Source organism: Molothrus ater, chromosome 6 (assembly GCF_012460135.2).
Source record: "Molothrus ater isolate BHLD 08-10-18 breed brown headed cowbird chromosome 6, BPBGC_Mater_1.1, whole genome shotgun sequence".
Taxonomy (NCBI): Eukaryota; Metazoa; Chordata; class Aves; order Passeriformes; family Icteridae; genus Molothrus; species Molothrus ater.
The window spans coordinates 43,993,511-44,137,689 of NC_050483.2; the positions used below are offsets into that span (position 1 = coordinate 43,993,511).

General features: G+C 37.0%; 1 protein-coding gene and 1 long non-coding RNA gene across 6 annotated transcripts; one reads left to right on the top strand and one right to left on the bottom strand.

Annotated features, from left to right (window-relative positions):
• Nucleotides 1-7,233: 7,233 nt before the first annotated feature.
• LOC118687089 (uncharacterized) lies at nt 7,234-26,844 on the bottom strand. Of its 3 annotated transcripts, none has more exons than XR_004980288.1 (4): nt 26,745-26,844; nt 21,202-21,347; nt 11,048-11,209; nt 7,234-8,045 (listed from the first exon to the last, which is right to left on the bottom strand). It is a non-coding gene; the product is annotated as an uncharacterized LOC118687089 (long non-coding RNA). The 3 variants fall into 3 exon arrangements; XR_004980289.1 differs by having other exon boundaries at nt 26,741-26,844; XR_004980290.2 differs by lacking the exon at nt 26,745-26,844 and adding an exon at nt 22,210-22,985.
• On the top strand, nt 23,212-83,348 carry FLRT2 (fibronectin leucine rich transmembrane protein 2). 3 transcript variants are annotated; one of them, XM_036383792.2, is made up of 2 exons: nt 23,212-24,153; nt 79,691-83,348. In XM_036383792.2, the coding sequence occupies exon 2, from the start codon at nt 80,101-80,103 to the stop codon at nt 82,084-82,086; it is 1,986 nt and encodes a 661-aa protein (XP_036239685.1). In that variant the 5' UTR covers nt 23,212-24,153; nt 79,691-80,100; the 3' UTR covers nt 82,087-83,348. The 3 variants fall into 3 exon arrangements, with proteins under 3 accessions (XP_036239685.1, XP_036239687.1, XP_036239686.1); XM_036383794.2 differs by lacking the exon at nt 23,212-24,153 and adding an exon at nt 26,839-27,055; XM_036383793.2 differs by lacking the exon at nt 23,212-24,153 and adding an exon at nt 27,097-27,292.
• Nucleotides 83,349-144,179: the final 60,831 nt, after the last annotated feature.

Below are 144,179 nucleotides of genomic sequence, written 5' to 3' on the forward strand. Positions count from 1 at the left end.
TGTAATATCTCTTTAATTTTTCTTTTCTCCTCCAAGTTAATTCTCATTAACTTCACCTCAAAGTGAGTTTCAGTGCTCCTGAAACTGCTGTGGCTGTTCCTGTCACAGCATATGCCTTGTGCTAGCTGTTGTCTGCCTGTGTCCTTGGTAAGAGAAGTTTACACTTATCCTGTCATCTCTCTGAGGCAGCTGAAAACATACCAAGAGGCAAAAATCAGAGTTCAAATCCAAGTCACACCAAACTCTGAGCTAATGATTATCCAAAGTGGACAAACAAGGAAAGATGTCACCACTGATACTCACATCTTATCCAAATAGTCAAGAAGGGAAAGAGAAAAGAAAACAAGGACCTCCTTATATTCTATTCTTCCCCCTCCTTAATGTGGATGACCAGGGTACACCCTGAATACAGTGACAGCATTTGGATGGCTTCCATGCAGTGCTGTCAGGGTGGGATACCAGCTACATCAACACTCAGCCTGTATTCTGGGGTTTCTGAGGTTCTCAACCATGGCTTGAGACCTGACTTACTTGACTAGCCCACCGATTGTCTTTACATGGAATTCTGAGGATTAGAAGGTGAGTTTTAATGGTGAAATGTAATGCATTCTATTTTATGTTTTGCAGATTGGTGTCACCTACTCTTTTCATTTACTAACACACTGATTCCCAAGCATGCAAGTTACTAGATTCATTTAAAGAAATTATTCTTAAGGCTATATTTTTTCCAGTGGCAACAGAGAGGTCCAAACTTCAGTCTTAAGCACCATAACCTGGATCAAATAAAACCAAAATATGGTCTTAGAATCATGCCACAATTTGGCGTAGAATGGACATCCAGAATCCACCAGTCTATTCTTGCTGTGAAATCAGTGTCCTTGTAGGATGCCAGTGACTGGCATAAAGGGGAATTTGTATGTGGTTCCATACACGTGAGATCTTTTGTTGAAAGTGCTTTGATCAAGCTTGATTGTTCCCTTTCATTTTGTTTAGTAAAACAATACAGATGGAGCTCTCCAAACAATGAAAAATTGCTCTTCTGTGTGCCTAAGTGAAAAATACTCCATGGAGTTTTTAAAGGGATTAGCTAATGCATGTAGAAAATAGATCTTTCCTGAGAACCATGTCACATCTTTCAAGCAAATATTACAGGCACAAGGAAAAGGGAGCTGGAGAAAATAATGTTCTTCTTAGTAGTGTATAGTTGTCCTTTGTTGCTTCAAATATCAGATAAAAGAAGAAAAGTTCAGCAAGATCATAAGTGGAATGGGCCCGAACCCAAAATACAGCCATCACAGTCAGACACAGAAAAAGATGGAGCGTAGGGAACTCAGGATATGACAGACCCATTGACTATTTCATTTCCTTTGAAACACATACTTTTTCTGCTTTTCATTAAAGATCTCAATGAATATTTCTACTCTGAGAAATGTTCATGAGCTCTCCCTTTGTGTGGGACAGTTAATAACTTTCAATCAATTAGACTAGACCTTAGAAAAGCTCCTCTCTTCCTGGCTTGCTGTGACTATGATCTAGGCATTTCCTAAGTAAGTACACTTCAATACATTTCTATTCTAACAGTACTAGTAGTGACCTTTAGAGCTGAGGCCAAAAACAGGTGGTGAGGTATAACATTAATACTGATACAGTGAATTACATTATCTCATTCTATAGAATCAAATATGAATTTATTTGATTAATAAAATAGCAAAAACCTGACCCAAAAGAGACTTGTCAATAATCAGGGAATATGCTGTTTTCAATGCAGGTAACGTCATGAAATCAGGAATAACTCTGCTTAATATAAAGACTGAGAGAACATAAACTATTTGTGAACCAATCAACAAGGTTGTAGTGTGAATTGTTCACTGATTCATATGCCATTTTTGATTTTTTTCTGCATTAGATACTTCTATCTGCTATTTTTAATTCTTGGTTGAGAAAACTGCTCACTCAAATTTCATGTGCTTCCAAAGCCAAATAAAGATATGAATTTCTATGGATTTTAGACATATGTATGGTGTTAAAATTCACAGTGATGCATGTTAGGGAAGGATCCTGTTCTCATTTCACACTTATGACAATCTGGAGCACCTCTTTTTACTTCAGTGAAGATACAGTAGTTCAGTCATAAGAGAATGTGGGTCCTAGATTTCAGTATAGCTTTGTACCTTTGAAGGTGTATTTTTCTTCACCCTAAAATATGCATCCCCTGAACAAAAACTTTATACACCAGTTTGCCCTTTAAAACCAAAGAACAAGAACAAAAGGGATTATATGAATGTATAAATTTCAGGCATCAGACTTAATAAAATATTTCAAATCCTAAAAGGGAAGAACTATCTTAGAAAGATGAGGTACCTTTGAAAATACCATAGCAATTAATCTGCTCTCTAAAAACAGTTCCCAAATAATTCAGAATCACAGTCAACAAGCAACTATGCAATAAACATCTACAAATAGCTATGCACTCTCTTTATAAAAAAGAATCCTAGCTGAAACAAGTAGATGGATTTGGCTAATGTTACATGTTTTTGCATATGTAGGAACTTCTTAAATATAGAGGTAATGTTTGAAGAAAATGCCTAATTTACCCATGCAAGGGCTATTAAGACTTCAACAAAGCAGAAAATTAGTTAATGCACTCAAAACCTTGTTGTTCTTAAATTACATAATGTTGCTAACAGCTTAAAGGCAGTTATTCAGGTTTACAATTCTTCCCATGCCTGATACCAATGCAGATGAATTTAGTAAAAAACTGCTGAAGATGATTACTAAAACTGTGAGGAGATGAAGGTGTCCACAAACAGCATTTAATTTTGTTTAGTGAATTATTGTATCTTCAAATTTAACTGGTCAAAGTCTGTCTAATGGAAATGAAAGAAAACCTCACCCTACAATTCAGATAGAATTTTAGTCAAAACTTCCCTAGAAAATTGATTAAATGAAGGAGAAGAAAGAAAAATAAAAATTACTAAATCTAGGTAATGAATTCTTTACTAAGTATTCTTAGGGCTTCATCTTACTATGCAAATATGTGCCAGGGTGGATCTATTTTTCCAATGAAATAAATTCCATCATTCTTATTTATTTTCTGGGGTTTTTTTCATGTTAATTGTGAATCTTAGGGACACAATTTGGTATCCCCAGGGATCCTGGAAAAAGCAAAAGTGCAGGAAGACAAAGAAATGTAAAACGGTCTCCTGTACTCAGAAGAACCATGGCAAGAGAAGTATCTCCTTGGGCCACTGCCATTATCCCAGCTCTGCAGCTGGCACCAAAATAGCACAGTAACTGGAGACACATAAATATCATAGATAATTATATTCCTTTCAGTTCATTCCAAAACCACGGCCACACTTTTCAAATGTCACAGTGGTGCTGGCAGATCAACACTTCCACGCATTTGACTGCGCTATGACGAATTCTCAGGTCAGCCAGGGCTACCCTGCACCTGGCCCCAGTCTCACCCTGCCCCAAGAGATCCTGCTGATCACAGCCATAGAAAGAGCCCCTGTGGGGGCAGACTGCTGGCTCCTTTAACTGCATTTACACACAAAAACTCTTCCTGATGCCTTGCTGGTTCATAGAAAATTGTCTCACCGACATTTGCTGTAGATATCTGCTTTGCTGAGTCAGTTTCCCTTATAATAAAGATTTGTTCACATGAACATCAGCAGTAAGTCCAAGTGGCCTCAAATTCATTATCCTCTTTGGAGATGTACTATGTAAGTGAGCTTGCACATTTTCTCTTTTTTCTAAGTTTATTCCTTGTACTTTATATTTCTTTTTTGACAAAGAACAATGTGATAAAACCTTATTTCTTCTTTAGTTACAGGATCGCCCAAGTTCTTATTTTTATTTTTAAACTCAGTGCCATATTTAGCCTCAACTATATATTTTTTCTTTTAAAACACTTGTTTTAAGATATAATGTTAACTATTTTGAAACAGAAACAGGTAATATATTCATTTAATTATTAATTAGGTAAATATTTGGGGGTTTTGAGGGGTACAGTTTAACAATGAGCTGAAAATGGACCATACTGTAGCCAACAAATAGGCAAAATTTTTCATGACTTCATGTCTTTATTATTGAAAGAAGGACTTAATAGACAAGTTAGGTGACATTAATGTTCATCATTTTAGAATGACTATTACTATCTGGGAGATGTGCATGTGTTAATTCAAGGTTGGTTGCAAGACTTCATTTAGAAACAAGTGAAAAAAAGGATGAAAATTATAATGCCAATCAAGAGGAAGCTAGTTGTATAGAAAGTGAGTTGAAATTATAGTGGAACACATGATCATTCTAATATGTAATAAAAAAATTACTTTCTTTGTCTTGACTCCAGTTTCAGAAAGTAAAAGTTGGACTCACTCCTGCACCAAAAAAGCTTTTGGCTGCACTGCAAAATCTTCTTAGTATTAATTGAGATTTGAATGCAAAATGAAATAGCAATTTAATCCTAGAGTAGGTTTACTTATTGTGGTTAGCTACCTATTTACAGTTTATTTGTAAGTGAAACAAAATAAAATTAAAAAAGCATATCATACGTAAAAAATATTGTTCATATAATGGCTAAATTCTCTCTGTCTATAAAATTTAACTTTACCAGTATCTAATACTAATATACTCTGCAAAAAGCTTACATACAGATCATACCCATATGAATACCTTTATCCTCTTCTGTAATTAAATATATAAATACAATTATGACTTGATGAAGGCTTTCTATCAAAATGTGGAGTTAAAGAAAAGAAAAGAAAAGAAAAGAAAAGAAAAGAAAAGAAAAGAAAAGAAAAGAAAAGAAAAGAAAAGAAAAGAAAAGAAAAGAAAATAAGAGAAGTTTTAAAAATAAAAAGAAAATAAAAGAAAAGCTAGTGGTAGATTTTTGAGCAAAATGAACAACAGTTGATGAAATAGTTTTTGGCCAAAACAATTGCATCTAGTTTTCCCAGAAAAGCAAAAGCTGGATACATTTCTTCGTTTTGTTTTGGGTTTTTTCACACTTTATCTATATATGTTCCAAAACTTTCCAGAGGAGCCCAGGTTAATGTCTTCCCAAAGTCTTTACTAAGATAGTTTATATCTCCTTTACTCCTCTTCCTTTGTTCTTTATGCTTTATCCCACTGTTTTATTTGTACTTCAGATTAACTTGAAACTTGAGTCTTACTTTTGTTATAATCATGATCTAAGGCTAAATATTTTGGTCAGGTTTTGGGGTTTTTTTTAATGATTAAATTGGTGTACTATCAGGAGAGGTTTTAAGGCAGTAGAAACTGAGATTAATAGGCTTATGGTTCTTTATCCTGCAGGAATTGCCTCTGTACTGGTAGTGTTTCAACAGACATGCTTCAAGTGGTACAGTTCTGGAGCTGACAAGGTTTTACATAGCTCAGTTGGCAAAAGAGCAACTTACCGCAGGGTATGAATGTGAAATTACAGCAACGTGGTAACTGCCAGGTGCATGTTCTTATCCCACAGAAAATATGGTGGAGCTTTCCTCTTACCTGCCAGCTTGTCAAACAAGGCATCAGGGCAAAACATGCAGCGTGCACTGGATGTAAAAATCTTTCCAATAGAAAGAAGAGCAAGAGCCATAGATGAGAACAGTCATTACAAGTAACTGCAGAACTGCTGGGTTTACAGCTTACTACAAAGAGGGATGGGAAGCGTAGCCTTTAGTTACTTATTTATAAACCCCACTCTCACTCCTCAGAACACAGCTTTTATCATGCTTCTTCCATTCCATCAGTGCCTTTCACCCAGCAGGGCTCACGGAATGTGCAGGATTAAGCAGTCAAATTTAAGCAGTCAAACACAGACATCTTTACTCAGGGGTACAGAGGTGTAGCAAGAAAACCAGCTGAACATTAGAAAGTGCTAGTACAAAGTCTATTCCCTCCTATAGGTAATACCTTCTCACTCTGCCAGCTCCTCCACATGTAAATCACATCAATTTACACTCCATTTCACTGACTTATACTCTAGTAAGTGAGTGTAAGTAGGTCTTAAGGTGTCTAACTGAGCAGAAAGGACTCTAAATTACACATTTTATGCATCACCTCTGAACTTAGCTCATAGGTTTTAAACAAAAGCAGAGTAATAAATCGATAGTTTGGAGGAGGGAGGACATGAAATGTGTGTCCATTTTGGCTTCTCGAGGTTATCACTGTATTTCATCAAAACTAATAAAAAGGTCCTGCCTTTTTACTTGAAACACTATTGAATTCAAATTTAGATATGCACCAATTTCTTTAGGCAATTATTTAAGCAGGTAAAATTAAAATAGAAAGACATGTAGACACTAAATAAATCAGGATTTAGCTTAGGTTTCTGTTGGTGGTTTGTTTTTTGGTTTGTTTTTTTCATATCTCACTTTTGAGCTGTCCCTAAAATCTCTCAGAGAAAGGCATGTTATTTTCTGTTTGGACCATGCTCTGAAACCTCTATTGTTAAACTTCGTTCTGATTCACTGTCAGTTCTGCAATGGAATATGCATTTAAGTAAATTGCTAATGAGATTTGTGGCAAAGCTATGAAGCTATGAATAGCATCTCCGAGTCAGTAAAATAGTATTTAGAAACAGTGGAATCTATTTATTACCAAATTACTTACTCCTGAGGTCAATTATTGCTACAAACATTTAATTAAATGGTGATGTAAATTTGATGAGCCTACTCAATACAAGCAAAGCCTGTTCTGCATTTTGAAAAGGTGAATAATAGATCTGTCCTTCCATCATTCCAGTTAAAATTAATTGGTCTCCTGGAAGTCTAGTTATAGAAAATATGCAAACTCCCTAGTTCATCTTCCTCAGAATCTCATCTCCATTAACTTAAAAAGGTACTAAGAATGAGGTTTCTCAAAGCAGAATAAAAGAACAATGTACATTAATAATAGGAAAAATCCTGAGGGTTATATCTTGCTATGGAGGGTTTTTTTAGGATTTGTTTTTTGTTGCCTTTTTTGTGCCCTGAGGTAGGGGGAGGATTTCTTTAAGGTATGGTGTAGAGCTGGAAGGGAAAGAGTAAAGCTAAGAAAGCTTTTATTATTAGTGCTCTGCCTCCACAGTTTTAAAACAAATTCTGGCATTTATGAGAATGGGGAATGGCATTGCTCTGTGACTTCCCCCCTGATAACAAGTTAATTAGATGCCAAGTGCTAAATGCTGGATTCTATGCATTCAAAGGGATACTTAGGAAAACAAAAGAATTTGGCATCTAAATAGCCTGTGTTTGCTTCTGGAAACATTTATTTATTTTAAGACTTCAAAATTATGACAATTCATAGAATATAGAAATCACATTTTAGAGTACATATTTCATCGCAAAGATCTTTTATTTCAATTCATTCTTAGAAATGATAATTATACATCAAGGTTACCCTCATAGTACTGCAATGTACAGCTATGAAAATCAAGACTTTCTTTTATGCATTTGCTGAACCAGACATTTTCTTAAAAACCCTTTGTTGAAAGAATGCCCAGTATGATGAATGACACAATCTTTTGGTCTTCATTCAGACAACATTTTCAGTGAAATAAAAGACATTTTCTGGTGTAGAGCCCATCAATTTACCCTTGTTTCAGCTGGTCAGAGTTAAGAACAGTTAGGAGGGAGACTTGTGAGTGTCAGAACCAGAAAGACAGAATGAACTACTTGAATTCTTGAAACACTAATGTTGCATTACGTATCTGTCTTGCTTAGTGTCTCTAACAATAAGCTGAAGGAGGAGATGAAGTGCCCTTTCTTCAGGTTTGCAGGTGACAACCAGGAGTGGAGGAACAGTCAATACAGTTGAGGATGGAGGGGGGCCCAGGCTTGCTGATGGAATGGGGTGAAAAGGAGCCTTATCAAATTCAGCAAAGACAAATGTAGAGTCCTATACATGGGAAGCAGAGCCTTTTGCAGTGTTACAGGCTGGGATGGATTGGTTCCAGGCAGTTCTGCTGGAAAATTCCTGGAGTTTGCTGTGGTTAGCAAGCTGAACATGAGCCATCAGTGTGTGTCTGCAACAGAAATGGCTAACTGCCTTCTGAGCTGCAGGAACAAGAGGAGAGCACATTTGAGAAACCAAGACAATTGCTTATTCCCATTTACATGCCACTCTTTAGAATGCTATAAAGCTACTTTGTCCAGTCTTAGCCAACTGCATCCTGTAAAGACATTGAGAAAGAGCATCATAGAATAATCAAGTCATTGAATGCCTTGGTTTACAAATGACCCTGAATATCATCTATTTCCAAGTCCTGCTGTGGGCAGGGATGCCACCCACTATATCAGGTTGTACAGGGCTCCATCCAATCTGGCCTTGAACTTTGCCAGGTATAGGGCATCTACAGCCTTCTCCTGTACCTGACAACCCTCACAGTAAAGAATTTCTTCTTAACATCTAACTTAAATCTGTCCTCTTTTTGTTTAATACCATTTCCCCTTTCACTATCCCCTCTATTTTATGATCACTCTTTAAGTACCTAAAGTCCACATCACGTTCTCCCCACAGACTCCTTTTCTCCAGGGAAATCTACCCCAGCTGTCTCAGCTGGTCTTCACAGGAGGGATGCTCAACTCCTCTGACCAGCTTAGTGGCACTCCTCTGGACTGGCTCCAACAGGTCCATGTCTTTTCTGTGCTGAGGACCCCAAAGATGGATGCAGCACTGCAGGTGGGGTCCCATGAGAGCAGAGTAGAGGAGAAGAATCACTTCCTTCAACCTTCTAGACACTCCTCTTTTGATGTAGCCCAGGATATGGTTGCCTTTTGGGGCTGTAACCACACACTGCAGGCTCATGTCCACCAGAAACCCCAAGTTTTTCTCCTCAGGCTGTTCTCCAAAACTTCGTCTCCCAGTCTGTGGTCATGTTTGTGATTGCCCCAATTTAGGTGCAGCACCCTGCACATGAACTTGTTGAACCTCAATATGTTCTTGTGGGCCCACTTCTCAAGCTTTTTCCGGGTCCCTGTAGATGACTTTCCATCCTTTTTCTCTGTCACACCCACCACTCAGCTTCTTGTCATCTGCTAACTTGCTGAGGGTGCTCTCAATCTCACTGTCTGCGTCATTCACAAAGATATTACAGAGCACTGGTCCCAAGAGCCCTGAAGGACACAACTCATCACCAGCCTCCTAGGCATGGAGGTGAGGCTCACCATTTTGTAGTTCTCAGGGTCTTCCTTTTTACATTTTTTAAAAATAATAGTGGTGGTTCTCTTTTTTCCAGTCACCATAGGCTTTACCTGAACACCTTGACTTCTCATAATAAGGGAAAAACTTCTTCCCAAAGAAGTCAAGACTAAATAGATTGCCAAGAGTACAGTCTGCATCCTTGGAAGTTTTGAAGTTCTGAGAGGATAAGGTTCATCTGACAATGAGTTGTTCCTAATTTCAGCAATGTCTTGAAACAGTACTGTAGTAACAGTGAGAAGAAAACCCCTGGAAAAGATATTCTGCGTGTCAAGCTGTCTTATTGAGGATTTTGTTCTGAAGGACCATCTCTCTCTCTAGCACTGGTGCAAGACACTACTATAATTGATATACATCATTCTGAGTAAAATCTTCTTTTTCATACTTATTTCCCACCATGGAAAATAAAATACTCCCCAGTCCCAGCACATTTTGGAATGACCATGTCAAAGGCATTTGTGCCAGTCAATCTGTACATATTGGCCATGCACTTCTTAATATGTCTGTCCATCAGAAACATATTTCACAAACACTCGTGATCTCTGGTCTCAAGAGATATGGTTCAGTGAATTCAGATTAAATATGCTGCTTTCTCTCTGGTTTTGTTGCATTTTAAGTGGGAGTTATCTTAAAATTTTATTTACCTTTAGATAAGTAAGCAAATTGAATTAAAGCCTTACTTATGACTCTTCAGCCTGTTTCCTTTCCACTAGAATTAAAGGGGACACTATTAAAGAGGTTAGCTAGTAATTGCTGAAAAATCCTATCTAGCAGCATGAGTCTCACGCATAAATGTACACAAGAAACTCATTTAAATGTCCTTAATTGTAATTATCTCATTTACCCCTTAATACTATGAAAGTATTTTTGGATGCTTTAAGAAATACATTTTATTCACCCAGTAGGCTCTGGAGCCATTATTCTACATTGTGTAAGTAGATATTCAGTCACATAATTATATTCTTTTATCATTATATATTTAACTGTTTTTTGAGTTCTGTTTACTTTTCAGCTACAAGTCCAGCATATGTTTGAAAAGAAATGGTAAAAAACCTGGATATGTGCACAAAATCCAGTAGGCGCACACAATTAACCACTGGATCTGCAGAGATCACTACAGCAACTTGCTCATAATTCAACTTTTCTCTTACCAGTACCAAAAATCATCTGCATGTTTTTCTGAGATCTAAAAACTAATACAGCTGCTATCAATGTAAACCCTTTACTGAGATGTGGAGGATGCAGAAAATCTGCCATCTACTTTGCAATAGGCATAACCAAAGCCAAGGATTACTTCAGTGAGAACAACTTCTTTCTTAACAGAAATCCACAATGGAAGGGTGAAGGACCATTCCTGAGAAAATATCAAACATTTTGCAACATCATTTGTAAGGCTTTTACAACCTATAAGAGATGTTATCATCAACTGCTCTTAAAATAACTACTGCTCTTAAGTTAGAAGCAAAACATGTCAAAAGCAAGCAAGCAGTGAGACTGATATTTTTTTTTATGATTTAAGAGTTCACACCTTATAAGAAAACAAAGTTTTTGGTGTTTCAATACAGCAAGATGCCTACTGCCAGCCATTATGACTTGTTAGGATCCTTTCAAAAACCTGGAGTCCATGAGGATTTACCTTTAGCTAGTTATATTCTTCTGAGAAGAGAGAAGAATTTCTGTCCTGATAATACCAAAAGACTCCTTCCACACCCAGCATTCAATGATTAGCCCCCCAGCAAGACATCCAGAGTAGATGCTCTGTGACTTACACTGGCTTAAGAAGGGCATTGCTCTTTACTACCCAACTAGATTTGGAATCTGTAAAAGGCTGACACACAATTTGACAATTTCCACTAACCTGAGTGGGAAACAGTCCTGAGGTGACAGGATCCTTTCACAGAACACTACAGGTAAGCAATCAAAAAGAGCGTGCTGACATGTTCATCTGGAGTAGAACACATGCCAGAAAGTGATGTTTTGTCTTCTTCACACTTCCAAAATCATCTCCCAGATGTACAATCTGTGCAGGGTTGGAAGGAAGAGTCAGATCTTTTATTAGTGCGCCAGTTTTGCTTAGTTGGCAGCTGGGGTTAAACCATGACAATTAGAAAGCTGCAGACTTGTTTAATCCAAACACACTAGAACTACATGGAGAAACAAGTTGTATAAATGTTGAATTTGGCTTAAAGATTGCATCAGTACAGACAGATCCCTGGCTATGTAAATATATTTATTTGTGTATACATTGCACTTGTACACTATACACTGTATATATGAAAATCTCTGTGCTGGAAAAAACTAAGGAAAAATTATTTTCACAAAATATTGTGTTGGAAAAGGTAATAAAACAAAAAACCCTAATTTGCATTTAACACTGAAAAGTGATTTGTTTGCCATGGATTTTCATGGTTTGAGAAATACATCCAAGTGAAAATAATAAAAAAAAAAGTGGCAGGCTGCTGGTTAACAACACATTGAATCTAAATTAATAGGAAACAGCATTTAGATACCCACTGTTCCCAAACTTGCTTAAATTCCTACCTCACATTTTCAGTTTTTGTAACTTGTATTTTCTTTTCAGACTTTTTCTCACACTTCCATTGAAGGCTGCACAAATAGTGTAAATGATACTGTTCCCTGCATCTTTTTTTTAGGGAGGTCTTTTTGTAAATATCTTTCAAATCATGTATGGTGCTATGAGCCATCTTGTCACTCTTTCACACTGGAGAGGGGAGCTGATGAGAAGTGAGAGGTCACAGAGATATAGAAAATACAACATAAGGCTGATAGATTATTTAGATAAAAGAAGTGGGACGTGATTAATTTAGAGGGCCATCATAATCCTTCCTCAAAACATGACCAAAATCCTGGCAATGCATTCCCAAAATGTAAAAAAAGTCACAACCTTCTTTTTTTCCAAAATTCTTTTGTGCTCTGGCAGATGACCAGAAGTATCTGCTGAGTTTCAGAGACAGCAGAAACCTATTGTTTACCAAAAGATAGGGAAGGACTTTGGACATGTGGCCTGAAACACTGGATGGACGCAGTTAAAATTTTTTTCACCTCAATTTAACTCATGAAGAAGACTTTCAGTGGCAACCACATAGAGCAGTAGACCCTCTTCTTGATCAGGAATTGTGCCACAAGGTCCTAAATATAGCCAGTCACCCTCTGGCTCCCTACTTTAATTTACAGCTCTCTCGGGCCTGTTACTCATGTACTTTCCTGGCAGTTGTGTGGCAGGAGTAGGAAAGCCAGAAAACACTGAATTTGAGCAGTTAGTGTTAGGTGGAGAGGTTGAGCAATAACCAGTTGAGCAGACAGTAGCTGGAAATGATGCTGTCAGATATTCAAGAGAAGAGAGTTTTTGCTTTCACCTGCCATTACTAAGCAGCCTGAGAAGGAGGACTGCAGTTTTCCCTGGTATACCATTTGCTGTGTTTAGATACAAAAAAAAAGTGGCGGTAACACATGAGGAGAAAATTTTAAGAGATATAGCTTCTGGGAGGAAAAAGAAAAAAAAACGGAAACATGTATATGTCATTTATAGAAGATGTCTATGGGGTAGGGTCATTTAATCTTCCACTTCAAATTGTCTCTGCCTATAGGCAGGTTGGGATGGAGTTTAAAGCTGGCATCTTTTGCTGTCTATCCTACAGGGGCAGAAACAGCTGTATAAAATGCAGAGATTAATGGGGGCATTTTCCCTGACCCTTTTTCATTTTCTTTTGTAAGTTATAACAGCACAGCCACTTGTGCTTATTACATTGCACTTTGTGATTTAGGGCTTGAGATTCTGTGCTAAGATAAAAGGAGGTTAAGAAATGAAAGGGTGGGGGAATGAAGGAGGGAAGAGGAGTACAAGAAGAGAAAATCAGACAACATGAGAGGACTTATGTCCTTTGAAGCAATAAATAAGCCTAAGTTGGAAAGTAATAGAAATAGTTAATCCACAGTATACTTCAGCATAGATGAATAAAACAACAGCCTCAATGACACAAGTGGCAGCAGTGGCACAGCCAATCTATTGGCAGAAAGGAGGTGTAAGGTAGCAAAGGAGATTAAATAGCAATGAAGAAGAGACAGCCAGCAGGCCTGGCTGTGCTATAGCATTTAGCTGCACAAATTATATGGCAGGAAAAAGCAAGCTGAACAAAAAAATTAAAGAATTTTCCACAGAACACCAGAGAAGCAGAGAACATGGGAAGTCAGAGATAAAGCCTTGTCTGTGGCCCTGAAGGACAGAAAAATAGAGTTCCTTCTATCTGGTACAGCTGGAATTTGGTTTTTCACCACTTGTTCAGGAAAAAACTATGAACTTATTCTATTCACATTGTGTTACTAGCTGTTTCTAGTTGAAGTTTGGAAGTTTTTCCAGAGCCATGTTGTACTATATGCTCATGAAGATCACGAAATAGACTAGAAATAGAATTCCTCAATCTTTCAACACGGGTGGCTGCCAGGAGCCTTGGATAAGTACCTATTTCTTGATTGTTTCTTAAGAATGAATGGCAGCATTGATAACAGGTGATGTATTCTGGTGTTTTGGAAGGAAAATGAGAGAGTAGCAGCTGGGATGTGTGGGTGGGTGACGCTGTAGTTGACAAGGAACCGGTAACCAACAAAAGAGTGGAGAAGAGAAAAAAAATTTGTTACTAAAGGAAGTTAAGGAGATTATTCCATTTTGTTTGCGCTGAGAAGGTTCATATGTCATAATCTGTAGTAAGGTACAATAGCTGAAAATTCAAGGTAGACATACTCAAATGTATAATTGGCATGAAGATAATTAGTCATCATGATGGATTATCTCATTATGTGTCCAAGCTATGTGTTCTTTTTCAGTTAAAATTTACTAGCTTAATAAAAACATTAAAAATCAAATTAGACATACTCTAGAAATACTTCATAGACCCCTTAGATTATTTCAATGGTAATTTAAAAAAAAGAAAAACTGTTAAAGATTAGCTTAATTTCATAATACAGTGTACATAAAATATTCCTAGTATTTATAAAATTAATTGAAATGAAAACAACATATGAAAAATGAAGAAGGCTGGTGAAGTATTTGTCCTGTTTGACCTGGCTTCTGCTCTTTGTATTAAAACTATTTAATAGTTTGCACACACTATCAGAAATTTCACTTTTGGTGAAAGTATAAAAATTAATTACAGAGAGATATTAATGTAAACTGAGTTTCAGCAGATTTCTTGTGACCTGATATTATTTCTAGTCTAAATAATTACCAAACATGAAATAGTGTCTTGTTCACCTGAACTCAAGTAAATAAAGTCCCCAGGCCTCTGGAACCTGCCTACTTGAGGTAATGATACCACTGTTAATCTGTCTGACTCTCTGCTAAATGCAAAACCAAACCCATCCGCATTTGTTTTCATTTCATATAAACCGCCATAGTTTCATTGATTCCATTATACCAATGCGCCTCGGTTAAGAATCTGAAATATAAAGTGTATACTATTTTATCTTTCTACAGTAACCTTCTGTCTGATAACCTTCACCTACTTATGAAAAGGATTTCCTTGTGAAGGAAAGGTTGCTTATTTGTCTCGTCTTACAGATAAGGAACACAGTATCTGTACAGCCCAAAATTAATGTTTCCACATTTACTTCTTTCAAAGCAGCCCTCTGAAATCTGAGTTCTTTATCTAATTTGTAAAAATTCATTCTATAACCCAGTTTTGCCATGTCTTTTAAAATAAGATATAGTAAAGATGATGAGACAGGTACCTAGGAGAAAAAGGACAAGCAAAAGCAGTTGTATGATAGGAAAAAAAAAGAATATTTTAATTAACTAAAAAAAAAAAACATGATGCATGATAAAACCAAGAATAAATGAAAATCATCAGTAACATCATCAGATAACCTTATCACCTTCTGGCCACCAATCTAATATTTATCAGCTGACAATTGTGCAGAAATTACTTACAATAAGTGCTTTTGAGTTTTAGGCTATGTCAAGGATAATGTCCAGAGCATAAAAGATAGATTCAGAAAAGGTGTGTAGGTTGTTGTGGTGTGTAACAGGTCCTCAATACTGAGATTTATCCTGCCTTGCTGGGGCACATTAGTCTTGTAGATAAATAGTAGTGTTGACTATAAACTATTGCTAAATGCAGAAAAAAAAGCATTACCAATATTTCTGGGTTGAAACTGCCAGAAGATTACAAAAACACCTGGTAATTAAAAACAATTAAAAGCAGAAATCAGCTTGCAAGAAGTAATGGATGGTCCAGGAGAAGTAAATGAGGAAGAATGCAGACAAGTGCAGAAAGATGTATAGAGCGTTCAAAATGCTAACGGATGACAGACAGTTCAATGCAGATAAATGAAGTGCAATTATGACTTTGATGAGCCTTCATGACACAAGACTACTCTTTGTTCGAGATAAAATATGAGGAATATAGATGAAAACAGATGAAAAAAAATGAGAGACAAGTCATTGTGCATCATTAATAAGAGATAAGAAACAGAAAGAAAAAGACAAATCAATGCATTTAATGAATCTTAATAGTCCAATTGTCTATGTCTCTGGATTAGTACATGCATGCTTCATAAAATATGATCATTTAGAAATACTGAGAAACAAAAGGGAGCTTCTTCATGTTCTGTTAAATACAAGGTGTCTAACTGAGCACTCGACTAGAAAAAGATCATCAGTTTCCCTGACTTCTGCTTCTTCATCCATAACTTTTTTAATCAAGATACGTAACTTGAACAATTGGCCAGGTGGTTTATGAATTTTTTGCACGTTTCTCTGAAGTGTCAAATAATGGCATGGCCAGAAGTAGCAGGGTGTTGGCACAGCTATACCAATTCTCTGATTCATTGCATCAAAAGTTGTGCAGCCAGTGTGATCTGACTCAGCTGACTCAATAGAGTTTGCCCTGCAACAGCAGGAGACATTTTTGTTCCATTTATCTCCAAGTATAGAATTCCAGATTTGTGATAGTAACCAAATGGGTAGAAAGCAATTTAATGGCCTGTCTCTTAGTATAACTACAGAAGAGATGTTCCCAAAGGATCTACTCACATGTCTCCAATAAAAGATTTCCTCAAAATGATAAATTTAATATCATCCCCTGCAAACCTGAAATAAACGTAGCTAAGTCAAATAATTCTATCAGAGGATAAGGTAGGTGACAGTAGACAACAGCCTGAGGCTATAGGTAATGAAGAATTCACAGGTACTGACTGCAACATGCTCCTTGGCTTGGGTATCACAAGGCACAAACATTATTCAGCATTTCTGGACAATTTAAAATGTAAAATAAAAAGGGAGGGGAAATCAAAATAAACAATCCAATAATGCAACTTTAGCAGTAACAAAAAGTGAAATAAAACCAGAACTGTTAACTCCAATCTTTTCTTAGTTACAAAATTGAAAATCATGATATTTAAAGCCTGCATTTGTAATGGAAATCATGACAGCAATCTATGACATGATGTGGAATTCTAACCCAATATTCACTAGGATTTCCTTTCTTCAAATAATTATCTCATTCGTTTATTTTGTCTTGGTTTGTTAATTAGTTTTTTGGGGTTTTTTTTTTTTTTTTACTTTTTTCTTGTTTGAGGATTTGCATTCTTGAAAGTTGGAGACTTTTTTTTAATATTAAATTAGAGCTGTGACTATTGACTCATTTGCAGTGGGGGATAAACACTGGTTAAAGTTATTACCTCCCCCAGTTGTCCACCCATCCCTTTCCTCATTTTCCCTCAACAGGAAGAGCTTTTTTAGACTGGCAGCATCCCCTGATAGTTATCAGTTTACAGCCTAGCAAAAAAAAAGGAAGCTGGAAATTGACCCTGGTCAGTGCTAGTACATATTTTGCTGTCATCTGCAGAGGTTCAAGAATACATCTCAGTAATGTCTGCTGCAAAAAAATGTACTTGCAGGAACACAGAAGAAATTTTTGATCAATAATTGCTTGAGTGTCCTCAGATCAGATGACTGTAAAATCTGTGTGTGCTTCAAGCAATAGCCTAACCCTATTATTGGGGTATTATCAGGAATTATCTCCATCACATTATCATCAGTTAAAAGAATTATAAGACAACTGTTCAAAATGGTAATGGTGTATCTCCTCTCTGACTGTCCAGTCTCATGCACAAAAATGAAAAGACTAAGAAAAGAGAAGCACTGATAGCATCTGAAAAGAGCTTACAACTTTCTTACATGTAGATGAAATATTCTATCTTTCCAATATGTAGCGCAATAGACTGTCCAGTATATATTAGTAAAACTAACTATTGTTGGAGGAAAGAGCTTGATCTTGTTTGTACTGCTTATGAACTGGCCCTTCAGAGAACTGATGTTATGTATCCATCAAGTATTACATGTTTTCAGTAAGTCACTGGTGGCTAGTGTCATAAATCCAGAGTCCTGGGCCCTGACCAGATCCATCCTTCCCTGGGAACCCCCCTCCTGACTCCTTCTCTCCAACTCTGCTCTAGTGCAGGGCTTTGTGTCACCTTGGGGGTGCCCAGATGCAGTCACGACTGGACATGTGCAGGTCTCCAGTCCTCTCTTCTGGATGGACATTGACAGGCATGATAGCCTTCTTTTCAGTCTTGTCTCCAGCCCTCTGTGAACACTGAACCTGAATGTCTATCCTGGCATGCCTGGGGATATTAATGAACCCTGCACCAAGACCCCTTTTTTGTCTACCAGGTCTCCCTTCTGCAGGACTGGCTGAGGGCACTGCCTTTTTCTGGGATCACCCTTGACTTCCAGCTCATCTTCCCTTTTTCTTGCTGTTCCCTACATCAAGTCCAGCAATAAGCTGAAAATTATGAGAATGCTAAGACTGGCCATAACAGTGTTCAATAGCCAACAACCTTTGAGACCAGAGAAATCCAAGGACAAAGGCAATAGGAGTATATAGTCAGCCTATTTTGTTCAATGGTTGCTAAGACTATTTGTGTTTGACAAATGCAAGAAACAAACACCAAAGATGCTCCTATAGTGAAACCCCAGCTTCTCTGAGCTTGTACAAATCTGTCCCTCTGATGAAAAAATTCTGACAAATATGCATATGCTTCAAAATTAAAAAAGAAAGAGCCAAAACCGGAAAACTCTTCTCTCCCTAACTCATTGTTTGGACTTACTAAAGTTCACCAATTAATGATTGCATACTCAAGCTGCTTCATTTTCTCCAGGGAGGATTTCACTCTCTTCTCTAACCCTACCAAAAAGAATATCTTAACTTCTTAGCATTCTTTTTGCCTGAGGCATAGAAAGGAGGATCATTTTATGATGTAAGTAAAAAGTTCAGTTTATCCTGGGGGTATATTCCTGGCTCTTCTTCATAACTACTCCACCTAGGAAACTTTAACTGTGGCATGTTTAACTAAATAATCTCATGGTAGATTTCAAGTGCAATTTGTCGCCACCAATTAAGCAGAATTAACTGAATAAAAAAGCCCATCATAAACTGAAGAAGTGTCTGTTTGAGTTAAAACAAAAGAAGAAGCAGACCTCAATTACTTAGTTATAAATTCTGCAAGACAATTCTATATATATGCGCACACATGATTCAGAAAATGAATTTTCCATATGCTGTTATCTTTGCATATAGCTGGGGTTTTCTATCAAATGGTCAGTACTCTTTCAGAGGTTGGATGTATATGGTATATATAAAAGGCAAAATTGGTCTTTCCTCAGGGATTGTTCAAGGTCTTGAGAATTGCAAAGACTGCTGAATGGAAAGCACAGTTCCACAAGAAGAATGGGATTGCCTAACAATGACTCCTAGCTGAATTAATTTCACCCTAAATTTGCAATCCTGGTGCAATTCTGCAGATGGGTTTTCTCACCAGAAGGTTCCTTCAGCATCCCATTAGTGAAGGAAATTTAGACTTTCCCAGTTCTGCTATACTATGGGAATGAAATAAAAAAAATGTACTGGCACTAGGCACCATATCCTCCATAATATCACTAGTAATCAGCCTCATAACTTTTAGCATCACATTTCTACTTCAATGTAACACGTGTCACTCATAAGTGCACATCCCTTCTCTTTCTCTCAGCAGGCCAAGCTTACCTGGATGGGTACCTTTCACTGGTTCAGTAGATCTAATCAGAGATCCTTGTTCCTTCTAACAACATTTCCCTTAAATCTAAAAGGCAGTGTCTTCCTGTTCATAAAGAAATTACTGAAGTGACATAGAATCTCTTTAACTAAATTCTAACAAAATGTTTTTGGTCTGAACAAAATTAATCTGGTGCCCTCTGTTTTAAAAGAGTTGAAGTTGTTGACTGTTGTGACAACCTTCCTATCCCCCTCAGTCCACAAATCTGTGATGTGGGTGCTTTGCACTGCTAAAGAGCAAGACAAATGGTTTCACAAGATATTTTCACTGCCTCAAAATCCTCTTGAAGACCTGAAAGCTTACTGCTAATTTATCAGGATTCAAAACAGATACCATCTGCCGAGTATTCTTTTTTTTTTCCTTTCAGGTAATCAGTCTGTACCATGGTGACATGTTTTTCTGCTCTCTAGTAATAGTCCCCTGGAAAGGGGACCTCTTGTGCACCAGCATGCCAAGATTATTGCTCATTTATTTCTGAGCTTGGAGGTGAAATCATGTTACCTTGACCCTGATGGTCAGGGTAACATTTTTATTGCTTTTTCTTTAGGTAATTGAAACCAATTTTCCTTTTCACCTAATCTTTTTACAACAATGTGTTCTTAAATAAATAAACAGAAGCTTTATCAAATGATGCTACCAGTTTATCAGAATCTAGGGACTAATCCAGAAAAGGTAAAAATCAATACATTTCAATAGAAAACTTGCATTCTCCATGGTATCTTATTACATATAATTAGCTGATACTGGAATTGAAAGAGTTAACAGTTGTCAGATAGAGCTTGAAATATTTTGAAATACTGTAGATCAAAGTTTGCTAACTTTGTGTAAAGTGACACATGGAAATCAAGCAGATATAAAGCCAAAGATAATGCCATGTGCCTTGGGGTCTATATTATAAACGGTAGCATTTTTTAAATATTCTCACTTTAAATAATATTGTGACATTTTGACCAGGTTAATCTTTTAAAAATAATGTTCTCCTGTCCAAATGTTATATATTCTCATTATTCTAATGTTCATCCATGTTTATTGGGCTGAAAGAAAACTGGCTCCTTGTCCTGGTTTAGGGCAAATCTGGGAGGAAACATCCAAAGAGCTCCCTCTAGAAGGCAGATTCGAGTGACCCTTCCCCCTACTGGTTCAGGCAAAGATTTCCTTGGTGAAAAGTGGAAAAAAACAGTTTATTTAACAAGCAAAGTATTCTGGAAGTTCACTTTCTGAAAACAAACTCCGTGCTTCTTCTCCCCTCTTCTCTCTTGGAACCAGTCTTAAAGGTGCAGAACTTAATATCCAGCATAAACAGAACAGACAAATGGGGATACAAGCATCATGAAGTCACTCTAGGACATTCCCCTTTGATCATTAAGAGGCACTCTGTCATAATTATAACCATCCTCTAGAAAATAAAAAATTCACAGAAATTGACTTGACAGAGACAAAAGTGAAAGAACGATTTGAGCTTGCCAAACCTGTGGATAAGAAAGTACAAATAAATGTGATTTTTTTACTCAGTAGGAAATTAGAATGAGTGAGCTCTTGAACACCCATGGGAGATTGGGAGGATAGCCTTGTGATCAGAAAATGATGTTTTCTCTACAGTAGATTGATAGTCTGACTTCTAGGGTTCTCCACTTAGAATGAAAGAAGAGCACTGAATGCAGAAGGGGCAACTTAATGAATGCTGTGTGACTTTCTGTCACACCTCAAAACTGAGGTGTTTTATCTTTATATAGTGAAGTAAGAGTTTGTCTGATAGAAGGGTGTGGATTATTTTTTTCCAGAAACATAAAGGTGCAGTGACAGAAGCAGAGATGGAAGATATTCCTCTATTTTAAAAGCTGACTATGACAATGAAAAGGACCTTAATGATTACGCTTAGAAAATGTGAAAGTAAGAACTTACGTTGGCTATTTGTGTGTTATTCAGAAGGTTTTACTGATGTCTTCCACTCACCATGCTAGATTGTTAGGTCAATCATAAATTAATTCTTTTTTTAATATAGGTGTCGATTTCAGTTTTTCTCATTATTCTATTTTCCCTTGCATTGCCTATACATGAAAGAAAAAACAAATAAAACCACAAAGAAACAATCCATAACAATATTTAATGACTGCTGGATTCTTATGTCATGATTTAGCCACTTTAATTACCTTAATTTTATCAAATTCAACTAAATGTTGGTTGGATTGATCTACATTTGTGCAACTGTCATCAACATGAAAACTATTGCAATTAACATCAATATTCCATAACTATGTCTACCTGGTTCCCTTCCCCTTCCCCTTCCTTTCTGCCCCTTTCCTTCTTTTTCCATCCCTTTCCTTTCTTTTTCCTTCCCCATCCCCTTTCCTTTCCCTTTCCTTCCTCAAAACCTTTTTTAATAAGCTGATTTTCCAAAATTTGATGAAGAATATATTTAGTGATTTTTTTCCTTCTGTCAGCTGCATGAATTTAAGGCCTGAAGTAAAATTTTTCATTACAGACAAAATTGAGATCATTCAGTATGATTTAGACCAACCTCTCAGTTACAAAATTATTTCCATTTCCTTTTACCCTCTTTCTAGCAAGCTGCAGAAATCAATCTAACAATATAGCTGGAAGAAAAAAAATATTAAAACAGACACTTTCATTTTTATAACATTTCTTAATGTTATCCCATCTTACGTTTTCTATAAAATAAGTGAGGTTGTATTATGGATCAGTGGACTATCACTCCAGGCTAGCCTTCTTGTATGATCACAGATAATTTAAAGAGAATATATTTCTATAATGTCCTTTTAGTTTACAGCTTTTCAACCATGCAAAGCAGTTTGCTAGCAAATAAATAAATAAATGCATCCTTGACACATTTATAGTCTGGTGATGGTGAGGGCAAAAAATTGTTTCAAGTCCAAGTAATCAGACTATTACCAGGATTACGTGGAGAGGGGGAAGGGGTGCGCAGCAGTTTAAGCAGAGCGTGTTGGTAGGAGCGAGGGGGGACGTGTCCATCCTAGCGCTGTGCTCTGCTGCCACCTTGGCCGCGCCGCGGGACGTGCAGGTGGCTCCGCTCCGCGCCCGCGGAGCTCTCGCTGCGCACCTGCGGCAGCGCTCCTGCTCCTGCCTGCGAAACCTCCCTCGGCCAGGGCTACTCACGGCCCCAGCCGCGTCACTGCTGTTACAAACTGGACAAGGATATGTGTGATGTCTAAAGGGTCAGTTTTGGGGGGAGTTTTGGGAAGGGGGGGTTGAGTGTGGCTGGTTGTTCTTCAAATGAGGTTCATTTGCCTGCTGCGCTTCAAATCGGAAATTGGAAATGTGGATGGGAGGAGAATATTTTTTTTTCCAGTCCTTTTGCTTACTGTAGGATTCATCTCCTCCCTTGTCCAGCCTTATCTTACACATCTAATGAAGAAAGCACTGAAATTCCCATTCATACACAACTCCATCCTTCCTGCAGCGTGACCACAGGGGCTCTGGAAGGACCGCCCGGAATACCAGCTGCAGTCAGAGGTCGTGTGTTTCCCCTCCTTTTTTTTTTTTTTTGGGGGGGGGGGGGGTTGCGGGGGAGGGAGGGGATGAGGGCAGAGTAGGGTGACAGAAATATCATAATGCACTTTAAATATATATAAATGAGTACTAGGCAACCATTAGAGTTTGTTAATCTTGTTTCCCTGTTGTCTTGACGTTGTCTTGACATCGGGCTCTGGGCTGGTGGTACACACTTTGGAAAGCTTTCAAGCACTTCATTACTTAATTTCATCTTTGAATTGCACATGCTTTTCCCTCAGTTTTAAGATTTCTTGTGCTTAGGAGGAAACATGCTCTGACATGCTGGAGTTTGGTGGTGGCAAATATTTCCTTTGAGTACAAATTGCATGTGTGAAAAAGGCTTTTTTTCCTTTCTTTCTTTCCTGAAAATATGTTTCTTTCTCACTTGCTCCTTTCTGTGTTGTAGTTAATAACCTGTAAAAGAGCTGATTCTGGAGATCTGAGTGAAATGGCACTTTTGGAATTGTGCTTTTAACCACACCACGCTGGGGAAAGTGCAGAAGCTCTCTATATGTGCGTATAAGAGGAAGTCGTGCCATGCAGATGAGTTTGCAGACACGGTGACAGAGAGGGACCGCAGGTGAGTCCCCAGCGATCTGCTTTGCCAAGAGGATTTTTCCAGCCCCTAATCACAGAAAAGCCCTCCATCTGCTCCCCAGAGTTGGCTGTTCTCATCTGTTTCAAGTGAAAATAACCAAGAATATAAAATGGCAGGTAAAAAAGAATGCCCAGCCAAGTAGCCGTGTTGTCCTGCATTCCCCCCAGCCAGCATTCCCCGGTTCTGGGGTCTCGGTCCCCGGGCGAGAGAAAGAGCTGCAAAGGGTTAAGCCGCTGACTTTCTTGCTAGGCAAAGTTTGAGGAAGAATATGTCTGAGGCTGGATACGCTGCAGCCCCGCGTTTGAAATCTGTCACCCTCACTTAGGAGCGCTGCATCTCTAGTTGTCACCGGTGAATAATGATCGCACGGCGATAAGATCGCTCGGCGGCGGTGCGCCGGGGCCGCCTGGGGGAAGAGAAGACAGGAAATTGCGAGGCGTTTAGCCGCTTCAACGGGGTGTTCTTCTGTGTCATCGGTGGGTGTCAGGGTCAAATGACCGGCTGGAGAGCAGTTTGGCAAGATAATTTCTTTCCTCCTTTCCTTGAGAGCAACCTTGGGTGTCGGTGACCATTGGCAGCTATGGAAAACAGAGACCTCGGTGGTGATCCTTAAAATAGTACCATGCTGGAGCCCAGCCGTGCTGCCACTTTCTCCCCTTTCAACCTGCCGGACCCGGTGGGCTTTGGGTGACCTACCGAGAAGGAACCCACTTCCGCAGGAGCAGGTAATGCCTGATTAAGTCACTTTCTGGATTGACACAATCTTGATTTGACCAAAACGTGTCCTGAGTATCATTCACTGATTTGACGTATAGGCTGGTTGAGGGTCCAGGGACAGGGAGAGGAACAGGAATAATTCCGCCTAATCCCTCTGAGACTGCGGAGCAGGGCAACTGCCTGCAACCTTGCAGAAGTTTTTAACATTCCCACTTTCCTCCCTCATTAGGGGCACAGAGGGCAGAAATACTTGTGATCGACAATGGCCAGCTCTGCCTCCTGTGCTGACGACAGGTTGCTAGTATCGGGGACGTGGAAATCAGAGGGACAGGTGGATTACACATGAGAAAGAGAGGTTTTTTCGCCAGAAAATTCACTGGCTGTCCATCAGTTCATGAAGGTGATATAAATCATACTCAAATGAGAACTCTGAAAAGTATGCAGGGGCTAAGAAAGAAAGAAAGAAAGATCTTAAAAAGTAAAAAAAAAAAAAAAAACCTAGCACATTAGCCTTTGTACTCTACAGGACTCCTGAACCTTTCATCCCTCGGGACCAGCTGGCAGCTGTGAGCAGTTTCGGCCACAGAGCAGCCCCTGGGGATGCGGGCTCTGACCGAGGACTGACCGGTGTCACACCCTCTTCTTGCCGGCCGGCTGGGACCCGCGGAGGGCCCCGGGCTGCCTCCCCTCCATCCTGGGGGCGTAAAGCAGGGAGGGAAGCGGGGTCTCGTCCTTAACTCCCTTCCTCTTGCTGAGTGCCCTGAGAAATGCTGGCTACCTGTGCTCCCCGTCCGTGCTCGCTCCCCACCCCCATCACTCCGCCTAGGTGAGGGAGGGCACGAGTCCCTCTCCGAGCGAGCAAGCGGCGCGGCTCGGCTCGGCTCGGATCCGCTTCGGGCTGTCCGTACGCGGGGACTCTCCGGAGCCCCCTCGGGGGGCAGGAGGTGGAGGGCAGGGCGAGTGCGGGGGCAGGAGCTGCGCCGAGCACACGGCGCTGGGCCGACCCTCGCCGGGCTCCTCGGTACGGCTTTATTGAGCCTTTGAAGTCGGGAGTGGTTTAGCCCCCCCAAGCGAAGGGCGAAGGAGGCGCGGAGCTAATAGCGAGTGATTCAGCTTATGAGGTACGGCCGAGCAAATAGAACCACTGAGCAGCCAGGGGTGAGGGGGAAGCCAACCCCGAGGCATTTCGGTTCCCTTTTCTGTTTCCTCGACACATGGCATTGATCAGCTCCCTCTCCTCCATCCCTCCTCAGCCCGTTTCTTAAAGTAACTCGCAGCAAAAGCTGTGCTGTGCGTTTTCTTCACTGAGAAATGTAGGAGTTTGAGACAAATTCTCTTCGCACACCCCACGTCCTACCTTGACTGCTGTATCCTATCGCTCAAGTGCTTCTCGGTATTAAATAGCTTTGTGTTTAAGTGGACTTTCCAGGACAAGGCAGTAGCCTACTAGGGAGCTGGACGGCGGGGGAAGGGTTACTCTGAAACAAGCGCAGACAGCCCGGCATAAAAACACACACACACACACACACACACACACACACACACACACACACACACACACACTCTCTCACTCTTATATGTACACACACTGAATGTGTACAGGAGAAATAGGAGGGTGGAGGGGAGTGGGTGTTGTTACCGCTTTAGGGCAAAAGACGGTTTCTCCAGAGGTTTTTAAGTCTTTATGGCTGATGATGAAAATCAGACAGAATACTAGACGAGGTCCGTCTCTTCCCTGAGGGTTTGAGATTCTTTTATTCTGTGTTATATTTGTTGAATACTGGTGCTGTGTATCTAAAAGTTCGCAAGGGAGGAAGGAGAGGAAAAGAAGGGGGTGGGGGAGGCGGGCTTGTCGGCGGCTGCACATGAAATATCGCCATGTTGGTGGAGAGCACGGCTGTAATTATTGCTAGCGAGGGCATCTCCCAGAACCGCCGCTCGGGGAGTTTCTCAGCTCACTTCCCGGCTTCCCTTCCGATACGCTCCGATACACTCGGAGAGTCCCCGGAGCAGCGGCGCGGGGCAGTCCCGCCGCGAAGGACGCGCTGCGCGCACCCTCCTCTCCCGCAGCGCGGCCCCGGCGGTGAGGCAGGGCGGGGAGCGGGGTCGCCGCAGCCCGAACATCCCCCGGCAGCGCCGCCCGCTTGGTTCCCACTGCTGAAAGCGGGGGGAGAGGGGGAGCCCAAACAGATGTAGCTGGCTAAATTGTCCTCAGCAACCTAGGGGTTAAAAGCAGCCGGGGGGGGGGGGGGGCGCGGGGAGGACGGGGAGGGAAATAAGGAAAGAAGAAAAAGAGAAAATCTAGCCTGACTTTGCCTCTTGGAAAGCTTTAGGTTGCAGCCCTGCCTTCCAAGCATTCTTTAAAGTAGAAATGTGGGAGGGACTCCAGGAGAGAGAGAGATGGCTATCAACTGAATTCATTACTGTAAACATCTCCCTGGGGTGTCAGGCAGGGAGGAAAAAAAGGCACGACTTACATTAGCAGGGAATAGTGAGATGTGAGGCATCACTACTGCTAAGATCATCCTGCAATCCCGGCTGGAGGCAGGCGCAGGACTTGGAGAGAGCCAGACACACGCTCACAAATATACTCACATACATGTGTCCGATGCCTTCTCCGACGTACGAGGGTCCTGGGTCGCCGATCCTACTCCTCATGTGATCTTTTCATCATTTCCAGAGGATAGAAAGAGACAAAAAAAAAAAAAAAAAAAAAAAGGGGCAAACAACAAAAAATCCAGAAAGAAAGAAACCCCAAGACCAAGCGTAGCCGCGGTCCCCTCTCGTTTATTTTTTTACCGGAGAAGGAGGAACGGCGGGGCAAAGAGAGAGCGAATCGAGGAGAGAAAGTGCGTTGGGAATGCCAGAGCCGTGGGCTGCGCGCCGGAGGAGGAGGTGGCGGAGCAGGGGGTAGGACGATGCCGCCGCCTCGTAAGGGCGGAGGAAGGCGCGGGAGGCGCGGGGGTCGCTCGGAGCGGCGGCGGCCGGCGGGGAACGGGCCCGCGGGGCCGGCCGGGAGCGGCGCCGGGCGGAGGGCGGCGGCGGCCACCACCGAGGAGCGGCGGCGGCAAAGTTTTGGTGTGGGGGGCCAGAGGCGCGGAGGGGGATTACGATCCGTGCCGGCGAGGGATTCCCAGACACCGCCAGGTACAGTTGGGATTTCATTTCTTACTCTTTTCCTTTCTGGTAATTCTAGCCCCGGGCGATCTAAAGCCGCGGTGCCCTTTGCCTGCTCCCAGATGGCAAAGTTGCGGAGCCGGGATCAGGCTGTGTCAGAAATACCGCCTTGGCCACGTTAGAGCCCCATGTCCCCGGCGCCGGGCACGCACAAGTAGGATTTATGAATGGCCGGCGGCAAGTGCGAGCAGGGTCCCCGGGCTGCTTTGCGCCAGCGTGTGGCTCAGGAGCGGCACTCGGAGCTGGCGGCTGCAGCCAGGTCCCGGGTGCCCGGTCGCGTTTCACCGCCGAGCAGGGAGGGTGCCGAGCCTGGCCCCCACCCCGTGGGGAGGGGAGAGCCGAGGAGTACCCCTGCGGCAGGGGCACCGGCAGAGCGCCCCTGTGAGCACCACCAGCGGCTCTGTTTGGGAGGTGGCTCGGGGAAACGGGACCTTTAGAGGTGAGCCTTGCTTGGGAGAGGTAGTCGGCTTAGCTCGGCGCTGCCGAGTGTTCAGGAATCTGCGGGGAGAGTCGGGAGCTGCGCCCGGCAGGAGGATCCACCAGATCCCCATCAGCAGCCTCCGGAGCGGGGCTGGCGGTGAGTGGGTGGGGGAGAGGTTAAGGGAATCGGATCGAGATTCGGAATACAAAGGAGCCGCTCAGAGACCTGACGAGTTAGACGGAGATCTGACAAAATAAGAATAACTACTACGGGGGGGCTGGGTGCATGGGGATAGTGCGTGAACAAGAAATAGCAGATGGCAAAAGGAAGTCAAGCAGCTGAAATGACCCCTCTTGAATATGATATAAAACCCCATAAAAGATAAATAAACAATCATTAAAGTTAGGAGAATAAGATTCTCCACCTTCTTTTCAGAGTGGGAAGCAGTCAACAGGAGCTTTTAATTAATTTTAATGGAGGAAATCTGTTTTAGGGCTTACAATAAGCTAATAAATCCAAGGCACAAATCCGTGTAAATTCCTGCACTGTATGTGGAAGGTACTGATTGTATTTCTTCAGATACTGCCTTTTGCAATGCAGCGTTCAGCCAAATGGAAAGGGAGAGGTTCCTTACACGAGGAGCAGGAAAAGATACTAAAAGCAAGTCAGACCTCTTCCTCTCTACCTCCCTCTCCCTCTCTCGTTCCTTCCCTCTCCCTCTACCCCCACCTCTCTCTCTGAAAGTGAGCGTGTGTGTTAAAGAGAGGTTTATTTACTGTAACTAACTTTACAGTGCTTGCAGGGAAATTAAACCAGTTTAGAGGTTGAGATTGATCAGTTCTTGGATTTAATAAACCCAACTAACCATACAAAAACCCCCACAAATTTCCATGGACTAAATTCCTTGCTGCATTCACTGACATGGTCTTTCTCCAAAGAAAGACCTTTACATATTTGTAGTTTGAGACAAAGCTAATGAATTAATTTTTGATATATGTACTTTTGGAAGGAGAAAAGTTCATCCTGGCTTTTTTTTCAAAACTCTTTTAAGGTACTGTACCTATATCTCTATTCACCTTTCTGTCCTTTTTTCTTTGAAAGAGTCAATATATGCATTGTTATCACAGAGATATAAACTTTGCATAATGAAAAAGATCTAAACATTGCACAATAAAAAAGATATAACAGAGGTGAGTTTAAAGTCATTATTTCTATGTGACAAAAGTGATGTCAGAATGTGACTGTTGATCTTGTTTCTGAAAATTACGTGAGGAGAGATTTCAAGAGGCTGTTTCAATGGTTGTTCTGTGTGCTGATATGGTAGCGAGGCAGTTAAGAGAGTCCAGGCCTGGAGTACTGTAGGTAAAACAAGTCAGAGCACTGTGCAAATATAGTGTCTATAAAACTACCTGTGACTAGAACAGTCATCAGTGTTTTCCAAAGTCCAAGGCTTTAGCAAGAAGTGGAGCTGGAATGCACCCAGCGTTCTTAAGAACTGCTCCTCACGCACACAGACACCCTATATTTTGTATAAGGTGATGTTATCTGTGTTTGGCTTGGGGAAGTCTGGATCTAATTTGAGCCACTGTTACAAGTTACATTTATATCCTGGCCTGCTGGATAGCTTGATTTAGGATGTAGACATATCTCCTTTGCGCAACCCTACACCCTTCCAGTTGGAATCTGCATTACATAGGCTGTGCTTTCCTTCAAGAACCAAGAATGTGCTTGCATTCAACTGCTTAAAATAGCAATATCTAAAACGTGGGATGTCATTAGGGCTGACTTCCCTACCCTTCCCGCAGCAAAGGAGGAGAGACAGAGTTTTACCAAGTGAAGAAAACAAAAAGCAGTTAAAACAAGTACAACTATCAGGCTTTTCCTGTACTGAACTGTCTATTTAAAGGACTAGAAAGAAGGCACACTTAAGATAGTACTGTTTACAGGAAGGTGAGAGCTTTATTTCTTGATCATTTCTATTACCTCTTTAATCTCAAAATGAGTTCATTTTTGCCTAGGATACTTTCATGTAACTTTCAGGCTTTCACTAGGCAGATTCAAACCCAGTCCATTACTGACCTCTATCTGTGAGAAGGGTGTAGTCAATGGTGTATTTTTCACTTCTCCATAGTGGATAGGAAGCCCAGACTATAAATTGTTTTAGTCTTTTATATCTGCAAATCACCTAGATTTTTAGGTTATCAATCTTATATTCCTTGCAAACAATGTGATTTTTCCATTTTTTTAAGCAGGAAAACAAAAACAAACCCCAGTTCCAGACATGAAAGCACTTTCAATCAGTTTCAGCTATTCCAGTGGTAATATGATAAATATTTGCAAAAATCAGAAAAACAAGAAGTAACCAGTGCTGTTGAACATTAGTAATAAAAGAATTGCATTTATATTTGTTGATGTTATAATACTTACTCTAAAGCAGGCTGAACCTGTGTGAAATTTTATTGCCCCTCAGTGCTTACATAATTGAAACTTGAGAGAAACACTCAGATCAGATATACTATGAGTAGAGTTTATGGTAGCACGGTGTTTAAAAAATGTAAGGAAAAAAATCCAGTACTGTCTATATTAGGAATACATGTCAGAGATCAAGCAAAAAGGGGTCTTTATAAAACAGATGGACTTTTTTAGGGGATTATTAAACCCAGCTTCCTGATACTAATTTGCCTCTTGTTTATATCCACAACTATATTCCATATTTTAGTTAGTGATTGCAAATGGCAGTTGAGCACTTGACCAGCAAAATCTTTGAGTAGATGAATACCACTGTTTGACATTTCTCAGATTGTAGTTGATTACCTCAGCGCTTGGTAATGTGATGTTTTAAGGTGTTTCCTTCCCTCCCCCTTGGGCAATTTTTTAGGAGTCTTTCTGCAAAGCTTTTTATTTATTTCCTCAAGAAGCCAGAGTTGGAACTTGCCCCAGAGGTGTAAAAATTGTTTTTTCTTTTCTATTTTTTTTTCTTTTCTATATGTTTTTATTTTTTTCTCTTATTAAAAAAAAAATAGAGAAGAATAATATACAGCTGTTGTTTTTTTAAAAGAAGACTAATTGGACATGCACTGATGGTTTGAGCCTCAGTTTCCCTACAGCTATGTGTAACCAACACATTTCAAGTAGTTGGCTTATTTTAAAGAAAAACAACCACAAAAAGAACATAATTAAAATGATGGCATGTTTTATTAATTTATTTTAAACACACCGAAACCTTAATCCATTGATGATACTCAGGAAAGAAGTGTTTGAAATAAAAGCTCTGCTCTGTTTAACAAATTATATTCTAATCACATCAAATAATATGCCTCAGGAATACTACAATTTAATCTGATATTTTCAGCCACTGGTGAAAGGTGTTGGGACCTTCTTATACCTTTTCTTTTTTTTAATTGATGGTTTTCCCAGTTAACAGGTTGTTTATTTGGTTTTTTTCTGTCTTTGATTCCTTCTTCTGATGTGGCCCCTTGAACTGTATCAAAATTAAATACTAGCAGCAACTTAAATCCATCATGCTCTATTCAGCATTCCTGAAAACTTAATGATGCAGAACAAGGTCTGTAAAGTTTCCCTTTTTAAAAGAAGTCTTGTGTTTCAACTCTACCTAGAAGCAGTCTTCTGTATATTTTACTTCAAGCTATGACTGCTTTATTTGGTTTGAGGTTTTATTCATAAATCTTTCCTAGCCTAGTGTAATGCAAGGATGTATTTAAAAAGACATATGACACAGAAAATTGTTTATCAGTCTTTGAAACTGTTTAAGTCCTTTCAGAAAAAAAACCCTCTTTTGATATACATGATCAGATCATTGCCAGATTTGGTCCTGCAAAGTGATGGCTTTACTTTGGCCCCAGGTGAGAGGTGGCTTGCTTCCAAGAGGTCAGTAGATTACTGTGATGGTCTGCAGTGTGTTTTTGCAAATCCTGACCCAGGCAGAGACACACCTTGAGCCACAGAATCCAGTACTTACTTTCCAGTACTTACTTTCTTTTAACATCATTTATTTTTGAAAACATCACAGTGAAAATGTTTGGGTGAAGTGACAGAAGTTCTGCTCTTTGGCCAAAGTTCTTTATTGTGTCCAGGTTGTCATTGGTAATCTAATTATCTTAAAAATATCATATAGATATCAAGCTAGTTCCTTCTCGATGACTGAATTAATCTAAAGCAATTCCAAAAAATCTCTTCAGAAAAAATTTTCAAGATTTTTTTAATGACTGAGATCTTGTGGGAGCATTACAAGCAAAAGATTTTGAAATTCCATGGCTGATTTATTAGACATTCATTGCCATGTACATCTGGGTTCAGGAAAGTCAAGGCAGCTGATGCTACACATTTCTCTCATAGTAAACGTGGTAAACTATGTAGTTTACCACATTTACTATGAGACAAGTACTACATGACCTCTTGAGAGGAGAGAAGGTGAGAGCGCTGAATGAAAAGCCTCATCAGCGCCTCCCAAAGCCAGAAATCAGTGTGCTGCAGTGTTACTCCCAATTCTCACTGGCAGATTTTATCATTCCTTCACAAAACCAACAGGTCAAATAAAACTAAAGAGTAGAGCTTTTTCTGACAGTGCTTCCAGTGCTGCACCACATAGCTGCACTAGCGGCTCATACCTGGCCAAGCTGTTCCATAAGATCTAGCCAAGAGACATCATCTTTAAAAGGGTTGTCTGTGTGGGAAAGTGCTCCAGCAGCATGGCCTAGGAATGCTGGGGGGATTTGGTGAGCTCATGTACAGTCTTCAATCTTCACACAGGTTGCAGAGGATCAAAACATGGTCAAACTGGAGTCATGGGGTCATCAGCTGCAGACCTGTAGGTTCAGAGTACAAATATTTCTTTCTCTTAAGATGTCCTGTGTGTTTTTCCTGCAGAGAAAAGGATGACCTTTACAATGTCACTGGAAACTACTGCCAAAAAAAAAATTATATCAATATCTTACTGACAGAACATGAGATTAATATGCAGTTTTGAAAAAGAAATGTAGGTTATATATATGCACATGCATATATATACAGTTTTTGTATGGGTTACATATATAGGTGACTGTGACTGTCTAGTCATAGAGGTCTCCCTCAGACCATTCAAAGCATATATAATTAATATTAATTAGCAATTCATTTTGTTGGTGAACTGCAAATCAAATTAAACAATAAGAAAAAAGGTATACTTTTCCTACAGTGTGTTGGAAGCTTCTATAGTGGGTAAAAAAGCTGAGGTGTTCCCAAGGGGTATTGCTCCTGAGATCAACAGAAAGAGTCCGACCCAAACTCACCTGTGCTTGTGAAATACAACTTCACAGCTGAGGAACTGCATTTTGAATTATTGTACTGGATTCCAGACTCAATCCTTCTCTCTTTCACAGGCAAGTTAATTTCACAGACACTCTTCTCATTATTAGGTAATACTCATGTGAGTAATGATTTCAATACCCCAAAGTGATGTCATTTAGCTGTAATTGAAGATGATACAACCCCAGCAGCATGTCTCTGATTATACTAATGTATATATGCTCTCAATAGGAGTTTCTTCACATATGTAAAAGAAACAAACTATGTAGGTAAAATTAATTTAAGTTACTAGAATTGTGTCTTTGTTAGGATTGAAGCAGTATTTGTGTTTGCCACAGGCACAGCATACATAGGTATACCTCTGTAGAAACTATCTGCAGATAAGACATTGTGTGTGCATATCATTTAATGAATTATGGTTTTGGTAGGTGAGGGAGTTTAGTGAGCCTGTTTCATGCCCTAAATGCAAACTGAAACCATGTCAGGTGTCTCTAAATGAAGGAGTATGTCTTAGCCATACCTTATAATTTCATTTATGATCTAGGAAGTTTTTCCTAGGTGGTGCTTCTTGTGTCACTGAGAGATTTGCATCCAACTAAATGTACCCTATTTGTCTTGTTAGGCTGGTTTCACAGGCCATCTCATTGGCTCATCCAAGTTTAACCTTATTCTTATCTTTAACCACTTAGCTTTGGAGTTAGTCACAAATGCTCCAAGACTACGCATTATTTTTTGAGCCATATCAGTTGATAACTTGCTGTTAAGTTTAATCATTTATTATGTAAAAAAAACCAAACCCCAAATCATTTTGATGCCTGAATTGGTGTTACCTTAGAACTGATGATTGTAGGACTCCAATTAAATATATTACTGTTCTATATGCATATTGCATCATGTTGTACAGATCCATTACAGTAAGCCCCCACATCATTAATTGGAGAAGAGAAAGTGGAGGCAGAATTTAATTTAAACTTTTTCAATACTTCATCATTTTATGCTTTGAACTGTCCATTGAAAATTTATTTCCAAATCAAAATAAGTAAACTAAGCAAATAAGATGTGCTGTTGTCTGGCCTGATAAATTTCTCCTCCTTTAAAACAGATTTAGTTGTCTAAGAACAAATTTCCTCACATTGAAGATGAGTATACAGTGAAGGACTGTTAAAATTTAACAGAACATGATCACATACAGACAGTCATTCTCATCTGTATTGCTGAATCCTGTGTATCAAATCGGTATATGCCTAACAGTGATTTTTGAAATAGCTCATTCTGGCCCTGTGCCATGCTGCTCACTGAAGAGCTTCTTCTTGAAGAGTTCAACAGTAAATTGTAAAATGCATTTTGCCAGTGAAAGTCTTCTTTTTTTTTATTTGAGAAATTATTTTCACTGTTCAACAAAACTAATTTCAAAATCTTATTATTTATCAGTGATGCAGCAGAATTACAATCTTTACTCATGGAGAGAAGTGCCTACCACTATAGCTTTGAAAATACTTAGGAAAGAAAGAAGCATAATGGACACCTCTCATTCCTTTAAGAATGTGCACTTTGAGTGCCACAGACAGAGTCAAGTCCCTTATAATTGCCCAGAGATGCCTAAGCATCTGTGACAAAGCATCTGACAGTAATGTTACTCTAGTTCTTTCAGCCATGCTGAGCCCCATAAAATCTCCTTTCTAAAATTTTTTTTATTCATGTGGTATTATGTATTTAAAATGATAAAAATGTAAATACATGCATGTGGGGAGACACACACACAAAATATAGAAAAGAAAAACAACAGAAAAGATTTTCAAGATAATTAGACTAACAACAGATCATTTAACAAAATATATTTCCTTCTGGAGTTTAGTTAGCATCTTCCATTTTTTTAATTTAACTAGGTAGTGGGGCAAAGAGTGATACTGAAGAATTTTGAAATGGAAACTGTTACATAAGTTTTTCTAGTTTGTTTGGTTTTCTACTCTAGTGCTTTCCCTCTGCAGTTAATACAGAACAGTTTTCACAAGTACTACTCCATTCAATATACAGTCTTAAGAAAAATGTTGAAATTTGGTTTAATTTTAAATTCTGGATATGGGGTTCTGTATCCCTTCTTGTGTGATAACCTAGAACCTTAGATTTTAGTTATGTATAATTCCAGTAAAATGCTGTCATTGAAAACTAAATAGAGACCAAATAAACAACCCAAACCCACTAAAACAAACCCAAAAGCAAAAACAACGGAAACCCAAGCCCACAATTCAGGAACTGTGGAAATCTCAATCCTAACAAGATGGTTGTTTTCTGTTCCACACTGGATAATCTTATCAGCATCTATTTAACTTTATATTTCGTACCACATCCAGTTTTGTCTATTATCACAGAATTCAAACACTCAGCTCTATTCTCAGATCAGCACAGTGGATCTTTATAAATCTGGAATAAATGAGATGTTAGAGTTGCTGCCAGCAGCTCTGGCAACAGAACTGTTGATCTACCCAGATTCTCTTTCCTGCAAAAATGTCTTATCAGCAGATCCACACATCCTACATGGTGTGACTGTGAATTTACAGATAAGAGGATAGAATGACTGAAAGTGGATGGATGGCATGATCATAAATAGGTCATGAGTTACCAACTGTGGAGCTTGATCCTGACACCAGGAGAGGCAATTATAAATTTTAGAGCCCTTCAAAGGATAAGGAGGTCTCTAGGTAGAAGAGTTTTAACTCTTCACCCTTCATTTGTCCAAAACTGAAAGTACATAAATCAGTCCATACGAGCAGAGATGACTCTGAAATTCATAACCACTCATCTCTGTGACATTGATGGAAACTCTATTGAATCAAATGCATAGATATTCTAATTATGAACCTCTGATATTCAGAACTTCCCTTAGGCCATCAATATCTCATATGCAATCATATTTTACAAGCTGCCGAATGATTGTCTGGTTATGCATGTGCTGACCTAGGGAAGGCATCCTCTGGTATAGCCAACCAGCTGCAGAAAGATGATCCTTTTTGAGCTCCAGGAGAATAAACACTTTTAAATTTCAGATAACATCAGTGTCAGTTCACAAGCTGCTTAAGTCTTGTGAAAAAATACTTGGCAGTCTTGGGAAGGGGTGTTTAAATATAGCACTGTATATTGTCTTGTGTTGATTGATAGCCAATGCTTGTCGAAAGACATTCTTTTTAACTCTTTCACTGCCATGCTAAAAGATTATCTCCTCTTTAATACATAGGAAATAAAAAAAAAGACCTGGAGCCTTGCTATGAAATTTGCCTTCCCACAGTCTGGGGTACTTTTATTGACATATGTTTGTATTCTGGTAGCAGAATACTACTCTCCTATTTGTCTCTTTCACTGCCTCTGTTTTTTCAATACATGTGGCAATATAGGCTGAATCAGAATTTTTAGTTAGCTCTTCAGATAAGAAGGATCTTTCTTTTAAGCTGGAGTTCATCCTCTTATGTCTGTCATGTCAGGTGCATTGAGGACAAGTAGCCTAAAGATACTATCAAAACTAATAATAATGCTCACAGAAGCTTTTATTTTCATTTAAATACTTCTCATATCATTTTTGAAGGTCAAGTATTGAAGTATTGTGCCAAAGGGAAGATAAAAGCTGAAAAGGGAAAGTAACTAGAAAATAACTGAAAAACAGGATGGAAGTGAGTGATCAAAGTTGTCCGGACCTAATGAAGCCCGGAGATAAACAGGTTTATGTGCAACAGAAAATCAGAATGTCCTAATTATCACAGTTTTAACCACCCAAGCTGTTACTTGTCTGAGAAGAAAAGGACTGCCATGAGAGGGAGAAGTAGGACAGTGCACCTTCTAGGACAAGCTAAGATGGGACAAAACGATCTGTTGGATTTCCCTATTTGTTTCTGTTGTGGGCATAGCACATTTGAATTGTCAGGCAGTTAATGTTCTCTCAGAGTGTGTTACCTCTAGAACAGAGCCCTTGCTGGTTTTGTGAGTCTGTTGCTCTTTAGCCTATTCCCTATTAATATTATTCTGTGTTCTCGTTTTTGTGTCTTTAGAAACTATGCATTTTAACCATAAGAAAAAACAGACACAGAGTAAAGATGGGATGGATAAAGAAATTAGTGATAAACTAGTCTTAAATTTTCCTCTCAGGAATGGGTTTATTCACATAAAATTTCTTTATGTGAATAAATCAAAGGGGAATAATTACTATTTTGTGTTATTTAAAGTATATAATATAGATCCTGGTAGCTTTTTCGTTAGACATCCCATCTGAAAGAGATTAAGGATCCCTTATGTTACAAAAAAAAGACTGAATTAGGGGAGCAATGTGCCAAGGGAGCAAATGACACCAAAGTGGGTCTTTATTACTGTTGTTTCTAAGAAACCAAATGAAAGAAATGGTCACTGTGCACTGTAACATTCAGAACTGTGATGTTTTCTCTGCATCATCAGAGCATTCATGCTGTCCTGTTGATTAAATCACTGTCTAGGTCAAACATTGATCAAACTCTGTACTATGGTCTGCAGTATGCTTTTGCCTCTTACATCTGAACTCAGGGCAGAATTCAGCCCTGTCCCCTTGTCAGGGACAAGGAGGGTACAGACTAAACCAGCAATGGCTGCAGAAACTCCCTGTGCACGTACATATGGGAGGGTTGGCATTTTTCTTCCCCCAGGCACACCAAATGCCCACAATCAGCATCAGCACCAAGTCTGAGCCCTTAACATGAAGGAAGGAGATAATTCGTGGTGAAGGCTATACTAAAGATATATGTCCTTGCTTTGTTAGGGAGGCTATGCAATTTTTTTTACTGTGTTAGCCTTCTCTATGAGTGTTGTGGTAGCAATAATATTTGGAACAACATGTAATTCTAGTTATTTGCTCACTTATTATCTTGCAAAAAGTCCAATAAAGAATCAGACTAGAATTCAGTTACTGTAACTGCAAAACAGAAAAAAAAAGCTCAGTGGAAAAATGGCACCGTATGAGTTAACATGTTAGCCCTTCATTCTTTCAGATCAAGCTTCCTGTGAGTAATAAAACACAAGGCAGATGAATTTGGCTGGTCTCAGTCAAGCCTCTCATGGATAGTTGCCCACACGGGAATAACTACTGCATAGATTAGCTCTGTGAATAGTTCCAGGACAGGTGTGGGGCTGAACTGCTTTGGCAGAACCGTGCCAGGGAACTTGTGTGTGATGATTCACTTGGTGCTATCTGCCTTCCCTTTTCATGAGCACTAAAATTTAACCAAACATGTTTTTAAGTAATTGATTTTAGGAAATTGGAGAGAACTCAAATTTTTTTCAGGTTAGCAAATACTTTTTTGGACAATTCAGACAAATGAAGTACAAGTGGAAATTAGAATTACCCTTGCTAGGGTAAGAAATTAGTCAACATTTGATTCCTGACAACAGAAACAGTGTTATGGTTTCTGATTCATCTTTCCTGATTGACTAAAAGAAATAACAAAAAAGTGCAATATTTAAAAGCTTAAAAGGGGAGTAAATGACACAGGGTTTCTCTTGCTGAATACAAAATCTTTTTATTACTATTTAAAGTCCAGGCATAGTCTTTGGTGATCTATATGAAATGAGAGGGCGACTCAGATAAACCCACCACTATTAACAGATCCTTGTTTTCCAGTCCCTGTCAGAAGTGAAAAGATTTGTTAGGTAAGGAAGACAAACTGCTCTTTGACCTCCACATGCTCTTCCTCCTCTGTTCTTACAAAGCAGACGTGAGCCTCAGTCACACTGTACAAGTGCTCATAAAAAGCACATTATCAGAAACAAACTCTACATTTTTTTTTCCTGACATAAAAAGAGGGAATGTAAACATAAGATAGGAGGAACAGTAAAGAACAGCATTTGATCCATGAATTCTGATGCACAAGTGGCTTGATATTAGATGTGTAGTAGCACTTGCATAAATCAGGGCTCAACCAGTTTATAGCTGAATTATCTACAACAGAAAACCAAAAACTCTGTTGAGCTCCTTGTTAGAGCTATGACTGTAGGCCAGCCTTCCTTCTTAAATAATAAGGGGAAGGATTGCAGTCTGGTAGCTGACACTGCTGTTTATGCCCTGGCTTCCTCAGAATCAATAGAGGACCCTGCTCTTCAAATCTCTCACACAAAGTAAATATTTTTTTTCTTGATTTAACTGGAAATGCTTGGGCATGCAATCGCCTAAGGTCAGGTTTACAGCACTTTTCTAGTTATTTGCCACACAGTTTGGAGTTTCAGAGTCATCTGTGGAGTAATTTATAGAGGCATCTATTTTATATTGCAGTTATGATCCTTATATCTGTCTCAGCAATTGCTCTGCCCATTGTGACTGACATGTTTTCCATGACATTTTTCATGCATTCCACCATTGCTATAACTACTGTAGATTGATTTTCACAGGCATGTGACCATTTTGGGCATGTAATATGGCTCTAAAAAATTTACCAGCCTAACCATCATCTCCTTCTGCTAGAGGACTACAGATATAATGGCTTTATCAATTCAACAGTGGACTTTTGCAACTTGTAGTAAATTTCAAACTTAACAGTTTTAATGAATTAGGTAATTTCTAATGCTGCAGGAGCTCTCTATTGCAGGAGTAGGGAGAATAATGACAGAGGTCCTCTATCAATTTACCGTTTTAAAATTTCAGTTACGTTTATAGTTGTGCATATTCTGATGGTGGTGTTGTCTAAGAAAGATAAGAACAGCATGAGACAACTGGAGAAAATTCAGTATTGCTGCGTAGCAGTGAATATTTATCTCCAGAATTTACAGTAAGACTTTGCTATCTGGAAACCAGTGATGTTTTTTTCATTCAGGATTTAGTGGCCTTTTTTCAGTACAAATTTCAGTAGTACCCCAGAGGCTGTTAATGCCTACTAATAAATGTGTCCTTTAATTAGTCATTGTTTCCTTTATAGAAACTAGTACAATGTTTTGCAACCAGATATAAAACAAAGTGAATAATAATGAGCCAGATTGCATTCTGTTCTATGTGATCTTATTCTGCTCATCACTGTATTAACCTAATGCCAATATGAAAAGCTTTAGTGAAAGCTGCTATTACAAAAGTGTTCTGCAATGTTCAATAATATTAGATGTCTTTATATAATGCAGAGAATTATTAATACTTAACATGAGACCTGGTCAGTCAGAATTAAAAATCTTTAAAATTCCTTCTGATCATGAAATTCACGGCAGTGGTTTGTACACACAATAATTTATGGGTACATCAATCATGTTTATAACTCCACTGACTTGATACACATGCACAGTCTAGATAAGTAATTAGCAAAATGGTCTCAATTGTGCTGCATATTCCAGCTGCAAATAACAATGTTGCAAAAATTACTCCCAATGGATTGTTCTTCTAGAAATGTTATATCCAGCATTTCTCTCACCCCTGCTCTCTTGCTCTCTCCCTCTCCCTCGCTTTGCCCTTCTATTGTAACCTCTAATACTTAAAGCCCCAGACATGCTGAAACCTAGGTCTTCCCAGCAAGATTAAAGGGTTGCATTTTCATGGTACTATGATTCCATCTATTTTAACATCTCCTATCAGAGAAGAAGGAGTCCACAGGTTCACTAATGGATATAAGTACAAAGCTGTCATTTTAGGCTGTGGGAAAATGAGATTAGAACTGATCTGACAAGAAACAAATCTCTGATTCCTTTCTCTCAGGTAATTACACAGGTTGAATTCATGATCCCAGTGTATTTCTTGCTTTTCAGGCAATTTCCAGGAGAAAGATTCTCCTTGTTATAAATAAGTACCCCTATTCTATAATTGCTGACAGTCATTTGGGGAAGTTTTCCCTTACATGCATTGCTATGCTGCAAATAAAAAAAAGTGAAATAAATAAAACCATATCTTATATTAATGCTCTTAAATAGAGAGGGATCTTTCTGATAATTTTTCACTCTGTAAGTCTTCTCGTGATTTATCATTACCAGTAAGGGAAAAGGAATTGTAAAACCTGAAATAGCAAAAACTAAAGGGTCACACTTACACACATATATTTCTCTAATACAAATATAGGTTCATTCTTCTAAAATCTGGAATTACCTTACATCTACATAAATGAAAATGAAGAGACTTACTCCTTGTTTCAAATCTTTACCTATAGGATAAAGCAGAAAGAAGGTGAACATCCTTGTATCAGACATATTGACAGTGTTACGGCAAAACATATTTGGAGTTGTAAATAATCAGAAACACAGTACATGTACAGACCTGAAGTGCCCGAAGTAAAGTAGAGAGTGCTCGTGGTTTATGAATCAATGTATAGATGTCCTACATTGAGAAATCAAATGGGCAACTACAGTCATCTGCCTGTTTGTGCATGCTACTTATATCCATAGTAGTTTAAAAAGCAATTGCAAAAATCCAGAACACTTTTGAAAACAGAAAACAGAATCAAAAGCACTATATTTAGTCCAAAAGGGCATGTTCAAAAATTCATTTGTAAAAGTGTGTAAGATTTTCATTAAAAATACTAGGTAATAGGGAAATGTAAAAGAATCCTCTGGTTTTTAATATAAACTTTAAAAAAATGGCATCCCACAAACAGCAAAATTTTCACATATTTTGAACAGGGCTTCTTGATTTATTTTGCTGATTAGTATACCATCCAGTAGAGAAACTCATACATGTGCTTAGTATATATTGCCATTTTGCTATATGAAAGGCTTGTGAGAATAATAAAAATAAACCCAGAAAAACAATTGTCTGCTTCCAGCCCAAGTACAGGCATTAAAAATGCTACTCTAATCAGATGATTCCTAATGAAGCTGCAGCTTCAAGATATCAGATTTTTCTATATAAAGAAGTGAATATGGAGTAAATAGGTGAAGGAAATGCGAGGTTCTCCATAAAGTACAGCAAAAATCTGAAGAATACTGTAACAAAGAGACTAAGACTGCAACATATGTATATATCACTTTTTACATACGTCTCCAGGCAGCAATGGCTGACTTCTAGGGGCTTTGCTACTGGGACAATTAACTTCATGTTACTTGTTTAAATTACTTACTTAAAAACATTACTTACTCAGCAGTACCTATGATTGCTTCCCCCCCACCATAGCTTAAGAATCATACAGCTGTACTGCAGTCATTTCATGCTACAGCAATAGAAAATTTTTAGATTTCTCCTCAACCTTCCCACTCTCTCCCAAAAGTGACTAAGATATTATTCCTGTGAAATGTAGGCCTCTATTTCATGCTGGTTCTTTCTGTTTCTAGTTAGATCAAAAATAAATTTGAGAAGCAGTATTCTTTTCACAGCGGAGGTCAAGACCTTCAGAATTCTGCATACTTTCAATCCCAGTAAAAGTCAATGAGTTTTGAACACGATAACTATTTTGTGAGGTCTCCACACATACTTAAACACATTTCTTTCAGTGGAAATTTCTTTCAGTTTATCTCCATTGGAAGGACCAAGAAGAACCACCTTTATATTTTATGTTTTTTGAGTGAGAAAGATTTAATTTCAAAATGCTGCATGGCCTAAAATATGTCTGAGACAGTTTGAAGTAAAAGCTCTTTCTGAAGATCAAGTTTTCTCATGGTGACTTTTTTTTTTTAAATATAAATTGTAACAGTGTTGTCTTCAAAGTCCACCATACAACAACAATAAATAATAAAAGTAATAAGAATAGGCAGCAGGTTGTCTGGCATGGAATGAGAATTTGAGCAAAGACAAATCTCCCTAGGTAAATGTTGATGTGAATAATTAAATGAAACAGCGGCAAAATACAGTCTGTCAAAACCAGTTTCCTTCTAGAGACATGGGAGGAATTCAGATTTATTTTAAGGGAAAGCTTTTATGCATGTCTCCAAAACCTTGGTTTGCACAACTTGTCTCTGCTAAAAGTTCCCAAAATAATTTCCCTAATAAAGAATGTTGGAATAATTTTTTGCAATATGAAGTTTATCATAGCAATTCCTCGTATATATGTGAAATTTTCATAGCCAATTGTGTCCTGAAGAGAAAATACTGCAATATCATACTGGCCGAGCTTCAGTGGGCTGAAATGTGGCATCCAGTTACTGATTCAATATTAAATGTATCTGGTGATGCTAGAATACATACTCTGTTTTCTGAACATGCAGCTCTGCTCATCAGTTAATCTGTACTGAAATAATTTTCTTAGATTAGTTATGCTGGTTCAGGACTTGAACAGAAGAATGAACCGTCAACTATATTATCTGATCTGATTAGCTTTCCAGAATAAAACAGAATATTATTCCAGAATAACAAAAAATTATAGAGAATGTAACATATTAATGAGGAATCCACTCCTCCTGAATTTGATACAATCATAAGTTTTCTTTCCCATATTATGTCCAGAATTGGTTGAAAATTTTAGAAAGATTTAAATAAATTTCAAATAAAACATTTTGATTTGGTGAAACAATGTATCTAAATTGATGCAGAATCACTTACTTGGTGCTCCAAACACAAATTTGAGCTGCATAAACCCCTGAAATTTAATACCAGCCCATTTTGACAGGTAATTGATTAATTTGCTTGTAATCTATTTTTAGGTATTTGTGTGGCATAATAGCACTGATATAGCTATATCTCTGTTTTAATAGAAGTGACTGAAGTTCCTGGTGTTAAAGACTTAGGTGATGATTTGTCCTTCAGCAAAATCAATGGAAATACCTCCCACTGACATCAAAGAAATGGGATAACTTCTGACTACCCTCTCCATGTCCCTTATGGTTAGTTAAGACTTCATTCAAGCACTTCATTGAATATTTGCTAAAACTTTTAATATGTTTGTGAGTTCATGCAGAGGAACATCCATTCGATAAATGGCCACATGTAAAAGCTTAACTTGTGATTTGATTGCTAGATTTAGCTCTACTGTAAAGTCCTACCTGGAAAAGGATGTATTCCTTTTCTTCTTGTCACATTGGAACATGAGCACTGAGACGAAAATGCATCACAAGGGAGCCAAAAATTTATTATATGATCATCTAGAATCTAAGCTAGTACAAAGGAATTCTGAGTATGATTCAGGCTCAGTATTGCATCTTACCATTTTTAATCAAAACCTTTTAAAAATTAGTTTGAACCTAAATGATCTAAAGAAAATTTGTAAAACCAGGATACAATACATCTATATGTATTTTCCAGATATACTTGTAACACTCAGACTTGAATTCTTCACAGACCTAATAAACTGCTTTTCTGAAACGTTTTTGTTTCCAGATATTATCAAAAAAAAAAGAGTGAGACATGCTGAGCTTTTTTTCAGAAACTGAAAATCATTATACTTGTCCCACTAGCTGGAATCACATCTTTACTCTTTTAGCCTTTGTCTCAAATAAGCAGAACATCAGGATATTTTTCTAAAAGCAAAAATTAGTGCATAGTCTCCAATAAATTATGTAAGCCTCATTTCTAGGCACAAATGGAATTAGCTTTGACAAAGCACTGATATATTAGTGTTGAAAATATGTCTGCAGTGACAGAGCAGGCACAGCTGGCATAAGGAAACCTTCTCACTATTTAAGATAAATTAATTAACCATGTTTGGTCATTTGGAATAACGAAATTGATTGATCAGAGTTGAGCCATACCATAAGATTCATATCTTCCCCTCTGACAGAGAGAATGCACTGACTACAACATTGTCTTCAATTGGAGCCTTAGGTAATTAAGAACTCAAGGCACTGAAATAATAGTAAGAATCAATTGAACACTGGAAGAGTTTTTGTCCAGACACCTATTCATAAGATCTGTTATGTATATCTTCCAGATATTATGTCCTTAGGCCTTAATTGCTAAAGCCCTAAAAATGTCTGAATTTCCATTCACGTGAGGAAGCCACATTCACACAGGAAAGGTACCTACAGTGCAGCCGGTAGCTGAAATCACACTCTGTGGGAATCTCTAGAAAAATACTTTGTAACTCATGTTAGTAACACTCAGTGTGTTTGTGTATTCTTTCTTTTCCTGGTCCTCTCTTACTCCCTTGTGCATCTCCTCAATCTCCTTTCCCTTTCTGATGGACATCAGTGCAATAAATCAGTTTAAAATTAAACATTGCAATAGAAGCAATGCCTTGCTGTCTTAAACTGCTGCATTGCACACAAGACAGGCAGGTATATTTCTATTTGGAAACTTTCAGTGGATACTTTAGGTGGCATTAATAACATCAATATTTATATTACCATAAGGCCAGCTTGCACAAGAGTGTCATTTATAAAGTGTTATGTTTCCTGAAAGGGTTTTTCCTGTCACAATAATTTCTGGCTTTTTGAAGGTAAACATACAGGACAACTAAGCTAAATGTATGGAATTTCCAGTATTTTTAATGTTATAGCTATTAAAATAATGACCTTTATGCAGCCATCTGTGGCTTTATGCAATGCCTTCAATCTCAGAGGTTCTTTGAGATTATTAATAGCAATAACATTATCTCAGCAATGTGAGAACTGTCGCTGTCCCACTTGAATGTCATTGGTAAAATTGCATCGGAAAATATTCCCATCTGAATTGGTTGAAAATATAATTACTAAATCAAAGAATCACTTCTTCAATTTCAAATATTTCTCAAGTATATTGAGCAAAATTCTGGACAGTGACTATCATCAGCAAATTAGGATTTTCAAGAAAGTATTGAAGGTGTCAAAGCTAAGCTTCCACTGATTTTTGAGTGTTGCTGCAAAAAGACTATAAGCAATTTGGCATTTACAATTTTTTGTGATGAGTTTATCAAGTGTAGCAATGATCTAAAAAAAAGTTATTTTAGGGAAATATCTGAATAGCTTTTTTGCTGTTGAAAGAAGAAAAAGTTAATCTGATGGGCTATTCAAGGTTTTCCAGATCACTCAAAAATACACAAGTTTTGGTTTATTTTATTTCTTTTTTTGTTTCACAGTTTCCAAATATTTATGACAGAAAATGTTACCCTTGTTAGACCTGTACATGTAAACAAAAGTTGCTAAAGTGTTTCTATATCAAGTTCACAAATACAGTCCATTGCCATCATGTGCTTTGATACAAATAGCCTGATGTGAGATCTATCTTTCTTCAGAAATTTTATTTATCATTTATTTTATTCAATTTTTTATTATACTGTCACTCTCTATAATAAGTTAATGCTATGCTGGAACTATTTAAAGGGATTATAGTGTCAGTAAATTTTAAATCAAGATACTTGCCTAAGCTTATATTACTGGAATAATGATTGATGAGCACTTTAGTAAATTCATGTGAAATAAAGTACATGAGAGGGCAAAAAATATCACTAGCAACACCATCAAAACAGCATTTAAAAGTTTAGTAACTGAAGAGTTTAAAAATTTAGTAACTGAAGAGCCACTTAGAGCCATTGTGCTTTAGTGATTAGAGGAGGCAGAAGCATATAATAGAAACTGAAGTGAAATCCTGGCTAAGCAGAAAATGTTGGGAAAATTATGTTGGCCTCAAAAAGATGAAATTTCACTCTTGGGGCTTATTCATTCTGACTCTGCTGCTGACTCACTGAGCTTACTTGGTCAAGTAATTTAACCTTTGCTCCTAGCTGGTTAAAAATTCTGATCAGTCCCAGAAGTTTTGTTCAGAGTTGTGTCATCTTTTGTCTCTTAAACACTTAAAGATGATGGGGTGAAAGATTATCTTTGAATGAAATGTCCCATAAAAATCTAAATATCTCAAATTCTTCAGAATTGAAGTCAACAGAGAGAGAGAGTAAGAGAGAGATTCTTCTGGTTTTATTACTATTATTTTTTATTAATGCATTTTTCACAATATAATCTGTTGCAATTGTAAGGAGACATTCACAAAATAGAAATATTTAGCTCAGAAGGGAGATGATAGTATAATACAGAAGCTCCTAGGTAGATAAGGAGAATATTCTTAAGTGGTTTTTTCCTTAGATCAGATCAAGGGTCTGGAAGTCAACTACTTGTTAAAGTGATTGTATTCTCCATAGTTAGGAGCTATCCTGCTGAACTAAGTGCTGCAGAATTTATGGTCAGAATAAGTACAAGCTGTTTATATGCATTACAAGACATTCTTAGGTAGGAAAAAAAAAGTGATCCTATGTGTCCTTGTATGGGAGTGAATGAGACAGCAGTTAATCATTCAGGAGCTGGGCAGAAGCTCAGAGACCTGTTTACAAATGTGAACAATTAAGACTTCAGGATCTGTGGTGCTTTAGTCTCAGGACTTTCTGAGGCCTTTGGTGATGGCCACTGCTTTTGACTAGTCTGTCTTGCCCTTTTTCTCCCTTATGTGATGGGTAGCATATGTTTTCCATATCAAACAATTCTTTTTCTGCTCAGAATCGTGCCATTTGCCATATGGTTAAAGAAGTTGTAGTATTCTCTTTTTCATGTATTTTTTAACACTAATCTGCCATTCTGTCTACTGCTGTGTGCCTTTCCAGCATTTACTTGCCAGGTTAGTTCTGATTAGTCTGCATATATCGAAGATACCAGCCTATGTTACTAAGCTGTGTTTTATAAAGATGCTTTACACATAATACTCTCTATGCAGCTTGTATTTCTGATTATAATGTTCAGCCTATGCAGCAGTTCCTTCTTCTCATTTGCTTTAATGAATTATGAACTTATTATAATAAAACAGTAGCAATTGTTGACAGTGTAGGATTAGTCTGTAACAATAGTAATATTATAATAACTTAATATCATAGCACAACAGTGAAAATATAGACTGCAATGATTTAATCTAGATGGACTCCAAGAAAATACCTAATGTGAGAGTTTTTCATTCAGAACAACTTGCCAGGATCCCAGAAGGGTACATTTGGACGCTTGGAAAAGGAGATTGTAATGTCATTCACTGGAGATACAATAGTGGTTTAAACACTGGGGTCTATTTCTAAAGTGACATATAAATGCAAGAAAAACAAGCATGCTCTGAGTGGCATATTTGATTATTCCTATTGCAGGAAAACAGATGAGATAATTTTTTATAACTCATTCCAAATAAGTTAAATTAAGTCTTACTCTCAGGATTAGAACTCTGTCACTGAATTTTCACTGGGGATGACTGAAATATGCAAAGGCAGAGAGAAAAGCTAGTGGAAGCATGTATTTAGAAACTAATATTTCTTCACCTGAGAATGCAGCAAGTATTAAGGATGTGCAAATTTCACCTTGGAGATTTGAGGCAGTAAGTCCTGCGGTGTTCTTCACTAATTGGAGAAGATATGAAAAGGAAGAAAAAGAAGGAAGTGATCATCTTTGTTAGTGTGGCTAGAGGTTCTTTTTCCTTCTCATAAGCAAAGATTTAAAACACATTTTGGGACAAATGTTTAAAAATATAAATGTCTGTGTAAAATGGATTAGAATACAATTTACATCAGCCAGAGATAGAGGGGGAGTGATGCTAGGCTAGCCTGATAGCTGTGTTTAACAAGATAACTGGTTTTCTTGAAGAAAATGATAATGCACTTTTTCTATCTAGACTTCAAAAGAACATCTGATCCGGTGAAATTTTTTAGCATGAGGAGGAAAGTTAGAGACTTAGAGACTGGAAAAAAAATTTTAAGTGTAAAACAACTAAAAGGAAGAGAGTTTAAAATGCAGTAACTTATCTTAATAGATATTATTATTATTAGAATTCCTCTAACCTTGTCTTTGGTGCTGAAAGTTATTAACATTTTCATCTAGAAATTTAGTTTACTAGAATAAAATTAACCAATGGCACATATATAAGAGGAACTCTCATGAGAGTACTGCTATAATATCTGAAAACTCTTTCCCTGTTCTAAGACAGAATTATGATGAAATTATTAAGATACTGAAACATTTTAATTGTTGGTGTATTTATATTGTTACTTAACAAAAGTTTTGATTTTTAGGGTGGGAGAACAACTGTTGGGAAGGGAGACTTGAATGTTTGAGTCAATCACAAACCACTTGAGTGCATTTGCCAAGAGGGAGTGAGGGAGGGAGGGAGGGAGGGAGGGAGGAAAGAAGGAAGGAAGGAAGGAAGGAAGGAAGGAAGGAAGGAAGGAAGGAAGGAAGGAAGGAAGGAAGGAAGGAAGGAAGGAAGGAAGGAAGGAAGGAAGGAAGGAAGGAAGGAAGGAAGGAAGGAAGGAAGGAAGGAAGGAAGGAAGGAAGGAAGGAAGGAAGGAAGGAAGGAAGGACGGATTAGTATGCTTGAAGTGAACTATCTCCAGTAGGTAATGAAATTTTGATCGTTAGTATAGGAAGAGTTAAAACTATTTGGAGCATTAAATGGAGTATTAAAAAAACCCCATGTTTGAACTGGAGCAGGTACACAGACCAGCTGCTTTGATAACTAGAGGAATGAAGAAGCTGTTTTACATGAGGGGACTGAAAGAGCTGGATTTAGCCTAGCAAAATAATAGCTGAGAAAAAGTATGATTGCCTTCTATAAATAAATGGGGGCAGGAGGAAGATGAGTTATTTTTGCTGAAGGACAAGGTTACACAAGAACAAATTAATATAAACCAGCTATGAATGCATTTATACCACAAATTCATAAAAAGGGTTTTAAGATGGAGCTCAAATGAGATGAATGGGATTATATGACATGATTATTTATGATAGCAGGGAATTGGATTCATTGACCCAGGATGCCTCCTCTAGTTCTGCAGCATATGCTTATACAAATCACAGTTCTCTGACTAGTACATCACCTATTTCTGTGATTAGCTACTTTCTTTGCTGAGGTATTGTAAAACTTTGATTTTTGTTTCCAGCAGTGATGCAGTCAGAGAGTTGGCTTTAGATCTGTTGTCCCCCACACACTTTTTTTCCCCTCTTTTTTTTAATGTATATGAGAAATAATGTTATGCTTCTGCATTTTCCAGTGTTTTTGGCAGAAAAACAGATCAGGGTAAGTGGAGGCAAAAAAGTACATGAAAGGTAGGTGGTAAACTTTCTGAGCAGGAATTATGTATGAGTAGGTATGAACAGGTAAAACAACAAGTTTTATGCCACTGTATTTCAAATATGAGCATTTCAAATCTATACATGCATGTTACACATTAATGTTGGTATAAAAAGTATTGAGAGTTGCTTTGATTTAACATTAGTGTTTTATTTTTACAGACATATAGGAAATTCAAATATAGAGAAATTCAATATATATTCCTGTTTGTTTTTTTAAGTTCCACAAGCTCTGCAGGAATGTCTTGCTCTCTCAGATCACCAAGCTGATTTTGTGAGTGACCTGATGCCTTGAAGTGCCACGTTTGCTTAGGGTGACCTAATTGGCTCAAGCGACCGAGGTGCATCTGCTCATCTTGGTTACTCACATTCCTTTCTGATGAGTTGAATAGACAGAATTATCTTTTCAAGAACATGCATTGTTAATAATTTGCCTAGAAGGGCATGTGTATAAGTCTTGAAAAATTACTTCCATAGTTATTGGCTATGATGTTGCAAGAGTTTGTCAGCCAAAAGAAAATGATAAGCAACTGGTAATGTGCAATACATAAAAAAATTCCTTAGCAGACAAAAAGTTTCTCTTCGCCTTTTATTTTGTTTTGAAAAATAAGTACATATATCTTTGTAGTACTCTAGCTGAGTGATTTGGGGAAGTGATAACAGAAAAAAAGAAAATTTTAGGAAGGCTTAAATGCTGAATTTTTTGGTTCATCCACTGTGAGTTGTGAGGGCTGTTAGTCAGAAAAAAATGGCTCATCAGTCATAATGTTCAGAATTTCAGCTCTTCTCTGGTACTGAGCATGTGCTGGATCTCACTGTGGTATTGTCAGGCATGCTAAGCAAATATTAAGGAGTGTGAGAGCAGCAATGCAGAAAAATTCAAACTAGTGTTGCATTATGCCCTGTCAGTCACAGTGAATGTGGCCTGACACAGCATGGTATTTGTGCCCAGATGGTCTCAAGGGCTTAAAATTCTTAAAAGGAAAGTTTCTTGTGAGATAGGTTATTAAGAGTTTCATCTGAATAAGGAATGAAGGTTGTGGCCCTTTAGAAACACAGTGTCCCAAGAGATTCCTATGTCTTTGTCAATTTAAAATGATGGCAAGCAGTGGCATCATATTTATTGTATAGCAGTATTCATATTAATAACCACCACATAACAGCTGAAAAACATTCCTTTTCTATCTGGGCATGTCGCCTCAGTACATTAGCGAGGGTTCAAGAACAGAAGATGACAGGCTTTCATAGAGAATCATGCTGTTAAAATAACATTCTCTCCTGTGCCATAGCTTCTGGCACTGGAACCCACCATCCTGCTGTAAATTGCTGACATCAGTGTAGTACAGCATTAATATTATAACTTTAACCCTTTTGAAACCGTTTCTTGGGGTAAGCCTCTATCATATTTAGAAGGAAGAGAAGAAACTTCACAAGAAAACGTACACATAAACATACATACACCCATAAAGTGTATTTCCTCTTGACAAATTTCAGACTTTAAATTTTCTTTAGAACTCTCACTGCTTTTTCAAAATGATGGCATTAATGATGATGGCTCTTTAATTTATAAGTGAAAGAAAAATGAGATTCTGTATATTTAAAACGTTGTCCTTCAGAAATTCCTGATAAACCCTGTCAACGTAAATGAATTAATTTCAATAACAGAAGAGTGAGAAAGAGGAAAGAGGGGAAGAGGGAGAAGCACTCAGCTGCTTCCAATGGTGTTCTTGTTTTGTTTTGGTGACTGTGACTGCTTTCAATATATCAATCATAGATCACAGTTCTTCTCTGTTTAATGTTATGCAACTTTTAGATTACATCTGTTACTGTGAAACATGGTTTTTGTGATTTTTTGGTAGACATTTTGCTCTGACGACTCTTTATTCATAAAGAAATAATCTAAGTATAGATACGACTGAATGCAAAATAAGAAGACAAAATGGACGCCCAAGTTAATGAAAGTTTCCTGATCTGCAAGAGGGAAAAAGCATTTGCAATGTCAATTTACACGTTGTAGATAAATTTCTGGACTTCACTACAGAGAAACTGAAGTGGAAACAAAATGTGATTAGTGATTTGAATAAGTGCAGCGGGGTTTTGAACATTTTTGGAAACAGGCATCACACAAATGCTGACCAAATCACACAAATACTAAGCAAATCTGAGTTTCTTAATAGAATCACAGTGCAAATTACAAGTTGGAGAAGTCTCTTATATTTTAAATTAATCCCTGAATTTAATTCTTCCTGTTCAGCTCCTTAAGAAGTTGGCCTTTTCCTAGGACACATGGTAGATGAAATCTTTATTCATTTTCCCTGCCTTGCATTAGGACCCTGTTCTGCAGCAAAACTCTTCCAGGTGTAAGAAATACTTTCTCACACCACATGCTATAGATTCCCAGATACTCTGGATCAGACTGCTTTAAATTCAACTTCTTTTCTGCCTTTCAAATATCTATTTAATTTAAAATATATATATATCTTTGCAACCCCTCATGGCATGAAAATGAAAAACTCTGACATTTGTTTGTCTGTAGTTAAATAAAAGGTAGTAACATAATAAAAGAAGTTTATTAGATTTTCTGCTCCTGTGATGACCTTCACTGGCAGAAGTTCTGTTATATAGAACATGGCCCAAAAGTATTTTTGGTATAATTCCTTTAAATCTAGCTTTCTGTTTCCATCAAATTCTACTAGTTTGTAGGGGGTCTGAATTGATGTGGGATTTAACTTAAAAGATGTGAGATAAGAGAACAGAAGTTGTTAAAAGGTAAAACAGCTTAGATTGTCAAAATTGACATATTCATCCCTGAATGTGTCTCTTTTTTTTTTCCATTCAGCCCTTACAGTGTGTAGAGACATAGGAAACCTGAAAGAATGAACTTTTAAGCTGCAAAATTGTGTTTAATATACAGCAAGCTATAAGAAGAGCTCATCTGCTTTAAAGCATTATTTTGAGGTTTTTTTTGCTTGGAAAAGCATAGAGTTGTTCATATATATCTTCTTCCTTGTTGCCTTTGCTGAAGCAAGGACAGATAAATTTCTTCCCATGAAGATAATTACCCACTAACCAAACAATAGACAAACAGAAAGTGTCACTTTGATTCATCCCTGGAAAATAATACCATATCTTCCAACTTGCACCATCATTGAGGCATATGCCACTATTTCTGGAGGTGATGATAGGCTAGTGAGCTTCCTAAGCTTCTTGGACTTCTGTCACTCTTCTTCACACCAGCTCTATTTTTGCCTCTTCAGGACCCTGAATCAAGCAACCCCATTCCCCTGCAAACTATGAATTTCTGCAGTGGTTTTGCAGTCCCATGTTGCAATTCCTGTTACTGTTTGATTTCTGCAATTTTTTTTTTTTTTTTTTGCTATTTTTTATGTCTTATTCAACCATCTTTTTAGTTCTTGACTAAATTATTAAGTGTAGGTTTCTGCTGCAGGGCTTAGGGATTTAGCTAAAGGCTCTCATTAATGTTAATGGAGGTCATACATAAATCTATGTTCAGCATAGAGAAATTTTTTCCCTTCATTTTTTTGGTGAAGGGTGATATGAATGTGATAAGTCTTCCTTTGATATCATATTAGAAAGGTTAAGAATAAAGGCATTTAAATGACTTCTCATTTTGATACAGAGTAGAAAATATACTAATATGCTTATAAATTGTACTGTGTTTTACCATCTTGTCATTTCAGTGAGTAGAAAAGATTTATTTTCAACTTTTTCAATTATTAATTGTTGTAGTGCTGGCTTATCAGACTGAAAGTCTCAAACCATGAATGTCTCTTCGAGGAAGAAATACAGCAGAGGTGCTATAGAAGTAAGAGCCATGCTTTCATCCTCCTTTCACACACACACACATAATCTGATTCTGTCCCTCACCTTATCTCAGAGGGACCTTCTAGGGAATAACTGGACAGTTTCATCTCCTTTACTGTTTGGGGATTTTTGGTGTCACAAGGGCACTGTTACTCCAAATGGGAATTGTGGTTTTGGCTGTAGCCAGTGGTAGCTGCAGTGGAACCTGGTTCCTTATTTCACACAGAACTGCCATCAGCTGGTAACAGTTGTCAGCTCCGGTTGAGATTAATTTGAAATACCATGCCAAAGTTTGAGGGATTTTGTAATCTATTTTCAAAGTTTTCAACCCAATATTTCCTCATATACTAATCTAATACCATGTCTACAATCTCTGCTCTTTTCTGGACATTCTTTCCAGTCTAAACTTTTATAGGCTGAAGCTAGGGACAGGTCATGCAGAAACTCTCATAGATCTGTCTGACTTTGATGTGGAAACTAGGGCTAATTGCATTTGACCCTTACTGCTTTGGGGTGAATCTAAACTATCCTAGCTCTAAATCCTGATTATTTTCTATTTGTACCTCAAAAAACCCATGTGAAACGAGAACTATGTTGAATTTTAGAATATTTTTTTTCTCTAATAGTAATAACAAATAGAACTCTTGATTTTTTCCAAAGCATCTTACCTCAGCTTTAATAATTTTCCCCAGATTTACCAGATACTTAAAGCTATTGGTTACTATGACACCTGAACTAGGCAATGTGAAAATGACCATGGCACTTGTTTGTTTGTTTGTTTTTTTTTCAGAATATAGGCCCAGAATATTTTTTAATCCAAATCTGTGTAAATCCAGATCCACTTTTACTACTTTCCTGGCTCCAAGGAGCCAGGGTGTTTGATGGAACTTGGCCAAGCAAGGTGCAGTGGTTGATTATCTGTTCTCTCTGTGAAAAATTGTGAGACTGATTGAAATCAGCCCTCAGAGTTCACGAGTCCCAGATCAGTAGTAGGGGGATACTGGTTTGCATGAACACTGGAAATATCAGCCATGTCTAAATAGTGCTTAAATCCAAATTGCAATTAAAAATTTAATTATAGCAATGTAGTACAAAGCTTTTTAAGGTCATTGATTCAGAACTTTTCACCAGAAAATATGCACTGATGAAAAGTACATACCAATCAAATGCTAAATATCTAAAATCCTGTTAGAAATCTTGGGGTTGCTCAAAATCTTCAAAATACTGCTATTCACTTTTCTGCTCCAGCTAGTTGTTCTATAGTATTTATCTAGCCTACAGAAATATTTGGTGAATTGTTCATGCTTACAACATGCTTTTAAGTGTAAAAGGCATGTAAATCAAGTGTCACTGTTATGTGTGCACTGCTAACAGCTCTTAGTCTGAAAAACTCTAATCTTCATTAATCTAACTAATCTTCATTAATTTTTGACAGTTCTTCATGGGTTAAGATCTTATTTTCTTTGTGTAATTATGGTGTCTAAATGGTGGGTATAATTTGCCATTGAGAAAACACTCACATGTGAACATTATTAGGATTATATGCTTGAAAATGTGGAACATTATTAAAATATTCAAACAAGTATTCAAATGTAGTCCTAGCATTAGTTATATCTGTATTTTTAATCAATATACCTACAAAATTTGATTTTTCATGTATGGTATTCCCATCTGGGTTTTGACTCAATAATTATAGTAGTAGCTAATTGCAAATTCTATATTTAAGTTGGCTAGGAATTCCTTTACAAAGGATTACAGTGACCTCTTCTTTCAGAAACTTCCATATCTGTCTTATTTACAGCAGAAATCTGATATTAGTTAAGAGATAACCCTGTGATTTTTTCCCAAACAATTCAATTTCTGATTTGGTTGTAATACAAAGTGTTAAACCTTGTAATTTCTGTTCTCTTTTTTATATAATCAGTAAATACATACGTTTTTTAATCTGTCTGAAGCTGCTGGTAAGTTTTTGAGAACATTCTTCTCTTTTGACAGTGGTTATATTAGTTGAGGTGGGGATGAAGGCCAGAGCCTCCACATGTGCGTGTGCTTTCCTCCCCATTAATCCAAGAAGAGACAAGCGTGCTGAGCACCCATCACTGAGTCTGGGGACACCCTGGAGCCCTCCCTATAAACTCCACCACCTGATATATGTCCACATTCTGTTCTGCTCACACTGTCAGTGAGGTAGGAGCTCCTGCATGGCTCTAACAATGCCTCAGTGATTTTTCAAGAACATATTGTTTCCCCTGTAGAGGTACGTTCTGAACTTGTCTTGCAGTGCAGATTTTCTCTGGCAGAAAATATCAAGTGCCTCTAAATTTTGCAAGTACCAGAGTTACCTTAAAGCAATAGGTCAGGTGTTGTAGTAGAGCAGAGATGTCAGAGCCTAGGTCATATGAGGTCCAGGGATTTATAAAGCCTTTCTGGCAGCATTATGTCCAGTAGAGGTGTGAGGAGAATATTGATTCTGCATTGGTATTTTTAGCATAGATAGAAAAATACCAGAAGGAGCTTTGCAGCCATTCACATTGGTTGTTTTGCCTACTACTAAAAGCTACAGGCTAGAAAATTTGTTTTAAAGCCCAGTTTAAGATGAAAAGTCGAAACATTTCTGGCAACACGAGTAATATGGGGTTCACAAGTAAGAGCAACTTCTTATTTGTGAATTTATTAAAGGAAACTCTCCATGTGGTCCCCTGTGTGGATACAGGAAGTAGAATACTACCCACACTAGGAAGGAAAATAATGCCTTCTCTCCAAATATAAGTGGAGTGAGAAAATGGGTTAAAACCCAAATCTGACAATAGATTTAACTGAAAGCATTTCTTTTTAATCCTTGTCAAGTGTGCACTTAAGAGACTGTGCTGCTCCAAGGAACACAGAAGAGTGCTCAGTAAAAGAGAAGGTGCATTCATTCCTTCTCCTCTTTACAACTGTTGTCCAGCAGTTAATAGTAGAAAATGTCCCAAACCCAAAATTTTTCATCTCAACAGAAGATCAAATATATACAATAGGAGACCATCAGTCTTTGAAACAAATATAATACAATCAAGAGACTTAATGCATTCAAACCTGTATGGGTAGTAACATACTAGATAATCAGGATTCTTATCACAAGTCTATCCTGTTTTTCTGTAGAATTTGACTATTCTTTTTTGAGATCTTATTGATGTAAAATTTTTCTTCTCTGTTTCATGCATTTTTGCATTTGTCCTAATTACAGAAGAGAAGTCTATCTGAAGATATTTCACTTGTAACCATAAAAAATGTCTCATGATATGCTGCTCTTTCCATACTTTTTGAGTCCTTCATTACTTTTTCATTCCTGATTCCTAAACTCAACATCTGTAATACTCTTCCAGTAAATTATCACTTAACAATGTTTGATTTTAAATTTAGTGATGTTTTTTATTCAACTCATTGCAAGCAAATATATTTATGTGGTGCTTACTTCCAGGTATCCAGTACTCCTTTGACACCTAGCCTACCCCTACTTTGACATTTAATTTCAAAGAAACATTGAAACACATGTTTTTATTAAAATAAGTAGGTCAAGAGAACCTTTTCACATTTGGGCTTCAGCAGGGAAGTGTCTGCTAGATATTATTGTACTTACAGAAGAAATCAAGTCAGACCAAATGCAATGAACTGGCCTGGTTGCATGTCAGGGATTTTATAGGTTTTCTAATGTTCATTTCTTCTTGATTATGCATTTGCTGGTCTTCATTTGGACTGGAGCATCCTATAGTAGAAACATAATGTTTTTACTATACTTGAGAGGTGAAAAGTAATTTAGCACAGAAGTACATTTACTGTAAGAGTTAAATGTTCCTGCTATCTCCTATGGGTAGAGCCTGGACATCCTTAAATCCATTTATTTAGCAGAGACCTCATTCAAGAAAGATGGATTTATTTCTTTTCATTGATGCTGTTTTGGAAAGATAGCAGTACACTAAAGGAAACAAAATGTTCAGCTCACAAATCTAAGGGGAGCTTGGAGCTGCTGAGAAAAAATTACTTTGATATTTAAGAGGGATAAAAGAAACCCTTAGAAATTCTGTTTCGAAAAATTAAGAATAAAAGAAGTATTCACTTTGCAACCAAATGCAGTTCTTTCAGAAATCCAAATGCCATTTAGTTTATGTAAGTCACAGGAGGGAGAGAATATCAGCCCGTCCACGCTTGCTGAAATCCACAGAAACCTCCTGGGGTGGATTGTACTTCATGTTGGGGGGTGCAGAGATGAGGGAGGAAGAATGTGGAACAAATGTGCAGCAGAGAAAAAGGGAATGAAAAGGTGGAAATACAGACGTGTGTGTGTGAACTGAGGTCATTGTTACAGAATAGGGGAAAGAACATCCAGTACAGAGTTCCAATTGGGTTCTTCTTGGCATCATGCTGGTACCAATGAGAGCTTCCTCAGGTGGAGGAGGTGGAGGGGGCATTGATTTTTTTAGAAGGATGTGTGTAAAAGTAAAATGCAACAATGCCTGGAATGAGTTAAAATTTTAGCTGACATTAATTAGTGAGACTGCTGTTAATACATGGTGGTGTTTTTATCTCTGCTTCCAATTAAATCAAACCATGGCAGTGGGATTTTACACGGTGCAGGATGTTGCGCTGCATCACCAGATGAAACTTTAGGATAAATTTTTGTTTTGGAAGTGAATTACACCCTTAAATATCCCATGAAACTGATAGAGCCCATTATCTTGTTTATTATTCAGGTCTTTAAAAAATCCCTTGATGCAGCAATAATTGCTTTCCTGAATCAACTGAATTTATGTAAAACAAAGTTTCAGCTACTTTCTTGAAAATATTTCTTTCAAGCCTATTACTCTAAATGTTGTTCAGAATAGTCCCAGGAAACTTGGAGAAAATTGCCTTTTTGTTGTTTTTCCCTAACACATTGAAACAACTCTCTTGCAGTTTTATGTCCTTGCCATTCCACAAAATATTAACTGTGTTTTTCTACTGAGCTGCCATTGTTAGCAGTGTAACTGCTGCATAAGCTGCACAACGACATAACTCGAATTATAAAGTGGGATGGAGAAGTCGAGGCAAGATATTGGCATTCTATGCAGTTAACAGAATATAGCACTATAAGTGATGATATTTGGTCCAGCCCTTCAGGCTCATTGGTTTCAGTAATTCTCTCTGTTCATGGGCATAAAAATTCTCTCAAGGTCACACCCAAGGTTAAATCATGGGAACTTCAAAATGGGAAACTTTAAAAAATGCTTCTGAAAATAAAACAAAGGGCCCACTGAAACTAACGGTAAATTTTCCATTGCCTTCAAAGGCAGTAGAATAGAATCAGAGCCATGAAGCTTCATACATGGGAAAGGAATCCATGACTATGATTCTGTAGTAGTTTCTCAAAATTATATATTTCCTATGGACCACCTTCTTTTACCAACTTTAATAATTTCTGGCTTCTCTTGAATTAAAGAACATAGTCTTGCAACCTAGTGCAAATAAACCTACTTCAAAAATAGAAAATATGAGAAATAAAGCAATATAGAACTTGAATATTCAAAATTAAGCAATAAAATAACTCACAGTAAAGTCTTTTTAAAACTCGACTAAAAACATCAATATTAATTTTGTTGAGAAAGCATACAGATGACAGATGTTATGATGACATATTAGCACATGACATTGGGAAGAAAGTTACAATGGAGAGTGTTTGGTTTGGTTTTTTCTTTTTTTTCTGTTAGTTTTTGGTTTGGTATGGTTTGGTTTGGTTTGGTTTGGTTTGGTTTTTTTGGTTTTTTAAAGAGAAAGAACATTCACATTCTCAAACTTCATTATCACATTGTGGCATCTGTTTTAAAAAATAAATATTTATCCACAAATCTTAGATATGCTTAGAAATATACCTGAAAACAAAAGAAAAAAACCAAACCAACAACATTTTACATCCTTTTTCTGATTTCCTCAAATGTACGTGCCATAGCTTAGTCAGACTTCAGTTTGAAGTGTCAAAATATAATGCAGTATGTTCTCAGCCAGACAAGCACAAGAAAATGGCCATTTTCTTTGCAGGAGAATTTGGCCCTGGAAGCAGAAATTCCTGAAAACGGGAGTGATATATTTGCATTCCTTTTCTCTTGCTTTTTGGGCACATTTACATGAGTCTTGAGAAGAGCCTTAACAGTGTATTGTAAGCTGTTGTGTTGAGTTTGTCTTACACAGCTTTCTATGAGCATTTCCACCAGAAAAATCAATCCTAGAAATTCTGAGCATTGAGCATGAACCCAAAAACTCTTCATGTGATTAAAGTGACCAACAATGTGCAATTAATGACACTTTCAATAATAAACCATCTCAAAGCTGTAATTTACAGAAGACTTTATTGTACAATTCAAAATCATACATATATTTTAGAAAATCATAATATTTGATTCAAGAGAACTCCAGGAACAGAATAAAAGGTTATTCTTTTTTCTCTATTGCAATTTTTTGTCTCCATCTGAGGTCTAAGGTTGCTCATCCAATGAATAGTAAAAAGAGTTGCAAGAAGTGGTGAGAGACAGAAAGATTATTTAACTTTGTCATAAAGTTTTCCACATGATATAGCTGAATCAAGGATTTGGGGTAGTCTGCAGCATTAGCAACATGAGGTTAATTTGTCTTGCTCATGTAATAAAATAATTGCCATGAATTCTATGATGTCTTATTCAGGCCACATTAAAACCTGCATGCTGTATAATCTAGGCACTTGAATCCCTACGAGTCTCAATATGCCAGGTTTATATTTCTTTTTCTTTCTTCTGTGCATATTTGATATAGTATGAGCAACTATTCCTTCTGGTTTTCACTCTGCATAGTTATTGAAAAGCCAAGAAGACAAATTCCCTTTGCAATTCAGAAAAAACAGATTTGCAACTTTTTAGGATTTAGAAAGCCTTTTGTCACCTACTGTCAGAGAGAGCAAGGTAAAACCAGAATGGTCACTTTAATAGTTGGTGCTTAAAACAAAGATGGATTTGAATAATTGCCTTGGCTTTCTGCAGTGTATGTTTGTGCTGTTCTCTGCACAGCACTATAGTTTCCAAGCTGTCTTAACCACGATATCAGGGGAAGTTGTGTACTTGTGTCATGGTTTGACACTGGCACAATGCCAGTGCTCCTATGAAGATACCTTCTCTCTGGCTTCTGCTGTGAGATGTGACTCGGAATAAGCAAAGCAGGCTCCTACTTAGGGAAGAAAAGAACCAGAACTTTATTAACTACTCTACAACTACAGATAAAAAGGAACACACACAGGGAAAATGAAAACTTCACAAATGCATTTCTTCTTCCCCCACCAAATTTCCAACTCAATACATTTGTTCTTTAAATCACCAACTCTCAGTCCAGCACCACTTTTTAGACAATCAATCTTCAGTTCATCAAGAGGAGAGGAGTTCTTCTTGTACCATGGGCTTCTCCTGGAAACACAGTCGAAGCCTCGTGTGTTCCTGTGTCACTTGTGGCACCGCCCGGAGTACATCTGCTGTCGTGACTTCTTCGTTTCCATGTCCAGTGCTCTCACCACTGAACACGGACCAAAACTGCTTCTAGGGTTGTCTTTTAAGGATGCTCTGTCCTGATCTAAAAAAGGCACAGTCTCTCCTTTGGGACACCTGTCCTCACAATCTCTCTTTTTGGGACACCTGTCTTCCCCATATTTTTACCCCCTGGGGCCGAGGGGCACCAACACTGAACCCTCTTGGTCCTGAGGCCATTGCCTCCCCCTAGAATGCAGTCTCTGTATCACAAGGAACATGGTTCTGTCCATGGCTATACAAAAAGAGTCCAGCAAAAGCCACTCCATCATCTCTTCCCACTAGGATTCTTCTCTATTCTTCTACTATCTCTCACTCGCCCAGACCTCGCTCACACTGGCCCATTTCTTCCTCATCTTCCACTCTATCTTCTAGGAAAAGTCAATGATCTGTAAAGTTCTCATTCTCCAAAAAGGGGTTAAAAGCTCCTACAAGCGGCCGGCTGAACCCCCCCCTCTTCTCCATCCCAGCCGTGCTGCCGGCGCAGGCCCATGTTTATCAAGCTTCAAGGTTATAGTTCCAGGCAGTGGCTCTTTCTCTCTCTCTCTCTGTGTCTCTCAGGGGGGGCTGCCCGATGGCTCCCGGTGTCTCTCTCTCTCTCTTCTACCCTTCCACCCCCGGGCTCAGGCCTACCTCTCTCGGTCACATGGCTTTCCCCTCCCCCTGCCCAGCCAGCAGCTGGGCCGGGGGAGAGACTCGAACTCTTTCCCGCCGGAAACTCAAGAGGACCCTCCCAGGGGAGAGCTCTGCTTTTAACTCCGTGTTCTCAGAGGCGTGTCCATGTCTCAATGGTCAGGTTAAATGCCAATATTAAAATCTGAGTATCTATTGGCCAAAAACACAGCATCTCAAAAAACACATTTCCTGTCAAACCACCACAACTTGTTTCCCTGTATCCTTGTAAATCATACTGTCTATTTGCATGCTTTCAAAAAACAAAAAATTTCTGCAAGTGCTCTTATTAAATTGAGTTCCCCCCGTAACACCAGTCTTCTTCCTTCTACTGGCTTTGAGGGACTCTGTCTGAGGTTGGTAGTAAAGGCTAAAAGGAAAAAACCAAACCAAAATAACAAAGCTGGAACAGCCAAACCTCAGGCCATTAAGGGCCATGTCTTCAAAGCTGTATGTCTAAGCAGAGAGGACATGTGGTTTCATTGATTGAATGCAGACCAAGAGACAGGAACTTGTAACTTTTAATTTTACTTGTGCTCCCGTCTCACTTTGCAACCCTTAAGCAAGTTTATTCAACTCTGCAGAAGATCTAGCATTGTCTTTTGTGGAGTCACAACACCACTCCCAAAGGCCAAGGCAGATTTTTGAGTAGTGTGGCCTAGCACCAACACTAGCACCAAGCTAGTGCTTGGGCATGTTACTAAATCACAAACTTACTTGCTATCCTCAAGCCTTTGGCCTTACTCTCCCATATCCCATATCCTGGGTCTTATCCTGTATTTCTTGGGAAAGTCTGAGCTGCTTTTGCTACCAGCTGTGCAATTGAGCAGTGTCTTCAGTGTGTATATTTACCATAGGGCTGTATGCAGTTCACAGCTGAACCCAGAACACACAGCCCCCTGTCTCAATTTCTCAATCTAAACTAAAAAATAAAAATGCCTTTTGAATTCCAGGAGGAGAATAATGATGCTTGTCCTGCCGTGACTTTGCCAGGGATCTTTAGCTAACCATGGGAACACAGGCAGCTGAAGCACATACTCTTATCTCCCTGGAGAAAACAGGGAGGGATTCACAGTGGGAAGAACAAACCATCCATCAGCTCCTGGCCAAGGTGTTACCTTTCAATGGCAGGGCTGCCTGTGAGAGCAGGAGTCTGGGCTCTGACCCAGGAGGTCAGCTCCAGGCCCACGGTGCCATAGCCTGTGGATGAACCAGGGAATTAGCTCCACTCCTGCTGACAGCCATCTGGTCAGAAGCATGGCTAGTGCTGCTGTTACAGGACTGATGGCTTGTGAAGGCTGACCTAGAAGCTAAAGAATAAAGTAGATATTTATTAAGAGGCCTCAAATAGATCCACCTTGGGCAGCACAATCAAAAATGGCCACAAAATGGATGACTGGTCATGGGGTGTGACATTTTTATAAACTTTGGTCCATTATCATATTGGAGCTAATTGTCCAATTACAGCTTTAGCCCATGAAGTCCCATCCTTCATGTTTCCTCTCTTTGGTCCACCATTGTTTATGCTCTTGGGTGTGAGATCTGGATCAGCTGTCCTTGGTCCCCAGCTAGAAAAGGAATTGTTTTGTCTACCTACTTTATGAAGAGAGCTTACTATCCCCTAATATGAAGCCTAGGCTTACACACTAAAGCAGAATAGAATCTGAAAAATATAAAAGCTAAAACCTGAGGCATCATTTCATCTAAGCTTGAAAACCCCAAACTGACATGAGTAAATGAGTGCTAGGGTGAATATAATTGACTGTAGCTGGTATTAGCAAAAGAAGAACTTCACAAAGCCAGCACATAACCATATGAGGCCTGACCTTTTGATTCCTTATTTTGAGGAGGAAAATCCAAAACCTTAAAAGTTTCAAAAAAAAGAACCAGAAGAGGAAAATGTTTTCTGTTTCTACCATGATACTGTCTGAATGAAGTCTTTTCTTTGCCTGTTGAACACAGGCAGCAGAGAACACTTAATCTTGTGAATTTTTGTTACATTTTAGTGAGATATCTGGGACATTCCACCCACACAACTTGATAGAGAATACTGCTTTCAGGTGTTTAGCTTCATTTTACCTTTTATTATGCTCAGGAGAGATAGAGTTGTCATAAATATTTAAGTGGGAAGCTACGTAGGATAATTGAATTAATCAGTCATTTTTTTACTTAATGTTCATACTGAGTTTAAGAAACACATCCACTGGTGTTATGTCTGATTATAGGTTCTGACTTGCAACCTGATTTTACTGTGAATCTTAATATGCTTGTCATGTCTTTTATGGCATTTTCTCCTTGAACCAGTGGGTCCAGAAGTACTTAAGCTTGTCTTCCCTGAGATGCAAAACTTTGTGATTATAGGTATGAGAATAAGGATTGCAAATGTAAATGCTAAGGGATGTCCAGGCCACCATAGCATTTCTTAGAAAAATTAATTACTTCATTGATTAAAAAGCACAATTTAGAGATGCAGGGGCATTCTACTTGCCAAACATTAGAAGGATGGTGTCATTTTCCATCCTGTCTTTATCTACTGCTTCTAACTGCAAGGTAGTTTTCATCCAAAGAGCTTGTCACAGAAAAAATCAGCATCTACCAACAAGAGAGACTGAAGACTGGAGTTTTTTCTGTCAGTGGAGTGACACTAGTCTTTCCAAGCTCCACTTTTAGAGGCCTGGCTGTCTGCTTCTGGTACAGTATTTAATCAATGGTTTGCCATCAGGAAAAAGAAACCATCACACAAGCATTGACTCCTCTTCACTTCACTTTGGACTCCACTTCTCCTAAGGAATAGCCTTAAGCTGCCACCTCATTTTTCCATACTTATACCCTGATGGCTGTGCACTACTGTCCTAGCCTGGATTAGAAAGGATGATGAGAAAGGTGAATAATGCTGTATACAATGACAAGTATGACTGTGCCCAACAGATCCTGGGATATAATTATGGTTTAGGAAAAAAGCAGTTTTTGAACTCTCATGGCTGTGTTGACATTCTGAGATGATATTTACTATGTCCTGCAGTAATTGATGCAAAAGCTGACCTGACTCCCTGAGAGAGAGATTGCAAATATAACGTGGAAAGAAATATATCTTCTGGGATCACAAATTTTTAACCTCATTTTTTTAGACAAGAAAATAAACAATTTTTGTTGGCTGTTACCAAGCATTTACTAAGTGCCAGTACCACACCTGTCAAGAAACCATGTCTGGATTTTATTTCTTTATTTTTAGAACATTCAAACACGAGAAAAGTAATGATTGTTAGAAAATAGACTTTAAATTTTATTGTTATTATTGCTTAGGTTAACAATGGCAGAGAGTAGCGGAAGTTTTTGAAGAGTTCATCCACAAAAAGAGGAACGACATTGATCAGGATGGATGTTGATGTGTTATGGGTGGTGAAAGAATGGAATTCTGAAATTTTCTTTGTTATAAGTATCTTATTTAGAAAGGGAGACATTTTTTTCTAAACTGTCCTTAAATTGAAACCCAAGTAAAGTTATAGATTCTATGTTAGTGGAAGATGAGGATATTTCTAAATATCTACCTCAAAGGAGGTGAAGTGAGATGGTGAGCAAGTCTTTCTTCAAAGGATTGTGTTTGACAACCTTCCCAGCAGTCAAAAAGGAAACGACATAACCTAGAAAGTTCACAGACTTCATATAGAGTTTATGTAGCAGCTGATTGGATGACCTCTTTCACCAAAGTTTCACTGAGAAGAAAAATCCCATTTATATAATACAAAGAATACAAATGGAACAGAAAAAAAAAGACATTTATGCAAAAATTAGCTTAATAAAAATTACAGGTGTGTCCTAACTGAACCCCTAGATTCAAAACAGTCTGAATTTCAAGTCAATGCAATTTTATATACAGTAATTTTGGCTTGGCTTGGGTTTTTCTATATACAAAAGGTGCAGAGGTCATTGAAGAAAAGTATATAAAACATGATGATATGTTTCAGTTCCTTCTGTGGTCACTACTTCACTCCTTACAGTTTCCAGTCCTCTAAAGCTAAAGCAGAACATTGCTATTTAGGGAACCAGAACTTAGCCCTTGAAGCATGTTTTTGCATCATCATTTTACCATTTTATTTTCTTACTTGCCTTAAAAACTCATGGTCTTAAAAGAAAAATAGACCAGTAAAGTCACCCTCCTTGTTTCATTTGGAATGCTCCTGGGAATACATTATTTGGTCAGTTTAGGTTTAACATTATATTTATAGTCATTAGGAAATACCCAGAATTTCAAAATGCAGAATTTGAGCTGTTTCAATGACTTTTAGGCTTTCAGATACATTATGGGATACCACCAGATCTAATTTCTGTCTCAAACACTCTGGGAATGTAATGGACAGGTCCATGCATGCTGCATTTCTGTTGTTGAGCTCAGGCCCTAGTGCAGACCATAATGTATGACTGACTGAAGCAAGCAATTCTCAGCTGAGACAGACCAACAGTCCATCTATCTCAGTGGTTTGCCTCCAACAAATACAAGAAATTGTTGCAGTTGCTTTTTGCCATCCAGTTTCCCCCAGCAGACATCCAGAAGTGCCTGAAATAGTGGAACTAGACATATTAGAGGGTGCATCTCTTTCTCTTCTCTTTAAGGGAACCTATTTAAAGACCAATACCTTGTGGAACCATTTCCACAGAAATTTTCACTTCACTATCCTGTGTAAAGGAACCTTACTAATTTTAATGAATCACAGTTTCTCTTGGTATTCAAAATATAATTTTTATGCAAGAATTTTCCTAATTCCATGCTTCTTGTGAGGCAGTGTGAGTCAGAAGCTTCCCAGGTGGAGACTGGTATTTGCAGTTAATTTGCTGCAGGTACCTATTAAAATCACCTCACATTGTCTTTTGTGCCAGCACAGCTCAGTGATTTCTGGGAAGTGAACTCAGAAAGTGACCAGAACAGCCACAGTGACTGTGTTTAAACAGTGACTGTGTTTAGTCAGTCCTTATCTGTGCTTTAAAAGGAGTTTGTTATTCATAATAATAACGAACACTATTGCTTTGACAAGATTTCCTCCTTCATATAAGCCCTATGCAGAAGATTTGAATTTATTTTTTTTTAAAGAGGGCTAATGCTTGAAGTATTTTCAGTGAATATAGAAACAGATTTTTTTTTTCTCTTGAATATAGGATGGTTTTCTATTTCACTGGAGCAGAGGAGGGCAATATCTCCCAAGAGACTTAAAAGCCTTGAAGGTAGTTGCTGCCAGGGTGGGTTTGTTTGAGCATGTGTCTGGATAGAACATGTAGCAGCATCTCTAAGGATGTATGGTATTAGGAAATTAAGTTTATTTTAATTCAAATAGGAAGGAAATAATTTTTAAATAATACTTTACAGTAGACAAACTCAAGTGTTGTGGGCTGAACTCTTATGAGTCAATAATTCTAATCCATTGGAATAACTATAATTGTTTTAATTTTTGTCCTTTACTACTTTACACTACTTTTTGAGTTAAAGTCAGCTATTTGCAGTAATGGGTCAGAGATGTCTAGATAGATTTGAAGTGAAATGTCTGACAAATTCTTGCCACATCCAAACTGAAGGTGTATGGGGGTGCTGGTGGTGATGGGTGAAGCTTCAGATGCCTCTCCCCTTCCTATTTATTCTAATTGCCAGTGCCCCTTTCTTGTCTAAGCTGTGTATTCTACACAACACAACACAGATGCAGTAGCGCAAAGACAGAGGTGGAGTAAAAAGGGATTTACACTAAAAGAAAATTTCCTTTGAGTAATCAAAGCAACATCTGCGGTTAGTCAAGTTCTCAAAATCCTTTTTCCAGGCTGCATATAGGCTCTTCTGCCATTCATGTCTTCAGAAAGCAGATGATTTTGATATTTTTCCTCATCTGCTATGCTTCCACATACACATGTATGTATCCAGTGTATGCCATGAAACAGGAAGGTGCAAGCCCATGCCTGCTCTTTTGCGTGTAGCAACAGCAATATTTCCGTGGCCATCAAAGTTGATTTGTATTTAAATTCTCTTCATTTATAACCCCCTATAAAAAAGGAACATGTAGAGGTCAGAGCAGATGAGCAGAGGTAATATTGCTGAAAATACCATGGATTGCATGTACTGTCTTTAGGGCATAACCCTGTCTTTAGGGCATACTGTTATGTAGGGCATAACCCTACATCAATGGGTTATGCCAACTATGTGCCTTATTAGCAGAAGTAAAAGTAAAGAACCCGTGCTTTTAGTAGGTAAAATTTTGGTGTGGACACAAATCAAAATCCAAGATTTCCCATACTTACAAAGATTTTTGTATTAGGGACCTACCTCAGTTTTTAATACAAAGAAAAACCCATCAGCAAATCCCCAAATCACGTAGCAGATCTTTATATGTAGTTCATTTAAAGTACCCAGAGGTCTGCATAGAAAACATGAGTGTCTTCTTATTTGATTCATGCAGTGACCTGAAAAAATAGAGTGCTCGCAAATAAAAGAAAACAATAATTGCATTTTTGAGCAGGCATATTTTTCTGCCTGCAGAATACCTTAAAACTCTATCCCACTTTTTCTTCCTATATTTCTCCCTCTGGCTCACTCTCAGGTTTTATTGTGCACTGCCTCTCTGCCTTTCTGAACTCATTTGAGTGGTCCAGTTTTGTATAAGCACAAAATGCTGATAATATTTTGTGATTCCTTGCAATAACAACTGTGCTGAAAAGTACCACAAGGACACATATTCACATATTGATAAGGGCTCTGCTGCCTGGAATTATTTGGCACATGTCAGGTGGAATTTGCACTTGAGCTGAAGGCCAACTCCAGGCCTCTGCACCTCTTAGGACCCACTTAAAAGTAGCTTAGAGAGTTTAAGTGGTTTGCAAGTATCTTGTTGTCTGTCTACACATGGCTAAAAATAACCAACCATGAATCATTGATGGCAGAAGACTATGGTTTTTTGCTTTACTCTTGGTATGTGTCATTTTTGGGCCTCCTGGCAATTTTGATCAACTGATGCAACCACACACAGACCTCAAAGGTAAAGGGGAGAAGTGGAAAAACAAAGCAGAATTGCTTTCCGTGTCCTTTTCCATCTTTGTCAGGATTTGTTCAACATAAAGGCTTTGAACTTTATAGTTGAAATAAGCCTAGTCAAGGTCTTTTAAAAATGTTTTAGAGAAGTTATTGAGAAAATGTAATGATAGAAGCTTCAGGACAGAATAGCAGGGCTTTATTCTGTTTTGAGCTGCTTCTTCATAGAAGCACAAAGATGGCAGACTCTTTCCTGTGTATCTACTCTCTACATTGTGGACAAAATTAGACCTATTGCCATTACCGTACCCTCCTTTGGCAGTTCATGGTCAGAAGATTTGTGATTTGGTGTCCCAGGTGAAACTATTCACAGAGAATATTCGATCCTACAGACATCAGCATGGGGCAAAAGAAAAATTGGCTGGAGTAACACATCCAGCTTCTGGAAATGATGTCCGTTTGGCTCTGCTTTGTCTTTGAGCACCTTCTGTTTTGGCAGCATCTCCGCTCCTTCAATGAAATAGTACACCAGAAGGAAGACTGAAAAGTGACCTAAATCACAACTGCAGATGTAAACACCATTTCTTCTTCTGCTCTGTCTCTTCTTCCCCAGGGAACTGAGCTGCTGCCAGAAATTAAAGGCAGATAGTAGTTTCTTGGTTGATGTAAACTGTTGCAGTCAGTGTTTAAACGTATCATCCGTTCTCCTTCATCCTGCAGGAACAGTGCTCATGCTGGCTAACACTGCCTGTATGTATTATTTTGTGATCCCTTAAGAGTTCTCGGGAGATTCTTGTGGATTTTCTCACAGCTGAGAATCTTTGGGTTAGAAATGTCTATTTACTATTTCTAGCTTGCTCTTATTTCTACTTGTACCTAAAACTGAAGCTGTCCCATGTTAAATTCTGTCCCATGCAGCCTTCTTTTCTCAAAGAACTTTCAAGGATAATTTGGACATCTGAATGGCTCTTGGGGAGAGGTAGTAGTGTAGCCTTTCACTAAATGAGAACCAAATCAGAGCAAAGTGACAAAAAAAGTTTGCTCTCTGTCAGAATCAAGACCTGGGGAAGACTCACATCCCCACTGCTACAAAGAAATTTTTTAATCCTATTATCCTTTCAATCCTCAGATGTGTACATTCTTTGGATATGTGCTTGACCAGCAACACTAAAAAGAGACAACAGGACTCTCTCACTGAAAATAGTTATTATCATAGAGTTACTGGAATCTTGAATAACAATTAGCAAAAAATAAATAGCAGAACCAAACAAAAGCAAGTGAGGTAAAAACATCTGCTAATGGTCTGTACCCTTGGTAAACTCTTCTCTGGTGTTTCTTTCCTCTCTGTGCTCAGAAAATCACTGGGTTTACTGGTGTCCAGATAACCAGTGTATGCATGTTTTTGTTTTGCTATAAGGAAGTTCCAGTTGCAGCTATACCTTTAGTGTTTATTATAACTGATTTTTTTTTCTGATGTTATGTAGGAGCACAAGTTGTTTCCTGAATGAAGTGCTGTGTCATATTTGGTGCAGTGAGATTATTGCACTTTCTCCACCTGTGCATACAGAAAAATGTAATTGGATCTCTGGGAAAAGATATCCAGACATCTCTGGATATCTGGAGATCTCTGGGAAAACAAATCCAGATCCCCAGGCTCTTGTCAGGCACTGTTGATGCTGAGATATTGTACAGTTGATAAATAATTCAGCTATTTAGCTGAACAGGAATTTCAGAGGCTTAGCTGTACATTCTTCATCCATCATCTTAATATCTTTCTCCTTTTCTGATAACTGGCTATCTGGTGGCATTGATTTAAGAATTTTGTTTGATAACCTTCTATTTGCTTGTTACCGGGACTGTCACGTAAGCAAGATTTCTTCTATATCTGGGGAAAATCTTTTGTTCACTGCCCCCATAAGTGAATATACCATACATGACAGGTTCTCTGAAGCAGAAGTTAACAGTGTAAACAACTTTAATAATCCTTCTTGATAGCTCCTAAGAAGTGTTTATGGAGTAGTTCTTAGAGCTGTGAAGGAGCAGCATGCTAAGTAATATTAAAATAGGAAGGAGAGACCTCCATCTGCCTTTGCTGGAAAGATGAACATATGATGACACTTTCAACTTTATTTATATTGAGGTGTCTGAGAAGTTGAGGGGCAGCTCCTTCCATATTTTCTTTCCAGGCCATATGCTTCCAAGTATGGAAGACAAGAATATGACATCTCACGCTCATTTGTCTGAGATCCTGAACGAATGTTACCCCACAAGGTGAAGTGACGCCATACAGGATCTCATCAATGATGTAGCACCATGCAACACATTTAAAATGTGTCAAAATGTTGACTCCAAAGCAGCAATGCTTCACCGCTTAGGTCACTAAAAGCAGCTTTCTCAAATTCTCCACAGATGTTTTGCCAGGCTGCCCACATATCTCTAGATAAAAGCAAACTGTTTGCTTCACAGTGTAGAATAATTTATAGGTAGGGACCAATTTGTTTGCAAAGAAACAGCAGGTTGCCATCAGTTTTTCTTAGTACAAAATGCATTATGCTAACCACAGTACAGAATGTATGTGTTCCAAAAGGGGAATTATTTGAAATTAGTTTAGTATTAATAGTTTTTCTCAAACAGTCGTGTCCAGTTTTATCAAGGAAGGCTGTAAGCCCTCTGGAAAATGGTCTAGAAGGCAAAGAAAGATTATCTTTCTGTTTCTTTCACTGTGTTAAGTGCCGCTGTCCAGAGGCAGACAATTCTGCAACAATTTTCACGGTTTTAAATTGTGGAATGTAAACACTATTTTATAAATGCTTTTATAAAGTAGAATCGTGTCCAAACCTGTGTTTTAGAGTAAAAAATTCAATTTTTATTCTTTCCCTATTGTTTTTTCTCTCTCGTCTCTGGTCACAAAGGACCAGAAAACATTGGACCTCAGGCACATTTCCTATTGAAAACATTATCACAACTGACAAATCTACATGCAGGTTTTTGGCTCCAGTGAAATAATATATTTTAATGAAAATGTATTTTGTTGAAACGTTCAGGATAGCTCCTCATGTGAGATTCTTTTCATCTGCCATTTCCAATTTTCTCAAACCAACTTCACATCATGACATGGTACATTGGTGAGTTATAGAGTCGTAGATGAGATCCATCAAAACTATTTCACCTAAGATACGAGAACAGCTTTTGGGGATGAAAGATTAGGGAATTAATTTACTTCCATACTAAATAGATCATTCTCACTGTTTGACAAATTTGTTAAGTTTTGAACACTGCAGCATTAGACTGGTGAAAAATTAAAGTAGGCCTTGGGGCAAGGTTAATAAAGACACCAATAACCTTTTGCTAGTAGGTGCAATACTCCATTTAATATGAGTCCTGAAGGTGATCATCTGTTCCTCTTTGCCCACTGGAGTGAAAATATCATGATGGTCACCATCTGGAGTAGTTTTTCAGCAATCAGCAATTTTATAATGAAATCAGGGATATTTCCCTATAAAAATATGCTTGGGCTGTCAATGACTTTTGGCTGCCTTGACATCCTACACAACTCAGAAGCTCACATTGGTTAAAAACCTGGAATTCTGCACCTTTTCTTCTTCCTTGCATTCTGTGAGGGAGTCCTGTCTGCTCATGTATAGGCAATTAAAGATTTTGCTTTTTAATTTGCCATGTATATCCTCATTAACTTTTACTTTAACGGCTACCATTAGTTGTAATACTAGGCTTGGATGTTTCTTACATTAGAATTCAGGACTTCACAGGCAGGATATTCTTGATGGCAATTTTCCATTTCTAGAACTCCTAAGATGAAATTATCAATAGAAATAGGTCCCTGCAAGATTAATTCATGCAGACAGTCATTCAGATAAGACTGAATGGTATGACAAACCAAAACATGAATTTGGATAGATATCTTTTCCACTAGACCTTCTACAGTATTTCATTGATGGGCTTTATTACTAAAAATAGTCTTATTTTTAAAACTATTTAATAACAAAATTTGTATTTACCTATGTGTGTGCAAGCAAGAACTTTTTTTTTTTTTGCCACAGGCTGCAAACACAGTTGTTTCTGGGCTCAGAAGTTTATTAGTTTTCACAGATGAGGTAGTCTTGATGAAGTTGTGCAATGTCAAATTTTCAGAATAACTTCCTTCTATTACAATTCAGTAACTGTTAAACATAGGAATGAAGATAACATTAGTCTAGGTAGTCTCCAAACCTGAACTTTGGCACTTCAACCCCCATTTATGGAGAAGTGCGAGGAGCTGAGCAGGGTGTGTCATACAGCACAGTGCCTGGCCAGGATGACTGGCAGCCTTGAATTCATGGCCCCACCTGAGGCATTAATGCTATTGATCTTGTAGCTATTTCAGCTCTGCTTCCTGAAGTACAGCGGTCACTCTAGTGATTATGTCTTGTAGTAGGTTCTCTCTCTTGACCTGTTACTGGTTCCTATTACTGCAAGGAAAAAATCTGTTCTACCTGAGCTTTTTCCCCCTAAAACCTATCTATTTTCCATCATTTGTTCTCTTTTGTTTCCTTCCCTCTTACATGCCTCCTCATGCCTATGAAGCAATTTCACTCTGCAGTAACCCACAAGTAAAGTCTTGAACCATGAAGCTGGGAACAGTGCTTTTATAAGAATACATGAACATTAATTTTCCCAGTAACCAAGTCCTATAACCAAGTCAGTTTGTCAGGTATGTAACAGAGGTGCCATCAAACAAGTCAGCAGTGACAGACAACTTTGAAGAAGTGTGTGCATGTGTGTGAGGGCAGACATAGTGGGGAGAAAACAAGTCCCACATTTATTTATTTATTTGTTTATTCAGGGGAGAGAAAGTTTCCTGCTGGCTTAGCTCCCTCTCCTGGCAGTCAGGAATTGGGCAGTATCAGAGTCTGTTAAACCTATACACTACCCAAATTTCCAAAGACAAAGCTCTTGTTCACTGTAATAGCATGCCTTTTCAAATGGGATTTCCTGAAGCCTGCATCCTTCTGGGTAATGTGTCTGCATAATAATTTGCAGGAATGTAGCTAGAAAGAGAAAAAAGGCTTGGAGGACCAGAAGATTACAGAAGAACCAGAAAGAGAAGGATGGCAAATAATGTCTTTACACCAGTTGTTGCAAGATGTACCACTCTCTAAATTTTCTCCTCTCTCCACCAAGGAAGATCCAAATCAATTTCACTTGCATCCTCAGGCTGCCTGATGTGAGGTTTTGAGAATAATTATAAATGCAAATTGACAAGTAAAACCAGAAACATCCTGATCAGAGTAGAAGAAAGCACAAGAGTTCAGATGTGTACATTTGCTGAATCATTTTGCTAACAATATTGCAAAGACAGTAACGCATTTCTCTGCCAAAATCTATTCATATAGACTTCATTTGTCTGTAACAATGTACAGAGACACTAGAAGGTTTCCTTCCTATACTAGCTACTCATCATTATCCTGTCATCAATACTTATTTTAGAGGAGGGCACCAAGGATGTTTTCTTCCTCTCTATCTCTTTTTCTTCGCCTCTTTTTCTTCCTCCTTACCTCTTCTTCTTACATAATACACACCCATAGCTATGAAGCAGCCAGTACAGCAGGCATGCAAAAAGGCTTCCTATAAAAGCATTTTGATTCCTTTGGGTCATTTTCCCCTTGCCTTTGATGCAGAGATTATAGACTCTAATTAAAATATGAGCACAAAGTTCAAACCCAAGTAACTCATAGAGAAATATATACAGCAAACTATCACCCAAGGCTCCTAATCACTTAAAAAAATAAAAAACCAACCAAAAAAAAACCCAAAAAACCAAAACACCAGGATATTCACTAATGTGTGCACTCACACATATGAACTCTACTTGTATGGAAAAAAGACATATGTCAGGTGTTATTCTGTAATTTTTCCTGTTACCACTTGATAGATACACAAGGATGTTTTTCTTAAGAACAAGGAGCTCTGTACTAGATTTCATATGAATGGAATTAGATTTGTTTTCTGTTTGTCATTCAATTACAGACATAATAGCCTTGTACTTACTGTGTATTATAATTATGTAGAGTAAGATTATATGACTCGATTACAACCCTGGTCTGCAGTACAGCCAAGAAAATTTATGCCAAATGGTTTAGTGCTAAAAAAGAGTCACTAACTCGTAATAGTGAAAAAAGTATGACTGTTTGGTTTTGGCTTTGCTTGCCTTTCAGTCTATGTTGCATGGCACTCAGGTCCAGATAAACAGGTGAACTGCTGGGAAAAGTGATGCTAACTGGTTAGGCTATCAGAGAAAAAAGGCCTTGAATTCCTTTGACCTATTTTTTATTATTTTCAATATTCCTTGAAGGAAAAAAATAGCCAAGCATTCTTAATTTTATTACCTCTGAAAAATTTGTAGCCTTAATGTAAACCATGATTAGGCTAATGAAGACAGACAACCTGGCTTCAGGAACACCTCAGAACTCTGTGCTTATAGGTAACCAATGTTGCCATAGGTAAAATTCCTATGCAGGCTTGGTTCCACATGTTATCTTCTCCCTTTATTCTCTGTTATCTTCCCTGAATTTCACTAGGTTCTCAGGTAGCCACAGGGACCTTGACTGCTTGTTTGGAAGACTGCAGAATGAAAAATGGCAAAGATGATTCTAAGGGCAGCTTTGGAGATTCTTTAGACAGTGTAGGCAGAGCCACTGAGGCAGTAAGTAGGCCAGCAGTGAGGTAGGAAAAAGTTCCTTAAGCAGACTACTAGTGAGATAGTTTTTTTTTCCCCTAGATGCCACAAATTTATAATTGAACATCACTTTCAGTAATATATTAATTATTGCATGGCTGTGTAGTGTGACAAAGGCTGGAAGTTGTATGAAGGATTCTGACCAGTGAAGGAACGACTCATAAAAAACTTTCACCTTTCCAACTTGCAGCCAGATGTTTCAACCTTTAAAATATCTTTAACTGAAACACCTTATATTTTATCCAGTACATAAAGCCAGAATTTTTCTTTTCCAGCTAGCATCAGTCAAAAGGGAATTTAAACAAGGCAGGTTTGAAAAAAGGCAGTGGATAACAATGTCAATCAGAAATGTATTGTAAGTTATAAAAACAAATATTTCCATTGATTACAGGAACTTCTAAGCCAAATTTTCAGACTTGGCCACCTAAAACATGTGATAGTTTATCATCTATTTCAAAGCAGTTTTCTTAACTTCATTGCATCATTCCTTAAATTCTAATGGGATTAAATATCCTGGCTGCAGTAAGGCAGGAAATGTCTTACACACTTGGAAGATACAACTTGCATCTAAGGAGGGTATAGTAAGAAAAAATAGAAATCAAGTGTACAGGGGAGGAAATAGATACAAAAATTACCAAATTGTTGATGAACAGATGTGTTATTATTGAGGCATTTGCCTGATAATTTCTTACATTTTAAGTTAATTGTGACACTTGCCTTTTTCTCTACCTAGACTGGTTCATAGAACTTTCTGACTTCAAATAAGTAAAGTTATTGCCTCCTATAGCTTATCAGTCAAATCCCAAGATTTAAAATCACAATAGCTAAGGAATGCCTTTAATTCCTCCACTTATAAATTTCTATTTCCAAAAAAATTTGCAGAGAGAGACTCAATTTAGTATTTGCAGTCATATTGAAAATAGAGCTTACTTTAGGAAGCCAGCATGCCAGGAATGGTGGGGAGAGGGGAAGCTGAGTGTCTCTACCTGCCTTAAGTTTTGACAGTTTACTGAAGAAAAAAACTGTTTATACTTTTCTAGCCTTTTGGAGTTTAAATTCAGAAAGTTTCTTTTTTTTAATCAAGCAGGTTTCCAACTCTTCTATCTTTTTAATGTCTTTGGGGTAGAGATTTCTGACACACGGAACTCACATTTGCATTAGGGTCCCCGAGATATGCCGAAAAGTACAGCAACTATGAGCCCTATTTTAAGTTAGTATTAAGCAGTTGTAAAAGACTACCAAAGAAAAACCCTTCCCAAAAAAGTCATTTAAATACATTCAGTTTTATCCTTACTTCCTCATTTTTTAGCTCTGCCACACCACAGTCAACCATGAGGTCATAAATATCTAGTTAGATATGTCCTTGTACTCTTACTTAGTACAATCAAGAGTAGTCCCAAATACATATAATCTGTACTGTTTTTTTTGTATCACTTTATTAAGGATTGATATCTAGAGTTTAGGATACCGGCATTAATAAGATGACTACCTTTCTTTCCCTCTTGGGGGAAGAAAACAGGAAAGTTTTAACAGATTTCTAATAGCAAAATCCATGCAACAAAAAAAGGAGAGAAACTCCAGAATCTGCTTAAGTTACTGTCCAATCAAAGCTCTTTTTCTCATCATATCTAATAAGAAATGCTGTGTGCTTGACCTAATATGTTTGAACCATTACTGAAATCTTTAATTCAGGTGCCATATCTACTTAGGTGAGAAGTACACTGTACAGAGTACTAGAATGAGGTGAATGTATAAATCAGTTTTAATATGACAGTCCCTTCTTAGGACATTCCCAGCAAACCAGGAACTGCAGCTGCCTGTGGCTGCATGTTCTCAGCTGGGCTTTCTATTGTACCCAGGAGTGACATAAAACTTAATCAGTAACTGGACTTAGACTCGGAAGCGAGCTTAGTGCAGGGTATTGGATCTGTGAGGAGGTACAGGCTGTCTCTCTCTGATGATGACAGGAAAGTGAGAGAACAACTGTTATTACTCTCTGTGGTCCTGAGCATGCTCTGCATGTCCATTCTCATTTTAAAAGAGAGTGTCATGACGGATCAGAGCACTGTGATCTAGATGGGAGCCAGGCCGTATTAAAGGCAGATAAACTGTCACACTTGGACTCATGTTAGAATGTAATCCTGTTAAGAGTTTCTCTACAGTATCACGTCATCTGGCATAATTGAAAAGAAATCTGTCTTGACTGAAATATGCCTGTGAGAGAGAAAACCATGAACAGTGGGGTACCTAATCTTACTGTTTCTATAAAGGGACAATACATTATAGGCTGTATTACAGTATTACATTTAAAAATCTTAAAATTTGAATTCATAATGATAAACAGGGTTTTTCGGGGTCTCACTTTTTTATCTCCAGCTGTTTTAACCTTGAGGCTGATACCTGATGATGCTCTAAATAAATACAGTAATCTGCAAGTGCAAGGTTGAAGGTTTATAACATCCTCCTAAGGATGCTTTCTACACTACCAGTCCATAGGATTCCCAAAAGTAGCATGAGGCACATGTTATAAACTGCACAGCTGTATCAGACTAACAAGGTTTTATGTATGACCAAAGTAAGTTTCTTTCTGAATGACCTGAATGTTCTTAATTTGTTTAAATAAATATAAATATAATAATAAAAATAAAATTAAAAAAAAAATCAACCACCATTAAGAAAAAGGATTTTGTTCACTAAAATTCTATTTTCTTGAAATCCCAGCCTGAGCTTTGATCTGGATAAACAAAACCTGGAAAATTACTGTGCTTATGTCTCTGTAATTGAAGACCCTGAGATCTGCACATGCTTTGTACTTGCCAAGGCTGATATCCTTCATTAGGTCCAACTATGCATTTGGAGGAGAGGATGGGGTGACAATCATTGGAAACAACATATAACAAGACAAGACAGCATCAAAGAACAAAGTACCTTTCATTGCATGCTTTGGAGAGTGGGAATGTTTGGTTATAGATCTGAATAAGAAGTAGTAGCTGTGAACATAAAAAGTATGCTTACAAGCTGAAAATACACACTAAGGAACTCAGCTATACTAAAGTTAACACACTTGTTTATGTAGCCATTCACAGATAACTGTGTAGCAAAATTAAAAGCCATATCTAACCTTTATGGTTTCAAAGGAAGTGTTCTACAAAACTGCCATAGTTTGAGCTGATCTCCTGAAACAATAACTTAGCAGATGTGAGCCTGTTTCATTTAGTGGAAAGGAAGTTGTGGAATCTATTGACAGCACAGTTCACATCAGAACCAATATCAAGGTGATAGTTTTAGCAAGTACATGTCTTACAGCAGAGTGTCTTACATTCATGGACTACTATACTTGTTTAAAAGACTCTTCTCATAAGTCTCTAATTCATTAGAGCAAGACAAAATAATCTGGCAGTGTGCATTAATTTGGACAATATTTGGAATGGTATTACAGAAATAGAAGCAGAATATTCCAGAGTCTGGTAGAAAATGAAAGAAACCATAGAATGTGATTAAATAATACAGCCCAGAGTCTACTCTGTCAGGCATCAGTGAATAGTAGTCATTGAAGTCAGTGGTTCTGCAAAAAAAAAGAAAATTACCTGAGCAAAAATTTCCAGTTAAATGGTTTAGATTTTTGGGTTGTTTTTGGTTCTAAAATTTTAAACAGACTGTGAGAGGACAAAGACTGGAGGTATAGTATGCAAATGAAAATAATAGATCTAGCCTTCTCTGAAGTCACTGAAAGTCCTTCAGTCATTGAAATGACTTTGCATCAAATCTATTTCAGGACTATTTAGCAGTAATATTAAGCTAATGTTTAATATTAATGCCCTTTTTTCCTTTTTTTTTTTTCCTGAAATCCATAAAGAGCTCAGACTTAGAATAGTCTTCTAATGGGCTTAATCTTCCTTATTAAACGTTTCATGCTATTCAGATTTTTCTTTTCTCTTTCCTTCTACAGGCAGACCAGATCTGGCAGATAGTGAATATGAGGACTTTGCTGACTTCAGAAAGCTGACAGAAGCCAACGGACTTCAGTGAAATACACCTCCAAGCACAGAGACTTTTGGTAGCTTTAAAGTAACCTGTGGGTCATTTGCAAAGACATAGCTACTGGTTCTTTCAGCACACATGGAGGAAGGCAACAAACATTGTAACCCTGGCTAATAGGACTGTGTTTTCCTGTTCAGAAGTAGGAGGCAGGCCAATTATAAAAGGATTATTTTATGCTTAGCCTCCAAGACTTTAACTCTGGCCTGAACACTGGACATAAATAGAAGCCAATTTTAATGACCTGAGATTTTGTTACCTGTGCGTTATTATTGTTATCAGTTCTTAAACACTTTGGTACTTTATTTCTTTAAATTAGAAATGGGTTTGTGGACTAAAATGTGGCCCACAGATTGGGCTCTTCTCATGAAATCATGGCTTATCTTTTCCCTGGGGCTCTACATACAGGTCTCCAAAACTCTGGCCTGCCCAAAAGTTTGCCGCTGTGACCGAAACTTTGTCTACTGTAATGAACGAAGCTTGACCTCAGTGCCTCTTGGGATACCGGAGGGTGTAACTGTCCTCTACCTCCATAATAACCAAATTAATAATGCTGGATTTCCTGCAGAGTTGCACAATGTCCAGTCTGTGCACACAGTCTACCTGTATGGCAATCAATTGGATGAATTCCCCATGAACCTGCCCAAGAATGTCAGGGTTCTCCACCTGCAGGAAAACAACATTCAGACCATTTCACGTGCTGCTCTTGCTCAGCTTTTGAAGCTGGAAGAACTGCACCTGGATGACAACTCCATCTCCACTGTTGGCGTTGAGGATGGGGCATTCCAGGAAGCCATCAGCCTCAAGCTTCTGTTCTTGTCCAAGAATCACTTAAGCAGTGTGCCAGTAGGCCTTCCGCTGGACTTACAAGAACTTCGTGTAGACGAAAACCGAATTGCCGTCATTTCAGACCTGGCCTTCCAGAATCTTACAAGTCTGGAGCGTCTGATCTTGGATGGCAATCTCCTCACTAATAAAGGCATAGCTGAAGGCACCTTTAGCCACCTCTCCAAGCTCAAGGAATTCTCAATAGTTCGGAATTCACTGACTCACCCTCCTCCCGATCTTCCAGGTACACATCTGCTAAGACTTTACTTGCAGGACAACCAGATAACCCATATACCACTTACAGCCTTTTCAAACCTCCACAAACTGGAACGTCTTGATATTTCCAACAATCAACTTCGGATGTTGGCAAAGGGAGTATTTGATAATCTTCATAGCCTGAGACAACTCACTGTAAGGAATAATCCCTGGTTATGTGACTGCAGCATTAAGTGGGTCACTGAATGGCTCAAATTTATTCCTGCTTCCATCAATGTACGTGGTTTTATGTGCCAGGGACCAGAGCAGGTCCGAGGTATGGCAGTCAGGGAGCTCAATATGAATATGTTGTCATGCCCAACCACCACCCCTGGTCTGCCACTTATCATCACCCCAGTCCCAGCTACAACCATGCCAACTACATTAGTTCCCAGCCCATCATTTCCTCCCTCAAGTAGTAAATATAATCCTCTCACTCCCATCATAGCCACACTCCCCACTGTGCCTGACAGGGAGGACAGAGAAAGGGTGACACCTCCTTTGTCTGACTGGATTCAGCTCTCCATCCACTTTGTGAATGACACTTGCATCCAAGTCAACTGGATGTCACTTTTTACCGTGATGGCATATAAACTCACATGGGTTAAAATGGGCCATAGTCTGGTAGGAGGAATTGTTCATGAACGAATAATTAGTGGTGAGAAGCAGCAATCAAGCTTGGTAAATCTGGAGCCCAAATCCACTTACCGGATTTGTTTGGTTCCACTGGATACTTATAACAACTACCGGACTGGAGAAGACACTGTCTGTTCAGAAGCCACAACCAAGGCTTCCTTTTTCAATGGCAGCAACATCCCTTCCAGCCATGAGCAGACGACTTCTCAGAACCTAGGCTCCCCATTTCTGCTGGCAGGGTTGATTGGGGGTGCAGTGATACTTGTCCTTGTGGTCTTGCTCAGCATTTTTTGCTGGCACATGCACAAAAAAGGTCGTTACACCTCCCAGAAGTGGAAATATAACCGGGGCCGTCGGAAAGATGACTACTGTGAGGCAGGGACCAAGAAGGACAACTCCATCCTGGAGATGACGGAAACCAGCTTCCAGATTGTCTCCTTAAATAATGATCAGCTCCTTAAAGGAGATTTCAGACTGCAGCCCATTTATACCCCAAACGGGGGCATTAACTACACAGACTGCCACATCCCCAACAACATGCGATACTGCAACAGCAACGTCTCAGACCTGGAGCACTGTCATACGTGATAGTGAGGGACCATGGGGGTCTCTAGGACAAGGAGAAAAACTCTAGAAAAAATTAGCCCCCCAAGAATAATGAAAAAAATTACATTTGATAAATGTTACACAGATGCATTTATGCATTTGAATACTCTGTAATTTATACGGTGTACTATATAATGGGATTTAAAAAAAAGTGCTATCTTTTCTATTTCAAGTTAATTGCAAATGGTTTTGTAACTCTTTGCTTTTTAAATCTTTAAAAACTATTGCTGAGTACTGTACAGGGTTGTACAATAAGAACCCAATGTCATGGCAAAGGAAAGAATGACTCATTCTTCAAACATTAACCACTTTGCTGTCGAAGCAGTCTGAGGGATGTTAAGTTTCTAGGTGTCCTGGAATACAGGAAAATAAGTGCATATTAAAACAGGGTCACTAGGAACAGAGAAAAGCAATTCAGATAAAATGGGCACAACCCTTCTGACTTGAACCCAGCAGTTGCTGTTGAGCTTCAAACAATTGGAAATATATCCTTTCCTCTTTGTCAGGTCTGCACTTCTCACCTCCAACTGAAAGCTGTAGTTCTGAGTGCTGCCAAAAAAGCTACTCTCTTGTTTGATTAGTTTTCTTTCAATCTATTTGGAATAGGAAACGTGGAAAGAACTGTGTCAAACACAAAGTGACCTTGGTTCCTATTTGCAAAAGTTGCTCCAAAAATGTCCCCAATACTATATACTTTATTTCAGAAACTGTTTGTGCTTTTCATTAGGATTAAGAAGCTTTAGGCATTCTCTGACCCTTCTCAGTGGGAGGTGAAGGTTATGTAACAGTACATAACAGAAAGCTGTCATTAAGTTGCACCTCTTAATAGACCATCATTTGTTGACATAGCATGTTCAGGTAAGGCCAGAATGAGGGAAATTCTGAGTGCTCCCAGCTCTGCAGTATTCATGTATGTGTTCATGTAATTTGAAATCTAAAAGTGCATATTGCTGAAAATGTAATGGCAATGCAAAGGTTTTACTAATAATTTGTATGGTTCAAGCCTTGTTTGACTTAAGGGCCCGAGTTATGTTCAGTATGGAGAAATAGGAGAAAAAAAAGACAAAAAGAGAAAACAAACAAGAAATATATTGTAAAAAATTATTAGTACTGGGAAGACCTTGAGGGCTATTATAAACTGAAATATCTTCAGTGGGGAAAATCATGTACAAATCTTTGTGGGTTTTGTTTGTTTGTTTGTTTTGCTTTTTTTCCTTCCCAATTAAAGTATACAGAGACTGACATTAGTTAAGCATTTGATTGACTGGGGAATTTTGAGAACACAGGTACACAGTGTCCCTCTGAATTACCCTTCTTTTACCTTAAGCATTTTCAAGTTTTCCATAATGATTTCTGTTCCACAAAAAGTAGCTGCGTTTAGAATTTGTTTTTTTATACCCTCAGATTCTTCTCAGTCCTTGAGCTTTACATACACCATGCAAAATATCATGCTTGTATTAAAACCATAATGCAGCTCTCAAAATTATGTAATATTTTAGCCGCTCTGCAAACTCAGTGACTGCCAAGAACTGTGGTGGAATCTAATTATTTGGGGGTTTTTCAGTTTGCTTTTTTAATGTAGCTAATTTTCTCCTGAGTTTGGGGACAAGCTAAAGCTGCATCACATCAGGAAAAAAAAAAAGAGAAGGAAAAAAAGATAGAGACAAAACTTCCCAGGGGTAGTAGGGAACCAAAGAGAGAAAGTGTTACAGTGATCACCAAGGGATAGAGAGAAAGTTGCTGCATGTGGATTTGAAGTAAAGGCTGAAGCACCTTCACAGTGGAATGCTTAGACTTTTCACTTTATGAAGCTCCTTATGCTGGAAAAGATGGTTTTAATCCTTTCCTTCGCTCATTTCACTCAACCCATTCTTGAAACTCAGCGGTCTATGAGCACATATTTTCTGTAATTCAGATCACATGATAACACTAATTGTCTGCAATGACAAAATGAACCCAGTTATGACTGATGGCAAAGTACAACCATTTTGTAAGGAACCACTTCCTCTCAGCAACACCTTTTAAAATAACATTTTGAAATTCCAGTCTATATTCTATATATTAGCTATTTTCTCCAGCTATAGTGGATATTCTAAGCAACCTGTGTGGCTACTGTCATAGTTAAGTCACTAAAATTTGGCTGATTAAAAGTTTACCATATGATTTCAAATAGCATAATTCTAGGCAGAAATGTCTATGCAAAGCGGACGGGTTTTTTCTTTCATCTATTTACTGATGATAAGGTTTATACTTTTGGGCTTTGGTTTTTTGTTTTGTTTTTTTTTGGGTTTTTTTTAATTTGTTTTGTTTTTTTTAACATATTTTAGATGCCACAGCTCAAAAGACAAGCAGCAAACAGTTGTGCTTCTGCACACTTCTGTTGAATGCTGGAGTTTGCTTGAAGTTAAACAGAGCCAGTGATTCCCATTGGGTGTGGACATAGTATTTAATTTCAATGAAATAACTGGTTGTACATTTGGTTCCAAAAGGCCTCCTTTGAAAGTACAAGCTGATTAGTGTTTACTGATGCAGGAGGAATCTTCTGTTCTAGACCTCAGTATACTATAGGCACCTTCTTTATAGCAATATTCAGGGAGTTTGACCTGTACTGCAGGTGAATGACACACAAACCCAACCTGATGACAATAAATCTGGTTACTTATAGAATAGGGTGAAAAGAGAAGGCATTCACAAACTGTTTATTTTGATCTTGAATGATGAAACATATGTATGTATTTGTATATATATACATATATATATATATGTAGACTATGACTCGCTTACCTAGATCAAAAAATCACAATGATATTAAAGATAGCCTACTTTATGCTTCTCTTCAGTATGAAAAAAAAAATCATTTGTATGTGATACTGACAAAAGTTTCTTTACTATAAAGGCTCTTCTGAAAAAACATTGCAAGCGCCTTATACCAAAATTTGTGGATAGAGCTGGGAATATTATGTAAAAAATTCAGAGTTGTAGTCAACTGAAAGGTCATATCTGTAATTTGAAGAATGTTTCTCCCTATTTAATTGCTCCTTAGCTCCAAAAAGTTTAATGTATTTCAACCTACAACAGAATTTCGGACTTCTCAAAGTGTCAGCCACACAAACATCTGAGTTTTCATTTCAGTTCCCACCTAGATAAGCACTTAGCAAGCAAACTTCACTAGGTAAAGTATGTAGAAAAAGTCAGAGTTAAAAATGGACAACAATCTCTTGGCAATATCAAGTTTAAGACTAGTAGCTTTTTCCTTGGGCTTTGTAAAACTTGGGTGATCTTCACTTAGGGCAGATATCCGACCACACATAATAACTAAAGGCTATAGAGCAGACGTGCCAAATATATATATGTGCAACTCACTCAAAATGTTCACTTTTAAGTCATGATTTGATCAAGTTCATTGGATCTAGGGAAAAATTTTTTTTCAGTCAAAATGTTACCCATCTTCCATTGTATACTGCTAATAGTTGACACAGACATGCAGAAAGATTGGTGTAGAATAAAATAAGAATTTAAATGAAATTGTGTTAAAGAAGCATCACAACACTGCTGTTCCCAGTACTTGCTTCCTTCTGAAGACATATATATTTACAAACAGGTCCTTATTTTCATGGATTCTGTCACTTTAATAAGTGCTACTTGCATGTGGCTTGCTGGCAGAAACAAACACCAGGTTAATGCATGGACTTTGTGTTGACAGGTTCTTATTGGAACATTATTACTGAATTTCTTTATAAGAATATTTACGGAATAAGCTACTTTGATCTGAAAAGATATAGCAGTTTTCCATGTAACCCAATAAAGGACTACAGTGAATATCATGAAAAACAGAAAAATGAAGTAGCATATGATATTTGCTACTAGAGTAATTCAACTATATTTTTCTCAGAAGAATTTTCTTTTTTTCATGAGAACAAGTTTCTCCCTCTGGAAAATTTATTAATTTAAATTTTGCAAACAGAAAAACTTTATGCATAGTGATATTATTGTTTTAAGGGTCTACATAAGGCACTTTATTAAAGGCATTGAAGTGAAAGTTCAGTCTCAGCTTTTGACAGTAAAGTGGTTAATTCCCATTGAATTCTACATTTATAGTACTTCTTCACCTTAAATTTAACATGGAGATATTAAAGTTTTTTTCTTTAGAACATGAGAATAATGGTTTTACACATGACTTATCTTTACAGCTCAGTGGAAAAACAAAACAGAAGTGAGTGCCAAAACCAAAAGTTATGGCTCTGAACCTCATCAAATCCTGCCTGATGCTCTCTTCTAAACACAGAGATAATCCTAGGAAGCTGATGATCACTCCTTCCCTGAACTCTATTGAACAGGGCACTTTGTATCCCAGATGATACTTCAGGCAATATTGAAGCATTTGGCATTAAACTTTTGTACAGCAGAGAATGTTTTACTCTTTAAAAGGACGCTGGCTAGTAGTCCATATGGAAAACTAGCACAGAAGAGATTTGGCAACCTTTTCTTACACTGGGGCTCTGTGGAAATGTGCCTCATGAGAGCTGAATTCTGATCCTCTCAGAAACAGATAAGCTACTAAACAAATTGTTATCATGAGTTGATCCCAAATATCTGGAGGTAATCTTTCATAAAATTGATTTAAACTGAGATATGCACACTTGATTCTGTTCTGTGTTTGGTATACTTTCTATCTTTAACATGGAAAAATAGATGGTTTGAAGTCTGCGTTACCTGTTTTCTGCAATCTGCCATGTTGCACGCATTGTTAACTTCAAAACCTCACTATACACTATATATTATCTTGTTGACATATTCAGTAAAGAGTTATTTAAAAAATACAACAACTTTGCTGTATTTATATTAGCAAGCTAATTAAAATAAGGATGTGGGTATCTGAAAGGGACAAAAAATATCCATTTTCTGTACTTTCATTCATGGAGATATTTTCAGACGTTCTACTGAAACTTCTGTCTGTTCAACCCTCTCTTCAGTTTCTAAAAGACAAATAATATTTGTCTCTCAAAGAGTGAAATAATTTTTTACCTCAGTTTCTCAGATTTAATCTTATCTTTAAAAAGTTATCTCTTTCTAATATGCATATAGAAAAGCAATTTAAAATGAGAACAGACTGTACTCCAGTGTTTGCAATTAATAGGTACACTTAAGGAGTTACACATGTCAATAACAAATATATATATATATATATGTGGAAGCTGTGACTCATTATATGCATAGCCAGTTGATAAATGCATTTGACATTTATAACATGACAATCATGAATCTGTTTTTTAACTATTGTTATCTATTTAATCTGTTTCCTTGACATGAAATATGACTTTTTTTTCCAATTCTCCCTTCAAAATTGTTCTTGAATTTTTAGAATGCACAACATTAATACATACGCCTTAATAAATTTTTGTATAAAGCAAATCTTATACATAACATATATGGTAATATAGACTATATATAAAGAGATGGTTTAGCTGCTTAGAAATGGAAATTACCTCTCTTCTACTTCCATACACAAGAACTAATTTTTTGCTTTGCTAGAAGGTAAGATGCTGAATGCTACTTTATTTCAAAGCTTAGAAATTTAATATTTCTGAGTGTCACAGTTCCTCCACAAAATATCTTAATCTCTTTCTTAACCCATAGTATCATGTAAAACTACCTAGGGCTGGTGTGCAATATATCCTCACCTAGCCCTGCCTCTTTCCCCCTGTAATATCCCTCTCCTCATTTGATGTTTCTACTCAAGCACATTAGACCCTGATAATTAAACCTACTTGCCTTACCACAGGAGGGTGGACAATAGAGATAATGAGAATGACAAATGCCTGCCATCAGTTATGTATTTCTGACAATGAGGAAATCATCATTTTCAATTGATAATGTTTTCTGTCAAAAAAAGGAATTTACAACCATTGACTTCATCAGGTAATCTTTTAATAACCCAAAATTATTTATTGTAGCAAAGATAAAACAGTATTTTCAATACTTCTAAGCTCTATTATCTGGAATTTTTCATGCATGTGCAATTGTGAATGAATTTCTTGTGTGTAGAGGATTTAACTACAGAGATCTCTCAAAGAAAGCACATGGAGGAGTATTTTTCATTATTGTTCAGTCAAAATTGTTAATATTCCACTTTAAAAAGTTCTTCCCTTGAAGAAGAGTTATGGTACCACATGGAGAAGGTACCATATTGAAGAAGAGTTATGGCACTGCATTCTACCATTAAAGTAGGTAACAAATATTTTAATTCTACTTGAAATGCCACTGTCAACAAAGGCTGAAACTAAAAAATACTAAAATACTTCCATTACACAGATAGAGACTTGGTGAATTTCTTACCAATAATTCCTGAAACAAATTAGCACATTTTTATAGTGAAATCCTGACCCCACTGCCTTCAACTATAAACCACAATAATATATAACAGAAGGATTATTAAAAACATACAATATGACACATTGTATGGCACCTCACACTATGTATCCCCAAATGAAATACATCAACTGAATAAGGCAGAAGGCCCATGCGTCTCTTATGAAAAGCTGGGAAAGCTGTGAAAAAGACTGCGCAGAAAATGAGAGGGGAGCTAAGTATGCTCTGAGCAACACTGCCCAATATAAAGACATGGAAGATAAGGACATTTAAAGCCACAAATGGGCCAGTGGGCATAGCAAAAATATTCTTTTTTCACATAAACACGCTTTGGTTTTTTTATTACAGCCTCATATTTTGGCTAAATTATGACTGAAAAATGCATGTATGAATACTGAGAAAGAAAGAAGAAAAGAAGAAAGAATGGAAGAGAGAATGTTGGTTTGACTAGAAAGTCAAACAATTTAAATGACAGTCTTATAATCCTGACCTCACATATTTTTACAAACTGCTTTGGGCATTCACAGGTCAGAAACCAATACATAATTCATTGCTCTCTGACTTACAATGCAAATGATAGGAATTTCTCTCCATTTAGGAAACATGTTAACAAAATTTGAGAGTTGATGTGAAGTCAAGTTTGGCAGTAAATGCTGATGTGAACAATGATATTTATTCAAGCAGGGAATTAGCATGTGTTTGTAAGTGAGGGCTGCAGAAGCAAGGCATGCACATTTCATTTTGAAGAACCTGACAAAAAGCACATATGGGTTATCAAGAATAGATTACTTAGAAAAATAAAGTAGAAACCTATGTAAGGGGGGATATTCCATATTATTGCAGTTCTTTTAGTAGTATACAGTTAAGTACTTTAGGCAATTAAAAAAGGGTTCATGAAAGTATTGAATGTTTTCATATTTCCATCCCTAGGAGGATATATTTAATTTTCAATTCACAAAAAATTAGATTAGATAGCTTTTTACTTACATTTTTGTTGGAGGTTAGTTTTGAAGCCCGTGTTTTCTTTTTTTTTTTTTTAATTGGTCATGATAAGTCCTTTCATGCACTGATTTCTTTTATCAGCTATGAAGAAATTTGAGGAATAGATTACTATACGTGCAATACTTGCTTTCATGAGAAACAAGTAGCAAGTATATGTCTAGAGCTTTCTGATTTTGTTTTGGCTTTCCTTTTTGTGATTTAACTTTATAAAAAATGAAGCAAATTTGAAGTAGAGCAAATTTTAACTATTTTCTGCTGTAATTACAGCAGTAAGACTGTGTTGTCTTTCTATCAGAAGACAAAATTTCAGAATACTGAGTTAAGAAAAATTATCTTAAAGAACTTTGATATGAATTTTCAGTTGAATTATTTTTCAACATTTAGTTACAATAGTCATGGTGAGAATTTGAGCTAGATACACTGAGTAAACTCAGGTTTGTGGTTATAGGAACTTTGGGTTCTTATGTTCAGTTTTACAGATTATTATTAGCAGCTGCACAAAGAGAAGGGAACAAAGGTTTCTTCTTTGAAGTATCAGATTCCTTTCTGTAGAGATTGAGGAGGAAATACAGCTACTTCACAGAGATCTCCCTCAAGAAACAAGGTGGTCAGAACAGAAGGAAAGTTCATGCAGTCATGGCATTTCTCTTTGATGACTACAGAAGCTGGTAGAAGTAGAGCTGAATCATACTATGAGGGATACAGCAAATTACAGGTGTTCTGCAGTTTTATATAGGATATCTGGTTTGTCCAGAACCCTACTAAGGTGCCTTCACTGAGGTCCATGCTCTTGGAGGGATTGTGTCAAAAGGTAAACCCATGCCCACAAAAGCAAGGAAGGATCTGGGTTTAACTTTGTTTTGTGCATCTTTAATTACTCTTTCCTGTAGGTTCTAGAGTGCCAGCTACACCACAATGTTCAAGAAGGAGTGTGCAACAAGGCGGGTTTGAAAGGTCACATTTTTGATGACTCTCCCTTTATCATTGCAAATATTAGTAAGGTCCTTGCAGGCAAGATTCCAACCCACAGCATGTGATTGATCATTCTGATTCCACCCCACAGATGTGATTGATCATTCTGTCAGCCATCAGATCAGACACTACTTTCAGATTTTTTTCCCTTATTTCTTGTCAAATTAACTTTTTCCTTAATACCTGAAACAAAGCAGTTTGCACTATTGCTTATTCATCACAACACAAGGAAAAGGTTTCTGCAAAACCATTATACCTGCAAACTGTGATGATTACCCAGCAAAGCTAAGCCACAGAAATGCTGCCAATGCCATTGGCAGTGAACCATTTTTCATGAAGTCACATCTTCTACTGTGATATCAATTCAGTTTATAGCCAGACTATGAAAAATCCAGAGGCACCAATCTCATAATTTCTTTTGCTTTTACCTCATTTCCTTTGTGTTGCATTAACCTTCTCTAGCATGATTGGCTTACAGGACAGATTGCTGCTTGATGCCTCATATGGTTATCTGATTTATTACTGTTTACATTTAAGATTAAATCCAGAAAAACTAAGCTTTTTTCTGATTGTCTGCATCTTTGGGCTGCTCTAATTTACTTTGTACCTGTCCCCTGCACTATCTGTTCCTCACCATTTTACAAACACATAAGGCACAATCACACTATATTTATAGATTTTTTATGTTTATGTATATTCAAATATACAAATATATAGACATATGGTATGCATATCTGTATTATAAGTATAGATTGATCTGTGTTGAGTCCATTACAAATCTTTTACTCTGGATTTTTGCATCAATTCAGTTCCACTTTAGCTTGTTCAAGAGAGTAAAGAGGTAGAGCAGCATGATTTATTTTTTAAGCACTGTAACGTAAGTATTAGTAAGAGCATGTTTTTCAACAGTTTATGTACTTTGACAGCCTGTACACTAAAACTTGAAATTTACAGAGTAGACTATCACAGCTCCTGGAAGCAGACGGTGTGCACCTTTTGGAATACACTTTGGAATGCACAAAGCACATCTGAGGAATCAGTTTAGAGCAGGACTGTTCTGTGTGGTCTCTAAGTGTAGACAGAGTAGAATGTGAAAGAGGGCGGTATGAAACTGAAACCCAGTATGAACAAGAAGGGAAAAATTCAGATATTTCTACATCATTAGCATTACTGTTGACTTTCTATGTAATTTTTTCTCTGTGGTCTATATTTCTTTCCCTGTATTTGACAGTTTTTCCTTGTCACATGAGCTGTCTTTTAATTCACTCTTCACTTTCTGCTTCATGAAGAACCTGATTTTTCTACAGGATTTTTGTGGAATGTCCCAAATGAGCACTTCTGTTATACCTGAGAAAATGCATTTGTGTGCAGCAGCCCAAAGGCAGTTTTCATTGTCACTCATCCTCCTTAAGTCATTAATCTGTTTGAAAAAAATCTTTCTGAGATGAGCCATGCAGCCTGTGTGCTATTACAGGAAACATAGAAATTTGGTGGGTAATATTATTTTAATGTTTTACTTTGCAGTAATAGTAAATTAACTGATATAAGTAGTGAAGTTCCTTCTAGTTTATGAAGTTCCAAGCACAGCCTACTCTAAACATCAAAGCTGTTTTAGTATTTGAAGCAGGGGTAGAGACAGAGAGATAGATTTGAAAGACAGAAATCCTGCAAATAAAAATGACTTTTAAATAAATATGGGCCAAAATATAAGAGTTCTGTTTAGACCTAGGGTACCAAACAATTGTGGAAAATATAAAGATGCAAAAATTTCTTCTATTTTTTCTCTATTTGTGGGATTCAATTAGGGTTGCTGCTTATTTTAAGTGACTAAATTAGTACACCATTAGAAAATCTTTGCCTGGGTTGAAAAAAATTGTTTCATACAATTTAAAATCTGCATTTTCCATTAAAAATCTGCATTTTCTTTTTCCATTTTCTGCTATGTTAAAGCGAATTTGGAAAGCTGCATGCTGGTCATTTAAAAAAAATATCACAGTAGACATTTCTCCACCTTGCTATAGAAGACAAATTGTTTAGAGAAACATTTCTTCAAGCCCTGATAATGCAGCAAACAGTTGGATTGGGGGAAAAAAATTAACAATGTTTGAAACAATGATGTTAATTTGAAGTAGTAAAGAAATTCACTGTCCAATGAATGCTTTCTTTGCATTAATTCTAAAAATTATATGCACTCATTTCAATTTAGATTTAGACAGCTGATGAAGGATAAGTGAAATAACCATAGCAAATAACAAAATTATGAGTAAAACACTAACAGCATTAGTTTAGGGCAAAGTATGATGTGACTGAAATAACATTAATTTCTTCAAGTTAGAATTTACTGCTTGCTGTAAAATGCAGCTGTATTTTCTAATGAACACTATGCCTTCAAAACTTTTTGATCAGGATATTTCTCATAATTATTCAAAAAATTGTGTTTCAGAAGCCATCCTGCAGAAAGATCTTTTAGCCATGCTAAATAATCTGGTCTTTTAACTGCTTCCAGCCCTGACAGGTCTTGATAATGCTCTGTTGGATTTGGTTGCAGGGTTTTTCCTTTTGTTTTTCCTGCTTGACTAACCTGGCTGGAGCCAATCATGTGAAGTATATGCCATTTTTCCGTGTGCATGTTTTTCTCAGGACAGCTGGCCAAGAGGGAAGAGGCAAATCGGGACAGATCCTTTCAGTCCTCTGCTGGTGACCCACAAGGAGTTTGCCAGGCAGTGTCCCCTGCCCAGCTGCCACAGAGCCCTCAGCAGGGGCTGCAGAGAGGGAGGATGGCAGCGGTGTGATGGACGATGATGGTGCCTGTCACCTCTCCTCAGCATCACACATGATTCCTGCCACCTGCTCCTGCAACATTCCATCTAACACACCTGCAGCAGCAAATGGATCCCTGCTGAGTGACCTCTGGTGTGTTTATGAGCCTGTTGAACAACGTGGATGGCACAGAGGGGACTGGGATCTGCTCTCTGGGTGTGAGATCCACATTTTCCAGTTTCTTTTCACCAGCTACATGCTCTACATTCCTGAAAAAGTGTTAGAAACGTAAATTAAACTGACAAAAGCAAAAGCTTTTGTAACTTATGGCAAATTCAAAGTTTATGCTAAAGGCTCTAGTTTTGCATATTATACAAGATTTTATATTAATAGTTTTAATAGGATATCCACATCCTGAAAGAGTACTTGGATGCATCTCTTTATAAAAAAGATTAACAGAATGTAAATTGCACGGGAATTTAAAAGGACTGGAATAATCTCTGGATCCTGTTACAGTCTTCTTCAAAGGGAATTATTCTAAGAGTTTCACATTTTAAAATGAATCCTAAAGTGTATCTTTTTAGCCAAACACCTTATAAAACCACTGTCAGATTAGAGTAATTTATGTAGAAGGCCATCTAGGTCAATTATGATTTCTTCTGTAGATCCATAGATAAATTTCTAATCTTTAGTGTCATCTAGTGCACTGGAAAGACAAATTCTGACACTAAAAATGCTAATGATCCTGAGCCTGCATACTTGTTGATTCTTGCTTATAATGGGAAAAAGGATACATCCTCTACTAACCTCGAGATAAGCACTGGGTAAAAGCTTGGCATTTTTCTTATTTCGCAATATGCAGCTCTGCTGAAAACCAGTAAATTTAGCTAGAGCCATTTTAGTGGAACATAAGGAGCTGCTTTACCATTTTGAGAGTTTTCCTTAATATATGGACTCCACAGGAACTCAGTATACAAAATCTAATGGAATTATATCATCAAGCTATCCATACTTTTGGTTAAAAACATGATAGGTAAAAAAGTAAACAATGTTTGTATGTAAAGTCAGGACTTCATTATATTAATAATGAAGTCCTGACTTTACGTACAATCATTTAAAGTCTAATCAAAAAGCCAGCCAACATCTAATTATAACAGAAAATTAAGAAAATAAAAAGCATAAAGAAAGGATACCACCATTACTGAAAAAGCCCCAAACCAAAGTAAAAAAAAAAAGTAAAAAAACCCTCAATAACAGTACAGTTAGAAGTGTATCGCACATTTCCTAGCTGCTAACGGTTTTGTTGAACCTTTCACTCGCCTTTGGGATCCTTCCACCTGTTATGGTACCATATAGAAATCCCCAGCACCCAAACTATTTCACTGGGAAGACTATGATGAAATTGTTGCTTTCTTCTTCACTTTAGGATTTGCTGGGATAATATTAGTTTATTTTTTAATGGTCTTTCATAGACTGTTTGTTTTCATTGCTGTGCATTCAAATTTACTATATATGATGCACCTGTCATGCCCCTATACCCCAGTTTTGTTCAGGTCTGCATTTCTTAAACTGACTGTTGATGAGCTGTTCATAGCCATGGGATCTCTGGTGCCAGGCTGTGACTCTCCTCTTGTCTCACACCACTATTCCTCTGTACTGCTTGCTTTGCTTCCTTTTCTCAAGGACTCCACCAACACACCAACCTTGTGATTCTCTACATTGCTACATTGCATTAGGCTCACAAATTTTATATAGAACAACTACTTTTTACAATTATACGTGAAACTGGTTATACCATAGAAGACAAGCCATATTAAAAAAAATACACATGGTTATCCAGTTATGAGACAAAAATACTGTTACAGTTAAACTAGGTCAAAGCAAAGTTGCAGGCAGATCAAGAAAAAGTCATACAAAATAAGCTTGACAAGCCATAGTCCTGAGGCCTCAGAAACTCAGTACAGATCCTGTGGCCCATTTCTAGCCACAAAACTACTGTAATACTGAGCTACAGGCTAGGACACATAGTGCACATGATAAAAATGCTGTAGTGAAGCCACTGTACATCCTCTGTACCCTAGTTTAGAGATTAGTACCTGCACAATTGTAAGACAATCTACTAAAGATTAGAAAGCATTATTTAGCTGTAGGAGTACCTACAAATTTGTTTAAAGAGTTTAAAAGCACAAAAGTGTGGATAAAAAATTTGGCTTTTTTTGTTTTCTACAACTATTGCTCTACTATTTAAGGTTTATGGTCTAGTCTAAACAAATCCTACTGAAACGGAATGTATTGTAGAAATACATGACAAAATAAGTCCTAGTTTCTGCAGTGATTCTGCAACCTTAACTTAGATAGCGAAAATTTGTTTCTGAGAAGTCTATACAGGCTGTCAATTCCACTTTAGAAGACACTATCCTTCTCAGTGTGATGGTTGGCTTCTCTAATGAGATTATAATTCTTCTAAGACTTTCCTAAAGTCTTACTCGCATGTTCTGTCTAATTTTTCTTTTCTGAACAGATTCTGAATCTTTAACCTTACCAACATTTAAAGTAATTGATTAATTAATCTCATATTGAGATATTGCTCTCTAAGTTAAAAATGTAGGGAATTGTTGCTTAATCTGAAGAGGAAAAATATTCCATATCCCTCAATACTTCCCTAAGTAGCATACATTTATGTGGTTGTATGTTACATAGTGATTGCTTGTTCATCTAAAGAGATAAGGATCAGAAATCTGGCTTAAAGTTAAATGCATTACTAGATAGATATTAAAGGAATATCATATTCAAATGAGATGTTTTAGTCTATGCTATAGGGCATCTTCCATACTTTTATTACTTAAATAGAATCCTTAGTAGGCTTCCCAAAATGTCCTGATTTCTTATTTTCTTATTTTTTGAAAGGAAGTCTTTCTGTTGCCTCTTTCTTGTTTGCTGAACATCTGATTATATCTTGTCTCTCTTACAGAATAATGCTTCTACTTGATGCATTTGTAAATTTGTATTAGAATCATAGGCTTTGTTTTAATTTAATTAAAGGTTATCAGATGGTTAAATCAGCTTGCCTTTACAAAAATAAAATATTCCTCTCTTAAATGAGGAAAACACAGTCTCAAAAGAAAACATTATGATTTCATTATTGCTTTGCATTCTCAGACCTTCTGCTGTTAACTAAAACATCACTGAATAGATAGTGCTGAAATAAATAAACCTCTATAATAACTGTTTTCTTAGAGCTAATATAACTGAAGACATATCTGTACTTCAGCTGTATATATCCGTATATTGAATTTTGAAAAAAAATGCTAGAGAGAAAAAAAAACAATATAAATTGATTAGAAAACCTGCTGGCATTGCTTACATTCCTCAAATTATCAAATGAAACAATTTGAAGTTGTTTTCAAAACAGACTTTTAATATAGCTAAACCACACTCCTGAATATGCTTCTTTGCCTCTGATCATTGCTCGGCTACATTTCCTATGTGTGTCTTTTCTCTTTTATTCTTGAATGTCACTTCTTTTTCCATCCCAGATATGATGCAAAAATAGTTTATTCAAGCTGGCACAAATCTGTTTTAAGCTAGTGGAAGAATGTATTCCAGTCACACTTTTGTGCCCTCCTCATCCATCCAAATATGGCTGTAAACAGCATTAGATAACTTCATCAGTTTATCTGGCAAAGATTTTTTACGGTCTATTTTCTAAAGCTTTGCTTTGTCTTAATTATTCCTCAACCATTTTTCTGAATCTAAATGTTAGATATTTTATCTGTTTTGCTTTTCTTATGAAAAAATCTGTTTATTAGCAAACTTTTCCTCTTGATACTTCCATAATTTCCCTTATGCTTAGTGTTTACACTGTTAATAGGTAGAAGACGTAGTACTCAAAGTACAGAGAAGTATTAGAAGTCTATATAAGATGTATCTCTTTTTACTCCTGTTTATTCCTTTTACCCTTTGTTTTATCACTACTTATAATTGATTCTAACTCTGTAGAATCTTTAAGTGAACATATCACAGAATTCTTTCCCAAAATGTATCTCAAATTGCTGAAAAGCACAAGTTCCCAGGCAGCATTCTCCTTCCACAATAAAATCCTTGCATGAACAAGTGATGAAACCAACATGATATGAATTTAGTTACTGTGCCCCATATTCTTCTCCACTCTTATATCCTCTCTTTTTTCATGTTCACTTCCTCTTTGTCCCTATATTTATTTCAGTGCCACTACTAGTGTAACATCTCTGTTGTGCCTAAACAGCTCTTCTAGCTCTTTCTGTGTTATTTACCACCATTTAAACATGAGTCTAGCTGGTTAATAGGCAAAAGCTGCCATTGGTGACTGACAGAAAGTAGTGATGAAGCGACACAGTGAGAAGCAGTGCATGGCCATGGACTGACCAACTGGTTGAGTTCTTTCCCTGAGAATGGACATTTACAGTCTTTGTAATCTACCTTGCCATCGATTTTCACACATTTTAAAGCAATCTGGCTGTTTGTGATACCTCTAATTTTACTACTTCCTTAAACAACCAAAACCATTCAAACTGCAAGAAGAAAAGAAAAAGAAAAGAAAAAGAAAAAGAAAAGAAAAAGAAGAGGAAAGAAAAAAAGGGAAGGGAAGGGAAGGGAAGGGAAGGGAAGGGAAGGGAAGGGAAGGGAAGGGAAGGGAAGGGAAGGGAAGGGAAGGGAAGGGAAGGGAAGGGAAGGGAAGGGAAGGGAAGGAAGGAAAGGAAGAAGGAAAGGAAAGGAAAGGAAGAAGGAAAGAAAAGAAAAGAAAAGAAAAGAAAAGAAAAGAAAAGAAAAGAAAAGAAAAGAAAAGAAAAGAAAAGAAAAGAAAAGAAAAGAAAAGAAAAGAAAAGAAAAGAAAAGAAAAGAAAAGAAAAACAGGTATGACAGGCAATCTGACAGGGAGACACGGCTCATAAAATATCTGTGCTCTACATGAAGCAATCAAAAATAGTTAAGTGATGCTGCAAGAAAATCATCTAAGGAATTACACTAGACCAGCTGAGTAGGGAATAACTGGGTATTGGTATGATAAAAGAGCAAGAAAATCAAACAAATTATATCTAGAGTTGTGTTTACAGCAGTGCCACATATTAGAAAAAATCAGGGTAATTGCATAAGCCTCACTTAGGGACAGAGTCTGAAAATTTAAACACTAGAAAGGAAAGGAGAATAAGACGAGAATAAGAGGATGTAATTCACTCAGTGCATCACTTTGTTTTTCTGTTAAAACATTAACAAATGGACGGCATATGTGAAAGCTTCCTTGAATTTAAAAAGATGTCTTTGCAACAAATTTTTATAGCCTATAATTTGGCATATGTTAAGCTAAACAGATGTGTCCCAAATGGAAAGATGTAAATGTAGATTTTAATTAACCTGTGTGTTGAGGGGCCTCTCCACAGAGGTTTGATTTGAGGCTTTACTCTAAGCCTGTTTATTATACTATATTGTGTAATAAAGCACTGAATGCAAGCCCATTTTCTGCACTTCAGAATATGGTTACTTTTGTGTTCTCTAATCCAGTTAAACTTCAAACTAATAACAGCACTTCTAAAAAATACAGACAATTAACTATATTAAATTCTTAAAATTTCTTGGGAACTAAATTGCAGTTTATATTTGCTGAAGCACATTAGGAGGCTTGGAGAACCTTGATCTGGGATGAAATGGGTTGATTTAGGGAAACATTACCAAGTCTATAAACAAAAAAAATATGAATCAAGACACCAAATCTCAGACTTTAGTATTGAGATAATAAAAATTTTAAAAGTATACATTTTGTCCTTTTTATTTTGATGTGGGATATTTTGTAGTCAGACATATTTTTAAAACTTTTTGCACAATTTTAAATTTGAAAAAAAGAATTAGGCTAATTATATAATTTTGCTTGATTCTAATTTTAAAAGACAGCAAAACACCAATATCATCAGTTATGCCACTGGTAACAAATTCAAAAGAATGAAAAACCCAAACAATTTTCAGAAGAGAATACAATACTGATTTCCTTTTAAATCAGAACTCATTCCACTGAAGGAAAGCCTAGAAATTTGGAGAAAAAGTAAATTCTGGTCTCAAAGGATATATATGAATTTCAGCACTTTGATGCATCTTAAATGAAATGGAATGCTGAAACTTTTAATTTACATCAATCCACAGAAATATCTAAGAAATATTAAAAAAACAAAATAAATCCCACAACATCTTTTGATTCTGACCTTACTTCAGTGTCCTACTTTCACAGTTTTATTTGTTCCTACAGTTAGTATGGTGAATATCATATTTATTTTGGCTAAAAATATCTTTGCATTAAAGTTCTAAAAAGACAATTAGTAACAAGAATAGGTTCCTTTGTCATGCCTCCAATATTCAGACTTCTCAGCATGGTTTCACAGTCCAAAAAATTTTCTTAGTCATTGATTTTCACCTTTCATTTTTTTCCCAGTCCACTGTGCCTTTTGCCTCGGGAGTAGAAAGGCATTTGGTCTGGTGGCCCAAGTGATTTACTCTCAATACATCAGATGTTCCTCAAACAACCAGGTCCTAGCTTTTCAAAGAGTTCATCCAGCTTCATGTACTCTTTGTAGCTGCTTCTGTAAATGACTGGTCCCAAGATAATCATGGCATCTACCTAGTTGGATTCTGAAACATAAATTTGGTACCAGACAGACAAATTGTCCATGGTGAATGCAGATTTTAACATTTTGAACAGAGCCTGACAATATAAACTTATCAAACCAAATGAAGGTTTAGTTGATATGGGTGAATCATTTCAAAGTTACCAGCAGATTATTTGTCTTGAAAAAAGAATGATTATTTGTCTTGAAAATAGATGAAAAGTTCCATTCTGCTCAGCCATTGCCAAGTCATATGGAAAATGCATTTTCAAAGTATTCTTACTATGTCTCAGGACTGCTTAATTTTGCCTTAGTCTTTATTTATAATGTTAAAAATCCCTGACTTCATATAGTGTCTGCAACTTTGTCTGATAGGATCTTCATGATAGCCTGCAATTTTATTAGAAATATTTTTCTATTGATTATGCATAATGTGCTTTTGTTGAAAGAGGTACCTCCCAAAGCAGAATTATATTCTTTAAAGAGCTTCCTTTCATTTTTGGTGAGTATCTGACAGAAGAGGGCTTACGGGTGCGTCCTCTTTCCTACTAATCATATTTATAACCTCTTTACATCTGCAACAGACTCTCAAATTATTATTGTGCATTGCTTGTGGTACAGCCTGATTGTGTCACTTCCTGTCATTGTATTTTGATTCATTAACCTCTTCATTTCCTCAAAGGCTTCTCTCCCAAGAAGTTTGCATCTTAAAGTAGTGTTCAAGGATTGAGGGTAGCATGAACACCTCCACTTCAAAAGAATGCTTGAAACAATTCTGGTTGTACCACATTTTCCAGGTCCTTTGGCCTTTGGTCGTGTATTATTATGTCAAAAGAAATGTTCATTTTAAATCATTACATAACGCTTGAATATATAATCTAGTGCTGCTTCACCAAAAGTATCCATTGAGATCTGAAGGTTTATGTTTTATCCCTCTGTGTGGGTGTACAAACTCCTGAACCACAGAGATTCCCTAAGTACCTTGTAGTAGCCAGGAGAAAATGAGGTAATACTATGCTGCCATTGTAATCTTTTTGGTTGCATATATTTCAATTTAGCCTTAAGCACTTTTAGTGAAAATGTCTCTTAAATAATTTATTTCTGGATAAAATAGGAGACAAATGTCATCATTTTATAATTCTTTAATAGACCATAATTTTTTTTTTTCATTGTTATCTGAAAGGGCAAAGAACTTGCTTTAAGATGTTAGACAGCAAAATGTCTTGCCAGGTTTAGAGACAGAGTATTTTCCTCCATCTAGCCTGATCCATAAGGGCACTCATAATGATGATGGAGACTATCAAAACGCCTGGGTCATCTGAGAGAGTAGCTTAGCGGGACTTTCCTGGAAGCAAATATTCTTCTCAGATTTTGAGTCCAGTTACAGAAGCTGCAGCAGTGCTTACTTCACCATGCCTGCTAGCATGAAAAAGAATAACTTTTTAAATTAATACCATTATGTGATAGCTGTAAAAGTTATGTAAAGTAAATGTGTCTTAGAATCTACAGATCTGTCTGTGATGAAGCCCCTCATCTTTGTAGTACCTCTCTGTGTGTCTCTCTGCTCATTTTCCATGAGGCATTTCTATTTTATGCCTGCAATGGCACATTAAGACAAGAATTTCTTTTCTGACACATAAAATCTTCCTGTGGTGTGTGCTGGTGCCTCACTTCTCTCCTCAAGGCTGCCCTATGGTCTTTGATCTCCACACCACAACTACTCTGACCTTCCAGTATTTGTGTCAGTGAGTGGATTGTAGTCCCTAGCTTTTCTTGGCTTGCTGGCAGTAGCAGCTCTATCTGTGCTGTCATCCACAACTTCTCTGGTTTTAGCCATTCAACATTTATTATGGAAGAGAGGTCATAATTTCAGTCAGGTGCTTGCAAATAAGTAGTAACTCCCACTAGCGAGAGTCCCCACATACTTCTTACTCAAAGATAATTTTTTCTTTTCCCCAGCCAATTCCTCCAATTGTGTTGTCTTAATAACACTCCCCATTCCTCATCATGCATTCCTGGATCATAAAGCTTTTGTCTTTTCTAGCATTTTATTCTTCCTCACAGTCCTATCTTCTACATCTATGTTCTCAATAGACACATTATGTCTTGGTTAGCTGTCATCAAAAGCAACCAGTTTATTCTCTCTGTGCAGCTCTAGCTGCGACCGTTCTCTTGGGTAGAGCATTTCTTAGTCACGCAGAGGATTTTTTATTTTGCAAATTCCCTGTTCTATCTCTGCTCCCTGCAGAAGCATACTGGGTGAACGTTCGTCTTTTTCTCTTGCTTGTTCAGTAAAGCAAGCATCTCTCCTTGATAGTACCTTCAAAACTCTTATTCATGCTTGTTTAATAAACTAAGATTCACGTGGCTGGGCAGTAGGAATAGAAAATACCTTGGCTGCAGCACTTTTGAACAATTCCTTTGGGACCATCAGGTTTTAGTTGTCCTGTTCACTATAGTGACACACTCTTACTACTGAGAAATAGTTATTTCTTTCTTAATCTCATGGTATAGCCTCTTATCCATGCAGTTTAAATAATAGATTTCTTACCTTTTAAATTTTTTGCATCAATATTTAGTAAAGCTATGAACTTGATAAAAATTCAATTTCAAGGATCACCACATCTGTTGATTTAAAATAGGTTTCTGTTAACTCTATGTTTTTTAATGTCCACAATCTGAATGAGATTATGGTAAAATACAAATAAAAACTATTTATGTCTTTAAATAAACAAAAATGTTATGGACCCTTGTAAAACAAATGAACACTGCTTTATTGAATTATGCTAACATCAGATTTTTCTATTGCTAGTATTTAGCTGAAGACTTTCTCATTCAAGATGGGTCTCTATTTTAGAGAATAATTACTTTTTCAAGACGCACTGAACTTTGCTTGTTTGTTTTGGTTTTGTTAGTGTAAATCTTCTCCTAGGAACTGTTTAAGCCTATAATATTTTGGGATTCTCTGTCTTTCCTTCCAAAATAATTTTCTTTTCCCAAAGCTTATTCAGCTGTAAGTGCACAGAGATATTTTTGACATTTTTCCTATTAAATTACAGAGGTACTCTGGTTTTATTAAGATTTTTTTGGAAATGAAAAGCCACCTGTTCTACAATTGCCTATTTACATATCTTGAATTCTTTTAGTAGTAAAGCTCTCTTCCCCATCTGCTTACTAAATATGTACATTCCAATGTAAAACATCTGCACATAAAAAGACTTAAATCTGAAACCAACCTGCAATTTGAAATACATACCTAAGCCAGGGTTACAGTTGGAAAAAATGCCTGTCATTCATTACCAACTCTTGACTGAGACCAGACATGATATTAATCAACAATTTGAAATGATGGTGGCTTGGGAAACACTGGACCTGTGATTTTCAGTGAGAAAACAGAGACATTTTGTTGGAAATATAAGCTATAAAGTCACAACCAAATTATTGCAATTATTGAGGTTCAGTGCTTAGATCAAATTCCTGAAATAAACTTGCAATGTGTGGATATAATTATTGAATCACAAAAAATTAATCTGGGAACTATATTCTAGGCCCTGTAGTCCTTCCCTCTCTTCTGTGTGATGAAATAACAGATAGGTATCCATCCAGTGCTTTATATTTAGTGAAAAAACTATCATGTTCCAGGGAATTGCATTAGGAGTTTAGTTACCTTGTCTAGCTCTTGCTGAAACTTAAATACAATATTACTTACCTAGCAGCCCTGGACATGTACAATGAAATAGCATTTATAGTTGTTTCTACATGATCTCTTTGATTGTACTAACTACTATATTTCTAACCTCTGTCATGTCTTGACTAAGCAAGGTCAGATTTTTTCAATCATTGCTGTTCATGCCTCTAACATCTTTTCTTTCCTGATGAATATGTCCAAGCATCTCATTTGATTTTTTTTTCCTATGGAGTGCATTACAACAAAACTACACGTAAGACTAAGATGCAGCCAGTACTAAGGAAATCAGAGTTATGTTGTTCTTACAGCTGTTGCTCAAGTTTGGCATTATCTCTTTCACAACACAGCAATGAAAAATTGATTCCTGTTCAGCTTGTAATAGCATTCTCTCCTCATGTTTTATCCATATGTTAAGTGATCCTTGAAAGACTTCTGGTGACTCTGTGAGACACAAAATTTTATTTATTTATACTGACCTCCCCATGTACATTATATTCTCTATTAATTCTATTTATTTTTATACTTTGTTTTCAAGCAAGTCAGACATGTTGGTCCTTAGCTGTGTACATCCCTAGAAGCACTTTTCAAATTATTTGCATTTATTTCTGTGAAGTGTCTTTCAAAATTATTACATTTTCTACTACCTTTCAGAAATTTAATTTCTGAGTCTCTGTAGGACTCAAAAGATAATATTGCATGGCTTGGCTATTTATTAACGGTAATTTTATCTGTTTATTTTAAAAACTCAGTTTGATGCTCAGGTCAAAAAAGTTCTGTGATATTTAAGAAGTTTCTGAGCTCACATGTTCTTAATCTTCTAAACTGTGTTCTTGTCAATGTGCCCTGAATATGAATATGGACATATCGCATCCTGCCACTTCACTCCTGGTTGTGCTTTGTAAGTTCACAGAATTCTAGAATGGTTTGGGATGGAGGGGGCCTTAAGTAAAACTTCATAGCCCTTTTCTCTGAGCTACCTGCAAGAAATGTGTACCAGAGTGGCAGTACTGTCTCTGGAGACAAAGAGCAGATGGGATGTGAGCACCCTGTGCACCTTCAGCTGTCTCTTTTTAAATCTTCTAATAAGTTAATGGAATATATCTTCTTCAGAGCACTCACTAGAAATGGGCACGGAAAATGACATTCTGTTTTTCACTCACTGCTTTGTGGAAGTAGATACTATTAAAATTTTCAAGATTCTGAGAAAATATTTTTACAGAACTCAGCTCTGTATTTCATTTCACTGAATCACCTGGGACCTAAAAATAAAAGGGCAAAATTTCCCCCAGGCAGAGTATAAAAACAGACCCTCTATTTATAAGAGGCCTTTCTAATATTTCTATAGTCCTGGTAGATGGGGTTGCCATTCAAGCTCTCCTGATCATAAGGGGGAAAAAAGCATCATATTGGAGATGTGTTGTCTTATTTGTGGTAAGAGCTATCAATCACAGTCTGCATTTTGGCTTTGGTTTCTGGAGCATTTCCAAATAGGAAGTGTGCAAGCAGGAAGTAAGCTTATTTCACAGTGAAAAAAAAAAAAAAAAAGGAAAACATCATAGATTTCCTTTTTCTGGTAAATTCTGACACTGTAAAATGTTGAGGTAGAATCCTCACCCTGTGGAAGTTAATCAGGATTTCTTACAAAGAAATTTTATGTTAAGTATTAATGGACTATAGGAAAACGAAGATTTCATAAAGAAAACAAAATTCTGGAACTGAACTCTCTGCTAGATTCTATGAATTTGTTTTGTCCATTTCAAAGGCAAAGTTACTTTAATAAGGAATAATCATGGAAGTAGTTTAATCTAAATCATTCTCATTTAGTCTGAGAGAGGATCCAAGCGGACACATCATCTGTTACCATCACCCACTTTTACCTTCTATTGCAGACACAGTGTAAGAAACCCACATGTGCCATGATTACAGCACCTAAAACTGTTGTTGTAGATGCAATAGCCAGCAGTTAAAACAGTAAGAAAAAAGATTTTTTTTTTTGGTCATGTTAGGACTTAAACTCCCTACAGAAATTAATCCATTTGAAAATTCTGATCCATATGTCAAAGTTCCTTGAAACACAGACTAACATCTAATTCTTTTCTTTAAGGTACAGCAGTCTCGTAGATTGTATTCTAACTTCCAAAACCACTGACTCCTTTCTGTGAGAGTTTTGGTTTTTCCAGGACTAGAAACACCTTGGTGAAGGTTTTGGAGTCACAGGTTTGAATGTTGGCAAGCCTCACAGACATTGGGCCGAAAGTGGACCCACTAAGCTATTTCATAGCTTTCTTTGAACTATACTAATTAAAACTTTATTCTTTTGTCTTAAAAAACTACTATTTAAAACACTCAGCTTGATCTAAAACTCATGCTTAATGCTTATATAGTAGCAGAATTTTGCTCTAGATAAGTGATTAAATTTCAGAAGCTGTTTTCAAACTGTGTATTTTTATAAATAATGTATTTCCATTAAATGCAGATGCTAAACTTCCACAGTGTAGAATTAACACAATAATTGGCTAGAGCTGTGTTAGCTTTGTCTTTCATATGGTTATATTGGGGGACAGTTTAGCAGATGTCTGAATTACAGTTTGTTAATAAAAAAGGCAATGCACATTTCGAAGAGATGTTTTTAGGATTCATTTTTGGATGAAATCCTATACAAACAGAAGACAGGCCTTAGGCAAATCCAAGAAATAAAATAGGAAATAAATTGGATACAAAGGCCCATATGCTGTGTACAAATCAGGTCTATTATCTTTGTTTACCTTATGGTAGAGATAACATTTATAAACCATCTTTATAGCTGAGCAGAAATAAAAACTCAATGTTAGCAGTACATTGTATCCTATCTCTCAAAAAGAGGTGAGGAATCAGCTGTTTCTTTAGGAAGAAATAATCACTAAAACCTGCAAAACTAGGTGTATATATTTGCCATGTTTATTTAATTGCAACACAGTGTAAACATAACTAGGAATAAATATCAGCTTCTTCTTCCTAGAACAACAGAATCAGATCAGCACCTGCCATTTCTCTGTACATACCTTATGATTCAACTGTACTGTAAATTTTTAAATCAGAAGGCCAAAAAATTAAAATGAAGAATTCCTCAAGTTTGAAAATGTCCAGGCAAGATCAAAGTCTGGTGACTTGAAATATATTTTGATGATTACTATGAATGTTGGGTTGGTTGTTTTTTTTGGTTTTGGGTTTTTTTTATTTGTTTGGTTTTGTTTTTTCTTTCCTTTCCTTGTTTGCTTTTATATAACTTTTGTCTGATTGCAAAAGGCTTCCTACTTTCAGATATGCTTTTGGAGCATACATATGAGAAAATCAAATTTGCCTAAGCTTTTCTGATGCTGTTTTAATGTGATACTATTTTCACTGTCATTCTCATTACTTAAAGTTAATTAAGGTTGGTGAGATGGTGATATATTGAGGGATTATATATCTATTTTTTTTTCATTAGAAGAGGGAGACCTTGTGGTTAAAAAAACCATAATACATAAGAACAATAAGTGCAAAATTCTGGAACATGATCATTTTCTCCTACGTATTTCCTGTGTTGGTTTAGCCAAGTGATTCAAACCATTACTGTAATATGTAGTCTAGCATTAATGTTCATAATGTATTGATGTGATAATGTTTAATGATCTTTATTATTGTCTTTGACTCAATTCCTTTTCTGTAAAATAGGGACAAGACAGTGATATGCAAAAAGGTCTACAAAGATAAATCTATTAACATTTAAATGATAACATAAAATGATTCAAGCAATGAATACCTTCATTACATCATCTGTCTGTGTATACCTTACTATACAAGTACTCCCACCATCTGCAGCTCACAGCATAATGCAATACTAACCCTGTAAAAGAAACTGTTCTCCTTTTGATTAATACATCTTTTTCACTGGGAGTTTTGGGAAAATGTCCATCTTAATCTAAGCACACCAGTATACTGGAAAGATAGCAGTAATGTTTGTCATCTATGCATAAGAGTCAGCAAATCCAGCAATGATGGAAGGTATCTGGTTTATTTGCTCTTCTTCTACATTGCTTATATTGTGATGCGTTAGTAAATATGACTGAAAAGCATAGAAGAAGATCACCTGTTTGAATTCTCTTTGCAGCAAAATTGTGTCTCCCTTTCGGAGATTGAGGGAGAATTTATGCCTTTTCAAGAGCTGGAATGTCTACAGAAGTGAGGGATGCGACAGAGAACGTGATGGGTCAGCAGGGATGGAATAAAAAGGGTGATCTGGGAACATCCAGAAGGAACAGAGAAGAGGAGGCTCCTGAGAGCAGTCGGGAGCAAAACATAGCCAAGTCAAACAAAGCACAGAGTGAGAACTGTGTGTAGTGTGCTACAGGTCAGAGGCCCTGGAAATTTCTGAGGTAATAGAAAGAAAGAAAGAAAGAAAGAAAGAAAGAAAGAAAGAAAGAAAGAAAGAAAGAAAGAAAGAAAGAAAGAAAGAAAGAAAGAAAGAAAGAAAGAAAGAAAGAAAGAAAGAAAGAAAGAAAGAAAGAAAAACTACTCTGCAAAAATATGTGTGTTTATCTGTGTGTAGTTTTTAAATCTCTTATTTTAATCTGTCTCTCTTGTGAGTATCATATGTTCTTCACATTCTCTAACAAAAATATGCATTAGGTCTTGTCACTGGAATCCAGTGAGAGAACAAGAAGCAACTGTTATAAACTGAAATACAAAAAATTCCCTTTAAACATAAAAAAAAAAGAGAGTGTTTGTTTGTTTTCTTTTCCGTGAGTGTGGCTGAACACTGGAAGAGATTTCCCAGAGAGGCTGTGGAGTCTCCATTCTTTGAGATAATTTAAAATCCAACTGGGCACAGATCTAAACAAGCTGTCCTAGGTGACTGTTTTGAACAGGGGTTTGGAGTAAGCCAACTTCAACCATTCTGTATTCTACCTTGGGAGAGGTATTCTGGGGAGAAAAGGGAAGTTCAAATGTTTATTTCAACTGAAAATATTTTCCCCTTTGTTTATTTCAAGAAAAGTATGGACATACCTATACCTAACCCTGTCTGACTTGTGCTTCCAGCAGAAATCTAGAAGTATCTAACATCTATGTGAATTTGATGCTGCATCAGTACATCAAGGTGGCTTCCACAAATTGAATCATGGGGACATAGCAGGCAGCAAAGGCCACTAGAGGTCACACAAACTATTTAAAAGAACATGAGTAAGGTAATTTATATTCCCTTTGGGAACCTTTTCCTCTTCCACCTGTTCCCCTTGCTTGTCAGTCTCAGGTCACCTTCCTTCCTGATACAAGGCTGTGGTCAGGTATGTTTAGCTTTTTTTCTTCCTATACTTGATTTTCAACTCTAGCTTAGCCATGTGGAGACAATATCACTTTATCGAGAAAAGTCCACTGTGATCATAGGCCAGGAAAGTGTCAGACAGTGGTAAAAAATATAATGTCATGCTAGCTGAGAAATGTTTTCCTTTTATTCCAAAAACAGACTCAGTAAAATGAGCAAGACAGAATATGGGAGAGTGAGAGTCAGTAGCAATAGCCACAGTATTCATCTTCCCAAAACCAATTCAACTTTACCAATCAGCTTTACAGTTTCTAAAATCCATTGGATTTGGTGAGAGGTGAGAGTCTTTAATGGTAAGACTGCCCTATTCAAAGCTTTGTCATTATTTTTGTTCTATTCTGATATCCAGTCTCCTGACTCACAAATTTGCAGTCTATTTTCTCCCTTCTTTATACTTGTCTTTTGTTTGTCACATGTACATGCAGACAGCGAAATAAGGTTTCAAATACTTCCAGATTTAGGATGTTTTTCTATTTATTATTGTCTCCCCTCCTACCTTCTCTTGTCTGTTTTGCCTAGAAAGGCTATATATGGATTTTTATTTGATTCCTTGTGAAAGTGACTCCTTCACAAAGGGCAGAGAAGCATATGAGAGGAAGGAAGAAGAGAGAGCATTGCAGACTTGCCAAGAGCTGCAGTGTTCATTCCCTGCAATCAGTGTACAAAATAGCTAAAACTTCTGTTTAGAAATAAAGAAAAAACAAATGGGATTGTTTTAGTCCCCTACTTTATTTTAACTAGAGTTATCATTTGTCAAGAACATTAGTTCTCTGGACATTGAGTCAAGATGGTTTTGACTCCTGTTCCTTCTTAAATACTTTTAGTCAAGTTGCACTAGCTAGCCTCATGTCTGGTATGCTAAATATTATGTTTTTCTACCTTTCTCTACCTCAGTTCAGTGGTGAGAGTGATCCAGTGAGTTGGTACTAATGATGAGGTTCATCTAGGTAGCAGTGGATGAGATGGAGCTTTACTATTGTATGAAAATAACTGTAATGGAATACTGCAAGTTATTCATCAGTACAATTTTTATTTGCTCATTTTTTCAAGTACTGAGAAAAGAGGGGAGAAAAAGGTCAAGCACCCACAAAAAAAACCCCAGAGAATAGTTATGTAGAACACCTGGTAATCAGAAAGAATCCAAAGTCACTTTTATGGCCTGAATTAAGACTGGAACTTGAGTTTACTGCTGTCCTTGACAAAAGAAAAAGCTCTAAATATCAGGCCCCTTTTTCTAGTCCCTTTCAAGCTTCTCTGCATTGGACTTTGTAGAAGCACAGAATAATTTGGATATAAAATTATGTGTCTCATATCCATTAATATCTTTTGTGCTTATCAGCGACCACAGCAAAATATTTCTTTGGCTGAAGCCTCCAGTAAGAGAGCTAATGATCCATTAAAACATCTCTTCTTTAATGCATGCTTTGTACTGCACCACAGGAATTCCCAAAGGAAGGAGGAAGAAGCACAGGATTTAGTTTTATGCAGCAAGAAACAATGGAACATGAATTAATTTCCTTTCCCCCTATAGCAAGGGTCTTTTGGACATCATGAGAAATAATTTGAAATGAAAACCTGAAAAATTAGCTGAATGCATATGGAAGGCTAACAGAGGGTTTTTAGTTAAATAGTTGATCATGGAAAAAGGCGCAATATCAGTTATCAGTTGCAGATTTGTAGCTTCCTTTGTATCCAAAACAAGCAGTTTATGAAAATATAGAGTGGGATAAAACTTTTTCTTTAACATAAATCACTTAAAACATGAGTTCACTAGGTATGTGATATTTAGTTTCTTGCACTTTAGAAAATGTATTTTGTGTGCAGATGCAAGTTAGACAGCTCCTATTCCCTCTCTTTCTTTTTTTTTCTATCAATTTCCCTTCCTTCCTTCCTTCCTTCCTTCCTTCCTTCCTTCCTTCCTTCCTTCCTTCCTTCCTTCCTTCCTTCCTTCCTTCCTTCCTTCCTTCCTTCCTTCCTTCCTTCCTTCCTTCCTTCCTTCCTTCCTTCCTTCCTTCCTTCCTTCCTTCCTTCCTTCCTTCCTTCCTTCCTTCCTTCCTTCCTTCCTTCCTTCCTTCCTTCCTTCCTTCCTTCCTTCCTTCCTTCCTTCCTTCCTTCCTTCCTTCCTTCCTTCCTTCCTTCCTTCCTTCCTTCCTTCCTTCCTTCCTTCCTTCCTTCCCTATTTATTCTGCAAAACCTCCTTTTATTCACAATATAGAAATTATTTTTTTGCATCATTCGTCATTAAAAGAAAGTAAGGAAATAATTTTGGAAAACCTGGTTTGCCTATAGTAATTATTCAGTTGAGCTGTCATGGCTGTACTGAAAGATGTGTTTAAAAGCTTACTGGATATCTTAGTTTGTGCAGGCACATGAGTTTTAGAATAGAGAGGTTTGGGGAGGTGACCCTGCACAACCTCTGATATCTGAGTATTTTGTGAAGCAGGTCTGTCGTTTCTGTCGAGGCAGAGTGATGAGGGGATGAAAGCTATTTGTGTGAGGTATGGCTGCAGATGAGCTCATTAATCTTTCATGTTATGGACACTGGTTTCAAAGGCAGAAAAAAGTGACTCAGAAGGTGCAAATGGCATAAAGGCTAGTCTCTGGCCATTCAGACTACAAGTAAGCATGGTACAGAGTTTGCTTAAATGTCACACTGAGCCATTATCCCTGGCTCTGAAGGGCTTTGCAACTCTACTGGAGCCTGGAAATAAGGCTCAAACAAACACAAAGCAAGATGCTGTCCTCTAACCCAGGTGAAAAATATTATTAGTATTCTCCATCAGCACATAATACTAGGATTTCTCCATTGCAGGAGGATGTGGACAGATGTGTTGTGACCTGATGCATGCCACAGGCAGAGGTTCAGGAACAGCATGACACGGACATTAATGCATTCGTGACATCATCCTACTGCTGAGGCTCAATTATTTCTGCATATTGCACACAGAATAAGTCCAGGAATTTTCACATGATTGTTTTGTAATCCTTCTCATATGCAAGTGATGAGAGCTTTAATTTTACTTTTTTTCTGACCCTCTGCTTTTTTAGACCTTTGCTGCCTTGATACTGTCTCTCACAGTATCATTCTGGACAAAGTGCCAGGCACACAGATGGATAAATGCATTGTACAGTGGGTGAAAAACTGCTCACAGGCTGGGCACAAAGTGTTATTGTACAGGGAGTGGCATCAGGCTGGCAGCCACTCACAAGTGGTATTGGGCAAGGCTCCATCCTCAGTCCAGTTCTCTTCGACATCTTCATAATCAACACAGATGCAGGACTCAAAGGAACACTAAGTAAGCCCAGGACACTAAACTAGGAGGATTTGTTGATTTCCTTGAGGGTAGAGAGGTCCTGCAGAGACCTTGACAAATTAGAGAGATGGGCAATTACCAAAAATAGTTCAACATGGAGTTCAACATGGGCAAGTGCCAGATTGTGCACCTAAGACCAGGCAACTCTTATTGTGTGCCTAGACTGGGGAATGAGAGGCTGGAGAGCAGCACTGTGAAAAGGGACCTGGGGGTCCTGGTCATGGCAAGTTGAGCCTGAGCCATCAGTGTATCCTGGCAGCCAGGAGGGCCAGGTGTGTCCTGGGGGGCATCAGACACAGCATCACAAGCCAGGCAAGGATGGAGACTTTCCTTCTCTGCTATACTTTTGGTGTGGCATCACCTTGAATGAGGTGTGCAGTTTTGGGCACCACATCATAAAAAAAGACATTAAGCTATTAGAGAGTGTCCAAAGGAGGCATGTGGTGTCTTGGGGTTTCATGTTCAGGGACAGGACTTAGATCCTGATGGACCCCTTCCAACTCAGTATATTCTCTGATTCTATGAAACCTGAAAATTACCTTGTGCTTAAGCCTATCCTGTATTCCCCTATCCTCCCCTCCATCCTGTATGATTAAGGTGTTACTGGCCCAAGACACCTCTAGAGTTGGAATAATCACTTTGAGGAATCTGCTTTGCCTCAGATGAAAGCTTATTTCATGGAAACACTGAGTTTTATGAAAAGCAGTGAAATTTTCACATAGAATCCCATGTTCAGTAAACAACTTACTCTCTTAATGGACCACTTTAAAGCATCATTGAGGTTTCTAGTGGGATTTTTCCTGATCTTTACCTAAACAACATCTCTGCAAAGATGCACAATTTCCACTTCTCCAGGGTAGGACTTAAGACAAATTTCATTGTCTATCTAGCTGTCTAAACAGCCCAACTCAGCACCTCTACATAAACAGTCAGAGTGGTCTATGTAAATCCATTGGGAGTTCATGTTTAAAAAAGCTAAATCAGATATGGATGAATTTAATGGAGCAGTAGCTCCTCTTCATACCTACTCATATTCCCCTCTTCATACCTACTCATATTAGACTTCACAAAGGAGAGAGTGAGATTTGCTACATGTCAGACTTTTCTGTACTATTCTGTTCTGGACACTTTTGGAGGTTGCTCCAAGCTTTTCATTACATGGTCACTCTATCCACACTTGCCTAAAGAAGAATATGTCCAGGAAGAAAGATGTTTTCTCTGTGGTTTTCAGCATGTCTCAAAATAGCAGGCACCTGAAAAATAAAGATAATCTCGAAGATTTACTCTCCCAAATGTCTTAATTCCATTTTAACCTTGAAGCGTCTTTTACTGAATAATGTTCTTTGTTAGACATTTCCCAATTGTTAAATAGGATAAAATTTGTAAAGATTTGAAGTTGCCAGAAGAGATCCAGCATATTGAAGACTTTGGTGAGAATTACATTTTCTCTGTGTCACTACACCCTGAACATTAAAACACTGTGCAAAATAATTATTTCCTTTGTAATCCTAACTTGACTTTCATGGAAGATTTTTAGTGTCTTTTGCTTTCCCTACAGTATCACTCCAAAACCCATAAATTATTTGGGAATTTTTCCCCCACTCTAGAAGCTCATCTTCCCCATTCAGACAGGTACAATGTCTCTATTTATGCACAACACCACTAATGAAGAGTCTATGATTTTTATTGTCAGGGGACCAGCCTGCAGTGTTTTCTGATAGGTGAACAGAAAAGAAAACACTTTTAAACTCTTTTTATATTTTCCTTGTTCTTCCAAGCACAGTACTTACCTGCAGACAGATAGTAGCAGTTTTTTATGTTTGTTTGCAGCTTGGGAGGAGCACACAAAGAATCTTTTTACTCTGTTAAAGCTTGTGTGAGTCTGTATGGAGTGGTTATTCTCTGTCGGGAATGAAAGCTTCCATTTCTAAGATCTTTGAAACTCAAAGCAATCACAGTAGAAAAAATTTGGGACTATGACCTGCCAGCAATCAGCCAGAAATTTGTGATTTACCAAGAAATAATCCCCCTGCAAATTCTGGGAAGCAGGCAGTCTTTTTTAAAATGTCTGTAGAAGCACTTCTAGCTCATATTTAGTAATTGGTTAGAGATCAGGTTGACCGTGTCTCTTTAATTTCATTCAATACAACCCCATTCTATGGACTTTTAAGGAGCTGCATCATTCCCACAGCCAGATAATAGATTGCAGATTTATGAACTGCTTTATTAACCATTGGTTGCATCTCTAATACAATAGCCACCATGCCCAGCAGGACTGTTGAAAGATTTCTTCAAATTTACCTTGGCATGTTTTATTTACAGCAGGGCTTGAGAGAGAGGACTCTTTTCCAAAATGTAATTCTGTTCATCTTTATGATCTATAGGCAATACTTTATTATAAATCCAGTGAAGATGTGAGCTTTAATCATAATTTCTAAAGTATTGAGAAAGTACTGCCTTAAAGGAAGTGTAAAAATCACTTCACCCTGGCTGCTACCATGAATTCTATCTCCCTGCTGATATATATACCAAATCTTACTAGCATAAAAACTAGCACACAGTGAAGCAAGCAAGGCTTCTTGGAAAGAAAAAAGCCTTGTTTGCTTCTTTCTTTATTCTTTATTTCGTGAATTACTTAAGAAAAAACAATATGTATTGTATTTAATATTAATATGTTAAGCATTTTTTTATTTCAAAATATTGTAAAGTGTGTTTTGAAAAGCTCATTAACTGATTTTTTTCCCTTACATGTAACTAAATATCCTGTTAGTAAGGCTTTGCTTATAGCAATGAAATTTGCATTAGCAAAACTTTGTCAATGTGAATATTTTCATTCAAATCCTTTCTGCAAATGTGCAATCAAAAGAGAGATGGGCACTTTTATAAGAAGACATGGTTGAAAATGTGGTAACCCAACAAGTATCATCAAAATATTTTGTCACTCTGGAGATTATCAAACAGTAGAAGATTCCAGTGAGTAGTTAAATTACTCTAGTGTAAAATTATTGAGCAAAATGAGTTTTTGTAACTATATTCAACAGCCTTTGAAACACAAATAGAGCATATAGTCTTGTATTCTGAATTCATCCATTGTCTTGAGTAACACTGTATGTGCAGGTGTTGTGGATATTATCTGTACTTTTTCTTCAGGTTGGCTGTCAGGTGGGACAATGAATATCTGAATAAACAAACTACTCAGTTACTTACACTTATGCATACAGAAATCAGTCCTATCCTTCCCATCCCAAAGAACCACATCCAGCATTGTTTCTAACCTTAATTAAATAGACATACTTCTTGTACAACTAAAATGGGGAAGTGTTTTTATCCCTTAAAGTCACCCCAACTCTTAAGCATCATTACTTTGTTGGTTCCTTTCTGAGAGACACTGAAGAAGGGACTTTATTTTTAGTATATATTTTCAGTCAGAATCTGAGTTTTTCTGCTCTCACTACAGAGTTGTTCACTCATGGGGTTGCCACAGAAGGTCCATTAATGTCAGCTGCTTTTGCAGCATGAAATTTTTGCACTGAGATAAACTGTTGGCATCTGTCTCTGCCATAAGTTACAATACTTTAGAATCATCAGATCATGGAGCCTTTAGAGGCTGAATAGAGTAGCAGCAGTTACATGGATATATACAAATACATATAGAATTGTGCCTAATGCTTGCTCAGGTCCTTATGATTTTTAGACATTGATCATTGTTTCCTGCAAAGTTATAAAGTGAAAATGGCATGAATGAAATGTGAAGCAGAAAAGAATCTGCAGATAATAAAAAAAAATCATAGGAACTCTGTCTCTGTCCTTCTTCCCCCATTTTTTTCATATGCATACTTAGAGATATGCGGGTTACTTTTTATTTTTAATTGCATTTACTGGATTATAAATTACATATATGCTCTGAAAGTAATTTTTTTCCTTTTTTTTAAACTGTAGTAATAGAACCTCTAACAAAATTAATTCAGAACTTATATAAATATTTATATAAATTTATTCATGGCACTAATAATGGCTTAGCATAGTGCACTGTCAAAATTCTGTCAGTGTGCTTTGTATGTTATATAGAGACATCATATTTTTACTGAGGTGATGTTTTTTTGCAGTGTCACTGGATTTTACAGCCAAGCAGACAACCTGCAGAGAAGATTTCCTGCATGTCCAATTAACCTCTTTTAACTCTATGCAATTATTGTTCCCATCCATTTTCCTTTTTATGAAGAACCAGCTTTACCAATCACACCACAATCCAGTACAAAATTAAAACTTTAGCAGCAGTAGTGTCACAGCTCCCAGAATATAAGAAAATCATGAGATATTATCATACCATCCAGCATAGAATTTTTGCAAAATGAAAGAAGTTATGAACTACTGGGCTGATTGTTTGCACAAGCGCAGAGGGAATGCAAGGAAAATGAGCTTCATTTTGTAGCTCAGGCAAAGGCTAAATTGCTTGCTCTCATAAATTCAGCTGTATTAAATCTAACTGCTAACTTAGATTCATGCACCGTTAGGTAAGTATTGCAGTGACCCCATCAGAACCCAGAGCAGTAAATGCTCCAGGACACAACTTCTCGGACATTCATTCTTTGGCGATGAGTAGAGCTGCTGAGAACAGAGTATATTAGAAAAGCATCCTAACAAATCCATACCTTGCTTACTTTTCCATCATTGTTCTCAGTTTCTGTGGGTAGGGTAACCAAAAGCCAACATCTATCTAAATGCAAAAAGGACTTATTAAACCTCTTATGTAAGACAACCTTAGAAATACACTGCTCCCGCTGAAACCAGGTCACACCAAAAGAGTAGTGAGGAAAGAGAAGTTTAGCTGGTTTTTAATGACTTTGACAGCAAAAAAAGAGATATATGACCTAAGAATGAGAGTCCAAAAACTCTCTGTGAACCTATAATATTTGCAAATATATTTTCAAATATAGCAATTTGAGGGTCTTGGACCGAAATCTTAGGTGCTGCACACAGTGATCATAAAGAACAAGGCAGAAAAGGTGAGCAGCTGTAGGACATCTCCACTGTGGCCAATATTTTCAGTATACATCATGCTGACAAGTAAGGACAGGTAGAACCTCAGCTGACACCTTCACTGTGCTGTCAGGAAATGATGCTGCAGGAAAATCTGCAGGAAATCTCTTTGACACAAAAGCTTTGCAGACTTTTGTAAAGGTTTAGAAAGACTTACAGGAACCAAAGCCATTGAGGGCATGTTGCTCCATAGAAGTACCACAACATTTTTGATACTTCTTTTTCTGTCAAATCAGCTTAACAAACCATCATGCCTTGTAGCTCTATGATGAACAGATGTAGCAAAAAGGAAAACTGCAGTGGTATATGCTTAGGAGTATGACAGGGAGGAGCAAATTTTTTTTTTCCTGAATGTACTTACTAGGTATTGCATCAAACAACATAAGGTTAAAATCTTAGAAACAAACAGAGTAACTTCACTATTGCAGTCTACTATAAACACTTTGCAAAGCAAAAATGGTTCAGCCATTGTGAAACAAACTAAAAGCAATGTGATCTACTTGGTGCAGAAAAGTTCCACTTGAATCCAGAAAACTGGTATTGGCTAAGCAGAATTATGCATGAAAATATATAATTATTTTCATGACATTTTCTAGTTATCGGAAAAAGAACTCCTAGGTTTATGGAAACTGCAGTTGCCACCGGTTGCACATTCCAGGGAACATTCTTGGTAAACCACAGCTTCTGCTCAGCTAGAGCAACATTGGAGAAACAGAAATACTTCAGGAAAACCACACATGGAAGTGTAATATGAGCCTGGAAAACAAAGTCCTACTTCACTCATCTCATACAGATTTACAGAAAACAGCAAGAGCAGAGAAAAAAATAAAGAAAAAGAAGCTTGGATGAAAAGCTAGCAGAAATAAAAAAGCATTGCATGCTAGTTGTTGTTTATTTTAAGAAAGAATAAATACGTAGCTTGCTGGCTTGTTCAAAACCAGTTTCTGTTGACTTTGGAATGTAGATTGCAAACTGCTGATTGTGGCTGGCTTATACAAAAAAAAAAAATAAAAATCAGAGTCTCCGTGAGGAAACTGGTCACAGCACCAGCCTGACAGTTTTCAAGAAGCATTTGGTCAATGCTCTCAGCATATGTTATTACTTTTTGGGGATGGTGCTGTGCAGGGCTGGGAGTTAGACTGGATGGTCCTTGTGAGTCCCTTCCAACTCAGCTCATACTGTGAGTCTGTGAAAGTGCATCTAGAGAACAAGGAGAAGTATGAACAGAAGCTTGTTTCACAGCTCTATAGAAGATGGGCAATACTTACACTGAAATAGAAGCTACACTTCAAGCTTTCATGTATTAAGCTTTTTAGGTATATTTGAAATCTCACCTGCATTATATTTTGCTGTAACTGTAGGATAGGTGCACATTTGTCTGTGTGCAGACTTGAGTATTTGAGAGCAGGGTATTTTTAAAATGCTATTGATAAAATCTAGTTATTTCATCTTATCCCAAGTGGTCCACCCCCCTGTGAGTAGGCAAAAAAACCTAACAGTTAAAATAAGATTTTTTTCCAAGGAAAAGGAAAAAAAAACAACCGTGGATAGCTAACAGAAGATAAAGTGTTAATTATTAATTAAAATTGCTTTATATTTTTTCTTTGTCATTTCCTTTATTTGATTCTCAAAGTACTGAAAGTGCTGTCATTCTGATAAAACAAATTTCATACCTGTAGTTACAATACAAATAAATAAATTGGCCAAAATCTTAGTCTAAATGCATATAAGTAACCAGTTAGTTCAAAACTGAAATAAATTTTTAAAACCTGCATATGCCTTGTCAGGTAAACTTTAATTGATCATCTCCTTCATAACTGTATCTTAATTAGATCGTAGGAGCCTCAGGGATCATATTAATTTTTTTATAAATTTAAAGAACATGTCCTGCATACTAAATAGACCTTCACCATAGTACTGTCACTTGTATTAGCAAGTGACACCAGTATTAATTACCATAAAAAATGGAAGCTTCTCTTGAATTATATTTTAGAACCTCACAATCCTGAAAAACCCCAGGCAAATCAAGGTAGAAACAATGACAGGAATTTGGACATTTTTACTCCCACTGAAGTCAGACTCTGCCAGCAGGAGGCTGTGCTCCTTAGCAAGTACCAAGATGTCTAACAGTGCCTAACAATGCTCCTTTTGCTTAGACATCCACTTTGAGTGTTAACCCTTGACAAAAAAGATTATTCTGATAGATCAGTATCACCAGACTATTTTCAATCATCAGCTAAGTTGCTATTCAGGGAGCTTGTGATTCACATGGCCAGCACAAAGTTACCTTGATAGTCACAGGAATTAGACGTACATAGGTGTAAGAGAGATGACCGTAAAATGAAGAGTCACCCTCTTCCTCAGTTAACTGGACAGCAAATATCTTGTGCAGAGTAAAGCAAAAGTCCTTTGATAGCTTCATTGTCTTGCAACTGCCCCAAGAACTGCAGGGATAACATGTGCTGCAGGTTACAGTCTTGGTTTCTTTGCAGCTGCAGTTCTATTTTGTTACATAATTTGTACTTTGGCACTAGGAAAAGATTATAAATGAAGTGTTGCTTTCAAAGTTTCAGACACTGAGATTTTATTTTTTTATATAATTATTATTCTGTTTGGCAAAGGTGGCTTTAATTTGACTTTCACAAGTGCAAAAACCTGTCCCCTCAGAAGTTGGTCAAACTATTAATTTTATGGCAAAGACAACAGAGTACAGTAAAACCTTCTCACAAAGCCAGACAGCTTAACCTAATTAAATTGCTGTTTTGACAGGTGGTATAAAGTGGAATGAATGCTATTGAGAATGGCTGCAGAGTCAGACACGATGAGTGTCTGTGTGTTTATGTGTGCAGGTGAAAATGTGACTGTGCGGGGGGTGACAATAGATCTGTGTTCATAAAGCATTTTTTTTCTCCAAAAGCTGCAGCTGTTCAAGATTTATAGATTTATTTCAATTAATTGTGTTGGATATATTGACTCAGGTGAATGACTACACCTGGACTATAGTAAAAGAAAGATGTTTATGGAGGTCTGTGATGTCATACATCAAGGCATATGAGATGTACATTTTACAAGGGGAAACAAGCCTTGTAGGAAATATATAAACATTGTCATAAGGGATCTGATTTCTGGTTCTGCTCAACATTACAAAAGATCTTTGCCTCAGTAAAATGGTGCATTTGTAGTAGAAGTTAATGAGCATTCAGGTCTCCAAAAGCCTGGTGAAAGGACTCTGAATCCATCACAGTTTGGACAGCCAGCAGTTTGCACACAGTCTCAGCAGTTTGGACAGCCAGCCAGATTAGCAACCTTGATCCTACATGCAGAAGACCTCTCCTCATCCATCTCCTGCCTGTCTGAATTCCCAAGCCCCCCCTTCTGGAAGTGCTACCTATGTATGCAAAATTGGCATAAAAAGAGCTAGCCAGATGTAGTTGCAAAAACAGCAAGGGACTTGGAGCCTAAACTGCTATGTGGTTTCTCTATCCAGTTCTGTTTAATTCAGATAAAATCCTTGTTATTTTACCTTTAAAAGTCAAGCCTTCTGTAATTTCATAAAGTAATTTCATACAATCCTTATTGTCCTTTAATGGCAAGGAAGAGATTTTGCTGTACTTTCCCCTATGCATACATTCAAGGAAGATTAACTGTTTCTTTAAAGTGATAATGACTCAGGTTTAATATCAAAACAAGCACACTGCAACAAGGTAACCTGGCAAAACTATGGTATGATTTTGGCTGAGTTCACATATTGTGCTAAGAAAGGGGAAACTGTTATACCACTCACCCCTGTGTCTTTGAAGTTTTTATGTGTATTTGGTGTGTTTTCTTTGCTTGCTTTATATAGTACTTGCAGCCCTGAGGTTATGCAGTGGATATAGTACAATACATCTTTCCTTTAGTTCTTTTTTTTTAATATCTACCTACAAAATGACTAATGATAAGAAATTATGAAGATAAGCAGGCTGCTTTAGGTTCACATTCAGTCTTCAGTACTCTGATTCTCACTCTGCTCATATATTCAGACCTCCCTATCTCATTCTGTATCAGTTGTGGCATCCATTATTTCAATGAAACAGAAGAAACTCTTAGTCATGTAAACATCACTCTGATAGGTTTGTTGGTTATTTCTGTTTTCTAGTGTGAATGTTAAGGAACAATTCTGTCAGATAATGGGAGAATTGCAATGGTGGCTGTGGATTGTGAACTTTTAACCAGCATCTGAAAACTATTCACTCATTTGTGAATTATAGATGTCTTTTGAGTTATTATCAGATTGGTAATTAAAATGGAATAAAGTCCAACCAACTAGAGAAACATATAGAAGTCAAGCTGAGTAAAAACCTACATTGTACAAGTAATCAAAGGGAGACAGGAAAAAAGTAGATATATATTAAGCAAAGCACAGTGAAATCTCATACAAGAAGAAGATTCTATATTTTAGGTACTTTATTTACATGTATAAAAGCTACCTCATTTTTATAACTGTACCTGAATATTTTGCTCTTCATCTAACTAATAATCATTTTGTTCCACCTCACACTGCCCTTTGGCTTTCCTCCAAGATATTTTAGCATTTTTTCTCTGTGTGTCTGTGAAGACAAAATAATTTATATTAGGCAGCCAAGTTTCCATGTTCTTTTCATGATAATAGGCAGCACCTATTTTTCACTCAGTATTGTGAGACCTCTAGTATTAATATCAAAAGAAAATCCAAGAAGGACAATATGTTCAAGAATCTACATTTTACTATGTCTTGATGAAACAGATGAATTCAAACCAACAACAGGTTAAAGAGCCCAGATACTCTCTTTTATTATACCTGAATCCAGGAAACTGTGTTTTCCACTTCAGGGACTGGAGAAAACTTTGATTTTTATTCAAATTTGGCTGAGGTTCATGAGGAACCAGTTGTCCCAAACCAATTTTTGCCAGAGCAGACTGCTTGTTAGCTATGTACAGGTTCTTAGGAGTAATGAGTGATCAGGGGAAAGCAAAAGTTAAGACAGGAAGAGCAGATAAAAAGGGAGAAAGGGCAGAGTAAGAGTTTTGAATCCTTTCCAACAGGTGTCCAAATCACAGTTACCAAAAGGATCCCATTTTACTGCCAATGCCCGTGGAGCTCACTGAAGTAATCCCAAAGTATGAAAATGTTGCCAAGGAGCACTGATGATTTTCAGTTTCTAGAGACTTCAAACAATAACAGGGAAATTTCAGGTCAATATGGACTTGGAACACAATGCATTTAGTGACAAATTAATGCAGAAAAATATTATCGTTTTAAATGTGCAAGCTGTCTTCTGTTTTCAATGCTTTCACATTCCACTGGGAGCAAAAATAAGAGGGTTTTACTACACAGGGAAAGGCCGAAATCCATTGGAATCTTGGCATAAATGTAAGGAAAAACAAATTTAAAATGGAGCAAGGCCAAGGCCAGAGCTGCAGGTAAGAGGTCTAAAGAAAGGACATTCAAGGAAACAAAGTGAATTCCTGACCTTGGGCTGTGTTCAACTTGCCAAGGAAATGGGCTGTAATCAAACTGAAATGGTATTTTTTGTCTGCAATTAACTCGTAAGGCCAGAGGTACTACAGTTTTTAAAAAATTCAGTGGATGTGTCCCTTCAACATAGTTTCAAATATGTCTTTTCATGGTCAATCTAAAAGAGCTCTTAAAAATTTGACTCCATAACACATTTTCTTCAAGATAAGTGAAGAACAATCCTATATATGCCATTTCATATGATTCTTTCTGGTTTTTATTTTATCATTGCAAAACAGCAATAACTGCTCTATGGTTAACAACAGTCATAGGCTTGATTTTCTGCAAGCCATCTTTCAGTCAATCTGTTTTGAAACCTGGTTCAAACCCAACATTTCTGATATTTAGCATGTCCCATCACAGCTTCTCAAAATAATAAAAGAAAAATCAGGAAAGGAATTTTCAATTGATTGCTTTTCATAAAATCAATCTATTTTTTATTATTTTTAAAACAGAATAATCCTAATTTTTCTTCCCTGTTTCACTCCACAAATTTGTTTCTTAACTTTTCTTCCCTGTTTAACTGCACAAATTTGTTTCCTTTTTACCTCGAAATTTGTGTTGTTATTGTAGAAGTTATAAAGAAATGCCTTTTCATATATAACAGTTGAAAGAACAAATCACCTTAGATAAAATGGACCTGATTTTCTTTTACACAGTTCTGGCAGCATAGAAAAATCTTAGAGTGGGCATAAATTTTATTTAAATACCCTTTAGGTTTCCTTTGTGCTGCCAGAATCTGTAAAGGAGTCTTTATGTAAACCAGAATCAGGGCCAATGTGTTTGAGGATTATGTTTCTTTGGAAATCTTTTCTATACCTAAAGACCTCATATTTTGACAAGTAAGACCACTCACAGATTAAGTGTATGAGACTCTTACTGAGAATCAACAATAAGTGAAATCACCCATATATGGCTAACAGCTTATTTCCATTAAAAGAAATGGCAAAAATTCGGCAAGCAGACCTGAAATTTCCAAGGCAGTAGGAAAAGGAGGAGATTAATTTTAATAAAGGTAATAATCAGCAGTTCTGAGTTTCTTAACACACAGGCGTTGATAATGCTTCTGCCATTTCCCATACTACTGCCATATTAATGTCTTCTATCATCACTTTCATGATGAGAAGTGGGAAAAAAGATCAATGGAAAGAACTGAAAATTTTCCCAAAAGTCATAACTCTTTCTGGGAATAAGAGAAACTTCATAATAGCCATGGAAAAAAAGTGTTATTTTCATGAAGCATTGAAGGACACATGGTGAGCAACTGCAAGGACTGAAATTTGTGAAGTTAACTTTTCTTTATCACCTCATAATTCAAATTGCAAGGTACCACATTAAGTTCTGAAGGTCTTTCTTCTGTCTTGAGGGACAAGAATGGCCTTTCTGATAAAATGTGATATTCATTAATTTGATTTGATTTTAACAACACCTGAAAGTATTACTAATTATTTTCTCTTTGGGTTTAAAAATCCATATGTTGATTTTTATTAATGCTAACCTTTAATGTATGCAATTAATTAAAATTTTATATTGCAATAGTATGAATGGGTATTTTTCTCAAGCAGTAGCAACACTGATCTACCCAGTCAGAGTTTTTATTTCAAAATTGTTAAATTACAGATTTTTGTGAAAGTTTAGAAAGACTTACAGGAACCAACACCTTTGAGGGCAAGTTGCTCCATAAAAGTACCAGAGCATTTTTGGTACTTCTTTTTCTGTCAAATCCTGAAAATGTCCCTGATTATATTTCATCATTAAGCCTCATTTCTGAAAGGACACTGTAGGGAGTGATGTGGATCTATCTGTACTCCTTGCTGCTGAAAAAATTAACAAATACATAATTAATGCTTGGCTAAATGCTTAAGGGAAGCAATAATTTTATACCTATTTCATACTGGGGCATGCAATATGCAACTGCCTAGTTGAAGGTAAAGCTCAGTTACAGACCTGGAAGCAAAATCCTGGTTGAATGTTCTTTGCTCCTGTGGTAGAAAATATTTCTGCAATAATTGATATTCATTCCGTTGTGTTGTGTCTGTGTAAGTTGGACTGTTCTGTTCCCCCTATCATGTAATGGTTCTGCCCTGATTCTCCCTTCCCTCCTTTATGCTGCCAGTTATCCCAACTCCTCCCCAGTTGGAGATCAATGTACCCTTTCTCAAATCCCTCCCCAGTGCCCTGTCCGTCACTCGGCGCTCCCACCCTTCTCTCTAGAACCCTCTAGAAACTTCCAGCTAGAGCGTCGAGTGATTGGCTCAGGGGCCAGGGCCCCACCCTCAAGTTATCCCCTTTGGTGTTCTCCCTAAGTCAATCTTTTGTATCCCACTCACCTCTGAAACCCTATTTGTCCAAGGACTTAATCCTCGCTCATTTCCCTCCCTCCTTATAAGCTGTTGCAACTTTTCCCTCTTTCTCTTTGGCTGTTGGTTCCCCTGGCACTCAGTAAATCTGGATTCACCACAGCTGGAGAGCGCTCTCTTATTTCTGCTGACTGTAGCCATAAGCCAAGCCACGTCCTACCACAAGGCCTCGCTGCTGTCATAGCACAGAGTGTTTGCCTCAGGTGCTGTCCCGAGCCACGGAGATGGGGACAGTGCCCCCGTACTGCTAGCGGTGCTGGATAGCCAGCCGGGACGTCCGAGAAGGACAATCAATCTTTCTCCAGCTGGACCGCTTCACCATTCTGCTCTGACATTGCAGGAAATTAAGACATTAGTATTTTTTAACTGAAAATAGGCCAAAATGCAATTGTACATTTATTTCAGGAGATCGATTTTTTTCATATCTGTGCAAAACAGGGGCAAGAGACCATGAAAACTCCCAGTGTTATAGTTGAATTGATAAAAGAAGGAATGAAATTAACTTGACTGAGAGCAGAGAAACCCAAGGTAATTTCCCTTTGCTGATACAGGGGCAAACTAAAAGACAGAGTGTTCTTTTCATCTTTTTAGTTCCTAAGTAAATACTCCATTCTGAGGAGCAAATGATACCCATTTTGTATTGAAAATGTAACCACTAGAGGGTATCTGCTCAAAGTCACTGCACACAACATCCTGGGATTTCAGCAATGCCAGAAGACAGAAAAATCTTGCATGTAGATGCACTAAGTTAGGTGGGGGAGGAAAATAATAAAGTGTCACTGCCTTGACTGGTTATCCTTTTCATATATTCTTCTGCAGATTCTTGACTATCTTGCCAAAATGTAATTGTCCCTGCTAGAAGAAAAATTAATGATTTCAGTATAAAAGTGCATTATAATATATTGATATTTATTGATTCTATTATGCTGTATTATTTAACATCACAATGAAGGATTGTCACAATTTCTTACATTTCTAAGTTAACCCTTTATACGTCCATAGCTATAACCAGTCAAGGCATATTACTTTTGCCTTGAAATTTATGTCATTCTAATGGCCAGAGTTAAGGTCAAATAAATACACAGTAGATTTAATTTGTCAGATATCCTCTGCTTCTCATGTGCACTTTGATTCTGATTTTGAGATCTTGTTTGAACTAATGTTCAGCAGACTAGGGAAAATCTGTGAATGATGGGAAAAATGTCACTATCATGGTGATTTTGAACATATTGCATTACAGGAATGTAGGCATGATATACACATTCTCTACAATTTGAAATCTGTAATTTTTTTTTACATGAATCTGTAATCTGTTTGTTTATCAAGTTTTTAGGTTCCTCAGCTAAAAAAAAAAAAAAAGGATGATGTTATTTAACTAGTTTACAGGATAGTATTATGTTACCATATAATACCAAAGGATAGAATATTTTCAGTCCCCTGAAGATACTGTCTACAAGAACATATATGTTCAATACTCATCAGTGTTTAGAAAGCCATATAGCATCCTAGGTTCTTTTACTAAAAGTAGCCAAGGGAGTGATGTGTCTTTCTTTCGTTTTGATGTCTCAGCTCAAATAATATGATGTCTATTTGTAGATAAGCAAACTGGACATAGCTTGTAGTAGAGGTATAGACCAAGGCTTAGATTCAAGTGAAAGTATTTTTCAATGGTAAGGTTGTAAACTGGGAATCTAAGTCACCTGGGCTGCACTGCACTTTGGTAAATAATGTGTCACAAATTATACAAGAGGTTAGGGTAATTATTTTGCTCATTTTGAAACTGAAAATAATTAAGCAGTGAACTATGACAAATTATACTGAATTTCTGCTCCCTCCCCTCTTCCCCTCCCTTTCCCCCCAAATTATTGTTACTTGGAGAATCTCTGCTGGCCAAAAGCCATTCTGAAAAATCTAGATCTGTAAACACAGTTTCCATGTTTTGATGGGCATGTTCCCCTGTTTTGACTTCTGTGCTGCAGAGGGGGTTTGCTAGATAACAAATCCCAAATTCTTGGTCTGTGGGACTCCTGAGCACAAAAATGTCAATGACATTTTTCATAACTACTTAGTGACATTCAAGAATGAAGCTGCTGTATTTTGTTTCACTGTTACATGACAGTAAATCTTTGGCTTTACTGAAGCTGAACTATCTGAATTCAAGCCCTTTCACTACCCAAACTTAATAAAGGTTGTTTAATTTTTTGTTGCTTTATTACCTAAAATCACTTGGCTAAAGAAAAGCCTGTAGAATAAAAAATTGAGAGATCAGCACTAAGTTCATGGTGAGCAGACACTGAAGTTTATCAGCAAAGTGTTTTATTTCTTTAAATCTAAAAGCCATTGCCTCTATTTCCTAAATGATAATTAGCCATAACTGATCTTTAAAAAGAAGTATTGTGCAAATAATCACGTGAGACAAATGAACCATACCAAGACCTGGATCCAGTCTTATTGAATTCCTTTATTTGATATAAAATAACATAATTAGGATCAGGTGCATCCTGAGATGGACTTATGTCTCTGCCAGCTCTTGGTGCTTCCTTTGGGTGACTGTTATAAACACTAATTTAGTACATGCTGAGCATTACGGAAAGGAGAATATATAGGAAACTGCAATAGTAGTTGGAATTACATGTGTTAAAGTTAAAAAGGGCTTATAGTCAACACGACAGAGCTGGTTTAGACTTGAATTCAATACAATCGATAACACTATAACCAAAATTAAAGACAAAGTAATAATCCATAAAGTTAAGAAGAAAGACTAGTGACTCAATTAAGAGTTAGATTTTGTTTAGCCTAGTAGTATTATACTTGAAAAAGGGAATAAAACTCATGGTTCAAGACTAACTTTTGTGTTGTTGCACGTATACATCAAGACAAAACAGAATAGGGAACAGAAAATACTCCAAATGATCAGTGTAAAAAACATCATGATTTAAAAAATTGTGGTTAAGACATGGTTATTAAAAGCTTCAAATTTCATTGACGATCATTGCAAACTATATCTCATTGAGTACTTTGAAAATTCTAGAGAATTCATGTTGATGCCTATGAGACCTGAGCTTTTTTGAAAATATGACCATTGACCTCAAAGACACTACTTAACTGAATGAAGTAAAAAATTAAGCAACTGTTAAATTAGAAAATCATTACAGTTTACGCTAGCTGCAAGCAGCCTTGTAAAATAATGACTGAAAATAGAAAAAAATATGGATATCTTCTCATTCCTCATAATCTAATGTCTTCATAACTGGCTTCTGGGAATATAGATCAAATCTATGTAATCTATGACATGTAAATGAAGAACAATTAAGTAGAAATATATTTGCCCTTCAGATTGGTGCCACTGACTCAACAAAATTTAACCCTGCCTTTTAATATTGTCTAATTTCACTCTGCTTAGTGTTTCATGAAGATTATCACCTCTTTTCAAAACAGTTGCAGAGGTCTTCGGGGAATTGATTATATCCCTTGCTTTGTCCATTTTTAATCCTTACTAAGAAAGGTTCCTGTCTTCCTTCGTGTTTTGAAGAAGAAAAGATAATTAAGTGTTTATTATTCCACAAAAGGACATTTACAGCCTTGGTTGATTCCAAGAATATGAGAGAGGAGAGTGAGGTGAAATTGAGTGAAGGAAAATTTAGCTTGAGTATCAGGATACAATTACTATAATTGATATTTATGTCTGTGGAAAAATTTCCCAGGGGGGCTGATACAAATAATGCAAAACTAATTTGAGTTATTTGTGGCTGAACTAAATCAGATGACCTAATAGTTATTCACCACAAATATATATGACTTTATGAAGCTGCATTACCTGGCCTTTAAAACTAGATACATCAATAGTATCTTTATTCAACAGCCTTTTTCTCAAAACACTTACCAAGTTGATAAAGAGAAAGATCCTCATCTATCAATGAAACACAAAAACCATACAGTGGTAACCAGCTCTATGTAATTACTGAACAAGACTTTAAAAAGTAATCTCTTATGTAAAAAAATGTGATTGTGAGTCAGTCTGAAATTTGGGGAAGATACAACCAGAACTACTACTAGGAATACCAGATTTTATTTTTAAATTTTTATTTTAAATTGTTGCTTATTTTGTAAAAAATAGTACATGAAGTAAATGTTTGCTTTCCTTTTCAACACAGCATGGTAACAAGAGAATACAGTACAAAATTACTTTGTTCACTATTGATATAAAAGTTGGATACTAAATATGAAATAATTTGATGTGGTTTCAGTTGAACATAGATGTTTTCAGTCTTCTCATATCCAATATTTTATAGAAACAAATTTTCATTGATTAAAGAAATCTGTGGAAATAGCACAGTAAGTCCATGTGATTACATTGCAAATTTTACATTGATGTGATTAAAATCAATTAAACCTACAGAGAGCGGGTTTATATCTGTTTTGTTTTGGTCTTTTTTTAATGTCTATGTGTCATATTTAATAGTAAAATAAAGGCTGTGTTTCTTATATAGTTCTAGTGGATTTATACGAGTGTAAACCTTTTTTAGTGTGCTACCATTTTTAGAAAAATCCTTTATGGGAAAGTATAAAGGTCTTAAAATTATTTTTGTAATGGACCTTATTATTTCTTTCAAAAGTATAGTTGAGACAAAAAAGTAAAATCTGATTACTTTGTCAGGTATTGACCAAACTGCATGGCTAGCTTGTCCTAATTCTTTGTCTATGCATCTTTTAATTCATTTATAAAGTTCTGATTTTCTGTGTAGTGTTGGTCTTCTGCACACCAAAATTAGATCTGAGAAAAACATAGGATTGGCTGGTGCATTCTTTAGGGGCAGGATAGGGATATAGGTGAAGTGTCAATTTAGACCAATGCAATGATTCTTTTGTTCAATTTTGATTTCTGTCCGTCTTTTTTCCTTTTAATTAAATTTCTCCTTGTTTTCTCTCTAACTTCCCAATCAGAAAAATAGTTTCAGAATGCAGTTATAGCTGATACTTTGTGTCTAATATTTATTGCAGTGTAGTTAATCAGATTCATATTCTCATTAAAACCATATAATTAGATCCTGTCTAATTTTGACTGCAGTTTTCTGTTGAAATTTCACCCTGTTTTTGTTCAAACTCAATTAGTTTATTGATATTCTCTAAGACTTTTGTATTTTCTGACTGAAGGGCATTGAAGGGATTATTATTTATGATTGTAATTTTCTCTGCCCAGGATGTGATTGGTTTTGTGATCCATATTCCACAGTTATAAGCTGGAACTACAACGGTTTGTACTCCTGCTAATTTATTTCTGTATTTCATATGATAAGACAAATTATTCTCACATGTGATTAATTAACTTGGTATAATGCAAGTTTATTATACAGGCATCTTGGATAGAATGTGCAATATATTTCTACATCATCTCTGTTGCATGGAGGCAGAAGATAATCACCTGCATCATTCACTTCTTTTTCTGAAAAGCATCCTCATTCTTCTGGTGGTACTTCCCAGTCTCCTTACATCATTTCCAGACTACATAGTTTCCTATTTTGCTCTGTTAAATCTCAGATTGCCATTCAACATAATGAAAACTTAATTCTCAAGGGTTCTATCTAGACTCATGTCCATACATGTAATTAACTAATACAATTTGAACAGCTACATTGTGGAAGGTATTACTGTTATTAAAGCTGACCTGCAGCTATGCAATAAGCATCCTCTAGACAGCTTTCCATGCTGCAGGCGATGCAGCCCAATATGTACAGATCTGCACAGACTCATCTGTAGTTTTTGATTATGTATTTTCTGGCAGTTCTTCTATAATTGCTACTTTAAATGGGTTTTTTGCACTTGAAAAGTCATTAAAGTTTTGTCAGGAAGGGATATGTAAGCATATCTGCCTGCCTCTCTGCACTAGAAAATCACTGTATAATTCAACAATATTTACTCCTAAAAGATTTTTAAGGATTTTGAAGCTAGAAACGTTTTATTAAAAATGCATTTTTCAAGCAGAAGAGAAATCTATTAAAAAGCACCTCAGCTATTTGAATGGGTTCAATTATCAATTTTCCCAGCACTTCAATTACAGACTGGTGCTATCAAGCACCAGGAAAATAGATTGGATGCAGCACACATTTTGTAGCCATATGTACTCAAATACTTTTCAAGTGAAAGCTAAGAATATTCTGAAGTAACTGAATATTCATTACCAGAGTATGTTTCTCTATTTTCAGATATATAAAAGTTACTTATGAGTAGGAGTTAAAAATGTGAACAGTATTGTACTTGATCTGCTCCCATAGAAGTCACTGAATGTCTCAGTACTGATTTCAGGGCAATCAGAAACCTACATTTCATGATTTGAAAATCCCATCTTACCCATGTGATTTTTTTCTACTTTCATATATTATTTTTTTAATGCATGTTATATTCCATTTTACATGGAATGCTGATTCTATATCCTGCCACTTGATGTAGGTCTGTCTCCAATTGTTTCTTTTTTGAGCTGAGTATTGAAAATGTAGCAAGGAAAGTTATCTCAAACTTATCTACTGGTTATGAGATTTTAAATAATTAAAGTTTTCTCAAATTGTCCCTAGAGTTTCTCATATACTAGGACTGGGAATCTAAATCATTAATTTATTTAAATTTTTGATGACTTAAAGAAGTTATGTATTTGCAAGAGCCTGAAGGTTGTCTTAAACAATTCATAGATGAAACTTCCTAAACAACAACTTATCAATTTTTCTAGCTTATAAGCTGCAAATAAATATGAAGCCAGAGAGAATATCTGCATTTTAGAATGTGCCAGTTATGATTCAGGACCCCTGAGGCAGGCTGTCCCAACCTCCCTGTTGGCGTTGTTGTGGTGGTGTTAGCAGATGATGCCTCCTTGGGTGACTCTGGCTCTCTAAAGGTGATCTTAGAGGCATAATTCAATTTTATCCATGATTGTAGCACTCAAGAGCAGTGTTACTCAAGAAGCATATATTACCCATGTAAATTCAACAAATTCAACAATCTACTGATGGTGAAATTCAAGATGAAAAATTTTGTCCGTATTTTAGAGTTCACAAACTCAGTAAGGAGGATGGGCTACATGGCCCCACCTGTGAACTGCAAGGCCAAATTGCATCATGGTGAGAATAATTCCAGTAGGGATCCCTTGCAAAAAGAACTCCTCGGGGCCAGTGTCTGCAGCCTCTGATAGGAGTATCACACAGTAACTGCAGTGTAACCCAGGAGGCTCTGGGAGCTGTGACACCTCCCACAGGAGTTCTCTGGTCACACTATAACAGTTGCTTTCTTTTCTGCTGGGCAGAAAATTCAGATAATGCCCTGAAGAACCCCCAAGAGCCATGACTGGCGAAACTGTGCGACAGGGTCAGAGGCAACAGTGACAGTGCCGTGCTTTGAGCTAGGACAGGGGAGGGAGGCTCTTCTGTTTCTGAGGAAAGGATATTCAGCAGATACATGCTCTGATGGCCTCCACCTGGCACCTCAGCCAGCAGCTAAGACTTTATGAGGATCACAGTTACACACTTGGTGTTCCTATTTCCCCAGAGACACGAGGAAGACAGCAGAATGAGTAAGTAGCACAAATGCGGTCTTCAAAGCATGCCTTTAGAGGAGAGAAAACAAAAATCTGTTGAAATGAAAGAGATTTTAAGGAACTTTTATGATTTGGGGCAGATGGATAGGAAGGAATAATTACACTAAAGAGTAGACTAATTGCTCAACCTGTTAATCCACAAGCAGCAAATCTCATTAGACAGAGCTGGGAAAAATCCAAATTAAATAACACTTTATAAAATTATTAATGCTTTAGTGGACATCTGATTTTATTTCATTCTTTATTGCAAGAAGAATATTTTGTAATGTCAGATAAGGTGATAGAACTAACAGTGACTCTCTTTCCTAATGTAATAAAATTTTCTGACATTTAAGGAAGTCAGAAAACATACCTTGTCTTGTTTCTGAGGGAAATAACCAAGTTTTTATTATAGTATGTGCTGCTAATTATTCTGGTAGAGAACAATGTTGCCAGCACGAAGGACTGATGTACCAGGATTATTCCTTAGAAGGTCATGAAATAAACAAAGTCTCCACCATTTTAGCTTATGGTAGCCTTTTCCTTTTGTTTTTCTTTCTGGTCTTTTGAGCCTTTACAAATTCTAGTTTTTAGCTTTTATTTCTTTGCTAAAGAAAGTAGAAAGAACTGTGAAACGCATTGTGCTACAGGATCCCAAAGAGAATATTTAAGAAAAATAGCAGACTCACATCAAGCTCAAAATAATAGGCAGCATCAAAACAATATTTTGGCTAGGAATTTTTTCACCTCATTTTCATTGTGAAAAAGGCATTTTCTGGTTTGTTTATTATGCCACAAACATATAACTATGCAGTAGTGTCATACTTTAGTTTCTATTTTCCTAACCCTCATTCCTCAGTCACCTAAAAACTGTGAAAGGCCTTCTTATTACTTGTTGAAAAGGATAACCTTTTTCTTTCAGATGCACCCTTATCATAAATTTATTTAAGCAAGTAAAACTGGTGCAAAATTTGTCTAAAACTAGCTTTATGAATATTATTTCAGTGAAAACAATGTCACAGAACTCATACAGACACCAGAAATTGTATTATCCACTTATACAAGGTACCTCTATTTGCTGATATAAAAATTCAGTGATTATCATTACTTTTAGAAATAAAATTAACTTTCTCATTGGTTAATTCAGCTCCTAGTTTCTCATTAAATTAGATTTGCTTTATCTAAGAGTACCAAGGGTGTGAGCTGACCTCATTTAGGTAGAAGCAGAGTTGCTGTTGGTCACAGTTTTCCCCTGGCAGTGGTATTCTTCTTCAGTCTCACAGCAGGTTCAGCCCCGGGAGCAGCCTGACAAAATAGTATTGCTTGTACTGCCAGAAGTGTTACCCATATGAAAAGATATGCAGAATATGGGTCATAACTTTTGAGTGTACAGGAGGTAAAGCATTCTAAAAACAGAGAAGACAAAGTTTGTCTAGCCAGCACTCTGCATAATAGAAGAAAAGGTTCTTCATATTGAAAGCTGAAATTGAAAGACAAATGTCTCAGAAGAAACAGCAGTAGGTAAACCTTTTTTCATGTGCAAACAGCAAATATGAAATTTAATAATTATTTAAGTTATTAACATACTTTTTGTTTTGTCTGCCACTATTTCTTCTTTGCTAAATACTGGCTAATGTTAGATACAGTGAAAAATGCCCTACCTGTGTGGGTCCCCCATGGGCCACAAGCCCTGCCAGCAAACCTGTTCCAGTGTGAGCCCCTCTTTGCTCAGCCCTGCCAGGAGCCTGCTCCAGCACACGCTCCCCAAGGGGCTGAGCCTCCTTCAGGCGCATCCGCTCACCGTGGCGTTCCGCGCCGCTGCGAGCGGCCTCTGCTGCCCGTGGGCACCCACCCATGGCTGCAGGGGCACAGCTGCCCCACCTTGGTGCTCGCCAGAGGCTGCAGAGGCACCTCTGCCCTGGCACAAGGAGTACCTGCTCCTCCTCCCTCTTCGCTGCCCTGGGTACGTGCGGAGTTGGTTCTCTCACACACACTCACTCCCCTCTCCCACTGAAGATGTGCAGGGCATTTTTAACCTTTTTAAATGCAGAGGTGTTACCACTGTCACCAACTGGCTTGGCTGTGCCCAGCAGCAGGTCTGTCTTGCATCCTGCTGGCATTGGCTCTTTTGGACATAGGGCAGGCTTCTAGTAGTTTCTCACAGAAGCCTACCAAACCTGGTCATGAAACACCTGCATATCTCTATAAATTTGAGGACGGATAGCAAGATCTCCAGCATGCAACAAGTTAAAAAATATATCAGCTACAAAATATAATATAATAAATTTCCACAGGTTTGGTTAGGTTCGTTTTGGTTTGGTTTTTTTTCTTTTTGTTTGTTTTTTATGTTGTTGTTGTTGCTGTTGTAGTCGTGTTTTGTGGGGTTTTTTGTGTTATACATCTTCAGAATTATTTTTTCATGTGACTTGCTTTGCCATGTGAAGTCAAGAAATTTTAGTGCTGGAAGATACCAGAGTAAAACCCTCTGCATCACTTGCATTTTTATTTAATCCTTTGTTAAATGTTATATAAGCTAAACCAGTACTTGCACTTTTCCCCTCGATTTTCTCTTTGGCCAAAGTATTGTAATGTCTCTTGAGCTCTTTTAAGGCAAAACAAAAATAATAGTTTTTTTAAAGTCTTCTGAAAACAACAGAAATGATCAGTTTCCATTAAAATTGTTGAAATGAAACATGTTTTCAACTTGGGGTCAGTGCACACATACTGGTACAATTCCATGCAGACCTCAGTCCAAAAGAGCTTATTTTCATGATCTGATAGAACCAAGTGTTTGTCTGCCAGGAAAATTCATCATTACCAATCTGAGATCTGTGCCAAATATATAGAAACACACATTAGAGCACATTGCACATTTAAAGTGATGCCTGTAAAAAAAAAGAACAAAGACACAAAACCCTTACTAATACTACACATTGACTACAACAGGAAATTTCCTTTTAAGATTCATGCATGGTTTTAATTTTGATTTTAGTTTGTAGTGGGGTAGAAAGAAGTTTGACAATCCTTTTAACTATGTTAATTAAATGCACATTTTTGCTAATGGGGTTTCAGTTGGCTGTGCCAACTTGTTCATTGCAGCATTTTAAAATTCCTTATTATTAAGTATATGTGTGTGTCTGTGTTCCAGTTTCTGCATTACAAATTAAGTATGTACACAGCTTGTATTCTGAAAACGGCAGGTGAAAAAAATGCATCATTGAGTTTTTAATCACTTACTCATTTTTGAATGGTGAGGCTGATCTTTTTATTAAACCTCTCACCCACATTTCCATATTTTGTTTGAGATCTATAGTCTTCACTATAGATAGAGACCTACACATCTTAGACACACATTTAAAAATGTTGCCATTAACTCTATGGTGCCTTTGTCCCCTCACCTTTACTTGCTCATAGCCCTGATTACTCCATGGATTAAATGCTTGGGCAGGAAGAGTACCCAAGGGCCAGAATGTAAGACGACCACGCTTATGGGGGCTCTAGTTCTCCCCATATGTTGTACAGATTTAGAGTGTAGATTGAGTCCTCTGCTGCCAATTTATCCTCCATGTTACCATAATTCCTGCATAATCATTATCTTTTGTAATCTTTTCACCTTTTATTAAATTTTAAGTTTCATAGTGCATTTGTCAGTCTCTCTGTTTCTCAGTGGGCAATAGACTTTTATCTATTAGTTTCTTGCATTTTTTTTTGGATTTCTCGCCAAGGTCTTACAGGAGCAAATAGTAGTCATTCTTTCTGAACGTCTCTGACAAACAGCAATGAGATATAAAATCTGCACCTAATTGTAGCTTTTTTGGGGTTATAAGTGAGCACATTTTTTCCTTATCTTTTAGTGTAATCACCATTTTCTTTCCTTTGTTTTCTATAAGAGATGACTAATTATGAATTAGTGGGACAAGGAAGCACCATTCCAAATCAAGTGTCAGTAAGAGGTAAGCCAGGGAATGAGATGAATATCAAGAACAAAATTTCATATGCTGTTCTTGTAGTTTCCTAGCTCAAAAGATAAAGAAATTTTGTGAGATTGTTTGCTTCACACAGATTCTACAGTCCAAATCCTGGGCATTCTCCTAATTTAGATATGTTTCAGACACTTCTGATCTTTAATCTTTCATATTGGAAAAGACATGGAAAAAAACCCCAAAGCAGTCAAGATATAGTACAACTTTTTAGTTTTTGTCAAAACTGTTTAGAAGTTTAAAATAAGTTTTATTTGAGTCTGAAGCTTTGCTTAAAAAAAAAAAAAAAACAAAAAAACAAAGAACAAAGTAACACAAACAAAGCAAACAAACAAACAAAAAAACAAAAAAACAATTCCTAATGAATGTATATCTCCCTCTGTATACCACCAAACATATCTGAAGTTCAGTTTTTCTAGAAAAATACCCCAAACTATTAATCTCCCTTCTTTTACCATCAACCATGTAATGTTGTAATTTTGGAAAACATTAAATTTTTTTTTGTTCTGTTTTTCTTTGAGGAAAGAGCTGCATGGACAAAAGTCAACTTTTCCTTCACTTATAAGGTGGTGTAATGAATAATTTTTTATTTATTTCTTTAACATTTTTCTGTCCCTAAAAAACAATAGAACAGCTACCATCTCATTTTCCCTTCCAGTTAACGAACCAAATTCACAAGGACAAATAATCATATTACTGTTGCTTTTATAATAATTTAGTAAACTGCTCAAACGAAATATGTTTTCTGCTTTCTATATTCAGAAGATACTCTGTTTGAAGGTAAACAGCATGAAGAAGGGTGTTGAAGGCATGGCAAGGGAAACTTAAAACGTTGTGGGGGAGATACAAGGAGAGACTGAGGCCGAGCTCCCCAAGAGCCGAGCAGTGTGAGCCACTGAGTGCCCAACACACTCAGCAGCATGTGCAGCTTATCTCCACCGTGTGCAGAGCACTCCGTCAGCCAACTGCCTGATACAGTGCAGGATGGAAGAGGACCCTGGGGAAAGGTTCAGGATCAAAATTACAGTTAAACAGCAATGCTTTTTTGCTGCTGACTGCGTTCCTTCCGTCTGTTGTTTTTTCTGGCTTTTAATTTTAAATATAGTTGCATTAACTTCTGATGAGATAATAGTTGGTCCATCTCCAGATAGTTATTCTGGGATGATGTCTTCTGTTTCTGTTGACTCACAACTTTTTTTTTTACAGGAGAATGTGAGGATGGCAGATTACCAACTTGGTAACATATATTTCACTCCAAGCTCTGATTTTTGTCCTTATTGCTATAATTACTGAAGGAAACAAGTATTTAAATTACACACAGCTTATTATGGAGACTTAAAATACCAGTTGGTCCTTCCTCGTTTTGCTTCAGGGTATGATGTGAAGAAGATAGAGGCTTACATTAGATTACTTAGACAGGTCCATGTATACAACTCCCACTAGAAGCAGACTGACATTGTTCAGCTCAATCTTGGCGGTGGATTTTTATGAATTTATATAATTTTTCTTCTATTTTATAACTTTAATAAACTACACTTTCTTTGCAAACCAAATTTTAATTCCACAACAATAAAAGGAAAATTAAGGAGATTACAGAGGGAGAGGAAATTGAAATTAAGTTTCAGTCAAAAGATATAAGCTTAACAGCCTTGTATTACTATTTCTCCCTCTTCACTCTTTCTATGTACAAATTTGTTTCCTTTTTTAGTCTAGGAGTATAGGTATCCTAATTAGAGAAAGGAACAAAAAAAATGTCATCAAAGAGCAGCTCATCCCACTTAATTCTCCCTTGTTTATGAAATTAAATGAATTGCTCTTTGGATGCATAACTTTCAACAGTACTTAATGCAGGAAAGGAAAATTTATTTTCTTAGACTAGACATTGAAATTTTAGATAGCTAAAGCTATAGAGAAAGGTTTTTATTCAGGAGGACTGAACACCTTTCATCCATGAAAAACATGAGAAATGACAGGGCAAATTTTCTATACTCTTTTCTTTCAGATTTTAAAAGGACTTTTCTCTAAAATTGAAACAGGAATTCAGCATCTATAGTCATAACATCTTTTAGAACTCTGTATGTATGATAAATGTGATATTTCCTACCTCTGCATGAATAATACTACTTGGAACTCTGGATGTGGGGGTCTAGACAGCTGTTGATTTTGAACAGAGACTGGCAGCTCATATTCTAACAAACAACATTAAGTGACATCAGCGTTCTGTTTCCTACCAATTCAGATTTGATTCAAAGCATTCTAAAATGTGAAGTTCTTAGGCCTTTCTGTCCCTCAGACACATAATTTATTTATCCATTGTCAGTTAAAAATTAGATGGGTTTATTTTCCTAGATAGTTGTAAAATACATAATCAAATTTTAAAGTAATTCCTTACCTGAAAAACAAACTAGATACTAATTAAATTCCTTTGAGACAGATGCTGACATCCCACATCTGCTGCTAGCAGGAATCTCTGCACCACATGTGCTGCCATGGCAGTTCTGTGGACTTTCAAATCAGTTATTATAACAAAGAAAATTTTCTTCTGGGGAAAAGTAATGAAGAGGACATCAGTCAACAAAATCCATGGGTCCTACCTATGAAAACAAGTGCTAAAATCTGTCCTTTAGTTCACCAGGAGAGTTTTGCATCTCACCTATAAATTGCATAGAAGCAGTCATTAGTTGCAGAACATTTCCAAATTACTTATCTGGTTCAAGACCAGGCTTTACCTTCTTTTCCTAATTACCTTCTTTTCCTCTTTCTTTTCATCCTTCCTTATGGCTGGTGAATTTAGGAGACAGAAACTCCACCTCTAAAAAGGCAAGGCTGTAGTTTCAAATATTAAGACTTTCAATTTTATTCTTTATGTGCTTTTTATGATTTAGATTTTTTATGATACTTGAAGCAATAAAGCAGATTCGTTTGTCTGAGTTTGACAGAGGGCAAGCAATGATACACAAGTACAAATTAAAAATAAAGAGAACAGACAGCTGTAACTTCTAACTGAATTTATATGTATATATGTGAAAACTTATTAAAATTTTCCTTTTATAAAAAAGGGAATCACCCATTTCAAAGGCATAAATGTCAGTATATTTTTACTCTGACTCCTGTGGCATTTGACCTGTCTAGAAGCAGAGGAAAAGTCAATTTAAGCAAGTGGTCTAAACTGTTTCCAAAGGGTTAGGATAAGGAACAACTCTTTCCAAAGGGTTCATTACCTGTCTGTAAACCATGAATATTCAGATAATGCTCCCATGTAATTTCTAATCTAAATTTTTACTACTTAGGCATATAGAAAGATATCTGTCTGCTGAAAGAGATTTCTTTGTCCACAGAGATACTGATTTTTTTTTCTCTCATACTTTTCTTGCTACTTCAAATTTTCACATTTCACAAGAAATTCTCAAGTCTAATTAAAATAAAGGTCTGGTATAACATGAAATAAGGATATTTCAGTCCTTATATCTCATTGCAAAAGAAAAGACAACCCCAAAAAAATTAAATTTAAAAAATACCTGAATTAGACTACAGGAGATTGACCAAAAACTGCACAAAATGCTATCATCCGACAGCAGCTAAAGCCTAGATTTCAGCAAGTATGTAAAACTTTTCACAGGAATTACCTTGAATAAAACTTTCATCTACTTGAAAACATTTATTCACTTTCATCTGGAAAATATTTACAGAAATGTTAATTTCAGAAATATTTGCTACATAAAATAGAATTTTTTTGCTCGGCGTTCATCTAGTCATAGAGCAAAAACATATTACTGGGGTGACAGAATTCTCTGTTCAGTGACTTACCTTGAGCAATATTTAAATCATTCATGAACCAAGCAGAAGTTGAAATTTATTTTCATAAAGTTTTGACATAAATTTATAAACAATGAAAGAGCTCACTCTGATCAAAGGTAGATAAAGATCATCCCAGTGCTGTAAAATTATGTCTGTGATTAGGGAAAGGCAAAACCAACAGTGACTATTGGAGTAAAATATGATACTAGATGAAAATTTAAGTTTCTGATTGCCAATCTTCTACTCAAATTATACAGAGTTAGGATGACATATAGGACAACAAATTCAGGACACTTGCAAGTTCTCACATGAAATAAATTTGATCTAGAAAATAGTTTTGTTTTTTAGATCATTTATTGAGTAGACAACTGTACAAAACCTCACAATAGAGGCAGTTAAAAATTTACTGGGTTTCAGCCTAAATGTATTAAGAGCTAGTGTTATTCAATTTTTTACTTTCTAACTTTGGCTTCTGAGTTCTTTCCCATGGGACCAATAAGATGCACTCTTCCCTCGTTTTTACTCGGAAAAAAACATTTCTAAGTGCCTTGAAACGTTTTTGTGGAAAGAAATCTGTCTTGTATCTGCAATCTATTTCAAGAGAAAACATTGCAACAAATATTTATTAGCTTCCCTTAGGTGAATAGCTTGACAGAGGCCACCATGGATGAGATGATTATACCAAATAGGCTGTTGCTATTACATGATTGAGACTGTACACACCATAATTAGACAGCAGCACAGGAGGCTAATGCCCCCTTAACTGTCTTGATAAATCCAGGTCTTGTCACCTCCACCAGTGACAAAGTAGTATAACAGTACAGTTTGTTAAACTCCTAACCTTTCCTAAGGATGCCAAAGTACTCTTGTGATGTCCAAGCCATATAGAACGAATAGAAATGGGATCATCAATCAGCTTAAATTGACCATGCAACAGCCTTAAGTTAGTAATGTTGCCCATCAAAGTTTGTCTTGACACAGAAATGATGTGTGAACAGTCTACAAACCATCCCTTTAGACCTTCTTTGCCACAGGTCACACTCATGGTTGTTTTTCGTTTTTGTTTTTTTGGTTTTTTTTTTTTTTTTGGGTTTTTTTTTTTGTTGTTGTTGTTGTTGGGGTTTTTTTTGTTTTTTTTTTTTTTAATCTAGGAAATATTTATTTTATTTTCATTGATACGTAACAAGGTGAAGAGGTCCGAGAAATTAGAGGCTAGGAATAACAATGAAAAGTATCACAGATAATTTCTCTGTCTGTCATAAAAATATAAAATATTTTCAGTTCAAATACTGGACGTTCATGAAAGAGTGCATTTCATAGACCTATTCTGGCAGGACAGTTCTTGGGACAAACCACGCTGGGTATCAGCATATGAAAATTGTATAATGATCAGCTTTTCCTCTCTTCATTTCAAACAATGAGTGAGTGATATATATTAAAAAAGCATATAACATAAAACTGAATAAAAAAATCAAAAATTTTAAATAAATGGTTTTTAACAAACTGAGTAATCATTCATTCAGTGAAACATGTTAAAATAGCAGTATGCTAATTAATAGTGTCTTCTCCTCTTATTTATGAAAAGTTAACAATTTCTTCCTCGTAATTCTTTTTTGAATATTCTGTCAACGAAGAAGAATGCTGTTTTCTTATCAACATTTTTGTAGATATTGCCAGTATTCAGACTTTAATAATCTGAGAATGGCCAGAGCAGTCATATAGTGTTGTTTCTGCTCTGTGAGTGGATAAATAAAAAAGCATAACTAGTGTCACTACTTGGTTTCTGCAGTGAGTCACAGACAGGGATCTGGCTGCTGCTTTCCAGAAGCATTACAGTAAAATTCAGATGCAGTAGAAAATGCAAGTCAAGTGAGTGAAAGCATCATTGAGAAAACTACATTAAAACCTCTTTTGAGTAGTAAAAACTATATAAAAATAATGAATTGTGTAGGCCATGAAGGTGCTTGTTGCCTTCAATGTTAATGAAGCAAAGCAGGAGACAGTAAAATTTTAACACCTCTGTTCTAACTGTAGAATTCACATCGGAAATGTCTCAGAAAGAAGGGAATAATTAATTTTACTATATATTTTTGCAAGAAATCAGATTTCAACTGGTTCTAGAAATTCTAGATTTTTTAAAGCAGTCATCTAGAAAAGGAAAAATAAGGAAATATTGACATATTCCATGGCCATCAAGAAATCAAAATCACTAATAATGTCATTTAGGTTCAATTATTTCCCCTTCTTAATATACAGACAAATATCAAGGGAAACAAAAAGAGCAATCACTAGTTTCTGACAGCAAAATATGTTGTTCCAAATAACTCCCATTCTTAGTATTTTCCTTCATGATTACTTACTTTAATCATTTTACAGTGTATTTTTCTTTGGTTGCTTTTGGTGGGTTTTTTGTTTGTTTGGTTGGTTTTTTTTAACGCCATAATGCCTAAAAATGTAGCACTACACTAAAACAGAAAAAAAAAAACCTTTTAAGTTTCAGATATTATAATTATAAGACTAAGTAGGCCATTAGACTTTTCTGGCATGCTAGCACCTTTTGTAGGTGATAAAGCCTTGAATTGTGCATAAAAAAGACATTTTTTAATAAAAAAGGTGAGGCTTGAAAGGCAATCAGCTTTGATTACATTTTTCTAATCAAATTTGTTATATGGAACATTACACTACTCGCTTATCTGCTCTGAGAGGACTCCACAAAAAGAGAAAAACAACAAACAAGAACCAATAAACATCTTGCATTCAAAAGAGCAATTCCCAGAATCAGGTCTCAATTAAGGCAAATGGAGATAGTCAAAAGACTGTGAGAGTGAGAATTAAATTTACAATCTAAGGAAAGGAGGTAAAGAAATTTCAAAGAAACAAGAAAGTAAATAGCAACAAAGACAAAACTGTGATGACAACTAAAAACTAAGAAAAATCAATGTATTTTTCTGTAATATGTATGGAAACAGCATTTATCTCAATGGTTCTGAAGTCACCTCTGCTTTGGGGAAGGTCTCCCTGCATGCTGTACCCCAGTCTCTTAACCCATCACTAAATACAGTTTTTCAGAGGAAAAGGAATAACAGATTCCTCCTTGAGGGCTCTGAAATGAAGGAGATGAAGCTATATGAATTTCTTTCTGTGTAGTGCTTTGTGTGCTGATTGAAGTAGACATGAGGAAATTGGGGCAAATGGTGGTGTTAAATCCATTAGCAAAATGACATGCTCATACAAAAACAAAAAGAGCCAGAACATTAACAGTTTGTGCAAGGAAAAAAATGTAGAACCGGGACAATTAACTCCCTTGTGAGTTATTATCCTACTAAGTATTTGTTTAAAGTTTCACCATATGTAGAGTCTTGGCACATGTTACAACCTGTGTTCAGAAGTTATTTAACAATTGTCTTCCTAAACCATTTTATAATTGGAATTTTACCTATTTGATAAATACAGCTAATTTAAAAGAAAAGCTGTATTCTTGAACATGGATTTCTTTGTAAGCCACAGGATCTTAAATGTACAGCATGTGAGAAAAGATATAAAGGTGTAGAACTTACTTCAACAGACCTCGTTACTGAAAATATTTTAGAGAAAGATCTTAATCCCTCAGTGCATATATTTACAGAATTGCATACATAATTCCAGAAATCTATTTTAGAATTGAAAAATATAGCTGTTGAGGTGGTAACAGACTCATAAATATTGCAGATTGCCTCACAGTAGCT

Bases quoted from the DNA above. Each gene is read 5' to 3' on its own strand.
- FLRT2 (XM_036383792.2), top strand. From the start codon at position 80,101: ATGGGTTTGTGGACTAAAATGTGGCCCACAGATTGGGCTCTTCTCATG.